The sequence below is a fragment of the Eretmochelys imbricata genome, chromosome 10, assembly GCF_965152235.1.
Source record: "Eretmochelys imbricata isolate rEreImb1 chromosome 10, rEreImb1.hap1, whole genome shotgun sequence".
Lineage (NCBI taxonomy): Eukaryota > Metazoa > Chordata > Testudines > Cheloniidae > Eretmochelys > Eretmochelys imbricata.
This window is the reverse complement of record NC_135581.1, coordinates 39,275,147-39,418,002: the sequence shown is the minus strand read 5'-3', so window position 1 is coordinate 39,418,002 and position 142,856 is coordinate 39,275,147. Positions and strand designations below refer to the sequence as shown.

The window sequence follows — 142,856 nt, the reverse complement described above, 5'->3', positions numbered from 1 at the left end:
TCAGGGTTGGAAGGGACCTCAGGAGGTCATCTAGTCCAACCCCCTGCTCAAAGCAGGACCAATCCCCAATTACATCATCCCAGCCAGGGCTTTGTCAAGCCTGACCTTAAAAACTTCTAAGGAAGGAGATTCTACCACCTCCCTAGGTAAGGCATTCCAGTGTTTCACCACCCTCCTAGTGAAAAAGTTTTTCCTAATATCCAACCTAAACCTCCCCCACTGCAACTTGAGACCATTACTCCTTGTCCTGTCCTCTTCTACCACTGAGAATAGTCTAGAACCATCCTCTCTGGAACCACCTCTCAGGTAGTTGAAAGCAGCTATCAAATCCCCCCTCATTCTTCTCTTCTGCAGACTAAACAATCCCAGTTCCCTCAGCCTCTCCTCATAAGTCATGTGTTCCAGACCCCTAATCATTTTTGTTGCCCTTCGCTGGACTCTCTCTAATTTATCCACATCCTTCTTATAGTGTGGGGCCCAAAACTGGACACAGTACTCCAGATGAGGCCTCACCAATGTCGAATAGAGGGGAACGATCACGTCCCTCGATCTGCTCGCTATGCCCCTACTTATACATCCCAAAATGCCATTGGCCTTCTTGGCAACAAGGGCACACTGCTGACTCATATCCAGCTTCTCGTCCACTGTCACCCCTAGGTCCTTTTCCACAGAACTGCTGCCTAGCCATTTGGTCCCTAGTCTGTAGCGGTGCATTGGGTTCTTCCGTCCTAAGTGCAGGACGCTGCACTTATCCTTATTGAACCTCATCAGATTTCTTTTGGCCCAATCCTCCATCATTCACCTTGGCATCCCCAAACAGGGAATTTGGCAAGGACCCAGAACACTCTAGCTGGTTTATTATTAACCTGGTCTTAAATGGGTTCTGGAGCTTTGAATTTCAGTGAGGTCTGAGACATCTCGAGCTTGGGCTGACTGACAAGGACTGTAATGATACTGAACTAGGTTTTGGATCAGAACCAGAGCATGCTTTCTTGTGGACTTTTGAGCCTTGCCAGAATACAGCAATGCATGGAAATGAAACATATGGGGGAATAAATCAGATATTTCATAACCTTCCTAAAAGGTCAGTAACAGAGACAGGTAGCAGGTTTAGAAGCAAGGGTGGGGTGGAATTGTGACATTATTGACATAAACTGTAACCGTATAGATCATTGTTGCAACCACTGTTATATATTTGCAGCAAATATTGTACAAAGGCTGTCATGTGAGGTGTCTAAGACATGGTTATGATTTGCTGGTTATGATTATGCTATCTGTATGCATGTATCATTTTTGTATGTAAAGTTATAAATATTGGCTCTATATTGTCTGTATTTCAAACTTGTGCTATGCTTCTGGGTGACCCCCCAGACCAGTTAACATCAGCACTGCCTAGCCTGCTTGATAGCCCATTAAGGACCATCAGCTATACAACTGACACACTGAGAGAAGGCAGATACACCTTGTGACTCAGCAAGGCATGCAGGGACATGCCTATGGACAGAACTCTAAGGTTTTTCCATGCCATGTGCTGGGTAGCTTGTGGTTGGAACAAAGAAAGCACAAGCCACATGGCAAGAGACTTTGAAAGGCAGCTGCATCTCCTCCATCTTGTCTTCAGTCCTGCTTCTGATCTCTGGAGGAACTTTGCTACAAACTGAAGCTCTGAACACAGGACTGAATGACCTGTCCCAGCTGTGGTTGTACTCCAGAGACTTGATTTGAACCTGCAGTTTATTCCATCACTGCTAGAAGCCTGAACCAAGAACTTTGCCATTACTGTATGTAATTGATTCCATTTAACCAATTCTAGCTAGCATCTATATTTCTTTCCTTTTATGAATAAAACTTTAGATTTTAGATTCTAAAGGATTGGCAACAGCGTGATTTGTGGGTAAGATCTGACTTGTATATTAACCTGGGTCTGAGGCTTGGTCCTTTGGGATCGAGAGAACCTTTTTTCTTTTACTGGGGTATTGGTTTTCATAACCATTCATCCCCATAACGAGTGGCTGCTGGTGGTGATACTGGGAAACTGGAGTGTCTGCAGGAATTGCTTGTGTGACTTATGGTTAACCAGTAGGGTAAACCCAAAGTCTTCTCTGTTTGGCTGGTTTGGTTTGCCTTAATAGTAAAGGAACTCCAGCTTTGGGCTGTAACTGCCCTGCTCTAAGCAATTTGTCCTGAACTGATACTCTCAGTTGTGTCCTGCCAGAGGCAGCATCATTACAGGGGTGTCTTATTTTTTTCTGGGTGGGCTGTCTCTTCCCTGCCTCTAAAGTTTCCTTTTCTAAATAAAAGTTAGAGGGGTGATTGTGAGGTTTTTATATTTAGGGCCCAATTCTCAATTGCTTTACACCTTGTGTACATCTGTGCAGTGTGATTGGAAATGATCTCAACATTTTATACCAGCTTAGCACAGGCATGAATGATGACACAATAATGCAAGGCAGAGAAGACCCTCCCCTGTAGTATTTTGCTTATGGAACACTGTGCTAGTACAGAAATCTCTCTTTTTAAATAGTCACTGTAAGGTCAAGTTTGGCCCAGAATTAGCCTTTGTAAACTAGTTTTCATAGACCAAAACACCCATTGAAATGGGTCCAAATGCAGAGGTAACATTTAAATGTTCAACAGCCCTAAAGTTAAACTTCCCCAGCAGCACTGCCAATCCAAAAGCTGGTATACTGGACTCTTGCAGGTAGAATTGACTAGAACAGTGGTTCTCAACCCAGGGCCTGTGGGGCACTTGTGGCGCAATCAGCACACAGCTCCAGCCCATGTGACACCCTCAGGGCCATACAGGCAGCGATGAGCTGCCAAAATCTTAACGACCGGGCCCTATAAAAAGTTCTGATAGAAGGGATGTGCCACAGTATGTATTTTTTGTACCAACAGGGTCACCATACGTCCGTATTTTCCATACCATACTTCCGTATTTTTAAAATTTAAAAATTCTTCCCGGACGGCGATTTAAGAACCAAAAAGCCTGACCTGTCCGGGAAAATACGGCTGTATGTTAACTCTGCCTAAAGTTCTTTTTTTAAAAGATGGGCCTGAACTAGAAACAAGCTCCGTTTCACATGTGTGGGTCCCCGCCACTCCCTGGGGCTGTGCTAGGGTGACCAGATGTCCCGATTTTATAGGGACAGTCCCGATTTTGGGGTCTTTTTCTTATATAGGGTCCTATTACCCCCACACCCCGTCATGATTTTTCACACTTGCTGTCTGGTCACCCTAGGGTGTGCACATGTGTTGGTCCCTGCTGCTCCCTACCCCCCTCATTGAAGCAGGTGTGCAGGGTTACTGCCCTGGGAACTGCAGGGCACCAGTGGACGTGGGGCCCCTGCAGACAGGGGCATGGGGCAGGGCTAATTGAAGGCAGGGGGTGTGGGGCTGGCTGCAGGCAGGGCAGGGGGTGCGGAGCTGGCTGGAGACAGGAGGGTGCGGGGTTGGCTGGTGGCAAGGGGGTGTGGGGCTGGCTGGAGGCAGAGCAGGGGCTGACTGGAGGTAGGGGCTGGCTGCAGGCAGGGCAGGGGGGTGCAGGGCTGGCTGGAGACAGGGGGTGTGGGGCTGGCTGGCTTTGGGCAGGGCTGCAGGGGGGTGTGGCAGGGGTTGGCTGGAGACGGGGGTTGTGGGGCTGGCTAGCTTCGGGCAGGGGGGTGCGGCAGGGGTTGGCTGGAGACAGGGCAGGGGGTGCGGCAGGGACTGGCTTAGGCAGGGGCCTGCATGCGGCAGGGGTTGGCTGGAGACAGGGCAGGGGGTGCGGCATGGGCTGGCTGTGGGCAGGGGGTGTGGGGCTGGGTGCAGGCAGGGAAGGGGGTGCGGGGCTGGTGGGGGCAGGGCAGGGGGTGCGGAGCTGGCTGGAGGCAGGAGGGTGCGAGGCTGGCTGGCAGCAAGGGGGTGTGGGGCTGGCTGGAGGCAGAGCAGGGGCTGACTGGAGGTAGGGGCTGGCTGCAGGCAGGGCAGGGGGGTGCAGGGCTGGCTGGAGACAGGGGGTGTGGGGCTGGCTGGCTTTGGGCAGGGCTGCAGGGGGGTGTGGCAGGGGTTGGCTGGAGACGGGGGGTGTGGGGCTGGCTAGCTTCGGGCAGGGGGGTGCGGCAGGGGTTGGCTGGAGACAGGGCAGGGGGTGCGGCAGGGACTGGCTTAGTCAGGGGGCTGCATGCGGCAGGGGTTGGCTGGAGACAGGGCAGGGGGTGCGGCATGGGCTGGCTGCGGGCAGGAGGTGCAGGACTGGCTGGAGACAGGGCAGGGGGTGCGTGCTGCAGGGGTTGGCTGGATACAGGGCAGGGGGTGCGGCAGGGGCTGGCTGGAGGCAGGGAGTGCGGGGATAGCTGGAGGCAGGGGATGGCTGCGGGCATGGGGTGCAGGGGTGGCTGGAGACGGGGGCTGGCTGCAGGCAGGGGGTGCGGAGGTGGCTGGAGGCAGGAGCTGGCTGTGGGCAGGAAGTGCGGGGGTGGTTGGAGGCAGGAGCTGGCTGTGGGCAGGAAGTGCGGGGGTGGCTGGAGGCAGGGGCTGGCTGCAGGCAGGGTGTGTGGGGGTGGCTGGAGGCAGGAGCTGGCTGTGGGCAGGGAGTGCGGGGGTGGCTGGAGGCAGGGGCTGGCTGCAGGCAGGGGATGTGGGGGTGGCTGGAGGCAGGAGCTGGCTGTGGGCAGGAAGTGCGGGGGTGGCTGGAGGCAGGGGCTGGCTGCAGGCAGGGGGTGTGGGGGTGGCTGGAGGCAGGAGCTGGCTGTGGGCAGGGAGTGCGGGGGTGGTTGGAGGCAGGAGCTGGTTGTGGGCAGGAAGTGCGGGGGTGGCTGAAGGCAGGGGCTGGCTGCAGGCAGGGGGTGTGGGGGTGGCTGGAGGCAGGAGCTGGCTGTGGGCAGGAAGTGCGGGGGTGGCTGGAGGCAGGGGCTGGCTGCAGGCAGGGGGTGTGGGGGTGGCTGGAGGCAGGAGCTGGCTGTGGGCAGGAAGTGCGGGGGTGGCTGGAGGCAGGGGCTGGCTGCAGGCAGGGGGTGTGGGGGTGGCTGGAGGCAGGAGCTGGCTGTGGGCAGGGAGTGCGGGGGTGGCTGGAGGCAGGAGCTGGCTGCGGGCAGAGGTGCAGGGGTGGCTGGAGGCAGGGGCTGGCTGCAGGGAGGGGGTGCAGGCAGGGGGTGCGGGGGTGGCTGGAGACAGGGGCTGGCTGCAGGCAGGGAGTGCGGGGGTGGCTGGAGGCAGGGGCTGGCTGCAGGCAGGGTGGTGGGTACTCATGGGGAGAGCGGCTCGGAGCAGCCCGAGCAGCAGGACGCAGCCCAGGCCCAGCTGAGCAGCCAGGGACCCACCAGGCAGCAGCAGGAGCCCCAGGGCCAGGGGTCGGGGAGCAGCCGGAGCAGCAACAGGGCTCGTGCCCAGGGCCAGGCGGCAGCCCACATGGCTCCCGCAGGGCAGCGCCCCCGGCGGCCGGAGGAGGAATTGCATCACTTCCAGGCCGGAGCCCATCAAAGCCTCAGCGCCCCCTGCAGGGAAGCGGGTTAACAACCGTTTCTAACACTACTTCACGATTTAACAACCGGCGCGTGCGAACCGGTGCAAACCGGCTCCAGCTCACCACTGCATACAGGTAGTATACATATTGTGTGGATGAGGCCCATATAACATATAGATGCATATGTAGCCCACAGTGGTAAACAGGTTGAGAACCATTGGACTAGAAACTGACTTACTACATAAATGAAACTGACCACTTTATTTTCATTGTCCCAATCAGAGAATGCAAAGGATAAACTAATAGAATTAATGGTGAAAAGTCCATGACATTTGTAATGACTTACGGGGTAATAAAGATAAAGAAATCTAGGTGCCCAGCAGATGTAAATCTGCATAACTGCATCAATTGATTCCATCACTGACTTCAATTGAGTGGTGCCCAGGGTTGTTTTTTTAGCTTGGCAGTACCCATGTGACAAACTGCTTCGATGGAGACACAGAACAACAGGTTTGTGTTGCTCAAGGTTTTTCATCTAGGCTAACTTTTTCAGTGCTTCAGTCCACCCATAGATGTAGAACTAGAAGAGGCCTGATCTTCTGGTTCTGAAGTCAATGGAAGCCTGGGGGCTCAGCACCTCTGCTAATCAGGCAGGTGTCGAAACCTGGATTTGCATACTTGACCTTAGGCCCTTGGCTCTCCATCAGAGCGGCTCACCCCTCTCTTTCCTTTCCACACATCTGCTGTGGCAGTGAGAAAACCTGTGGGGTGCACACTTTGTGCACTGAAGCTGGAGTTCAAAGGGAGCCTTTCCTGTGCGGTTGCTAAGAGGAACCTTCTTGTTGTAGCAACAGCAGCACAGCGTGAGCTGTGAATGCACAAAGGAAGCAGGTGGTGCCTGCGTAAACCTAAACCCCTCTTGCTAGCAAAAAGTTCCTCAAAGACGCCTGGCTTCCCTCATGCTGCAGGCTACTAACTCCTCTGTAAGTTTGGTGTCCTACTGCCTTTTCCTAGGCAGCTTGCAGCCTTGGTAGGGTGTGTGTCCAAGCCCCCTGTGGTCAGGACAGCAGAGAATGGGATCGCTGATTTGCCTTTGAGCTCTGGAGTTTGCATAGTTCTGTGGGTGTTGCTGTTTGATGTGACAGACACCTGGCAACGAACTGGTTATCACGGATGGCTGGCCTGCCAGTGAAGGGTGTCACCAGTTATCTCTGGAGCCCAGAGTCTCTCAGGAGCAGCAGCAGCAGCCTATGGGAGATGGCTTGGAATGAGCTAGTAGGATAGGGGCCAGGTACAGGTGGTGGATGGCTTGGTATTACAGGCCGTTCTCCTCAACCGTGAGTATCCAGGGCTGCAAACGGGGGTAGGGGACCATGAACCATCTCTCTTTGTCTCTCACATTAAATTAAGTGCTGGCAAAGGGTGCCAGACTGACAGCTCTGGGAGTGCATTCTTCTCATTAGCAACAGCACAGACGCAGCCCAGGCGATGCACACTAACCCCTTCTGCGCCATGCAATCACATGGCAGCCCTAATCTAATGGAGAGACCATTTCAGAACAGGAGACCCCCCATCCCCATGACCCATTCAGTTCTTAGCCTCGCTGCTAGCAAAGGGGGCAGGTAGCTCTTGCCATTGTAGGGCCCCTCACAGCTGTGAGGAGACAGGGCTTAATTGTAATGAAGAGCAAGAGGATTGTTTGCCGAGCCTGCTGGACACAGGCAGACCCTGGGATCCTCTCTGCTCTCTAGCTCTCAGGCTGACTAGCGCTAGCTAGTGTCAGGGCCTCTGTAGCTCCTGGCCAGGACTCTGCAGCCATGGGTAGACTGCTGCCCATGCTGCAGTGCTGAACATGGCTTTTGTGAGCATTACATTTTGAAAGCTCATGTGTCAAGGTATCTTTCCACCAGAGGTGATACAACATGATCAGATGCAGCGTCAGATATAACCAATATGCTTTTATGGTTGTGGTCACCAGAGTGTCGTGGCGGGGAACAAATCATTGTGGAGAATGGAGGTTCCAGCGAAGCAGGTATATTTTCAGAGTTAATGACTAGCAGTTGGGAAACATGACCCTGCTTTGTGTTACAGAGAATGTGAGATAACTGAATTAGCAATATTTGGGCTTGCACTGGATTTCTATCACTTAAGTTAAGAAAATCAATGTTTTAAAGATTGCCGGGAGAGAACTTTGTTTGCACTGTGTCACCTCTGTTTGATTAGTTCAGCAATGTGTGGTGTTCACTGAAGTAGGATTTGTCCCTGATAATTAGGCACCAACGAATCGGATGTAAATCACTCATTTACATGAAGTATACAATGCAAAGTGTGCACAGTTCCATTTTGATGAAGTGAAGAGATGCAAAAGACTGTGTTGTCACCATGCCTCAGTGGGTCACAGCTGAGGATACGAGATTCAGGACAAACTGCTGAGAAATAGGGCAGACTCACCCCAAATTAGTGATTATTCTATTATTAGATATACCAAGCCTGAAACAAAAGTAAACTTCTGTCTTACCACACTAGTTAACTAGAAGTCAGAAATGCAGTCTCCTTAGGCATTCCAGCTGACATTTCACCACCCAGACACTAGACTTTATGATGAATCATAGAAGATTAGGGTTGGAAGAGACCTAAGGAGGTAATCTAGTCCAACCCCCTGTGCAAAGCAGGACCAACCCCAACTAAATCACGCCAGCCAGGGCTTTGTCAAGCCAGGCCTTAAAAACATCTAAGGATGAGTGCTTATTGAAAACCAGTTTCATGAGACAAAGAGTCCTTCTAATCCCAAGAGATCAGCCACGCAGCCAGGTCAATATATTGCCCAGATCTTACCTAACAATCATGCTGTTGCCAATCCTTTAGTATCTAATATATAAAGGTTTATTTATAAGAGAAAAGAAAGAGGAGAGAGTTAAAATGGTTAAGGAAATCAAATACATATAATCCTTGCAGAGTTCTTATATCAGGTTTGAAGCAGTGATGAATAAACTGCTGGCTTGTAAAGTCCTCAGTTCATTGATTGGAATACTCCTTTTAGTGTAAGTCTATAGTCCAGAGATCCGAGCAGGAAAGAGGCAAATGGAGATGCTTCCAGGGTCCTTTATATCTTCTCCCAGGTGGAGGGACTGCTCTCAGTCTTAGTTTGCGGAAAAGTACAGGCACAAGATGGAGTCCAGGGTCACATGCCCTTGCATTCTTTGATGACTCATAAGAGCAGCCATTACCACTGGGCCCTCTAAGCTGTGCGCGTGTGCGCGCGCACCCAGACCCTAACCCCCGGGCACTCGGCAAAACACCGCACGCACAAAAATTTGCACAGAAGAAATTTTTTGCCCACACGGCCTGTCAAAAATTAGAGGGAACATTGGCCATTACCCATATTTTGGCTAAAGCATCTACAACGCACTCGGCAGGGATAAGCTTCTTCTATGGCCCATTTTGTCCTTTAATGGGCCATCTACTTGAATGGTCCATGTGCAATGTGCTGGCTAGACTGGATGTAAACTACCTTGTGGGTGTTACCCCAGAAGCAAACACATGAAATACTGGTACATAATCAATATTTATAACTTCAGATACAAAGATGATACATGCATATAAACAGGATAATCATATTTGATTGACTGTAACTTTTCCACTGATACCTTACATGACATACTTTGTACAAGATTTGTTTCAATAATAGTGGCAATATTAATCATATAAATGGTCATATTTCAATCATACAGCATCATGTGTGTTCACCAAACATACCCACTACTTTAATAAGTGGGTGAAACAGTTCATCTCAGGTCTTAGGTGGCCCCGTCACTCTAGTAGCTGAGTCCCTCACAGTGCAGCAAGGATTTAGGAGCTGTTCTAGAGCTGGACCCACAGTGGGTAGGGTGGTCTCCTTGGGTGGGGTGAACTGGGGTGAGGAGGCGAGCAGCAGCCAGGTGGGCACACCGGATGGACGGCAAGGAGATTAGCGGGGAGGCTAGGGACGGCCCTGGCCCTTAGGCACAGAGAGCAGACATGACATACCCAAGGTCACACATAAGACCCAGCTTTCCTGAGCCCAGTCCAGTGCCAATCATCTTGGCAAATTTGCACTGAAATGTCAAGGCTGCCTGAGAATTAGTGATTAGGCTGAAACATCTGGAGGCCTGAGAGAGACTGAATGTAACTGATCCCTCTGGAATTGTGCCAGAGTTAACGACTCATACCAATGCCAAAAGTGCCTTGTGTGATCTTCAGTGACCTTATAATAAATAAAGTGGGGGGATAGCTTCCTTTGATGGACACCCAGCCAGCCACCTGACCAAAAGAGCCAATGGGAAGGTAGAACTTTTTAAAGTTGGGAAAGAAACTTTCCCTTTGTCTGTTCTCTCTGGGCTGGAGGGTCAGAGTAGCCATGCCATAAGCAGCTAAGCCAGGTATGATTATAAGTCCTCAGATCAAGCCTAGAACTACTTATCTGAACTCCAATGTGTAAGTAGATCAGAATGTTAACTAGATGCAGTTAGGGTTATTTCTTATTGGCTTGTGGACTCCTCTGTGCTAACCCCAGATGCTTTTGTTTGTGTGTAACCTTTAAGCTGAACCCCCAAGAAAGCTATTTCGGGTGCTTGATTTTTGGAATTGCTCTTTTAAAATCTAGCAAAAGCCTAGGTTCCAGATGTATTTTCTTCCTTTTTGTTTTTAATAAAATTTACCTTTTTTAAGAACAGGATTGGATTTTTGGTGTCCTAAGAGGTTTGTGCATGTTGTTTGATTAGCTGGTAGCCACAGCTAATTTCCTTTGTTTCCTTTTTCAGCTCTTCCTGGGATGGGGGTGAAAGGGCTTGAGGGCACCTCACAGGGAGGAATTCCCAAGTGCTCCTTCCTGGGTTCAAAGGGGGTTTTGTTACATTTGGGTGATGGCAGCGTTTATCAAGCCAAGGTCAGAGAAAAGCTGTAACCTTGAGAGTTTAATACAAGCCTGGAGTGGCCAGTATTCATTTTTAAAATCCTTGCGGGCCCCACTTCTGCACTCGGAGTGACAGAGTTGGGATTCAGCCTTGACACAGCGGTCCTGGGCTGTGCTGTTCATCTCCTCTGAAAGATGAAGCATCGGAAAGACCAAACAGGGCCAAGTAAACAGCCAGACCAGATGAACTCTTAGGAAACACAGAGCATCTCTTCAGACAAGTGCCCTAAGTAAAGAGAGAAGGAGAGGAAGGATATAGGAGAGCTTCTGTTATGGTATCAGCCTGGCTTCCATGTTAGGGACCAGATCTGGAAATCAGCATCAATCCACAGAAGTCAGCAGAACTTTATGTCAATTGACATCAGCTGAGGATCTGGCCTCAATTCCCTCACCCGAGGTGTTCTGCATGGCACCGGCCCCACTTTCTGTAAGCTTTGCTCCATCCATGGTGACCTTCTAAACTCCTTCTTACAGCTTAACCAAGATAATGACGTCTCCCTCCCGCCCCCTGATGCTGTAGCTGAGATTCTGCCAGATAAGCAGATGCTCCTATATGAAAAGGCAGGCGGCCCAGCAGACAGTGACGTGGATGATGCAGACATGCTCAGAAGGTATGGGGAGCAGGGTTCCAGCTTGGGCTGGAAATCTCTTTGTCTCTGGTAGATGTGTCCTTAGGCACCTCCCCTGGTCCTCCTGCACCAGCTTCTTCCTCCTGCCTCCCACTGGTAGTCCATTGCTAGTGTCATTTTAGGAACATAGGGATTGGCTGACTGAACCAACCCCAAGGTCCATCTAGCCCAGTATCCTGTCTCTGTGGTGGCTTCAGAGGCAGGTGTGAGACCTCCACCTTGGGAAGCTAGGGAATAACCTGCTCTTATCAGAAGTTCCCTCCTAACCCCCAGCACTTTCTTTTTGTGAATATTTTGCCCCTGCTAGTAAGAGAGTGATGGTCCTGACTGGAGCCAGTGACAGTGTGGGGAGTGGTGGGCAACCTTCCCTGTGATCCCTCCCTGAACCCATCCTGCAGTCCTGTGCCCCACACAGTTGGGCCAATGTCCTTCCATCCTGATATGGCTCACCGCTGAATCGTGTTGAATTGGGCCAGGCTGAGTAGTGGCTTCTTAATGCAGACACATCCCAAGGGCTCGCTGGAAGTCATTAGTAGACTCACTTCACTAGGACCACAAGTGAGATTATACTCTGGCCCCAATGGTGCAAGAGCGCAGCATTAGCATGGGGCACACACATCCCAGCTCACTGGGCTTTGATTGGTTTTCTGGGGCACTTCCTGCCTCCCAGCTGACTCACAGGCCCAGCCAGGTAAAGTCAAACCATCTCTCACAACCTTCTGCTCAGCCCTCTCCCCTTCTCCTCCTGTGCTCCTCTGCCTCATTGGGCATAGGCTGCCCACTTCTGAGCTGGGTCTTCCTGGGGCAAGCCTGGCCAGCTGCTGGCCTGGTGGGACAGCACAGTGCATTAGGAATCACTTCACACCACAGAGGTCTGTCCATAATGTATTGCAGTGGGACCCAGTATGCCATTCAACAGTGGGACCTAGTTCAGAAGGAGGTGAGCTGGTCAGGTTAGTCCATGGTAGGGGAAAGAACTAGAGGATATGGGGAGACAAAAGACAGGTGGTATTTAAGGACCCAACATCCTCTGCAAGGCAAAAGGCCCAGTTCCCCCCCCACACACACACACACACCTGCACCCTTCTCACAGCACCCTCATCGTGCCTGCCCCAATGGCCAGCTTCCAGCCTGCCTGACTTCTGGAAGCCCTCCTCCAGTATTGGGTTTCCATCTTGCCCAGTACAGTTGGCACAGGCTTCCCCAGCGCCTTGGGCAGGAGCGAACTGGTTGAGACCCCACCTTGACAGCACAGAGCTGATGCCTGGAGGCTGGGGCAAGCCACCAGAAGAAATGGCATGCCTTGACAGGGAGTACAGCTGTTTCTCCTTGTATTGCCTAGTGACTTGGGGCTGCTCCTGGATGCTCAGTTAGCTGTGGTGGCTGAGAGTTTGTTTGTTTTTCCATCTACCTTTGGCAAGAACCTAGGGACATCTCCACAGTCATCCAGGCCTTGTAAGTTCCAAACTGGGACCTGATCCAAGGTCCTCTGAAGTCAACAGAAAGACCCTCATTGACTCTGATAGGCATTGGATCAGGCCCTGGATTAGTGCTGTGGGCTACTGGCTGTCTGCCAGACTAGCAGTGGCTCAGAGCAGGGGCATGTCACCCTTTGCTCCAAGATCTGCACTGGCTCCCAGGCAGCTTGAGGTGTTATTTTGGGCACCATCAAACCAAACCGTCTTGAGACCTACCTGCTTCCTCCCTCAGGCAGGGAGTGACAAAGGGAAGGGACTTCACAAGTTATTTCTTGCTCTGATGGGCTTGCAGGTTGCCTGGCTCCCATCCATGACCCTTTGCTTTCTGTTCTGCAGAACCCAGGATGTCACCAGGTTCCATCTGGATCAGGTGAGTAAACGTGGCTGCTTGTTTTCACTCCTAGAGGAGACATGATGGTAAGGAACCAGGGAGGGCAATGGACAAAGCAGGCTAGAAATGTGGGTAACTGGGCACTCCAGGTCTGGCAAGGTACAACTAACATTGGCCAGACAGGAAAGGGGTGGGATGTGAGGCAGGGAGAGAAATGAGTGAGTCAGGACAACATGGGGCTCAGTGGACAATGTGAGTAACACTCTGTGGACACTGCTGGGCTTGGGCAGTGCCAGGTGGGTGGGAAGTAAGCAGCATGGGTGTGGTGGAGGCCTGTTGTTAGTCAATGGCTGTTGACTGTTTCATGTTGTTCTCAAGTGAGCTGCAAACCAAACCGCCAAAGATTCATCCAGCTGTAGTGCACCATTCTGTGCTCTGGCTCTGCAGCCTGTCTGTTGGAGGAAGGGCTAAATGAAGTGTGTGGCTTGTCATAACTTCCCAGGATAGCCATGGGAACAAGATCCATTTTGTTGATAATATACAGATAAATAGCTTGGCAGCTATTTTCCATTAAGGCTTGATCCGGAGCCCACTGAAGTCAGTGAGGATCTTTCCCTTGATTTTAACAGGATTTGTATCAGACCTGCAGCTAACTCTGTGTGTGACATGCACAGGGCCTCCCACCTAGATACCAGCAACCTACAGAGAGCAGGAGAAGCAAGAGCAAATGATGAGACATCCCAGCTGGCTGGCCATCTTAGTATTTGCAATTAAATGCTGCCCTCTGCGGGAAAGAATAGGAAGTGCCAGAGCATCATGCAGAATTGATCATGAAGGGATTTGATTTGAGCAGGGATTTAATTTTGTTTCAATTGTTCCACAATTTCAAAAGTAAAGAAATCATTTTGTAGTGGTACAAAAAAAAAAGAACTGAAATTTCCCACAAAAGAACTTTCTGGGAAAAAATTGGGGCAGCTGGAGTGTGAGAGTGAGATACAAACATGCAGAGGGACTAGTCAGAGAAAGGTAACTGGGATGTGTTTCTGTATTGCCTTGCAATGAGCAACACTACATCGGACAGGGGGTAATTAGATACAGGCTAGTCCCAGGTGGCACCAAACTCCAGGCTGGGATTTCCCATGGACCATCAGCAAGCAAAGTCTGTGTTACATAGAGCAACCTATCCAGAGTCAGGTCAGAGATTAGGGGTTCCTGGCTTCTAGTGTCATGCTCTCCAGTAAACCACATTGCCAGTCAGCAAAAATGAGGGGAGAAAGCAGAGCAAACCCGTTCTGTGAATGCCCGTTGATGTAAGCGCAGAGCTCTTCTGGGTGAAGATTTCACATGGGACAGCTGACCTAGCATCCCAGACAGCACAGTGCACATGGCCACATGCCAGCAGCAGACTCCAGCACTTGAGGACTCTGACGGCGCTCCTTTCATAGCAGCACAGAATGGGGCGCTCAGGTAGGACCAAGGGAAATTACAGGCCCCACCAAACTTTAACAACAGGCTGACCTGACCCAGCTTCCCAGCCAAGGAGGGGACTCATTAGAGCTGCTCTTGGGCCACCTCTCTTGGGTTCAGAATGGTATGAAGTACTCCCTGCCCCTGCCAGAAGGTCCTCTCTTGTTGATTGTGTAACTATCCTACTGGGTGCAATAGGGAAATCTGTGCTGCCTAGAGGAGATGGTTTAGAAACCCCGTAAAAAGGCTCTCACTCTCTGTTAAATTCTGTGGGGTTTGGGAATCATGTTTGTAAGGACCCCAGAGGTTTCATCCCGATGAAAGTGTCAAAGTCAGATTCAGGACTCACATAATTTGTCAGACCACTCTGTTTATTAGCACCTGCTAGTGCACCCAGATGTGAGCCCTTCTCTGAGGTTCAAGATAACCTATTTATACAGCTAAGCCAAAGCCAATTTAACATAAGAGACAAAAGAAAGCAGAAACTGACAAATATACATACATATCTTATTTGCATACTAATGTTTACCAATCTCCTAGCTCAGTAGGAGCTCTAAGTTAATTAGTTTGAGGACCCCTTGTCTCACACTCCTTAACGTTTCTCTTCCTGACAACTGTATTTCAACAAACCCTTCAAGTAGCATTTCTTTAATGAATTATTTCAGAGTAACAGCCGTGTTAGTCTGTATTCGCAAAAAGAAAAGGAGTACTTGTGGCACCTTAGAAACTAACTAATTTATTTGAGCATGAGCTTTCGTGAGCTATAGCTCACTTCATCGGATGCATACCGTGGAGACAGTCTCCACGGTATGCATCCGATGAAGTGAGCTATAGCTCACGAAAGCTCATGCTCAAATAAATTGGTTAGTCTCTAAGGTGCCACAAGTACTCCTTTTCTTTTTGCAAATACAGACTAACACGGCTGTTACTCTGAAATCTCCCTACAATGTGCATGATAATCAAGGTGGGCCATTTCCAGCACAAATCCAGGTTTTCTCACCCCCCCACCCCCATACACACACAAACTCACTCTCCTGCTGGCAATAGCTCATCCAAATTGACCACTCTCCTTACAATGTGCATGATAATCAAGGTGGGCCATTTCCAGCATAAATCCAAGTTTAACCAGAACGTGGGGGTGGGGGGGTGTAGAAAAAAACAAGGGGAAATAGGCTACCTTGCATAATGATTTAGCCACTCCCAATCTCTATTTAAGCCTAAATTAATAGTATCCAATTTGCAAATGAATTCCAATTCAGCAGTTTCTTGCTGGAGTCTGGATTTGAAGTTTTTTTGTTGTAAGATAGCGACCTTCATGTCTGTGATTGCGTGACCAGAGAGATTGAAGTGTTCTCCGACTGGTTTATGAATGTTATAATTCTTGACATCTGATTTGTGTCCATTTATTCTTTTATGTAGAGACTGTCCGGTTTGACCAATGTACATGGCAGAGGGGCATTGCTGGCACATGATGGCATATATCACATTGGTGGATGTGCAGGTGAACGAGCCTCTGATAGTGTGGCTGATGTTATTAGGCCCTTTGATGGTGTCCCCTGAATAGATATGTGGGCACAGTTGGCAACGGGCTTTGTTGCAAGGATAGGTTCCTGGGTTAGTGGTTCTGTTGTGTGGTATGTGGTTGTTGGTGAGTATTTGCTTCAGGTTGGGGGGCTGTCTGTAGGCAAGGACTGGCCTGTCTCCCAAGATTTGTGAGAGTGTTGGGTCATCCTTCAGGATAGGTTGTAGATCCTTAATAATGCGTTGGAGGGGTTTTAGTTGGGGGCTGAAGGTGACGGCTAGTGGCGTTCTGTTATTTTCTTTGTTGGGCCTGTCCTGTAGTAGGTGACTTCTGGGAACTCTTCTGGCTCTATCAATCTGTTTCTTCACTTCCGCAGGTGGGTATTGTAGTTGTAAGAATGTTTGATAGAGATCTTGTAGGTGTTTGTCTCTGTCTGAGGGGTTGGAGCAAATGCGGTTGTATCGCAGAGCTTGGCTGTAGACGATGGATTGTGTGGTGTAGTCAGGGTGAAAGCTGGAGGCATGTAGGTAGGAACAGCGGTCAGTAGGTTTCCAGTATAGGGTGGTGTTTATGTGACCATTGTTTATTAGCACTGTAGTGTCCAGGAAGTGGATCTCTTGTGCGGACTGGACCAGGCTGAGGTTGATGGTGGGATGGAAATTGTTGAAATCATGGTGGAATTTCTCAAGGGCTTCTTTTCCATGGGTCCAGGTGATGAAGATGTCATCAATATAGCGCAAGTAAATTAGGGGCGTTAGGGGACGAGAGCTGAGGAAGCGGTGTTCTAAGTCAGCCATAAAAATGTTGGCATACTGTGGGGCCATGCGGGTACCCATAGCAGTGCCGCTGATCTGAAGGTATACATTGTCCCCAAATGTAAAATAGTTATGGGTAAGGACAAAGTCACAAAGTTCAGCCACCAGGTTAGCCGTGACATTATCGGGGATAGTGTTCTTGACGGCTTGTAGTCCATCTTTGTGTGGAATGTTGGTGTAGAGGGCTTCTACATCCATAGTGGCCAAGATGGTGTTATCAGGAAGATCACCGATGGATTGTAGTTTCGTCAGGAAGTCAGTGGTGTCTTGTGCTGGAAATGGCCCACCTTGATTATCATACACATTTTAAAGAGAGTGGTCACTTTGGATGGGCTATTACCAGCAGGAGAGTGAGTTTGTGTGTGGGGGGGGGGGCGCGGAGGGTGAGAAAACCTGGATTTGTGCTGGAAATGGCCCAACTTGATGATCACTTTAGATAAGCTATTACCAGCAGGAGAGTGGGGTGGGAGGAGGTATTGTTTCATGGTCTCTGTGTATATAATGTCTTCTGCAGTTTCCACAGTATGCATCGGATGAAGTGAGCTGTAGCTCACGAAAGCTCATGCTCAAATAAATTGGTTAGTCTCTAAGGTGCCACAAGTACTCCTTTTCTTTTTATAATTTCAATATAATTCATTCTTAATTCATTCTACTTTCACAATCCCTCCTTTTGGTCAAGCTACGCAATGACCAACAATGACTGGGTTCCACATATCAATCATTCTTTATCTCTTTGTTCATCAGTAATATTTAAAATCATCAAATTAGCACTCTGGTTTGGGGCAGCTATCTGTGTAGCATGCCTGCCACAATTCTGGATACAACAGGAAAGTAACTGAAAATATACAAAAATTATTAGGATTCCAAACAGGAGAGTTAGGGCTCCCTGAAACAACCAGTTTCCTATGCCAGAGAAATTGAAAAGGTTACTTAGCCACTTCCGTAAAGAACTTGGCTCTTCGTGGGGAAGATATGCGATTTGTTCTAAGTGGCTAGCATGATCTATTACCTCATTGGTGTTGTCTGGTATATACACACAGCAGTCTTTTCCAATGAGAGCACAAGTCCCTCCTTTTGCCGCCAGCACTATGTCCAATGCCTGACAGTTTTGGAGGGCCATCTGTCAGATTGCCCCTGTTTCTTTGGCCAGGGCTCTTAAACTTTCTCCGGTTTCATTTGCCATTATTTCAACCACTGCGTGTAACCTTAGGAGCCTTTCTGCATGGTGTATTACTCCCCCTAATGGTATTAAGGAACTGCCAATGGCCTCTTCCCAGGTTAAGGGGCTTATGTTATTTACGTGCTGTTGGACATCTGTTAAGTCCCTTCTTTTTCGCCTGAAATTGTGGAGGCGTTCTCGAGGGAAGGTTCCTAGCATTCGGAATTGTGGGACGAGTCGGGCAGGATAACAGGTTCCTGACCAATTAGCTGTTAGTTCGGTATAAGCTCTGGTCCCACACACCCAGTGATGGCCTATTAAGGCCAGGAAGGGTCGGTTGCACCCATTTGACATATAGGTGTTTGCAAAGGAGGAGTAGTATCCCCCAAAGGGTACAGGGTAATTCTCCTTACGAGGAGTGGTATTATTTGCATGACATTGAAAGATTATATTGTTTTCACTAAGGTTACTGTAGGGGGAACAGGAGATTGATTTCTCTGTTTGATCCCAGGTTGAGAAAAAATTCATATCTCCATACCCGGCCCGCCACTTTTTAGTTTTGTTTGAATAATCCCATACACCATTGGCCACAATATGCTGAAGGCAATGGCTTTTCCCCTGATCCAGCCCTGTCCCATTACACACCCAACACCAATGACCTTTTCCCTCCACCACACTTATCCATTTAGTTGCATTTACTCCCACCGCTTCCCAAGTGTCATTGCTGATCCGTATTTTGTTAAACGGACGAGGCCCTCCAGTGAGGTCTGGGGACTTGAGTGGGATAGCCAGGACAGGAACACCAGTTTGAGAGTGGGCTGTGATGTGGCTGCAGACCCAGCAATTAGAAATATTAAGGGTCTGAGCTATCCACACCTGCTGCTGGATAAAATAATTGTCATTGTGGTCTCCCCAGACCATAAGATACCAGCAGCCGAGGAACAGCGTCTGCTTCTGGCAACCCTTACGAGAGCATAGATTGTAAGGTATTGCAGACTGTTCCTCTACGTCTTCTTCTGGAGTCAAAATTGACTCTGTGTTGTCCTGAGGTGATGATTGGTTCTCTGGGGATGGTGCCTTTTTACACTGTGAAGCATGTATCCACGCTGCGATGCCAGATAGTTTAACAGCCGTCTGTGTAGTAAGCAGTACCTGATGAGGACCCTTCCACTGGGGCTCCAAGGCGTGCTTTTGATGATGGCGCCGTATGTAGACCCAATCACCTGGCTCGAGGTTGTGGCAAGTGTCGGAGGTGGGTTCCGTGGGCCAGGGGGCTCGAACCTGTGAATCGAAGTGACTTTTTACAGCTTGCGTTAGTCCCTTGCAATACTGAAGGAGCGCTCTGTGAGTCAAGTTCAAATCTGGAACCGAGTAATAGTAGTCATAGCTCGCATAGGGCATCCCATAACAATTTCTCATGTCCATAAGGGCTAATGGTAAGGCTACTGGCCAGCTTAATCCTGCAGAGTCACAAATTTTAGCAAGCTTATTCTTAAGCACACCATTTCGTCTTTCAACTGCACCTGCACTCTGTGGGTGGTAGGGACAGTGCAACAGGTGTTTGATATGCAATATACGGTCCAGGTGTTGAACAAGTTGTCCAGTAAAATGTGTACCCCGATCACTGGACAGAGTAGCAGGAATTCCCTTGGCAGGCATAATATGATTTAACAAACATTTGGCAACAGACAGTGAGTCAGCATTGCGACAAGGAAAGGCTTCAATCCAACCGGAGAATAAACATACCATAACCAATATAAATTCATATTGTTGACACTTAGGCATTTGTGCAAGAACGGTGCTTGAGGCAGGCCCCGGAACCCCTGGGCCACTTTTACAGGTTTACCAATATTATGGCTTTGGCAAATGGTACAGGCTGCACAGTGGCGGGCTGCAAAAGAGCTAAAATGGGGGGGGCCCACCATCCTGTCTTAGTTACAGCAGAGACCATCCCCTCCTTTCCGACATGCGAAACACCGTGTAGCAGGGCGGCCAGAGATGGGTAGAGTGAAAAGGGGGCTACAAAGTCACCAGTAGGCGAGCGCCAAAAGAAATCGGGATGTAGAGAGCAACCTTGGGCAACCCAGGATTCTTTCTCGATTTCTGGGGCAGAGTCTTGGGTCAGGGCGAGGTCAGTGAGGGACCAGGAGGGTAAGAGGAGAGCGGAGAACAAGGGAATCAGACACTTCGAGGAGGCGCGCTGCAGCAGCCACAGCACGCAGGCAGGGGGGTAAGCCTTGGGCAACAGGGTCTAAAGTGGCAGAGAAATAAGTCACTGGGCGGTTCTTTTCTCCGTGCATCTGAGTGAGAACTCCAAGTGCACACCCAGATTGTTCGTGGCAAAAAAGGGTAAAAGGCTTAGAATAGTCAGGCAGCCCTAAGGCAGGGGCGGAAGCCAAACCCTGTTTGAGGGAAACAAAGGCAGAACTGGCCTCAGGGGGCCACGGCATGGGGTCAGGCACAGAGAATCGAGTGAGTTCCTGGAGAGGTTTTGCAAGGGAGGCATATTGGGGAATCCATTGTCTGCAAAATCCAGCCATGCCTAAAAACTTCCGGACCTGGCGTGGGGAGCGGGGTCGGGGAAAGCTAAGGATAGCTTGGACGCGGGTGAGGGAAAGTACACGGGAACCCTGGGAGAGGAGAAAGCCAAGGTATGTGGCAGAAGCTTGACAGAGTTGTAGTTTAGAGCGAGAAGCTTTGTGACCCTTATTTGCTAGGGCAGTAAGGAGCACTAAAGAGTCAGTTTCAGAGGCAGACAATGAAGGAGAACAGAGGAGTAGATCATCTGCATATTGGACTAGTGTGGACCTGGACAGGAAAACAAGGTCAGCAAGGTCTCGGGCTAATGCCTGGGAAAAATATGACGGGCTTTCAGTATACCCCTGGGGCAGTGTGGTCCATGTGTACTGTTGCCCCTTGTAAGAAAAGGCAAACAGGAACTGGGAGTCAGGGTGAACCAGAACAGAAAAGTTTCAGAGTAACAGCCGTGTTAGTCTGTATTCGCAAAAAGAAAAGGAGTACTTGTGGCACCTTAGAGACTAACCAATTTATTTGAGCATGAGCTTTCGTGAGCTACAGCTCACTTCATCGGATGCATACCGTGGAAACTGCAGCAGACTTTATATATACACAGAGAATATGAAACAATACCTCCTCCCACCCCACTGTCCTGCTGGTAATAGCTTATCTAAAGTGATCATCAGGTTAGGCCATTTCCAGCACAAATCCAGGTTTTCTCACCCTCCACCCCCCCACACAAATTCACTCTCCTGCTGGTGATAGCCCATCCAAAGTGACAACTCTTTACACAATGTGCATGATAATCAAGTTGGGCCATTTCCTGCACAAATCCAGGTTCTCTCACTCCCTCACCCCCCTCCAAAAACCCACCCCCATACACACACAAACTCACTCTCCTGCTGGTAATAGCTCATCCAAACTGACCACTCTCCAAGTTTAAATCCAAGTTAAACCAGAACATCTGGGGGGAGGGCGGGGTAGGAAAAAACAAGAGGAAATAGGCTACCTTGCATAATGACTTAGCCACTCCCAGTCTCTATTTAAGCCTAAATTAATAGTATCCAATTTGCAAATGAATTCCAATTCAGCAGTTTCTCGCTGGAGTCTGGATTTGAAGTTTTTTTGTTTTAAGATAGCGACCTTCATGTCTGTGATTGCGTGACCAGAGAGATTGAAGTGTTCTCCGACTGGTTTATGAATGTTATAATTCTTGACATCTGATTTGTGTCCATTTATTCTTTTACGTAGAGACTGTCCAGTATGACCAATGTACATGGCAGAGGGGCATTGCTGGCACATGATGGCATATATCACATTGGTGGATGTGCAGGTGAACGAGCCTCTGATAGTGTGGTTGATGTTATTAGGCCCTTTGATGGTGTCCCCTGAATAGATATGTGGGCACAATTGGCAACGGGCTTTGTTGCAAGGATAAGTTCCTGGGTTAGTGGTTCTGTTGTGTGGTATGTGGTTGTTGGTGAGTATTTGCTTCAGGTTGGGGGGCTGTCTGTAGGCAAGGACTGGCCTGTCTCCCAAGATTTGTGAGAGTGTTGGGTCATCCTTTAGGATAGGTTGTAGATCCTTAATAATGCGTTGGAGGGGTTTTAGTTGGGGGCTGAAGGTGACGGCTAGTGGCATTCTGTTATTTTCTTTATTAGGCCTGTCCTGTAGTAGGCAGAGCACAAATCAACAATAGTAAAATGAGTTGCATCTGGTGGGATAGAAGCCAGAATCTTTGAGAGAGGCAAGTTTTGATTCTGTCCGCCTATGATTTGCCTCTTCCCACCACTGCATGAAACAATCAACCTCTCCTTTTGCCAATTTAGTTGTAGGTTGGCTGAGTTTGTCTTTTAAGACGTCTACTCGGTCTTTGTCCCAAGATCCTAACAGTGGCCACTGAATTTTGGGATTCTCCAGAGTTAGCCTTTTGATATGTGGGCACAATTGGCAACGGGCTTTGTTGCAAGGATAAGTTCCTGGGTTAGTGGTTCTGTTGTGTGGTATGTGGTTGTTGGTGAGTATTTGCTTCAGGTTGGGGGGCTGTCTGTAGGCAAGGACTGGCCTGTCTCCCAAGATTTGTGAGAGTGTTGGGTCATCCTTTAGGATAGGTTGTAGATCCTTAATAATGCGTTGGAGGGGTTTTAGTTGGGGGCTGAAGGTGACGGCTAGTGGCGTTCTGTTATTTTCTTTATTAGGCCTGTCCTGTAGTAGGCAGAGCACAAATCAACAATAGTAAAATGAGTTGCATCTGGTGGGATAGAAGCCAGAATCTTTGAGAGAGGCAAGTTTTGATTCTGTCCGCCTATGATTTGCCTCTTCCCACCACTGCATGAAACAATCAACCTCTCCTTTTGCCAATTTAGTTGTAGGTTGGCTGAGTTTGTCTTTTAAGACGTCTACTCGGTCTTTGTCCCAAGATCCTAACAGTGGCCACTGAATTTTGGGATTCTCCAGAGTTAGCCTTTTGCATTCCCATACACATCTTCCCTCCCTCCCCCCAAGGTCAGCCTTTTGAAGCCATCCCCCACCCATGTCATGAGGTTTTCTGTTCATTAAAACACAACAATGCTAGAACAAGACAAACACCACAGACAAACAACACAAAACACAGATCCATGGTATTCTGAGTTATTCTTCCGCTGGCGCCAGCTTGCTTGTAGAGTCTAAAAACAAAAGAAACAATTTCCACTCCCCTGGTGGGGACAGATTATTGCTTAATAATAATACCACTTTCTTTTACAAATTTCCTTGCTAATTGCAGGAAAAACAGAGGAATTGCCCCCACATTTTCCTGTTTTTATTCTATAGGCAGGCCAGGTTTCAATGGCTTTTATCTTTTAAGGGTTATGGGGAAATTAACCCCCTGTTTAGTCATTAAATCCCTGAGTTTTCCTTCTTATACAGCAGACCAAGTTTATAATGTTTTTCCTGCTGTGTTAAGCTTTAAGTTTTATTTACAGGTAATAACTGAGAAGCATCATTACCATACGACCTTAAAGGGTTTTTCCAAAAATCATACACACTATACGTTGTTACAGGGATACTTATTATCTTTAAATTTATTAAAAATTATCTTGTTATACCATGCCTTTTATTTAGACAATTTGTTTGCTGACCAGCTGTGTCCTTTATCTGCAGCTCCTTTGTGCTGCTAGTTCTTTCCTTCCTTTATCATTTAGGTAATTTGCATTTTCACAGACACTTCCTGCTTTTGGATTTAAAGCCATCAGCAGCTCAGAGACTCTATCTTAAAAGGGACACAATCAACTTTCACCAGAGTTTTGATTACTTTTAACTTCTGCTTCCAAAACACACAGCAATCTGAAAAAGAAAACCCAACCCAGCCCTAATAGCATTTTAATTAAGTAGCATGGTATGTTTGCATTTCTTTTGCCCCTTCTACAATATACCCTGCACATGTTCTGGGGCAAATGCACATTCCTTCCATAGTTTAACTTCTATAACATTATCCATATCCATTTTTACATAAGGTGTAACTATTTCTTTTTTTTGCTTACAGAGTTTTCATGTACCTTTATCAAAGTGACAGTCTGATTACTCAGAGCCATTTTAAGACTCAGTGTTTCTAACATTGTTTTTTTGTTTGTTTGTTTGTTTGTTTTGTGCACTTCACCCCTGCTGTTGCTTCAGAAGGGCACTGTCTTTTATTAATTTATTTACTTATTTATTTATTTACTACAACTCTCATCTGCTATTTTGTTACAAAAACAAACAAACAAAAAGAATCCAGAATTTTTTTTTTATTCTCCTGATTTTGACTGCCCTGCTGCAGTCACAACTTAAAAACATTTTAAATTTTGTAAAGCATTGAGATACCTTTTAAGGGTTAAATGCCAAATCCCAAAGCCAAACAACTAATTACCTGAGTCTAGCAAAAAGGTCTGTCAGTTTTGCAACTTTGAATTAAAGAGTCAAATGGATATTTAGTGGCATTATTTAAAACAAAAACAACCATCTGGTCCTTAGAACTTTACATATTTACACACACACAGACAGATACATACACATTTTCTTTCCCTTAACATCCCTTCCACACTGCTCTGTTTTTTTGTTTTTTTTTTCATCTTACATTCCCTTAATACATTTGAGGCAGTTAAGTTCCAATAGAACACCCTTACATCCTTTAGTGATTTTGATTACATTACCCAATAGTCAAACAATTTTGATCAGATTCTCTCTCTGCCTGCTGCCTGCAGCAGTCCCTTATAGACCATTTCTGTGGGAAAAGGGCCCATTTTCCCTCAGAATAGCTGTAAAGGCTTCTGGGGACAGAAGCGTAGTGCTGGTAGTAGTCACTCTACCTGACCCCCTTAGCCTAGACCATTTTTCCAGAAATTTACAGGAGTCCGGACTCTTCCTAAAATACATAAACTGAGCCGGCGTTCCTTTAGGGAACTGTCCCGACTTAGACGTCTGGTTACCCATACAGGAGGACTTTACACACCAATCACACAAGAAGGAAAGTTGGGTTTGTCAGAGCGATGCCCGGTGCAACACACAAAAGGAGCCCACAGGCTACTCCCTCAATCGCCCTTGCTTTCACACCAAGGGTTTTACCCAAGGCACGGTGCGGCTGCAATTGCGCAGATTTCACTCACTCAGATCGTGGGGACAGGAACCCTTTGGTCAGCCGATCCCCAGAGGGAGACGGTGCCCAGACTCAAACACACCACAGGGAGGAAGGATAGACACAGAGACAAGACAAGACATGCTCAAATAAATTGGTTAGTCTCTAAGGTGCCACAAGTACTCCTTTTCTTTTTAGAGACAAGACAGTCCTCAGTCCGGACAAAACACAGAAATAATTACCTGACCAGATTCCTGATGTCAGATCCCGGGATCCCTACCAGAACAGAGTGGGAACCAACAGGTTCGATGGCGTAGACTTCACTGTGGTCATGCACCCTTCCGTTCTGGTGGAGGACCGCTCGGGTCAAATGCCCAGGTGCCAGCCTGCCACAGCCATCCTAAGAACGGTCAGGAGTCACACGGCCCCAGTGAAGATGGTTGCCATCTCGGTGGAACCTCCAAATTGTCAAAGTCAGATTCAGGACTCACATCATTTGTCAGGCCACTCTGTTTATTAGCAAAGCACCTTGCTAATGCACCCAGATGTGAGCCCTTCTCTGAGGTTCAAGATAACTTATTTATACAGCTAAGCCAAAGCCAATTTAACATAAGAGACAAAAGAAAGCAGAAACTGACAAATATACATACATATCTTATTTGCATACTAACGTTTACCAATCTCCTAGCTCAGTAGGAGCTCTAAGTTAATTAGTTTGAGGACCCCTTGTCTCACACTCCCTAATGTTTCTCTTCCTGACAACTGTATTTCAACAAACCCTTCAAGTAGCATTTCTTTAATGAATTATAATTTCAATATAATTCATTCTTAATTCATTCTACTTTCACAAAAGTCTATATGGCTTTCCCATAAGGAATGCCCTGGGAGGACAGCATGTGTGGCAGGGTGGGAGTTGCAATATTGGGGCTGCTTTGGCACATGGGTCCCAGAATGGCTAATCCATCTGGCTGGGTGCTAATCACCCGCAGTGCATGATGCACACCGGCAAGGCTGGCGCCCCACTGAAGTGGAGAAATGAGACTTGTGCAATTTCCAGCTGATAGTCTCCCCTGTTTAAAAACAAGCAGGTCTCCTCAAGGCTCCGAGCCATGCACAGCTCTCCCGAAGGCCATCAGTACTGGCGCACAGACAGCTCTGTCATGGCTGTCTCTGCCCAAGGCCCCGAGCAATACAGTTGTGGCAGTTGCTGGAGGGGCTGACCCCCTTTCAAATCAGACGTGACTGCTTTCTCCTGTAAAGGCATCTGCTTGTATGTCTGGCACAACATGTTGTCTCCTCACCTTATTCCATCAGTGCCACAAACTGTTTAACTGGAGCAAATACAATGGCCTGCCAAGGTTATAGCTTCATAGATTTTAAAGTCATAGATTTTAAAGTGCAGTTTCCACGGTATGTATCTGATGAAGTGAGCTGTAGCTCACGAAAGCTCATGCTCAAATAAATTGGTTAGTCTCTAAGGTGCCACAAGTACTCCTTTTCTTTTTGCGAATACAGACTAACACGGCTGTTACTCTGAAAAAAGTCATTATGATAATCGACTCTGACTTCCTGCATAACACAGGCCACATAACCTCACCCAGTAATTTCTGCATCAAACCCATGACTTCAATTGGAGCTATAGCATCTCTTTTAGAAAGAGATCCAGTCTAGCTTTAAGGACTGCAGGCGATGGAGAATGCCCCACATGGTTAATCACCCTCACTGTTAAAAATGTGCACCCTAGTCTGAATTTGTCTCTCTTTAGCTTCCAACCATTGGATCTCATTACGTCTTTTCCTGCCAAGTTAATCTCTTCACCATGGAGGTAGACTGTGCTCAAGTCATCTGTTAACCTTCTCTTGGATAAACTAAATAGATTGAGCTTCTTGAGGCTCTCATTCTATAGCAGGGTTTCCAGACTTTGAATCTTTCTTGTAGCTCTCTTCTGAGCCCTTTCCAATTTTTCAACATCCTTTCTGAAGTGTGGACACCAGAACTGGACACAGTCTTCAGTAATGGGCTCACTAATGCAATACACAGAGGTAGTTCCAGCTTCATACTCCTACTTGATATGTCCCTGCATATACAGCCAAGAATCATGTTTGCCCTCTTAGCCACAACATTTCACTGAGAGCTCATGTTCAGTTGGCTGTCTACCATGCCCCCAAATGCTTTTCAGAGTCACAATGTTCCAGGATACAGTCACCCATCTTCTAAATGTGACCTTCAGTCTTTGTTTCTAAAAGTATGACTTTGTATTTGGCTGTGTTAAAACATATGGTGTTCAAATGAGCAGCCCTTACCAAGTGATGCAGATTAGTCTATAGAACTGACTGATCCCTGGCTGGAAGTTGAAGCTAAGACAAATTCAGACTGGAAATCAGGTGTAAATTTTTAACACTGAGGATAATTAACCACCAGAACAACTTATTAAGATTGAATGGGTTCTTTAAAGACATGCTCTAGTTCAGAAGGGATTACTTTGGGGCAGTTCTCTGGTCTGTCTTATACAGGAGGGCAGACTAGATAATCACAGTAGTCCCTTAGGGCCTTAGAATCTATGAACACCTGTGATTATTTACCACTCCACCCGTGTTTCTGTCACTTTGCCAGGGAATAAGAGAGAGGATTGAGATTCAGGAAGCTGCTTCTCAAGTTACATGGGCTCTGTCTCTCACTCTCTGAAGATGGACACCTCTGGGGCCTGATTCTTAATTGAGTTACTCTTGGTTTACACTGGGCGAGATCTTACCTCTCCCATTAGGAGAGAAGGATTTTGCTGCATGCCCTTTAGCACTGCCAGTATGTAGCTGATATCAGCCAGAGTTGATGTTAAGAATAGAAAGCTCGTGTGCTGTGGAACAAGGAAGTGCATGACAGTGGGATATACTGGCCATAGCTCAAACTTCATTGTCCAGTCATTTTAACTTACTCCAAGGGTTTTCCCATTTCTGGTGGCTCATGGTCAAGCAGCTGCCCCTCAACCATCATGAGAGCTCCAGAGGATATGGGGAGACAAAGGGCTCGAGGGACAAATCAGCGTTTGCCAGCCGTTCCTAGCACTGCAGCATCAGAGTGGCCACAGTCTTTCCTTCTACTTAAAGTAGAAAAGAGCTGTGGGAACCCTTAGCAGTTACTGCCCTTTTACTAGCAACTGCTGGGTGCAGTGTCAGAAGCCATCCAGTGTGCAGAGTACATATCACCCCATTGTTAGCTCCTGTTCTATTGGAATTCTGTTCAGAATAGTGTTGCCTCTGAGGCAGATGTTTGAAAGGATCTGAATTTGTTTTATTTCCTTGTTATTCCTGCTGCATTTTCTCCCACAACCTGTGTGCCCTGTGGCATGTCTGATGCCTCCCTGAAGGGTGGCAGAAGAGCCAAGAGATGTGCCTGAAAAGCTGCACTGAGCTGACACTAAATGTAGGTGTCTCGGGAGCAGTGTGCTGTTGCTTGACTTGTACTGCAGCAGCAGATTTAGCCTGTAGGCTGAGGCGCCTCTTGCTTAGGTCACAAGGTCAAACCACTCATCAGCCAGAAAGGCAGTCACCCAAGGGCTCCTTGAAGTCTGGGGTCATATTTTGTGTATGGGAGTGTGTTGGCTCCCAATAGGATGGATAAGAGACCTACTACGCAGCTGGCATGTTCATCAACAGATCAGGTACATTGTCCCTGGGCATGTATGGACACAGCATGGCAGGTGTGATCTGCCTGAATGCAGCTGACATGTTCATCAGCAGAAAGGTGACCAAGACTCAGACCATGTCAACGGAGTGTGGCAGCTCAGCAGGTATGGTCTACCTGTACGTAGCAGGGAGCCTTGACAGACCAGAAGTGTGCTGTACCTAGGCCCAGCTGGATCTCCGGGAGGCCCAGCAGCTATGTTCTGTATGTTTGGTAGCACTGTTAGATCTGGAATGCCAGGCAGCAATCAACCTCTCTGCTTCACTGCAGCCTGCAGCTGTGTGTGCTGTGGCAGTGGACTCCCTGAGCCTGTGCTCTCCCCAGCTCTAACCTTGGCCAGAGCACACGCTGCTCTTGGCTAATGCAGCTGGCTGTTGTTTTTGTTTCATCCATTCCTGAGATAGGGCTCTGGAGTGTGCCCTTGCCCCGAACTCCAAACCATGGCAACGTTATCATCTTCCTGTTTGTCTTCTGAGTGCTTCCATGCACAGCAGGCTGGGGGCCTTGCAGGGGGAGAGGTAGAGCTCTTCACTCAGTGGGACTCTTCTTAGAGAAACACAACAGGCCAAAGGCTGTTCTCGCCCATATGAAACACCAGTGGCTTAGCTGGAGTTATGCCAGCGGGAGCGAGATCTCTTCAGCTCCAGTCCCTCAGGAAAGCGTGCATTGATAAATCCAGTCTGTTTCCATGCCCTCATTTTGCCGTAATGATTCCCTGCTCCCTTTCCACTGGTTTATTCCTCTCTCAGGATCTTCACTGACTGTTAGTTGGATTGGTATGTAGGGAATTCATTCCTATAACATAGGGCAGGCAGATGGGGAGAGGAGGAGCAATGTGGTCTAGTAGGTAGAGCAATGGATTAGGAGTCAGGCTTTTTAGATGCTGTCCCTAGCTCTGCCATTGATCTTGGGCAAGCCATGGTTAATCCCTTGGTGCCTCAGTCTCTCCGCCTCTAAAATGGTGATAGTAATGTTCACACACACCCCTTTAGAAGTATTATTAATAAGTTTTAAGGTCAGAAGGGACCACTATGATCATCTCCTCTGACTTCCTGAATAGCATAGGCCAGGGAACCTACTCCAGTGAGTCCTGCACCAAACCCTGTAACTAGGACTGGGTGGAAAACAAGGATGTGTGAAAAATTTCAAGGTTTGCAAATTTTTTTTCATTTTGCATTGGAACAAAATGTAGATCTATGTGAAAGTAGCAGCCCTAGGATGTGCTGGGAGCAAATCCCTGCTCTGCATGAGGTAGAATAGGGACTTGACCCACATGCTGCTGACTGCCCTAGCCACTGGGATTGGCTGGTCTGGAATGACTCCGACCCTCATTTTTACCAGAAATTCCATCCTAGACCAGAGGCACCTTCCCGATGAAAATTTAATCCAAACTTTCTGCAAAAGGTCTGGTTTTGACTAATTGGTATTCTCTGACCAAAAATGTCTAGTCTAGTCGAAAAATTCACAGGTAGCTTAGCCAATAACCTGTGTTTGAGCTGAAGCACACTTCGCCTGGATTTAGAGGCTCCAAGTGGTGGGCAGTCCACCACATCCATCAGCATATTGTTCCAGTGCTTAGTGACTTTCAGTGCATCTTATTTCTCATCTGAATTTGTCCAGCTTCAGCTTCCGGCCATTGGATCACGTTATGCTTTTGGCTGCTAAATGAAAGAACCTATCAGAAACCTTCTCCCCATAAAATACTTAAAAGAGGGCCCCTAAGAGAGCTGGAGCATCCCTTAACATGGCCTATTTTGGCATGTGATCTTTTTGTCTGTGGGGAGGCAAATCATCTATAGGGTGTGTTGAATAGGGCGGTAAATCTCCTGGCTCATCAGAGCAGCCCAAGAAGGCTTGGGTAGGAGAGAGTGATATTGACCAACCAGGTATAACTGATGTGCTGTGTTCAGAACTCTGGATGTTGGATAGGAATTATCAGCTGATTTACAAAGTGCCATTTGGTCCTGTTTGCACTGTTGCTGGAGCGATGTTTGGTCCCATTTGCTGCCCTCTCCCCAGGTCTGCACAGATGGATCTAGGAAGGACTAGTGATGTTGTGGAGATAAGTGGAACACAGGAGGGAACACATGGTGTGCTGCTGCCCAATGCAGCTGGGTGGTAATTCTTGTTCCAAGGCCTCTTCAGTAACCTTCTAGGTGAGGAATTCTACCCTGAGAACATCACTGCTGCCATGATGAGAGCTTTAAGAATGAAAGAATTGACGTGTTTCCAGGGCTGGTTCCATCACTCAGTGGTTAATGTGGGACAGATGAGCTGAGGCCTGGCGTGCCAGAAATGTCTGCCAGAGGCCATATTGGGGAAGCACAGGGGCCCTTCTGAAAGGGGTGAAGATGGGTAGTGGGTAAATCTTGGAATGCAACTCCTATGTCAACTGCTCCTTGGTTAGTCCTGGTCAGTTAACAGACAGAGCAGTGATGCTTGTTTTGGGTGCAGAACACACCATGATGGGACCACTGTGACCTGCCAATGTAGGGATGGGAAGGGAGGAGGATATGGACAGGGGCATGTGGTGGACACCCAGGATGGGAAGGGAGGATACACTTGGGGGAAGGTGGTAGTTACCTGGGATGGCAAAGGAGGAGGATGCAGATGGGGGAAGGTGGCAGCCACCTGAAATGGGAAGGGAGGAGTATGTGAATGGGGGCAGATGGGGGCCAGTGCTTGAGGGATGGTGTGAAATGAGAAGATCTTATGAAGTAGAGATGGGAAGAAAACTGCTTGACTCTGGGCTCTGCTAATGAGATACGGAGCCTGTTGCCTCGGGGTCACTCTCTCAACTACGGTTGGCTGTCTGGTGGCCCTGAGTGAAATGGGTTTGATGCCCTCAGTCCAGGGCCTAGTGCAGGGGTGGGCAAACTTTTTGACCCGAGGGCCACACTGGGGTGCGAAACTGTATGGAGGGCCAGGTAGGAAAGGCTGTGCCTCCCCAAACAGCCTGGCCCCGCCCCCTATCTGCCCCCTCCCACTTCCCACCCCCCTCAAAAACCTCCATCCATCCAACCCCCCCCCCACTCCTTGTCCCCTGACAGCCCCCTCCCAGGACCCCTGCCCTTAACCGCCCCCCCAGACTCCACCCCCTATCTAACCCCCACTGCTCCCCATCCCCTGACTGCCCCTGCCAGGACCTCTGCCCTATCTAACTGCCTCCTGTTCCCCATCCCCTGACCACCCCCTCCCGGGACTTCCCACCCCTAACCATCCCCCCCAGGACCCCACCCCCTATCCAACCGCCCCCTGCTCCCTGACTGCCCCCCAGGACCTCCTGCCGCTTATCCAACCCCCTGGCCCCAGACCCCTTAGCATGCTGCTGAGAGTGCTGCCCGCGCGGCGGCGTGGCTGCGTAGGAGGGGGTACAGCAGGAGAGGGTCCAGGGGCTAGCCTCTTGGGCCAGGAGCTCAGGGGCTGGGCAGGATGGTCCCGCGGGCCAGATGTGGCCCACGGGCCATAGTTTGCCCACCTCTGGCCTAGTAGATAGGTGCTACATCACAAGCCTGTTGTTATAGCTGATGCTAGCTGGCGTTCTGGTTGGCAGCCTCTGCAGAGAGACCAGGGACAGCCTAGGTCATGAGGCGTGATCTCCCCTCTCAGCCCTAGAGGTCGTCCCTCAAGGTCAGCATGGAGGCACACATGTGGCGCTGGGGAAGTTTGTCACTTTGTTGGGCAAAGAAATAGGATTCAGGTCCCTGGAGTTGTCAGTCTAGCCCCCCTCATCCACCTCCACCCCCACCTCCAGCACTAGATGGACACAATGCTTAAAACAAGGGAAGAAAAATTGACCCTGCTGAGCTGCTGAAACCAAACAAGAATGGACCAGAAGTTTCACCCCAAACTTTCCCATTCCACCTGTGATCAGAAACCCGACCGCTGAGATAGCACAAGACAATGTTTCCATGGTCTTTCCAGCCCCAACAGAGGCAGGAGGTGATGTAAACCTACTGTGACAGTGGCTTGAGATTTCCAAGAATCTCAGATAAGCAGGGGACAGTGTGGTCTAGTTGTTAAGGCAGATGACTAAGACTCAAGAGATTTGGGCTGTAGTCTTAACTCTGCCACTAATGTAGTGACCTTTGGTGAGTCATTTCCTCTCCCTTCTTCCCCATCTGTAACATGAGGTCAGTAATATTTACCCACGTTCCTAAAGTGCTTTGAGATCTATGGATGAAGAGTGCTATATAAGTTCAGTACATTATGGTGCATGCCTGAACACCTGAAAACTATGGCGATTGTGTCCTATAAATATTGGGTGGGAAACTTTCCGCAGCTCATCCATGTCTTTTGCAGTTCACCCATCCCCACCCAGGCTCTTGCTCAGTCTGGTCCCCCGTGGCAGGAGCCTTTGGCCAGCACCTTTGGTCATTGAGGTGGGTGGGTGGAAGGAAGAAGAAGGGACCTGGCTAAGCATATGTCTCTAAGTTGAGGTTGTGCAAGCTGTAACAGGTAACAGTGCAAGCTGTAACAAGCTGTAACTCCTGTGGCCAACAGGAGCTGGATAATTACTGTGTGGCCATGAAGAAGATGGCAGACGATATCCTGTCTCTGCGCAGGCGTGTTGCCAGCCTGGAGGCAGAGAACAGCACCCTGCACCGCAATCTGAGCATGCACGAGGAAGTGGGCCGCACATTGCTGAACGACGTGGACGTGGATGTCATGACCAAGGCGGAGATAGTCGACAGGATAGGTGAAGTACGCACTTCCCACCCCCACCTCTGCATGGCCCAGTAGAGAGCGAAGGAAGGAGGAGGCCGCCATGAGGAAGAGTGAGGAGTGTCTCTGACTGTGGTATTACAGGGAGTGGGAAAGTGAAAGGTTAATAGCCTTGGCTAGAGGCAGGCACAGTGTCAGTGACCCCCAGTCCCTGTTATTCCTGTCCCTGCCCTCTCCTCTGGGACTCTCTCTCTTGGCAGATGCTCCTCAGTCCTCACCATCCAGTTTAATTTGTATTTGAATTTGCGGATCTAACAATCTGATTGGGGGCTGTTGGCCTTGGTGAATAGACCTGCCCCATAGCTGTGTCCCCTATTCCCTGGGAGTCCTGGAAGCTGCTTGTATCCCTCAGACATGCCCCCGTGCCACTGACCAGGCTGTGTGGTCTCTTGCAGTGGCCCTCAAGCGCAAACTGGCTGCTGGGACAGTGGAGATGAGCAGGATGAAGGACCGGGTGCAACAGCTGCAGAATGAGCTGATCCGGGTAACTGTGCCGATGGCTTTGGCCTGCTTGGTCATTATTCCATAGAGGGACCCGTGAGTGTACACAGCTCCTGTCCGGAGGGCCTCATGGTCTAATTCAAACAGATATGATGCCCAGGGCACAAGCACAAGGATCTGGGCTGTCCCTAGTGCGGGGAGCTCTGAAGAAGGCTGCATGCAAGAAGGGAGTTTGACAGAGGAGACAGGGCTCAGCACGTGGGACATCAGAGGTTGCTCCCCAGCCCCAGCCTGCGGAGCAAGAGGCCAGGCTAAGGGTGAAAGTCGGCTGTGCTGCACAGCCAACACCCTCTGCCTTTCTCCTGCTATCCCATGCTGGGGGTCTTCCCCTCCAGAGGAGAAAGGAGGCCACCACTCTTTAGAGCTGCACGCTAGGAGCAGCGCGTTCCTGATTACAGGTGGAAATTAACACAGACTCAGAGAGGGCAGCCTGGTGCCCGGGAGGCCCTCACTGGGGGCAAGCAGCTTGGAGCTGTGGGAGCCATCTGGAGAAGCAAATATTCCAAGACCCCTGGACAGTCTCACTAAGCTCCTGGAGACTGGGGCTGTAGTTTGAATTCTCTGCTGATTACCCTCCTCTCCTAGCCCTGCAGCCACCCTGATTGACCAAGGGAGGAGAGTGGAGTAACATGGAGTAACAGGTGAACTCCAGTAGCTTTGGCAGCTCAATTCGAGTCACGCCCTGCCATGGTTCCACAGCCTGATCAGCGACTATTAGGAACCAGAGAGAACCACAGGTCTGCCTGTGTCCATCCACCTCCGTAAAGAATCCCCTGTGCATTCTGATTCCCTCCCCGAGGGATCTGATGGTTTCCCTCCCTTCTCGCCCACCAGAAGAACGACCGGGAGAAGGATCTGGTGAAGCTGCAACGAGCCCATCAGCAGCAGCAGATGGTGCTGAGGAAGTACCAGGAGAAAATCACCAAGATGAAAGCCCTGGAAGACACTGTGCAGCAGCAGGAGAGGGTGAGCAGAGCACAGGTGCATGGGAGGGTGAGGAGAGGGCACCCAGCTGGGTGTCCCACAGTGCTTTGCCCCTCTTCCATGCTGGGGCAACATGCCCTGTGCTCATAGTGCACTCCCTACAGGGAGACCTTGCAACAAGCCACAGCAAAGCAAACCCATCAGGTCATGTTTGTTAGCATCACCCAGGCCCACAGGATCGGGGCCCCATAGTCTCACTAGCAGGGCGGGATCTTCCTGCCTCCATCTGCTCCCTCTTTGTCACCCATTTCCTGGTGGCAGGGCATAGGTGCACATTGTGTTACACAGAAGGTATTGGATGGATCGCTACAACCAACTGCACCATAATGAGCCAACATTCTGCATTAAGTGCTTGGCTTTTCAGGCTCTTGTGTTGGAACCTGGCATGGAAATAGGCGCTGCAACTGCAGGGCATCTGCTTAGCACTGTGAACTCTCTCATGCACCAGAGAATGGGATCTTGAAGTCCTGTGGGTCACCCAGCCCAGAACTTTGGGATGCAAATGCTTTCACTGAGTCTCTGGTATGGAGCGTGGTGACAGTAATTAATGCTAGCTCTGCAGATCAGCCACTCAGCTTTTCAAAGCCTACAGTCTGGACAGCCTTGGGAATCCTGGGATCTGAGTAGCAGCGATCCCCCATATCCCCAGACTGCAGATTTGCTCTAGAAGTGCATTCCTGCCTAGACTAACAGTCCCTTTGCCCAATCCCTGTAGGTCCTCGTCTCTTAGGGTTGTCTGCACTGCACACTAAGACCAGATCTGTGGAACCAGGCTTGCAGACTTGGTGTTTCAAGCTCACGCTTGAGCATACACACTGCATTGTAAATCTGGCTTTACAACTGCTGGTCTCGCAGCCATGCTAACACATCCATACTGCACTACACAGACCCTCTGACCTGGATCTGCAGCTTGAGCTGCATTCACAGCTGCAAAATGACAGGGTTTGAGCCCGAGTCATAGCAGGACTCAGGCTCTGATCCACACCCCAGCAGGGTCCTAAGACCTGAGTCCTGTGACTCCTGAGTGCTTGGTGACCTGAGTCAGACTGAATTGTGTATGGACAGAAGTAGAGCTTTGGCTAAAAGCTGAGGCCAGGTCTACACTACAAACATACATTGGTATAACTATGTCACTCTGGGGTGTGAAAAATCCACACCCCTGAGTGATCCGGTTAGACCGACCTAACTCCTGGCATAGAGAGCACACTATGTCAACAGGAGAGTTTTTCCCACCCACATAACTACCACCTCTTGGGGAAATGGATTAACTACGCTGATAGGAGACGCTCTCCCGTCAGCATAGCAGCGTCTCCTCTGTGCCGCTGTCACATTTTAAATGTAGACCTGCCCATGTGCAGTGTGGACACACCCTTAAAGGACATGAGGTTCATTGTCTGTGACCCATACACAGTCCCCTCCAGCTGGGGAGCAGTGCAGCAAACTGAGCATGAGGGAAGGCCAGCAACAGCATTGCAGAGCTAGGCCTTGTCCAGACTAGGGTTGTGGCGTTAGCATGTGTGACTCACATGTTTTAAAAGTCTAGTGCTGCTAAGGCCACACCACCTTTAACATGCCAACCTCTGGGCTTCACCTCAGCTTGTGTAGCATGAGTTAAGGGCAATGTACCCTCTGCAGACTAGATGTTTAGACCCTGTTAGTGATCATGTGCTAACAACATGCCCCAAATCTAGTCTAGCCAAGGCCCCAGCTCTGCAGCACCCTGCTGCTGTAAGGGTTATGTGGGCCTTCAGGGGCCATGATGGGAGCTCCCCTCTCCACTGAATTTCTGCCTTCCAAAGGTGATTGAGAAGATGGAGCGCATGCTGGAGGAGAAGGTGTCAGAGGCCGCTAGGACCTGTGAGCAACCGTTGGGTAAATGCCCCCCTCTCTTTTTGTGTGAGAGCCAGGGGCTGGGCTGGGCTCTGTTTTATCTGGGAGCCGGGTAGCTCCTGAGTAATGCAGGAGGGGAGGGAGTGGCCCAAGTTACAGCACAACTGGCCACATGAGAGGCAGGTGGGAGAAGCTCATAGGGACCCAGCAGAGAGGCTCATCATTCAGGGCCATACCCTGCCCCCTCCCTTACTCATGTTGGGCAGCACCAACCAATGGGGCTACTTGTGGAGTAAGTTGCTACTCCATGTGATGTCTGGCCCTGTGGAAGGGAAAAGCAGAGCCCCCAGTCAAGGAAGCCTAAAGCCCCCAGGTTCTGATTCCAGTATGGTAGGCTGGCAGGGGCAAAGGGGAGGTGAAATGACCTGCCCTCTCCCTGGAAGGGGGTGGGTAGTGAAATTGCTGGAGGGTATGGAGCCGAGCAGAGGTCTGAGTGGCTTCTCTGCTCTTCTCCCCCAGCTGATAGCTCCTCCAAGGAGTTCTACTCCACCCTGCTAGCCGAGAACATGAGACTGCGGGAGGAGCTGGGCAGAGCCCGCTACCGCTCTTCTCCCATCATCCTGCAGCAGCAAGCCTTGCCGGTGAGATGGGTCGCCTTGGGGCCATGCCATGGGGAGGGTCCCCTGTTAGCCAGTGGGAGTGATTCACTTCATGTGCAGGATATTGTGGCTGGCCGTTCAGTTGCTTTATCAGTGTGACGGGTTCCCCCCGGCGTGCCATCTGGAACTGAGGTACCATTGAACCCCCCTGACCCACCAGCCTGGGCTCCCTCTCACACTGTACTGCTGTGAGAAGCTGCAAAGCCCTCCAACCTGCACTTTCACCAGCATTCATACACCAGTGTTCCATCTAATTTTTCCCACACACGTGCGGAATGAATTTTGTTATATGCGCCAATACGAAGGCTCTGGCTGGGGGTGCGGGCTCTGGGGTGGGTCCAGGGATGAGAAGTTTGGGGTGCGGGGAAGGTTCACCTCTCCACACCGTGGCAGCTCCAGGGCTGGTCCTGCCTCTCTCCCGGCCATGGCAGGTCTGGGCTGGGGCTGGGTTGGGGGCAGGGAAGGGGGGGCCTCTTCCCCAGCTTTGGCAGATCTGGGGCTGGGCTCTGTTGAGGTTGGGGGAGGGGCACCACAGCAGCCCTGAATGCTTGTGTGGCACTTAGTAGGCTGCTGCGCAGCCGCACAGCTCAGAGGAAACTTAGGTAGGGACACACCCAGCTGCAGTTATACGCAGGCTCTCTAACCGCCGGCTTCCCAGTACCATCCTGCCCTGGTCAAATCTGGCCAGTATATGGGTTTAATACCCAGTCCACCTCTCCCTCAATGTGAAGAGAACAATGGACACTTGTAGTAACCAAGCAAAGATTTTCCCCAAGCACTCCAGTCAAAGCTCACTGCTTTGGATTAAAACATAAAACAAGTTTATTAACTACAAAAAATAGATTTTAAGTGATTATAAGGGATAGCAAACAGATCAAAGCAGATTACCTAGCAAATAAACAAAAAATGCAAACTAAACTTAATATACTAAATAGATTGGCTATGAATAACAGATTCTGACCCTAATTGATGGTACGAGCAGGCTACAGATTCTTAAGGCACAAGCTGCATTAGCTTTACAACTTGGGTTTCTCAGGACTTCATACACTGGCTAGAAATCCCTTTCGCCTGGGTCCAGCACTTTCCTCCAGTTCAGTCTTTGTTCCTTAGCTGTTTCCAGGAGTCTTCTTGTGTGGGAAGTGATGAACCCTACCCTGATGATGTCACTCCCTGCCTTATACAGCTTTTGCTTTGTTCCAAAGCTTGGTTCCCAGACCAATCTGTGGAAAAATACTGACATCCCAAGATGGAATCCAGCATCATGTGGCCTGGTCACATGTCCTTGTAGAGTCATAGCAGCCATCACTCACAGGTTGTCTGTGGAGTTCTCAGGAAGGCTCACCAGGTGGGAGATAAGCTTCTCCTAAAGCCTATTGTTCTCCCTAATGGCTCTTTGCCCTGACTAGGCCCTTCCCAACCAGCTATCTAGACTGAACGTATCTTGTGTAGTGGGCGTTACCCAGGTGTAACTACATTTGAAATACAGATACATAGATAATATTCATAACTTTAGATACAAAAATGATACATGCATACAAATAGGATAATCATATTCAGCAAATCAAAACTTTTCCAATGACATCTCACGTGACTTATCTTGTACAAACTGCATCATAATTATGTCATAATCCTATCATAATATCACTCTGAAGAATATGGGGTGCAGTGTCATAATCAGGTTGTAAATGCTTTGGGACAGGGACTGTTTCTGCTGACAAGTTTGTACAGCACCTGGCACAATAGGGCCTTGACCTTTGATTGGAGCCTCTAGCCACTACTGCAATGCAATATTATATTGTATTTAAAGAGCTGCCTTCATCACAGCCTCCACAGATCCAAGGTCTGTTCAGCACCTCTCTCACTGTCTTTTTGCCCCCCAACCCCAACCTCCTCCCCACCCCCCTCATCAGCACTCCCATTATCTGAATTCCATGGAATGGTGGGGGGAAAGGGGTCACTGGCAGCCTGTGTCATGATGGGAAGGGGATGGAGGGCTAGAGTCTCTAAATCTCACTTGCTGGCTGTATTACCTGTTTGCAGGACATGTTCTCCACCAACTCAGAGAAACTGTCTTTGCTGGCCAAGGTGGAGAAGGCGCAAGGTCGCATTCGTGTCCTGGAAAGCCAGGTAATTGTCATGCCCTTTCTCATGGTCATCCCCCCAGTACACACATCCCATCCCCAATCTCCACCCATTGCATGGTCCTGTGGCATGAATGAGAATGAACTCTGATAACCTGACTCACCCCTTGGTGTGCCCCCTGGATCTGGTGTTTCCTTCGAGGTATCTATATACATGATCACAGGTGGATTAGGGGCTAGATGCAGACAAAGCATTGTCTCATCTCTGCTCCTTTCCCAGAGGAGGGTAGGACTTGTTATGGTTTATTGGCTGGTGAAGAGCTGACTCTTGCAATTGGCCTGGAAGGTGATCAGTTGCTGGTCAGTTGTAACTCTTGTGGACGGGAGTTCCACAGTCAAGCACTGGCTGCTGAAAAGATCAATCTCAAACTAGTCTTCCCCTTGAGTCTCATCATCGCTCGAGAGAACAACGTGGAAGGAGAGGCATCAATTTCTGACATAGCCTAGGCCCAGCCCATGGAGAGCTCAGAAAAGCAGACTCAAGGCCTTAAAGCAGATGTGTCCAAAAGCTCCTTTGCCCACCAGCCTCCCTGGCATTGAGCATTTTCACAGGCTTTCCCACAAATAAGCCCCTGAAGGAGGCTGCAGCATGAGTCTAACAGGTCCCCAAATCAGCACTAGTGAGGGGAAATGGACCTCAAAGGAACACCTTGGGTGTGGCCTCAAAGACCCAGTTGCCCAGGTGCCATGTTTCATATTCTCCAAGCTTCCCCTAATTCCAGCAGTGCTTTGCTGTGTATGGCTGGGTATAGGTTATGGGAGGCAGCCAGCTGGGGAATGTGTGGCTTGGATGGGGAAGCCACAGGTGAGCAGTCTGAGCTGCACAAGTCAATTTCCCATGTGTCCGTGAGCAGAGTGGTGGTGCCATGCACCACCACTGCCTTCAAGAGCAAACCCAGGGTGCCTTGGCAAGCAGGGCAGCACTACCATAGTGCTCTGAGTATCTGTTCTCTCCCTCGCAGCTGGAGGAGTCTGCAAGGAAATGGGGGCGGGAGAAGCAGGATCTCAGCACCCGGCTCCTGGAGCAAGAGCATGGCTTTGGGCGCTCATCCAGCACCATCCTGCATGATTTCTCACTGGTCAGTAACATGCCTGCTATGCCTGCCAAGCCACAAGCTGGGCTCACCCAGCCACAGTCTGACTCCTCTCATACTCAGCTGTTCACCCTCCTGCCATGGCCACTGTCCATGTGGCTGGTGTAAGAGCTGCGTTACTGGTCTCTAAAATTGTCCATCTAGTTTTTCTTAGCCAAAGATTGATGGCCAGGATAGGGGACTGTGTAAGGGCTCAGCACTCTTTCTAGGGCACAGAAGCTGCTCAAGGGACCTCCCCTCCCCACAAGAATATCCAGGCTGAAAGTCTCTGTGGTTTGTGCTAGTATAATGTCGACAGACCCCGGTCGTCGGCAGGCGGGATTGAACCAGGAACCTCTGGAGCCTCTTCCACATGAGCTAAAAGCCAGCTGGCTCTTAGTGAAGGCTGTAGAGCAGACTCATTTTATCTGTCTCTCTAAGTGGTCTTGGTGCCACTAGATGGAACAGAACACCACACGCAGGAGGTGTGTGGGTTACACTACCTCAGTATCACACCCCCTCCACACACTCCCAGGAGGAGAGGGGAGGAAGAGGAGAACCAGGCAGAGCAAGCAGAGGTGGAAGAAGAGCAGGAAAGAGAGTGGATCCTCATAGCCAGCCAGTCCTCTGCTGTGGGAAGGACTGTTGGGTTGACTCCACCCATCTGCACCACAGAGGCAGATCATTGGTCTAAATTTTGGTGCCTGAACAGCTGGTCACAATGAATTTCTTAGTCACCCGTGTCCCGGCAGTGTGCAGGGTTGGGACGGGGCTACCCTCTGTTCCCTGACCCACCCATGTGCTCTCTGGACTGCAGCAGTCTCTTCGCCCCCTCCCCCGCCCCTACACACACACACACACACCCTTAGGCTCCATCACAACTGGTTGGCCAGGGCCCTCTTTACCTAAGCCCTTTGACTTCTCCTCATATCACAGGGGGGGCTGTTGTCAGACTTGTGACTTCCCAATCTTGTAGGGTGGCTGCATTTGTTGATTGGGGTAAGACTGAGTAGAACCTACCCCTGCCCATTCAGCTGGGTGGACAGTCATCCACCATGGCCTGCTCTAGACCACAGGCATGGGGTTTTCAGCATGGCAGGTGGGCGAACATATTACTGAACGGCCTACAGGGTCCAGCGCAGAATCTCCTTGTTAAAGCTTTGGGAGGAGAGAGTGGTAGAGCACCAGTCACAGAAGCTGGTAGCGTCAGGGCTAGCACACAGAGCACACCCTGGGAACCACGAGATTGGGGCACTGGACACAAAGGACTCTGCCAGCACAGAGGAATGTAAGGGCTGAAAGGAAGTGGGAGACAGATGAATTAAGCTTCCAGGAATATCCCCTGATGTTCATTCTCTTCTCCCACACAGAAGACTTCACCAGACCACACAACACATATCAAGAGGCACCAAATGCTCGATCCTCTGCCCTAACACCTTCTGCAAGATGGACTTATTGGCAGTGCTGGGGAAAGACTGTGAATGTTCTGTCTGGTCTCCCCTCCTTTTCCCACCCCCCACCAAAACCAGACCTCTCCTAGGGGTCTACTGGAGATCTTTATTAAATGCTTGATGCTCAACCCCCAAGTGCTGTTACTGCAGACTGGATGGCCATGGAAAATACCTGTGCCAGGCAGCGCTCAGGGATATGCTTGGCCAAGTGATAGGATCCGGTCTGTGAAGCCCAGATCAAAGCTTGGAGAAGCGCCAGCTATGGGTGCTATCACAGGGCACTGGGGTTTGGGGACTTTGAATCTGGTCCAAAACACCAGCACATAAATCCCTGCCCCAACAGGTAAGCCCCCCCCCACCAACCCTATCTCCTCCCCATCTTAAATGACCATCTGTACGTTTCTCTCCCCAAGGCGGTTCAGCTTGGCTTTCAGCATGTTTTCAGCAGCTGATTTTTGCTGGTCCCTTGTATGATCACTTCTGTAGTGTTCTAAGCACAGTTAGATGGCAGCTGGTGTTGAGCTTATTGTATCTTCCCTTCCCCGCCTTCTCCCTCCTTGGCTGTGATGATGGAATGCTTCCCACTGTATAGCACATCAGCTATGCCTGAATGATCAATCTGGATCAGTTTCAGCCTCCAAGCGTGTGATGTTCATGGAGGTTGACATTCTCTTTACCTGTGGTCCACTTCTTTTATGCTTTGCTGGCCTGTGCAGCCTATGCCCCCTAGGGAGTCCTGAGTAGAGAAGCAAAACATCACGGGCCAAATTCATCCCTGGGGTAGCCCCATTGACTTCAGCAGAGTTTCACCAGGGATGATTCTGACCCCTGGAATGGCCCACCAGGCTAGACTTAGCCCTGCAAGGTGAGGTGCTCGGCTAGTATGAGTGATGGGAGCAGCAGCAGCACATGGCCATGAGGGCCCTTTGCCCTGGCTGCCATTCCTCATGTCTGCAAGAACTCGTTTGAAGCTACTGGGCTCCAGATCCTTGCAGCCAGGGCCACTTGTGCAGTGGCAGAAGCTGCTCGTTCTTGTCACTAGCGCCGTTCCGCTGGCAGCAGGTGTTAGCCCCCAGTCAGTGTGTGCTATGCCTCCCGATCTGCAGAGGGAATGGGGCTGGGCCAGCTCTTAGCTTGCACTGTAGAGACTCGGGCTGTTGGCTGTTAGGTCCCTGGTTCAGTCCCCAGTATTGGCCAAGAGGGCAGCCCCCATACCTAACCCCCCTTTGGGTGTGGCAGGTTTAGTAGACAGGTGACAGTCGGGGCTGCACCCATACCAGCTCTGAGCACCGCACGCAGGTTAGCAGGTGCTGCCTGAGCCGTGCTCACCACTGGGGCTGACTTGCTAAGTGTACCTGATACGGAAAAGGCCTCACAGGTGTTGCCCCCAGTACAAGGGGTGTTGATTTGCAGAGCCCATGGAATGGCAGCATTTCAAAGGGAAGTGGCCATGTCCCATGGCAGCAAAGGGGTGCCATCTGCCTTGTTGCTTTAAGGGGTGGCAACTTCAAATGAGAACACGGCCCTCTAAAGACATCTGGTCTCGTTTGCCCCTTTTTCAGTAGCCCTTCCCTTTGCCACCCCTGTGATGCGATCCCAGCCTGTTGGGGGTGGAGCATCTCAGCTGTAGCCTGGAGGCAGGAAAGGAGGTGGGGGATTTTAAAACTGAACAAATGAACAGGGCCCCCAGTGGTCTGCCAGGTGCAGGGGGCAGAGCAGGAGCATATAGCCAAGGCAGAACATGGCACAGGGGTTGGCCACATCACCAGCCAGGAAGGCAGCTTTGGAACACGTATCCTGGAACCTTCAGATCTGACTGGTCAAGGCCTGCTGCCTGGAGATGTGATGAGGAGCAGGACGTTGGCGTGGCCAGGTGCCTGTTTTGCATGTCAAATCAGGGCACTGAATTGGGCACATCTGAATTGGGCATGCCAATGGGTACTTCCTATGGGGACTGGGAGCCCTCAACATTCCAGCAACTCAACCACGGATCTCTCCAGAGTGCAATTCCAGTGCCTGTCAGTAACCGCACCTTCCCCATCCTCCTCCTGTAATACACTGGACGGGAACAGAAATGGACTTTCTGGTTCCCACCTTTTCTTAAAACATTTATTGTTTGCCCTTGAGTAGTTCTTGGAACATCATCACCCAGCTGAACGTCACCAGATATTGTTGTGTTCACATGCTAATTTCTTAAATATCTTCCTTGAGTCCACTACAGAGTTGCACTGGAAAAAAAATCACCAGCAATGACAATGTGATCCCAATAAATGGAAAGCAGAAAGCAGTGGTTGACAATTTTTAACACAATGGTACCAATCTAGTGGTAGTTTCAGGAACAGGTCCAGTGGTTCTTTCACACCTTGGTACAAACCTGTACTACAATGCATTGTCACTAACGGGTCTTTGCAGCGGGCATTATAGTGATCATGGCTTCCATAAAGCTAACCACAATGATAGCTCAGTGGTGAGCCTTGGTGGGAGCACCTGCCCTTGAAGACATATACAACCTCTCAACCCCCTAGGAATGCAAATACAAGGTGAGAGTCACTTGCAATGCTGGTGCAAGCAGGTACAATTCCATTGAAGTTAGGGGGAACTCCAGAAGTGTAACTGAGATCAAAATATGGCTCCTATTCCCATCTCCAAAATGCAGTGACCTCTGAAGTAGATGTCAGCTGCTCCTTAACAACACACAGCAATACTACACACAGTAGCTTCAGGCTTAAGTTTAGGCCTGGCAGTGAGGCACACCACCTTCCAATTAAAACTGCAAGAGGAAATGTAAGGTAGCAGACTCTAATGGCCATGACATTCTCTTACTGCTGGCCTCATGTTACAGTTGGCTGGATTGCTGTGAGAGTGATGGGAAAATCAGCAATTTTGTGGTAAGGTATCATTTTTGTGGGTGTCATTTCTCACAGAGTTGGCATGTCTTGCTGTGACGCAGCAGGGAGCGGGGAGTGTTGACCTGGGAATGTGGCAGGGGAGTTTCACTGGGGATGGGAGAGCTGAGAGCCTGTAACCTGAGCCAGGAGGGGGAGGGGGAGGTAACACCTCCTCCTCCTGGGAAACTGGACAAAGGCTGCAGGAGAGAGCCTGCTGGGGGGGTTTTGGTTTCAGTTTGGTGCTGGGTGATGGAACGCAGGGAACCCCAGGGCTGGGGTCTAAGCTCCCTGCCCCCCAGAAGGACTTGACTGAGAGGTCCTGGTTGTACCCACAAGCTCTGTTTTAGACTGTGTTCCTATTGTCCAATAAACCTTCCATTTTACTGGCTGGCTGAGAGTCACAGTGAATCCCAGGAAGAGGGGTGCAGGCCCCAGAATCCTGCACACTCCGTGACAACTGGTGGTAGTGGCGGGATGTACTGCACCCCATGAACAGCACTTCCTGCAGTAAGTGACTGGGGAACAATAAAACGAAGGGGGATTGACGGGGACCAGGCGTGTTGAAGATTCAGAGAGAGACGGTTTCAGGGGGCGGTTAACCCCTGGGAGTATGTGACCAAAGAGAAGGACTTTTGCAGTAACAGGGTCCCCTGGGGGATTGCAGCGAGCGGTCCCAGGGGCGGAGGAGTCTACAGCTCGACCCTGGCAAAGAGGTGGTGACCTCAAGAAGGACTGGCACACTAGGGGTTCTTCCTAGAAACCATGGAAAGCTGCACAGGCCTGCGAGTGGCCAGCAGGGAGATATATGCTAAACGTCTTAAGAGTGCTGTGCAGGCAGAGGGGGCTGCACATTGGGAGGTCCACCAAGGAACAACTGATCGCCCAGTTAGAGGAGAAGGATCGCTTGGATGACCCGATCCCTGTCCCTGAGGGAAGTTGCCCGGTGGACGCAGCATGGGCCCTGGGGCCTGACCAGGCTGGGAGGGATCAGACTGCTGACGAGGACATCCTGACACCCTTCCTACCTATGCCTAGGGGAGGGGTTGGGGGAAGCCCAGTGAGTACCGAGGGCACCCTGACCCCGGCAGCCAGCAGGGGATCCTCCCGGCGGAGCGCCCCATCCCTGGAGCGGAGGTGGCTGGAATGGGAGAGGGAGATGAAAACGAGGGAGCTGGAGGATCATGAAAAGCAGCGTCAGCATGAGCAGGAGGAGAAGGAGAGGCAATGTCAGCATCAGCAGGAGGAGAGCTGCGGTGAGTGAGGGGGGACCCAAGACTGCAAGGAGCTTTGATAAGTGCTTCCTGGCCCAGCGTAAGGCCGGGGAGGACATAGATAGCTTCCTGACGGCTTTTGAGAATGCCTGCTAGATGCACAGGATTGACCCTGCAGACAGGCTCCAGTTTCTCACCCCTTACTGGACCCCAAAGTTGTGGAGGTGTTCAGCCGAATGACAGGGGCGGAGGCAGGGGACTACGAACTGTTCAAAAAGGCCCTGCTCCGTGAGTTTGGGCTGACCCCCGAGATGTATCGGAAAAGGTTCCGGAGTCAGCGTAAAACGCCTAAGGTCACATACCTACAACTGGTCAACCGAATGCAGGGATATGCCCGCAAGTGGACAGCTGGGGCCCAAGCTAAAGAGGACCTGCTTGACCTAATTGTACTGGAGCAACTGTATGAACAGTGCCCTTCCGACCTGAGGCTATGGTTGGTGGACAAAAAGCGAGAGAACCCACAGCATACAGGGCAGCTGGCTGACGAGTTTGTGAACAGTCGGTCGGGGGTAGCAGGGAGGAGTCCCAAAAGAACAGGCCGCCCACGATGCAGAGAGAGAGTCAGCATGGGACCTCCCAGAGGGGAAGTATGGAGAACCCCCTCCCAAGGGGAACGCCTGGCTTCAGGACCATCCGACCCGCTCGAGGGGACCAACGTGACAGGAGCTGCTATCACTGTGGCCAGAGAGGCCATGTACGGACCCAGTGCCCCAGGCTCAGGGACAGACTGAGCAGACCCAACTTACCCAGGGTTAACTGGGTAGGGACCCAGCTGGACGAGGGGCAGACGGCCCAGGCAAGGGGGGCTGCCAGCTTACACCTGCTCAGGAGGGAAGAGTACCCCAGGCCAGCTCCTCCAGAGAGCTGGATGCTCTGGACTCAGGGTTCTCGGTTTACAGGGTGGGCGTGGGGCTGTCCCTCCAGAGAGAGTGCCTTGTTCCCCTGGAGGTGGATGGGAGGAAGGTCAATGGATACTGGGATATGGCCGTGGAGGTGATGCTGGCCTGGCCCGAGGTGGCGGCCCCAGATCGGGTGGTGCCCAACACCTACCTGACCCTGATGAGGGTGGGCGGGACCCCATTCAAGGTGCCTGTGGCAAGGGTACACCTGAAATGGGGGGGCCAAGGAGGGCCCCAAGGATGTGGGGGGTGCACCACCATTTGCCTACTGAGGTTTTGATGGGGGGGACCTAGAGGACTGGCCAAGCAACCCCCAGACTGCCCTGGTTGTGACCCGTAGCCAGAGCCAGCAAGGGGCATTGCACCCCGACCTTGGGGAGGGTACCACACCGGAGGCACAGGACCTTACCCTGGTGGGGAGGGAGCGCCGAGGGGTACGGCTCAGAGAGGCTGTGGCCTCAGACCCGGCTAATGAGAGGGAACCGGTCCCCATCCCTTCCCCAGCCACTGAGTTCCAAGCCGAGTTGCAGAAAGGTCCCTCCTTGTGGAAGCTCAGGGACCTGTCTGACCCCAGTGTGGTACGGACCATGAGGAGAGATTGCCAGGAGAGGTTCCTTTGGGAGAAGGGGTTCCTGTACTGAGAATGGGCTCCCCCAGGGGAAGTGGAGTCCTGTGGGATCAGGAGGCAGCTGGTGGTCCCCCAGAAGTATCACCACAAGCTACTGTACCTGGCCCATGACATCCCCCTCTCAGGGCACCAGGGAATCTGGCGCACCCAGCAGAGGTTGCTACAGAACTTTTACTGGCCTGGGGTCTTTACCACTGTCCGGCAGTATTGCCGATCCTGTGACCTCTGTCAAAGGGTGGGGAAGGCCCAGGACAAGGGGAAAGCAGCTTTGAAACCTTTGCCCATCATAGAGAAACCTTTCCAGAAGGTGGCCATGGACATAGTGGGACCTCTCAGCAAGACAACCCGGTCGGGGAAAAAATACATCCTGGTGGTAGTTGATTTTGCCACCCGCTATCCCAAGGCAGTGCCCTTAGCTTCCATTGAAGCGGACAGCGTGGCAGATGCGCTCCTGACCATTTTCAGCCGAGTGGGGTTCCCCAAGGAAGCCTTGACAGACCAAGGATCCAACTTCATGTCAGCCCTGCTCCGGTGCTTGTGGGAGAAATGTGAGGTCCGGCACAACTGGGCCTCAGCTTATCACCCCCCAGTCCAGTGGGCTGGTGAAGAGGTTCAGTGGGATGCTAAAGATGATGCTGAAAACCTTTATGAACCAGCACCCACAGGATTGGGACAGGTACTTACCTCACCTGCTGTTCACGTACAGGGAGGTACCCCAGGAGTCTACCGGATTTTCGCCTTTTGAACTGTTATATGGAAGGAGGGTAAGGGGTCCCTTGGACCTGATGAGAGATGAGTGGAAGGGGAAGGCCACTCCCAATGGAGAGTCAGTGGTGGAGTATGTCCTGATCTTCCAAGAGAGACTTGCTGAACTCATGGGCCTGGCCAGGGAGAATCTGGCCAGAGCCCAGAAGAAGCAGAAGGTCTGGTATGACTGCACGGCACGGGCCCATGCCTACGCCAGCGGGGATCAGGTGATGGTTCTCATCCCTGTGAGAAAGAACAAACTACAGGCCGCCTGGGAGGGCCCTTTCAAGGTTGTCAAGCAGCTAAATGGGGTAAACTATGTGGTGGAGCTGTCTAACCGGGCGCACCACCACTGGGTGTACCATGTGGATATGATGAAGCCATATTATGCCAGGGGGAATGTGGTGTTGGCCGTGTGTGGACATTGGGAGGAGCAGGGAGATGACCCTTTAGGAGATCTATTCCCTGGGACCAGAGCTGGTTCACCCCTGGAAACAATTCCCCTCTCGGATCAGCTAACCACTGCCCAGCAAGCTGAGGTCAGAGGAGTGCTGCATCTGTACCGACAGCTGTTTTCCAACCAGCCTTGACTCACCAATCTGACTGTCCACCAGGTGCAGACAGGATCGCACCCGCCGATAAGATGCTCCCCCTTCCGAGTCACAGGGAAAACTGCTCAGGACCTGGAAAGAGAGGTCAGGGACATGCTAGCTTTGGGGGTGATCCAGCCATCTGTCAGCCCTTAGGCCACGTCGGTGGTGCTGGTCCCCAAAAAGGATGGGTCTATCCAGTTCTGTGTGGACTATCGGAAGCTCAGTGCCATCACTGTATCTGATGCCTACCCCATGCCCAGGCCTGATGAGCTCCTAGACAAACTGGGAGGAGCTCGATACCTTACCACCATGGACCTTACAAAGGGCAACTGGCAAGTGCCGCTGGATGCAGATGCCCGGCTGAAATCAGCCTTTATCAACCCTCTGGGGCTCTATGAGTTCCTGACCCTGCCTTTTGGCCTCAAGGGAGTGCCGGCCACCTTATTGAAGGGGATGGAGAGTTTTGCCATGGCGTATATTGATGACATCTGTGTCTTTAGCCAGACCTGGGAGGACCATGTGTCCCAGGTTAGACAAGTGCTGGACCGACTTCAGGAGGCTGGGCTGACCATAAAAGCTGAGAAGTGCAAGGTGGGGATGGCTGAAGTATCTTATCTGGGCCATCGGGTGGGGAGCGGCCACCTAAAGCCAGAACCAGCTAAGGTGGAGGTGATCAGAGACTGGCCCGCTCCCCACACCAAAAAGCAGGTCCAAGCCTTTATTGGGTTGGCAGGATACTATCGAAGGTTTGTGCCCCGCTTTAGCGCCATAGCCACCCCCACCACCGAGCTATGCAAGAAGGGGAAGCCAGACAAGCTGGTCTGGACTGAGCAGTGCCAGGAGGCTTTCCGGGCGCTGAAGGAGGCTCTGGTCAGTGGCCCAGTTCTGGCAACCCCAGACTTTGACAAGCCCTTTATGGTGTTCACCGACGCCTCAGACACGGGACTGGGGGCGGTGTTAATGCAGGAGGATGAAAAGGGGGAGAGACACCCCATCGGGTACCTGAGCAAGAAGTTGCTACCCCGGGAGCAACACTATGCAGCCATCGAGAAGGAATGCCTGGCCATGGTGTGGGCCCTCAAGAAACTAGAGCCATATCTCTTTGGGCGACACTTCACCGTGTACACCGACCACTCTCCTCTGACCTGGCTGCTCCAGATGAAAGGAGCCAACGCCAAATTCCTGAGGTGGAGCCTGCTCCTGCAGGATTATGACATGGACGTGGTCCATGTGAAGGGAAGTGCCAACATGATAGCATATGCGTTGTCCCGGAGAGGGGGCCCTGAACTTCCCCAGGTCACTGGTCAGAGTGATCGCGCTCAGTTCAGTCTCGAAGGGGGGAGAGATGTGATGCAGCAGGGAGCAGGGAGTGTTGACCTGGGAATGTGGCAGGGGAGTTTCACTGGGGATGGGAGAGCTGAGAGCCTGTAACCTGAGCCGGGGGGGAGGGGGAGGTAACACCTCTGCCCGGGAAACAGGACAAAGGCTGCAGGAGAGAGCCTGCTGGGGGGGGTTTGGTTTCAGTTTGGTGCTGGAACGCAGGGAACCCCAGGGCTGGGGTCTAAGCTCCCTGCCCCCCAGAAGGACTTGACTGAGAGGTCCTGGTTGTACCCACAAGCTCTGTTTTAGACTGTGTTCCTATTGTCCAATAAACCTTCCATTTTACTGGCTGGCTGAGAGTCACAGTGAATCCCAGGAAGAGGGGTGCAGGCCTCGGAATCCCGCACACTCCGTGACACTTGCATTTCGGATTCAGAAATCCCAAAGAAAGACAAAGCAAAGCTCATCCAAAATCACCACATTGCTCATCCAGAATTACCACATTTTGCCTGGTCTCTGCTTGACTCAGGCTCTGGGCACTGGGCCCTCTAAGCTGTGCACGTGTGCGCGCACAGATCCTAAACCCCGCGCACACGACGAAACACCGCACGCACAAAAATTTGCACAGAAGAAATGTTTTGTGCACACAGCCTATCAAAAATTAGCGGGAACATTGGGTCTGGACGGTGTCCATCAGAAACCAGAAAACAGCCTGCATTTGCATGTCACTAACCCAGAAGTGGGCAAAGTATGGCCCGCGGGCCTCATCTGCTACTCCCTGGCCCCTCCCCTGCTGTCCCTCCTCCCCCGCAGCCACGCCACTGCGCGGGCAGCACTCTGGGTGGCGGGGATGCGCACTCATGCAGGGCAGCGCGGCAGCATGTCAGGCTCTGGCGCGGCTCCGAGACATGCTGCTCTGAGCTGCATGAGAAGGGGGCCGAGGCCAGGGGGTTGGATAAGGGGCAGGAGGTCCTGGGGGGCAGTCAGGGAGCAGGGGGCAGTTGGATGGGGGTGAGGTTCTGGGAGGGGGTGGTCAGGGGATGGGGAACAGGGGCGGTTGGATAGGGCAGAGGTTCTGGGGGGGGCAGTCAGGGGACGGGGAGCGGGGGGGGGTTAGATAGGGGGTGAAGTCCTGCGGGGCGGTTAGGGGCAGGGGTCCTGGGAGGGGGCGGTCAGGGGACAAGAAACGGGAGGGTTGAATGGGGAGGGTTCTGAGGGGGGCGGGAAGTGGGAGGGGCCAGATAGGGAGAAGGGGCTAGGCTGTTTGGGGAGGCACAGCCTTTCTGACCTAGCCCTCCATACAGTTTCGCACCCCGATGTGGCTCTCGAGCCAAAAAGTTTGCCCACCCCTGCACTAACCTGAGACTGTGCAAATCCCGGTGAGCATGCTCTCAGTTCTAATCCCACCTCGGTGTGTGACTGTGGGAAAGTGATGCCTCTCTGTGCCTCGGTTCCCAATCTGTAGAATGGGGCTAACGTGTTGGGGATGTGAGGCTAAATTCATGCATGGTTGTAAAGTGCTTTGAACTTCCCAAGGTACATCAACACTGGATCTGGAGGTGTAATTTTCACATTGTAAAGTCATATCATGCTTATTCTGATCAAGCTGGCATGCAGAAAATAGCAGCACAATAGCTGCCCCAAGTACAAGCCCATCTGAAATCCTAGGTATGTATACCGGGGACTAGCTGAAGCCATTGTCCAGGAAGCCATGGTTACACTGCTGTTGTTAGCATGCTAACTGGATAAGAACTAGCCTGGTGTGACGAAGTTTGGGATTTTTGTAGTGTTTTACATGAATTATGTGTGCGTGCCTCAGTTTCCCTTTTTTTGCTGCATGTGAGAGACAGGCATGCTGAAGCCTCAGAGAGGTTTATCCCCCGAGAGAGAGTGGACCCCCGAGAAGGGCTGTTGCAATGAAGGGGGTTCCTCCCAGGGACCATACGGAGCCCGGAGAGAGCATAAATCCTGTGAGTCCATGACAAGTTGGGAGCAGAGGATGGTTGGTGGCTGCACCCTGTAGATGGTTTCCTGCCAGCAATAAAACAAGGGAATTGAAGGAGCCATCAAGGAAAGGGCCTAGAACCAGCTTCCTAAAAGGGACCTTGCACGTCTGTGCAGGGAGAGAGGGCTGAGTGTTGGGAGGCTCACCGAGGAACTATAGGTTGCCTGGCTGGTAGAGAATGACCAGTCTGAGGAGCAAGTTCCAGATCCTAGCAGGGCTTCCGGGATGCCCGGAGAGCCTGGGAGTAGCAGCAGGACAGTGGGGTAGTGGCAGGGGGGCCACTGTACCCCCTTCCCCAGCCAGGACAAGGGCTTCCCAACCTGGGTTCCCCACAGTGGATATGAAGAGATGAAAACTGTGAAGCTGAGAGCGAAGGAGCTGGAACCGGAGGAACGGAGACTAACTGACTGCTTGGAGCAGTGAAAACATGAACTGGAGTTGGAGGAGAGGCAGGCCCAGAGCGCCTCCTGTGGGGTAAGTGGGGAAAGACCCCAAGATGCCAATTTGGCAGGAAGCCTAGAGTCCAAAGTGTGACCCAGTACAATGCGGGAGGTATATTGATGCCGACCTCACTGCCTGTGAGAAGACTTGTGATTTGAACCAGGTTGACCCTGCGAACAGACTGTCTCACCTCCATGCTTGGTCCCAAGGCCATACCAGTGTCCAGCCAAATGGATGGTGCAGAGGCTGGGGACTATGAAGGTTCCAACAGGCTTTGCCGCTTATGTTTGAATGATTCCGAGGCAGACAGGAAAATATTCTGGGGTGCACAAGAAACCCTGGGCATTACATATGAGGAGGTCACCACCCTGCTGGGGGAATATCTCTCTGAAAGGGGGAAAAGAGTGCTGGTCCACTCTCGCAGAGGATGTGTCTAATCTGGTTGGATAGGGGCAGCTCTCAGAAGCCCAAAGCCCTGCAAGGTGCAGGTACGCTGGCAGACTTGAGGTTATGGAGAGCCGATGGGGTGGGGAGAGAGACCCCGTGTTGGGGACTCAGAAGGGGAGTCACCCAGAGACCTCTCAGAGGTGAGACTCCAGGAAGCCCAAGGTGGGAGTTCCCACGAATGCCAGAACAGGCAGATCCCCTCCTTGGGACCTGTGGGACCTCAGATGTCATTACTTCAAGCAAAAGGATTCAAGGTGGTGTCATGCCCAAAGACACAGGTAATTTTCACCCAAGAGAACCCTCGAAGGGTTAATGAGCAAAAGGAAGACAGCCTGTAATGCAGGCTGAGAGAGTGAGCTGGGAAGCAGTCATCCAGCCAGCTCTTGGGGCAGAGCTGGCCAGGCCAAGGGAGTGGGGAAGGCACAGGGGCTTCCACTCCAAGTCCCGCAGATATGTCTGCTTGTGATTCCTGGGCTCAGGCCCCTCTGATCCCCAGGGGGAATGACAGGTAGGCGTCAGTGGGAAGACATTCACGGGGTGAAGAGGTTCTGGGACCAAGACTCTTCTGGGTGTGGTGCAACCTCACAAGCTGCTGAGGGGCCGTGTAAGTTGGGGGAAGGCTCCCAGATGGCAGCCATTCACCTTCTTGGGTCCTTCGGCAGATCAGTGGGAAGTGACTGTGTCTCTTTAAGACAGGATCCAAACCCTGCACCAGTAAAGGTGAACCTAAGAGCTGAACCCAGAGATTGGAAGGTGGAGAGGGCAGACGTCAGTGAGCATGTGAATGGCCCAAAAATGGCCCAGCCAGCACAGAGGGGGGTATTTTCCCCCCTGGCTAGTAGCATGTGGGAAGAACTGCAAAGCTCTGGTTATCTGCCTGTCCGTAGCCAGCCCCTGGAGCTGACTGGGCCAACAGCCCTGCACAGGGGAGAGGAGACTCACACTGGCTTTGATGCAGCAACCAAAGCAGCAGGCTCGTTCTGTACCCTCACTGGGACACGGGTGCTGGGGGTGGTCGGACCCTCAGTGAAAGTCCTGTAGCGAGGATAAATCTGAATGGGGGCCCAAAAGAGGTTGGGGTGCATGATCAGCTACCTGCAGAGATACTGATGGGGGATGGACTGAAAAACTGGCCAGACAGCACCCTGGTCCTTGCCTGTGGCTGAGGTCAGGGAGGGCCACTTGGCCTGGCACCAGAAATCCGCCCAGCAGGGGTGTGTGGAACCGCCAGTGGTGGGGAGTGAGTTGCCAGGGACAAGGCTTAACAGGATTGAGACCAAGGCCTTGTACCAAGGTGGTAATACTAAGGCACAGCAATGAGGGCTGGTCCCTGAACCCAGCAGCTGAATTCTAGAACTAACCGCAGCAGAATCCCTCCTTGAAAAAGTTCGGGCCTTGTGGGCCATGGTGTTGCAAGATCCTAGGGAAGGCTCCAGGTGAGAAAAGTGACCCAGTACTAAAAAAGGGCTCCCTGAGGGAAAAGTAAATGTGGGTGATCAGAGCGTGTCTGGTGGTCTCCCAGAAATACCACCGGTGGGATGTCCCTTCTTCTAAACATCAGGGGATGCAGCGCACCCGGCGAGAGCTGGTACAGAACATTTACTGCCCCGGAAATTCACAGGGGTCCACCCTTTTGAGTTGGTGTATGGAAGGAGAAGGAGGGGACCCCTGGACTTGATGAGAAATAAACAGGGAAACAGTGGTGGATTCTGAACTATCGTTCTGGGGAAAGCTCACTGAGCTCATGGGTTTGGTCAGGAAGAACCTAGCTGGGGCCCAGGAACTGCAAAAGGGCTGGTACAACAATGTGCCTGATCGGGGACCGGAAGTGGGGGGGGTCTCAGCTCAGTGCACATGGTGCCTGGGAAGAGCCCTGTGAAACCAGCAACCAGCTGAGTCATGTACTGGAGCGGCCCAACTGGGCAATTGTACCATGTAGACATGAAGAAGCTGTACTTTGACAGGGAGACTGTTGGTGCAGCCGTGTAGGTGGGAGGGTGGGGAAAGTGAATCTCTCTCTCCCAAGCCAGGAGCCGACCTCCTACTGGAATAACTTCCCCTCTCTGAACAGCTAACCCCTGCCCACCTGCAGAGATCAGGGGAGCTCACTAATTTAGCTGTCCAGGGGGGGATGGGAGGTGTTCCCCATTCACAATCTCTGGGAAAACAGTGACATGCTGGCATTAGCGGTGATCCAGTCATCCTCCAGCCCCTGGGACTCATCCGTGGTGCTGGTCCCCAAGTAAGATGGGTCGATCAGAGCCAGTGTGCACTATTGGAAGCTCAGTGCTGTCACCATGTTCAATGCCTGCCCCATGCCTAGAATTAAAAAAATCTTAGACAAGGTATGTGTGGCATGGGCTTTTCCTCACTACTGCAAATCTCACCAGTGGCGACTGGCAGGTGCCTTTGGACCCAGTTGCCAGGTTGAAATCTGCTCCCATCAGCCTTATAGGGCTCTGAGTTCCTTGTCCTACCTTTCAGCCTCAAGGGGGTGCCTGCCACTTCCCAGTGCCTGGGGGATCAGTTACACAGCGGGGAGGAAGACTGTGCCTGGTGTACTTTCATGATATCTATGTCTTCAGCCCAGCCTGGGAGAAACAAGTGTCCCAGTGAAGAGGGGCCTGGGATGCCTCCTGGATGTAGGCTGGATGGTAGAGGCCGGAAAGGGTAAGATGAGGGTGGCAGATGTGTTGTACCTGGGCCACAAGGTGGGAAGCAGCTGCCCAAAGCCAGAGACAGCCAAGGTGAAGATAACCAGAGATTGGCCTATTCCTCAATTCAAAAAACAGGCCCGGGTCGCTAATGGGATGGCAGGGTACTGCTGAAGGTTTGTACCCCACTTTAGCTCCCATTACGAAGCTTGGTAATTTGGGCAAGCCAGACAAGGGTGGTCTGGACCTAACAGTGCTGGGGCACTGTGTGCGCTGAAGGAGGCTCGGATCCAGGGGCTGGTGCTGATAAACCCAGATCTGGACAAATCCTTCAGGGTGTTCTCTGACAGGCCTCAGACAGTAGGCTGGGTGCAGTGCTGATACAGGCCACTACGAAGGGGGAGAAAGACCCCATTGTGGACCTGAGCAAGAAGCTGCTCCTCCTCCCTAGAGAAGAAATGCCTGGCCCTGGGATGGGCTCTTAAAAAGCTGCAGCTCTATCTATTTGGGTGGTGCTTTATGGTGTACACTGACCACCCACCCTGCCATGGTCAACGGATAAAGGGCTAATGCCAAACTCCTAAGGTGGACTCTGATCCACCAGGATGATCATATGGGGTGGAGCATGAATGTTATAGCTGATGCTTTGTCCTGGAGAGGGGGGCCTGAACTTCCACAGCTCACTGGCTGGAGTGACCCAACTCACTTCAGACTCGAAGTGCAGGAGAGATGTGACAAAGTTGGGGATTTTGGTAGTGTTTTACATGAATAGTGTGTGTGTGTGTGTGTCTCAGTTTCCCTGTGTGCTGTGTGTTTAGCACATTGTTGAGAGAGGGTTTGTTGTTGTAGAGGACCAGGTGTGACCTCGCCTAGCATCTGGGAACGCTGGACAATGGCCTGGAGATGGGGTTCCCTAACAAGTGGTGACCTGGTGACTAAGAGTCCCACCCCAGCTTGGCAGTCAGCCAGTTCTGGCCTGTGGGAGGACAAAGGGCTGAAAGGAGAGGATCCCGGTGTCCTGACCAACCAGTTCCAGCCAGAAAAGAACAAAGAACGGAAGAGAGAGGGCCCCAGTGACCTGTTTACCTGGAATGGAAGAAAAAGTAGACGGGAGGAGATGTTGGGGGATATGATATTGGACGATCGGCTGGAATGAGGAGCTGCTGGATTGGACAGAGAGAGAGCAGCCAGAGCCCACTTGGATGTGGGACAGACTTAGATATACTGCGCTGCGGGATGCTAGGCTTGAGGGGCAGGAGAATTTCCTGTGCTGGGTTCATCTGCTCAATAAACTTCTGTTTTATGCTGTCTGAGAATCACTCCAGTCCAGAGATCAGGACTGCATTATTCTCTCTGGGAGTGGAGGCCCCGGGGGGGTCCAGAACAAGGGACTCCCTGAGGGGGCCCACGTTGAGAGACAGGCATACTGAGGGTCAGAGAGGTGGAGGCGGAGGGGCCTATAGCTTAACCCGAGAGAGTGGACCCCACCCCCGGGAAGGGCTGTCATACTGAAGTGGGTTCCTCCCAGGTACTGTACAGAGCCAGGAGAGAGCACGAGACCTGTGAATCCGTGACACTTGGGTAACTCTACCCAAGTCGGCAACTACACCATCAGTGTCAACATACCTTCAGCTGATAGGTGCTATTCAAAGACAAACCATTATATTTCTCCCAGCTAGACAGTGTACTGGCAAACAATGGTGAGAAAAGGGTAAAGCAGTGGTGCCTATGGAAAATTTCTCAAAGGCTATGACATGGGTGGTTGAAAGCTGATGGGCATCTTCCCATTCCAGTGCACTTGAGAGGGCAGCATTGGCTATGCTGACAGTCAAGGTGACCTTGACTAACTCTGCTAACACGCTTGAAACGTCTGGATCCTTTTGCCACTTCCCTGCCTGAGGTTTGGGGCTATGTTGCAGGGGTCTACAGGCCAGGGGACTTGCATGAACATTCATCTTGCCCTGTGGACAGTCTCTACTTTGCCTTGAATACTGGAGGAATTTGATCACAAAGGCACATTTTTTTTCCAGGCTGGAGACTTCAGTTAGCACCCTTCAGCTGCCTAGCCAGATTGTCTCTTCCAGTGACTATTGCATTGGTCAGCAGCAAAGGCAGTGACAGACAAACCCTGGGTTAGGGTCCTGGAGCTCCCACCCCACTGTGACACACTATAACCTCAAAATAGCACCCTGAAACCCCCATATTCATCACTGTCATGTAATTGTGATATTTCATACAAAGTATGCCATGTAAGGTATATGAAAAGTCATGCTCTGCTAAAACCCGTTCTGTCCAAATATGTATAGCATTAGTATGTATACAGTTATGAGATTTTTGCTGTATGGTTGTTACTGAAATATGCTGTAAATTTGCAGGTGATATACAAAGGACACACGCCCAGGATGGTGCTCCATGACCATTAATCAGCAGGGATGTTGTACTCAAGGGATTTACAGTCAAATGACAGTCACCCAAGTGCACACAATGGGGGTTTACTCTATCACTGTGATTTAGCAAAGCTCACCGGGACATATCTGGGCAAGTATCACATGGACTGAGGGTATAAAATAAGGAAGAGTTGCAGCGTATCTTGGCCTTTCTCCTTCCACATGTACGCTGGAAGCAGCAGGCACACCAAGAAGATGATGGTCATCTGGGGACACTGGTCCAGACTTAATGAGAGGCCTGTATATTAAGAACGGTAACATCCAGTGGGGTGGGAAAATCACTGATCTGATACTGCCTGGTGTAATAAGGGCTAAGCTTTACATTGTGCATTTAATCTTTTATTTTCTTTGACAATGTTCTCTGATCTTTATGCCTACCACTTAAAATCTATCTTTCTGTAGCTAATAAATCTGTGTGACACTTTACTTAAAACAGTGTAGTTTGCTTGAAGTGCTTGGGCAATCTCACCTCAGTTACAAAGGCTTGTGTTATGGCCTCTCCACATTGAGGGAGCGGTGGATCAGGTAATAAATTTACACTGGTCAGACTGGCTGGAGCCTCTCTATTAGTTCATGCCAGGTGTCAGAGTAGCAGCCGTGTTACTCTGTATTCGCAAAAAGAAAAGGAGGACTTGTGGCACCCTTGGAGACTAACCAATTTATTTAAGCATGAGCTTTTGTGTTGCATCCGATGAAGTGAGCTGTAGCTCACGAAAGCTTATGCTCAAATAAATTTATTAGTCCATGAGTGGCTGAGAGAAGCATTCATGTAACTCAGCTGGGTGTGTCCCTGCTTGTGGATGTCTGTGTAAGTGCAGTACCTACCAGAGGTTTGCATCTTGTCATGACATCACAATGTGCGAGGGAGCCCAGGCTGATAGGCCAGAGGGCTCAGTGGTACCCAAGTTTCAGGTTGCACCCTGGGGAATCCCATCACACCCAACCCCTAGCTCCCATTCTTTTCTTCTTACTAGGGTCTAATTTTTATGTCTAGAGACAAAGTTCCACAAGGACATAAATCATATGTACCCAGATTGTCCCAAACAGAGGTGACAGCTCTTCAGCTGGCTCAAGATGGGTTGACATTGGTTCCATCACCCAGCCTTGTCACAGAATCAGTGGGGAGTGGTAGCTTCTGTTCCATTCATGGCTAGGAGTCCAGGGCCCGTAACGTAAGGTATATTGGTTTGTCTGGGATCAGGATGAGGTCAAACTGGGTACCAACGTCCACTCCTCTCTTGGTTTCTATCTTGAAGTTCTCCAGCATCTGGGAAATAGAATAAAGGAGACAATGATAATCTGTCAGAGATGCAAAATCATCTTGATTCCAGCCAATGTGGGAAATGAAAGAGAAGGTCTCATTGCACTGTGGCTGCAATCTGATGCAACATCAGTCTCCAGTCACTAAGAGCCAGTTTTTCAACCTGTGGCACAATAATTTCTTGCCACATGCCACTATCGCCCTCTGGAAGATCCAGGGTTGACTACCCCAGTTCAGGAAATTTGCAGGACTGATGTTCAGTGGGGCCTTAGGTGACTGACCCTGATAACCAGAGGATGAGAAAGGAGTGTTGGCAGCTCCACTGTGGAGCAAGGTTGAAATGACTTTATCCCTAGTCTTTGGCTGAGGGAAGTGCTGTTGACTTCGGGGCTAGACATCCATTAAATGTTCTTGTATTCATTGCACTAAATGGTGTTTGCTCTCCATCCGTGCATGCAGGAGATGATGTACACACCCAAAAATGTTGCTTATTTGGGGAGGATTTTGTACCTCTCTAGTTTTGGTTTTTTCATGAAATTCAAGAAAACTGGCAAAAGTTCTCTGTGATCTGCCATAGAACAAACCATATGACTTGGGAAGCCTGCATTGTGAAGCCACCTTTCACTGGAGAAATGGGCTTAACAGCCAGAAGAAAATTCATGATCTTAGGTAGTTTTTTGGTGGATCGTTTTTAAATGTATCATGAAAAATTATTACAATTACCTTTTTACCATTTTTAATTTACAGTTGTCTTCACAGATGCATTATGTCAATAGGAGAGTGCTCGCCCATTGACATAATTCCTCCACCTCAATAAGAGGTGGAAGCTATGTCTGCAGGAGATGCTCTGTGTAGACAGTGTAGGCAGTGTAGACACCACTGTAAGTTATGTCATTGACTTAAGCAGGAGTATAGCCAAGCTCTAAGCTCCTTATGTAGCCCCCATCACCGATGTATGTGGGCATCTCAAATTCTTTAATGAGTTTATTCTCACACACCCCTGGGAGTCAGGGCACTGTTATTATCCCCACTGTACAGCTGCAGAACCTGAGGCACAGCATGGCTAAGTGACTTACCCAAGATCATACAGGCTTCCTGTGCCAGGGCAGAGAATTGAGCCTGGATCTGTGGAGCCCCAGGGTAGCACCCAACCCACCAGCTCAGCCTCCCTTGCAACATGTTCATTAGCTGCAGACATGAAAGCACTTTATAAAGGAAGGCAACTATTATTAGCCCCATTTTACAGTTCGGGAAACTTAAGACATAGAGGCCCAGAACCTCAAAGGTATTCAGGCACCTTTGTGGTTCTGGGCCAGAGAGATGAGGTGAATATCCATAAGCACTGACAAAGTTGGGCCTAGACACCAGGACTCTGAAACCAGTGCGCTATCTGCTGGACCATGCTGCTTCCAGTGCAAAGAAAGACACCTTGCCCCCCCCCCCCCCGAATTGGAGTGGTTTTGCATATTTGTTGCTAATTTTTTGCACACTTCTAGCAGGACTCTCAGGGTATGGCTACACTGCATTATAAACTAGGGTCTGTGGGATTTGAGTTTGTGAGCTCGGTGCTGCCAAGCCCATGCTTGAGCAGCCACACTGCATTGTAAACCTGGGTTTACAATTGCTGGAACCGGGTCTCACAGCCATGCTAACATGTCTATACTTTGCTACACAGACTGTCTGACTCGGGTCGGCTTGAGCTCTGTCTACACTGCAACAGGACCGGGTTTGAGCAGGATTCGTGTTCAGCCCCACCCACATAGCAGTGTCCTAAGATTTGGGTCCCGATTGCTTATTGAGTCAGACTGATTTGTGTGTGGATGGAAGAGGGGGTTGGGGGGCTTGGGCTCAACCCTAAGTCAGATCCTAGCTTAGTGTTCAGTGTAGACATACCTTCAGATCCCAGTATGGGGGAAGAAAGGGGATTGCAGGGAGCTTGCAGGCACATGCACCTGAACTGTAATTTTCAGCCTTAGCTGCGTGACCTATCTACCATGCAATGCTCATTCCACTTGTGCAAGCCATGCAGACAGCTGAGTGCCTAGACCTCTGTTTCTCTCTTTCCCAACAGAGCCTTAGGTTGCCCTGGTTCTCTGTATAGTTGCCCACGGCCCTTCTCCTACATCGCCGCGAAGGTGCCTCAGCGATAAAGGGGCTTTGCAAATTCTGTGGCTTTGCCAAAGGAGGAAGGTGTCAGACTCACATGGATCAGGAAGAGCTGCATCTCCAGCTCGGCAATCCTGCGACCGAGGCACTGGCGTGGCCCAAAACCAAAGCCCAGCGCCCGGAAGTATGTAGAGTCCATTTTCAGCCATCTCGCTGGGTCGAACAGCTCTGGCTTGGTGAAGAACTTGGGATCACGGCCCATAGCATAAATTCCAACCTGCACTAGTGTCTGCAAGGGAGAGAGGAGGGAGGGTGAGTGGACTGCTAGCAGCTCTCCCAGCTGGCATCCATCACGGGGGCTGTGCCAGACTTCGCTCACGACAGGGGAGTGACATTGCAGTCACAATGTGAGGGAACAGCATCTGCCCTTACACCAAGGGTGATTCTGGGCAACTGTGCCACCACAAGCAGACATCCACACACAGGGCCTTGTGGGCAGCCCTTCCTCGGGGTGTGTGATGCTGACTTTAATGGTGTGCTCCATAGGGAGAGCGGTGCTGTATGTGCTACACAAAGAGGCTGTGAGTGTTCACTCTGTAACTGGCAATGGTTTCCGAGCCTGTGTCTGCTCCAGTGAGCCACACTCTTAGTTCCCCCATTTTCTTTGGGCCAATTTAAAGTGCTCTTACAACCGAGTGTAAGCTCCATATCTGTGCACAGCTTAACCTCACTAGGGGAGTTCCCTCCCCCACCCCTTTTCGCTGGGTAAAAGGGAAGAGGGAATAGCAGAAGGGGGGTCTCATATCCAGCTGTGGAAGGATTCCCTCAGTGCAGGCAGGTGTGGTGGAAGGCTGCCTTCTGAAGGAAATGTGTGGGGCTCAGGTACAGCAGAGATTCCGGGCAGCTCAGTGTTCTGTGGGCCGGGGGACACGCCAGCCCCCACAGCAACCCAGGATCAGGCAGGCGCAAAGGTAGTTTAAAGTTCCATCCCGTTTCCCGTGAGTTCTGTGCTGTGTCTAAAGTTCAGCCTAGATTCCCATCCCTCTAACATGCCTCGGCCACCCAATTTGGATGGGCCCGGCCCTTGTGCTTTGGGCTCGGTGCAGATTCATGGTCGATCTTTTCTTTAAACACCATACTAGTGTGCTCCAGCCCTGACCTCACTGAGTAGTCCAAGCCTGGTACAATCCTTTTGGCCATAAGAAAGTTTTTAAACAATGCTTATCCACAATCTTCCCTTGACTGTGAATGCAGTCTTTGCTACAAGTCAAGGGTATTCTGCACTAGAACTGGCTGACACAACATTTAAAATGGCCGGGGCAGCCTATAGCTGTTCTCCCATGCTGGCCACCACCATTGGAGAGGCACCAAAAACAGCAACAGTGGGAAATGTTAAGGCAAAATCTAGTGAAGACAAAACCAAAATTCCACAGCTGCCTATTTCCCTCCTTTCATCTGGCCCTGCCACGGCAGGAAACTCACCTTGGCGGGGATGAAATAGTCTTGGAGGATAATCTCCTGTGTTGTGTATCTCTGTATGGTCACTGCCACCGGATGGAGCCTGCAGGAGGAGGGCGCATCAGGGTAGGATTTACTCATCAGTCATTTACAGCCAATATTGTCCCAGTGGGCAGACTATACAATCAGGGCTGTGCATGAGACCAGTCATCTGCCTTAGAAATAAGAGCTCAGCCCAAAGACTCCCCATGCCATTCTGCTCCAGCTTTGCTAGAGGACCTACCTCTGTTAAACCAGAACATCAAGCTGTTGCTTGTGACAGAGTACACAAATCCTCCACTGTCCAGGAAAGGGTTAACAAGCTGCAGTGGGCTTAATCAGCCCTGACCTGCTACACCTGCAATAGGTGTCAGATAGGGCTGTCAAGTGATTAAAAAAATTAATTGTCATTAATCGCGCAATTAAAAAATTAATCACGGTTAATCGCACGATTTATCGCGCTGTTAAACAATAATAGAATACCATTTAATTTTTTAATGTTTCCTATATTTTCAAATATATGGATTTCAGTTACAAGGCAGAATAGTAAGTGTACTGTGTTCACTTTATATTTATTTTTATTAGAAATATTTGCATTGTAAAAACCAAAAGAAACAGTATTTTTCAATTCCCCCATCACAAGTACTCTAGTGCAATCTCTTTATCATGAAAGTTGAACTTGCAAATGTAGAACAATGCACAAAAAAGTGCATTCAAAAATAAAACAATGTAAAACTTTAGTGCTTACAAGTCCACTCAGTCCTACTTCTTGTTCAGCCAATAATTCAGACCAGTGGATCTCAAGCAGGGGTACATGTACCCCGGAAGGTATTCAGAGGTCTTTCGGGGGTACATCAACTCATCTAGGTATTTGCCTAATTTTACAACAGGCTAAATAAAAAACACTGGTGAAGTCAGTACAAACTAAAATTTCATATAGACGATGACTTGTAGTGCTGTATATACTATACACTGAAATGAAAGTAGAATGTTTATATTCCAATTGATTTATAATTATATGGTAAAAATTAGAAAGTAAGCAATTTTCAGTAATAGTGTGCTCTGACACTTTTGTATGTTTGTGTCTGATTTTGTAAGCACGTAGTTCTAAAGTGAGGTGAAAGACAACTCAGACTGCTGAAAGGGATACAGTAGTCTGGAAAGGTTGAGAACCACTGGCTCAGATAAACGTTTGTTATATTTGTGGGAGACAATACCGCTCACTTCTTGTTTACAATGTCACCTGAAAGTGAGAACAGGTGTTCATGTGTCACTGTTGTAGCCAGATGCCAGATGCACTAAAGATTCATAAGTCCCTTCATCATTCCAGAGGCCATGCATCCATGCTGATGGTGGGTTCTGCTCAATAACGATCCGAAACAGTGCGGACGACACATGTTCATTTTCATCATCTGAGTCAGATGCCACCAGCAGAAGGTTGATTTTCTTTTTTGGTGGTTTGGGTTCTGTAGTTTCCGTCTCGGAGTGTTGCCCTTTAAAGACTTCTGAAAGCATTCGCCACACCTTGTCCCTCTCAGATTTTGGGAGACGCTGGTTTTAGAAATCTCACATTGTTACATTCGTTTTGTTTTGTCAGATCTGCAGTTAAAGTGTTCTTAAAAAGAACAACGTGTGCTGGGATCTCATCCGAGACTGCTATAACATGAAATATATGGCAGAATGTGGGTAAAACAGAGCAGGAGACATACAATTCTCCCCTAAAGAGTTCAGTCACAAATTTAATGAATGTATTATTTTTTTTAACGAGCATCATCAGCATGGAAGCATGTCCTCTGGAATGGTGGCTGAAGCATACAAATGTTTAGCATATCAGGCATGTAAATACCTTGCAATGCTGGCTACTTTCAGGTGACATAGTCAGTAAGAAGGGGGCAGCATTATCTCCCTTAAATGTAAACAAACTTGTTTGTCTTAGTGATTGGCTGAAAAAGAAGTAGGACTGAGTGGACTTTTAGGATGTAAAGTTTTACATTGTTTTGTTTTTGAGTGCAGTTGTGTAACAAAAAAAAAATCTATCTTTCTAAGTTTCACTTTCCTGATAAAGAGATTGCACTACACTACAACTGAAAAATATAATTTCTTTTGTTTATCATTTTTACACTGCAAATATTTATAATAAAAATAATAAATAAAGTGAGCACTGTACACTTTGTATTCTGTGTTGTAACTGAAATCAATATATTTGAAAATGTAGAAAAATGTCCACAAATATTTAATACATTTTAATTGGTATTCTATTGTTTAAAGAATGATTAAAACGACAATTAATCACAATTAATTTTTTTTTAGTTAAACATATGAGTTAAGTGCAATTAGTCAACAGCCCTAGTGTCAGGAGAAGATAAAAGAGGAGAGCTCAGCTGGGACGGAGAGCAGCTTCACAGCCCTTGCTCTACGAGGAAAGTCTGACCTGGGGCCAGAAGCTCCAGAGGCGGGGAAGGTCAGCTTGACAGGGGATGTACTCCATGTGACTTGCCTGTTGCTGCTGTGGTTGGGACCCTACCTGAAAGGACTGACAGACAAAAACCCCTTTTGCTTTGTGCACCTGCCTGGGAACACAATAGCGGTTTGGTGGGAGCCCAGCTATGGCCCTGTCACATTTCTTAAGACAGTTTCCATTCTGCACAACTTACTGTCTGTGTAGCTGATCAAACCAGCATATTGCTTCAATGGGCTTGGAGCGCTAGCAAATCATCTAGCCTATTTCCTTGAATTGTAGAAGGATTGACTCTGGTTTCCAGCAGGGTCCACCAATCCAAACACTGGTGGCTGAACTGTTACTGCTGGAACTGGGGAAAATTCCCAGTGTAAATAAGCCACATGATGCCTAAAGCCAATCCTGCCAGATGGGGGTAAGGTCTAGTCTTGAATCACTCCATGGTAAGTTGTTCCAGTCACAATTTGTGCTATCACCAAACTGGTCTGATAACACTACCCCTAATATTTAGCCTAAACTGTCCCAGCTGTGTTGCCCTGTCCTTGTAATTGCATGATCACTGTTTCGATGCTACCCCATGCATACAGCCACCATGCATCGCTGTGATATAGTTCTCCAATCCTCTCAAGCTTTCTCCCTGGGTCTTACATGCCAGTTCTCCCATCATTTGACCTATTCTCCTCTAACCTCATGTTTGTCAATATCAACAAATTAATGAATTAATGGCACAGCAACTATCAGCAGTTGCCACAGGGTGGAGGACAGCAGTAGAGGTAAACTTGCAGTTAACTCATTGGGCAGGGGACCTGGTGACATGGGTAGAGGATGGCTTCAGAAGACTAACATGGGGAGAAGTGTGCGTAGGTATTCAAAATGCTCAGTTATAATGTTAATGGATATTATGAGAGATGCTTGGTCAGAACAATGGCCTTCAGTATTAAATCGGGAGGCTAGCCCATATTTATCCACAATTGCAAAAACATACCCATCTACCTGGAAAATAACATCCCCGACCTGTGGGGACAGTTCTTGTGTAATTGTTACTATGATACCATGGGAAGGAAATGCAAATAAGATGGTTCCCTTGAACCCAATGGGAGTAAGTAGGGAAAGGGGAGCGCATTGGGAGCCACTAGGTAATAGGTGTGTGGGGGGATGGAATGGGGGTAAATTGGACTGTCATCACATTAAGCAGTTGTATATCCAGAGGAGGAATATAGATGCGCCCCTCTCCTATGACTATGGAGGAGCAGGATCAATGGCCTATTGCAAAGGGGGGGCATTTAGGGGTAATGTATATGGGGTACGGTGTATTCTGTTGGGAATGTATGCAATCCTGCAATATAACACTAGAAGGCAAAATCCTTCCAGTGTATGACAAAATTATGAACTTCTACACACTGCCACCTGGACTATGGTGCACCAATGGATCAGTGGACCTAATCGTTGTAAACAATCGAACCAGCACCTACTACCCCATACCGTACCAAGTAGTTGAATTGGTTTGGACAATACCAAATTTCACTGTGGATATTCAATAGACACACAATATGGACAAAAGTACACAAAGATTACAAGAGCAACTTGCTGCAAGCCCCAACAGTTGGACACACTTACAATACACACTACAGGATGGTGCTGACAAAATTTTAACCTTATCAAAGGAGGAGAAGCAGTGTTTTTGGTGGTGGCCAGGATGTTGGACCACACTGCAGTGGTCAGAACTCTCAGTGTTGCTGTGGATTATCATAGCAGCTGGTGTATTGTTAACTATGTGTGTGTTACATTGCATATGGAAATGATCAAGGGGGCACAACCCCCTAGAGAACAGCCACTAATTATAACCTATAAGTAATGTAGTAAACACCCCCCCCCTCCCCAAAGTGTACTAGACAACCCGGACCCAACCTTCTCGGGCCCACTATACTGGGAAGTCTAGAACACTAATTGGAATAGGTGTAGTATGCCCGTACTAGAGAAGGTGCAGGGCATGGTACTACACAAGGGGCAGTGGGACAGATGGAGCATCGACACCTTCCACCTTGATGCCTGGCCCTATCAGGAAATATGTCACCATATGTCCTATGCTTTTCCAGGGTTTCCTGGGCAGGAGGATCCCAAAAGAAAAAGAAAAAAAAAGGGGTGGAGTGTTAGGATATAGATATTCAGGCCTGTCTGCAAAGGCCTGTACTTTAAGAATTTAGGTGTATTCTTATCACTTCTCCCATCATTTGACCTATTCTCCTCTAACCTTATGTTTGTCAATATCTCCATTTGACTGTATCCACAATGCCAGTTTAAGAGTCTAAATACATTTTCTGATATCCTCAATGGGACCAATTTTGGTCCTGAGATTAAATCAGGAGTCACTTGATAGTCTGTCTATGCAAATCAACTGGTGTAAATGATCAAAATCAGGCCCAAAGCATTTAACATGGGCATGGTCTACTCACTGTAAAGGTGCTGTACAGAGAATTTAAAAAAACCGTCTCTGCCTCAAGATCATCTCTGCTAATCTAGGAGTCATTATGGGCACAGCAATATCTCATGTAGCCTTGGGAATGAGAAGCTGTTTCACTGAGAGAGTGGAGATGATTGCCATGAAACCAGAGCTCTTCCCTATTGTCTTTCTGGTTTTGCTATAAGCTGTTTAATGTCCTCCTGGCCACCAGGAGAGAGGAGCAAAATCTTGGGGCCTGATCTTCACCTGGGGTAAATCTAAATAACTCCCATTAAGTAACGGACTGATGTTGATTTGCCACAGCTGAAGATCTGGCTGTTTAATTAATGCCCATCTAGCAGCCCAGCACCCTTCCTGGCACAAGCAATTTCGTGTCTGAAATGGGAGGGAGTCAAAGTCCCAGAATAGTTTAGATGTGTTGGCCCAGATGAGCATTCTTTTTGGACAGGTTTCCCTTCTCTCATTGTGCTGCCTGCAGAGCTGGACTCCCAGACTTTTAAATTGACTCTTTTGAAGCAAGCACTGCAATTTTTGGCTAGCTTTGATGCTGCACGTGCAGGGCTTTATTAGTTTAGTCTGCCATTTCCCAGGGTTAGATCTGGTGTCCGTGGCAGATGGGAACTCACTGTTATTATGGCAGCAATCGGCAGTCCTGAAGGTTTTCTTCCAAAGCTCTCCAAGGTTTACTTGGCTTTGTGTTTGCACATAACGTGCCCAGAACTCGAGCGCGTCTCTGCAGATTTATGATATTTATTATGAATCCCCATCTTTGTGCTACCTATCTCTCTATCATGGGAGATAAATGAGGCCAATATTAGACAGACAAAATAATTCACCTGATTTCCTGGGGTTGTCAATGTTGGACTCAATAATCAATGGTGCTATTTTTTCAAGTTTCTTGAGTGCCTGGTCTTAAAGATTCTGAAATATGAGGAAGTAGTAGGAAAGCTTGCAAAAAGAGATGAACAGACTGCCCCCTCCCTTCGATCCACAGGCATAGATTGGCAAAGCAGCAGATGTGCCATGCGTCTCCTATGCAAGGGCAGAGTCGGTCATGGAGGAGTCAAGAAAGCTGCTCACACACAGAGAGAGCCAGTTTAGTGATATCCTTACTCATGGTATCTTATGGGAAGAGTGCAGGGGACTGGACCATATAAACTCTCAAGGTCGCTTCCAGTCCTACGACTGAGTGTATAGTTCTATGCTAAAACTGTATTATAATTTTCAACTGCTAAGTGGCACAGTGCATAACATCCCTTATCAGAGATAGTAACAGCATACCTAGCCGTGTTCTAAGGTATCTTAAAAAGAACACATATCTTGGATCTCTGTAGCCAGCCAAATTCTGGTACAGAAGTCTGACCTGCCAGTAGCATCCCTGCAATCTCTCTTGTACAAGGAGCACATGACACTTTGCAGCAGGGGCTTTTTGTCAGTTTGCAAAGGCACTGTTCAGTGTAGCAGTGGCCAAGAGTTAGCAATGACTTCATATTTGTTCTCGTCTCCTGTTTCCTTGAAGCTCTGAGAAATTGTCATGGAAAAGCAAAATAAAAACGTTATGGTGAACCCACTGGAGGTGGGATGGAGGAATCTTCCAATGCTGTGAACTTATTGTTTTGGAAGGACAACAGTACTGTGCTCTGTGGTGCTGTTAATTGTCCTTTAAGGAAGTAAATTTATTACCCTTTGCATCAGTTTCCCTCAAAAATGTTTCCATTCTTGCTAAGCCATAAATGCTGCACTGATGAAAAAGTGTATTAGATGAACTGCAGCAAACCCACTATGCTGGGAGAGAATCAGAGACTCCAGCATCAAAATCACAGGACCCGCCACTAGAACTAAAGTGATAGTTCTATAGGTGAGTAGGTAGTGAGCAGTTATCGTGTAATACAGGGGTTCCCAAACTGTGGGCCTGGAACCCCAAGTGGATTGTGACCCCCATTTTAATGGCGTCACCAAGGCTGGTGTTAGAATTACTGGGTCCCAGGGCCCAAGCCCATGCCCCACCACCAGGGCTGAAACTGAAGCCCGAGTCCCACTGCCCAGGGCTAAAGTTACATGCCCCCCCACCCAAGACAGAATCCCTTGGGCTTCAGCTTTGGCCCCACCTGACCCAGCCCAGTCTTCAGTCACCAATTGTGGGGTCGTGTAGTAATTTTTGTTTTCAGAAGGGGGTCACGGTGCAATGAAATTTGAGAACAGCTGTTCTAAGAGGATCAGCCATTCAAGGGAGACACTCATTTTTCTTCAATGGTAAAAAACTCCACCTCCAGAGCTCAGATTCTGTAGTGCTGGGGGCTGTATCAGTACCTAGATACCAGGCTGAATTCCCATAGAGAGAAGGCAGTCATCTGTGCACCCATATCTGGGTCGAAAGTGGTGGGGGTTAGGAACTGATTACACGGTCTTTGAAAGAAAAACTCCTTACCTGAGTGTTTCCTTGATGGCAGCTTTGAGCAGCCGCACGGCTTTCAACATCTTCAGCATATCGCCCTGTGCTGCCTGTCTGGCTGCAAAGATCTCCGCCCGCAGCTGCTCCTGCACTACTGGAGTGCGAGCCAGTTCGAACATGGCCCACTGGAGGGTGATGGAGGTCTAGAGGAGGGCACAGAGGATGGTCATGGGGGTCTGAAGCAGGGCACAGGGGAACATCCTAGAACTCAACACCAGATATGTTCTGACCCTAGGTATGTTGCTCTACGGGTGAGCCATGCATACCACATCACCTCTCTGTGCCTCAGTTTCTCTTCTTGACAAGGTTGTGTGGCTTTAATGAAGCACCTTGTACTGCTCAGAGAAGGGCCCCCCCCCCACTATATTTCTGAAATGTTATGGGCCGGGACTTTTAGAAGAGCCTATGGGATTGAGGCACCCAGGTGCCAGAACTCCAATTCTAAACTCTCAACGTTAGACATTCTTTGCCTTGTGTACCTCACCGGGAGCATCCTCCTTTGAGGAGCAGTATGGGAAAGCCAGTGTGGGAAATGTCATCAGAGGGGAGCCAGGATATGGAAACAGGGAACTATGTTGAGGTTCCATCATTGGTCAGTAGTGAAACGCCAGGTCCAAGCTGATAATGAATGCTCTCTCCTAATCCTTCTAGTACACAGCAATTACCAGAGATATTGTAATATCGCTGGCACGTTCTACAGAGAGAGAGAGCACCCTTTAACCCTTCAAATTTCTCATCTGTATATAATTATGATATTATATATAAAGTTTGCCTTGTAACACAAGAGGGAAAGTCATTTCTCTAACCATATATGTTTATCATTAATGCATGTGAGGTTATAAGAATTGTGTTGTATGGTTATTACTAAAATATGCTGTAAATTGGGGAATCAACCAGATATTAGGCCCGCAGAGGCAACAGCAAGGAAAAAAAACAACGCCATTCTCCAGCAAGAGAGCTACAATGCAATGATTCACCTGCATAAAGCCACATCAGGGGAATTGCTCTACTTGCCTGGAAACTCAGCAATGCCCCCCCCCCAGACATGCCTAGACTTGTGTTTTCCAGGCACATGGACTGAGGGTAAAAAAAAAAAAAAAAAAAAAAAAAAAAAGAGAGAGAGAGTGGACACATACTGTGCCCTTCTCCTGCCCTAATCTACCCTGGAAAAACCCAAGACATGGTGAAGACAAGACTCCAAGACAGGAGATTGGCCCAGGTTTAAGGAGCAGACCTGTATATTAAGGACTGCACTATCCAGTGGGTTGAGAAAAGCTGCTTAATCTAGATGTTGCCCAGTCTAATTGGGTTGAGAGTTTAAACTGCATGCTTATATTTTATTTCTTTTCGTAACTAACTCTAACTTTTTGCCTGTCACTTAATATCACTTAAAATCCATCTTTTATCATGAAGAAATTTATTTTACTGCTTATCTTTACAAGTGAATTTGTGTGAAGTGTGGGTACAAAGGCTAGTGTACATCCACTTTCCATTGTCGAGCAGTGCAAGATTGTATATTCCTGAGGTACAGTGCTGAGCTCTGGTGCCTTTCTCTGTGTGATTAATGAATGGCTCTGAAAGCATTAATGCAATCTAGCTTGCTGTGGGGCCTGCACATGTGGTTGTGCTGAGTTATAACAGCACCTGGAGGGGTTGCTGCTGGTCACAAGCAAGACATTGTGAGTGAGAGCCCAGGCTGCAGAGTGGTTCCACAGTCTGAGGCTGCACCCCAAGGGGTATGGTCACAATCGACACTACAACAATGGCACTCTCCCCAATCCCCGAGGCTCATCCTTACTGTGTCTACCCCTCCTGCCATCATCTCTGTCACGTTCGATTTGATGTCATCGATGGGTAGCTTGTCCTGTACTAAGAGGCTGGACAGGATGCCAGTATATTCCTTGGTATTTTCTCGGTCCAGCCGAAGCTGTCGGTAGATGTTCTGTATGCACTTGTCAGCTGGGAAAAGGGGGAGGGAAATAGGGAGAAAAAAGGAAAGCAGTAAATGCAGCACCTAGTAATATAGCTATGAGGGCCCATCCCTCCTCCCACTCCCCATGCCACCATACTCACCTCTGAGCCCCTGAGTATCCTGAATATGCTAAACTGCTGTCACGGAACGCCGTTTTAATAGCATCTCTGAAGCCAAAGGATCTCACCAGTCCCCAGCAAAAAGCGGTGAAGCTTTCCCATGGGATATAATTTAGCTTTCCAAGACTGGCCAGCTCTGGCTAGAATCTGGTCCGCAAGGACACTATGGGGAATCCCGCACTTTCCTGACACTTTGTGTCTTTCCTATAATTTCCCAGCTGAGGTCATTTGAGTTAGCCGTTCTGCACCATAGAAAACTCCACCAGCTCTGCAGCAGAGCTAGCCCTGCTGCCTTCCATCTAAGAGACCCTAGCAATACATCAGAACCCTCAGAATAGCAAGAAACAAGTATCTTGCCAGACTCACCTGTTCCTATGAGCAAAAATTATTTTCTATGTAAATCCATTCTTTTCCCTCCATGATGTTCCCACAACTTCTCATCTGTTGCAGTATCATATTGAGTCTAGGCCATTCCACATAACAGCCTTACCGCATAACGCCCCTGCTCTAGCCAGCAGCCTTAGTCTAAGCTGGGTGGGATCTATGCAGCAGTGCACATGAGCTCTCACCATGCCTGAAAATCACATCCCAGGCCTGCACATGGTCCCGCCAGGTCTTAGAGTTGATCCTGCAGAGCATGCTGGGCGGGATGTAAAGCATGGGTGACGTGGTGTGGAACATCATGGTCACAGCATCGATGAACTTCTGCGCCTCGGGGTCAATGAAATCCTGCAGGAGCCCGAGGCGTGCTCCATACAGGACGTTGCACACGGCTGCAGGGGCAAGGGTTAGGGTTAGTACCCAAACATTCCGCAAAATGTGACTCTGGGGTGATTTGAGGCCATTGGCCACAAGCACCTTCATTATGCAGTATGTTTATATGCAGGGCTGGGGTAATGCTCTCTATTAAGGGTACACAGGCAACCGTAAATCTAGCGTTTTCTAGCTTCCAAGAGCTTGGCTTTACAATCTTAATGTATTTTTATGTAGTTCTATCGCATGTAATATATAGTGTCTCTTATCCAATATCTTCCCGATAAGAACATCTTATCCAAGTTCTTCCTGCCAGAGACGGGCCATTTCTACTCATCTCTAGTCCAGCACGAACATATGCACAGGGCTGAAATGCAGCCACCTTTGGGGTGCAATGGTAGTATTTCTGGGCCAGCAGTCACCGCACAACAGTACAGAACACAAAGAAAGAGCACCTTTTTGTAGCTCAGGCTGCAGGAAGAGTCTGGTGAGGCAGGATGACTCCAGCTGAAATTTGGTCAGAACTCTGGAGCCATCAACTCTATGCTTGGGGAAAGTGCCATGAGTAGCTAGAGAAACAGTTCAGCTGCCATCTGGTGTAAATTGATGTATTTCCATTGATCTCCGTGGCGCTGTGGTGATTTAAACCAGCTGCGGATGTGGTCATATATATTTCATCCACAAGATATTCAGACATGATAGCGAGAGAGCATCTGGATGATCCTTATGGAACCTCGCATTGCATTAAGAGGCATAAGGCTAGAGGCATAAGGCTAGACGCTTACTGATTTTAACCCATGGGGTTTGTTTCATGCTAAGAGCTTCCACTGAAGGTCACTTGGGTGCTCATCCAAACAGATTTTCCTAAGCAGAAAGGATGGATTTTCCACCTCCTAAGGGCGTTCAGACCTTATAGGTGTGGTTCAACCACTTCTAATGATAGGCCATTTGCAAAGTCATAGGAATCAGTGGCATGTCTGGGGTGGCTGGATTTAGGCACTAGTGCAAACTGAACTCAGCAGTAGCTTTTCTCTGCTTCCCCCAGATGCCCCCACTGAGCCAATGAAACCCCACAGGCAACGGCAGCATGTCAGCCCAGCCCACTCACACTCCAGGGCGAAGCGGAACAGCTCATTGGTAAGGTCGGCCGTCCACCTTCCCCGGCCACTCTTCTCGATCTGGACTCGCACCCTCTTGACAAAGTCCTCACCCACCTCATTCAACAGGGGCACAAAGCAGTCGATCACCTTCAGAGACAGGACCTCTTTATTCAGAACGAGGCGGTCGGAGCGCCAGGCCTCCCCCTTCCTGGGAAAAATAAAAGGAAGATCAGTCACATCACTGTGTTCCCTGAGATATCCAGCCTTTCAGGGCAGGGCACAGTATACGCCCATTCCTCGGCCCTACACCTAGCCCCTACCCATCACTCCAACCCTCCTCATCTCGCCCACAAAGCAACACAGAGTGATTTTCCCTGCGTGGCACCCACTGCTTCCTGTCCAGCTGCCATGCCCTTGCTGGTCTGTTCCCATGTGAATTCCCTCGCAGACCTTGAGTAACATGTTCCAGGCCAGAGTCCTGGCCTGACAATCACACGGGTCCTAGCAGCAGGGATGCAAGTTGCATGGGGAGTGTAAGCTAGGATAAAGCAGGCTTTCCATGACAGGCAGGTTGGCATGTACTCAAGTTAATAGACCAGACCTGTCTCTCTGCTACTGGTAAACCTACCTAACCCACCTGAGCCTCAGACAGTTTCCTAAGAATTAGGTGCCCAACCCACTTTGCTCCCCAGCTGATGCTCCAAATTCAGGGCATCACTATGACAATGCTCCTCTTTTCACATCATGCTACATCTCCTCCCTTCCTAGATCACAACATAAAAGTGAGCCCAGTTACCTTTGTCATTAGAAAAGGGATCTCCACTCTCACCCAACTTCTACATTGACTCTACCTTTGTAAGATTCATTCCCCCCCGCCCCCCCCCCCCCCGAGTTTCTCTTTATATAGCCGGAAGTGACAGTCAGAAGAGGTTATAGCCCTTACTTACTTGAGAAGCACTCCATATGGCTTGTTGCGAAAGTCACGGTAGGCCACCCAAGGTGGCACCATGAACCTCTCCGGATAGTTGCCTTCCAATTTAAAGAGAGTAGCAGCATCTTCTGGGTTAATGATATTCACACTCTGGTAGAGGCCGAGTTTCTCTCTGTGACATTTGACAGGGGATCAGGACACTCCCACAAGCAAAAACTGCTGAAGACAACATAACTTCCTGACCCTGATAAATGGTGAGTAGGGCAGGGCTTGTAACTGGTACCCCATGAGTAGCAATGGGGGAAATTCAGAGCGGCCGGAGTCTCTCTGTTCAGCATCTAAAAGTCTGGCTGCTGAGCAAAACTATGAGCCCGATCCAAAGTTTGAAGTCTTTCCACTGACCCTAATGAACTCTGGATCAAATCTGAATTATGTATTTAATTAACTTGAAATATCTAAAACATGCCCATTGCACATGCCCCTGAGCATATATATTGAATGTGAAAAATGGGCCAATATCAAGACACTTATATCATAAATAACATGCTCTCAAAGGATGGTCTTTTCAGCAGCACCCAAGTGACAGCAGGGTAAAATCCCATTGACTCCCAATAAGACATATACTCCAAAATCACTTGGCCAGTCTGGCTGCAAAGGGTTTTTGACGAGCCCTTAACAAGTGCTTCACAATCTAAATGGGATTACGACTGCCGACTGCACTCAGTGACCCAAGAGGTCTCTTCCCTTCTGTTTTTAATACTTCTGCATTTGTTTAATGATTAATGTATGGGATTGGCATCCAGGAGAACTGATTTCTGTTATCATATGTCCTTCTGTCCTAGGAGTGTCTTGAGGCTTGTTTAGTTGAATTGTTGATTTTGCTTGCAGTCCTTGGACAAAAGTGACCATCACAGGAGTTAGCCATGGAAATGAATTAGACTGAATGAGATGTGATTTCCTGGCCAATACAGGGGTAGCCCCAAGCTGTTCCCATTGGGAGAGTTTTCGTTAGACTTACAGTCAGGAATTTTGGTAAGTTGATTTTATTTCCTTTCTTAATATCATACCCTGTCATGATAATCCTCCTCACTGTTTGCCAAGCTAAACTGCACATAGCTAGCCAATTTAATCTTCCTCACTCAAACCTTTTGCTGCTCATCTCTGAACTGCCTTTCTTTTACCAATAGCTTGCTGATAATAATTCTGTCCAAAACTCAGCCGGACCTCATTACCATGGAATCTGAGCCCTCCATGTTCTTTGAGGTATTTGTCCTAACAACTTTGTGACAAGGGACATGTTATTCCCATTTCACAAGTGGTGTACTAAGGTATAGAGAGAGACTAATGGCCAGATTTTGAAAGATACTTAGGCATCGGTGTGCTCAGCTTTGTGAGACCTAACTGGCTGAGGAGCCTAAGTCATTCTCAAAAATAATTTAGGCACCTAGGAGTCTAAATCCTATTGGCTTTCAATGGCAATTTGGCTCCTAAAGGCATAAATCCCCTTTTCAAATTAGATTTAGGCGCCTCAATAAATTTCCTTGCTGTAACGCTGAGTGCAGCAATAGCTAAGTACCTTTACAAATCTGGACCTAAGTGATCAAATGTGAAGTCTGTATTTGAGCAGGAACACAGGTCTCCAGCATCCCAGACTAGAACCCTAACCACTGATCTACCCTTCCTCTTCTGCCTGAATACAATAAGTTGCTCAGAACCATATCTGAGTGGCACTTGCACCAATCCAAAGTATGAATTACCTGGCTGCCTTGCATGAAGCCTTTACCTCAAGTTTTAACACCTTCGGGAAAAGTACGCACTTATCAAAATGCTGGGCTTAACCCTCCCTATGCCTCAGTTTTCCCACCTGTAAAGGAGGGGTAATAAGTTACCTACCACCTAGGGAGACAGTGAGGCTTAATCTGTGAATGTGCTTTGACATCCTGGGCTACCTGTTGGGTTTAGTGGTGCAGCTGCTCTGGCTCTGTAACACTTAGTGTGATCAAGGGGTGATCAGCATGGGAAAGGATCATTCTTCCTGTCTGCCCAGTGCACACACTGAAGAATTTGAGGACACTGCATTGTGGCTTTGGAGCCACAGACTGAGTCTCTGTTGGACAAAAGGGGTGTGCAGCCTTCAGAACTCAGCCAGAATTCCCCCGTAGCACTGAGGTGGAAACTATGTCACCTGTTTCAAGAAGGATCTATTTCCCCTCTAGCCCTTCATGCTGGCTCAGCTCCTCTAACTGGCAGAGAGCCATGGTGGCATCTTCCATTTCCCCCAAAACAACCTCTTTGGGAAGGCTGGCATGGTACCTGCCACTAGCCCTTCACACGGATAATGCAAGAATTATCTGTCGCTTTCCCCAGGGCCTAAGTGCAAGGGGCAGCTCCCCTTGAACACTCTGCCACATTCTGTCTTCGGGACTACATCACAGCCACATCCCACAGCCTTGTTCCATAGGGCCATCTCCTAAATGTCCTTCCTAAGGGTCTGATCCTGGGAGCTGCTGACACCTGCAACTCCAAAACCGTGGGAATTGCCGGAGATCAACACCAGCCAAGATCAGACTCTAGTTACCAAGGGAAAACACCTATTACCTCCAAAGGGAGCTGAGCAAAATTAAAGAATGCGGCTTCAGGATCAGGCCCGTGCACACTAAACTAGCCCCAACTGTGTAACAGATATACAAGATAGTGGATGAAATCCATAAGCCTAAGTCTAGGGGGGAATTTGGGCCCATGAGGTTGTCTCATAACTAAAATAACCCTTGAGCTAGAGAGATACCGGTGATATAAGGCCACCACCTCAGCTGGTGTAAATGGAAACAGCCCCGTTGCAAACTGTAGAACTTCCCTGACTTTTGTTAGCTGAGGATCTGGCCCATAGCCTTGTACTAAGTACAGTTTGGAGAGAAGTTTGTAAACAGTCCTAAAGATTCTGCCAGCTAAGAGAGTGTGATCAGAGTAACAATGAAAATGTATCAAACAATGTAAATGGCCACTTCCAACCCAGGCGGCTTTCTCGCTGCAGTTACAATCCACAAATGTTTTGATTGGCAGATTTGCCTCTTGCCCTGTTATATTAACTGGTGGCTGAGTTGGGCATGTGCTGCAATGAACAGAGTGAAATTTCACTGTGTGATGTTACATGTTCACACACGGGAGTTTTGTATTTCTGCCCATCCCCACATCATCTGAGCTCCTAGATGTACAAACCCACATGGAGAGAAAGGGTGGACTTCTATTTAAGCCACCAGCTGACACTGGTGCAGATCAGATACTTGCATGGTCTTTCAGACCTGAACCTGCTAGACTATTAGTATTCCAGTCGCTGTAATCAGGGTCCCTCTGTGCTGAGGGGGAGTGGGGGGGGGGGCTGGTGGAAAGACCTTACCATATCAATAGACAAAGGGTAGGTGGACAAACTGAGGCACAAAGAGGCCAGTGACTTGCCCACTATCATGCAGCAACTCAGTACCAGACCAGGTCGCCTCACGCCCAGTCCTAATCCACTAGCTTAACACAATGTTCCTCAGTTTACACTACTAGAGTTGGATACCTGGGGGACAGATGTAAAAGCAGATCTAAATGGAGGGGCAGATAGATAAGATTGTCCCACAAGTGACTGAGAACCCAAGTTTCCAGTCTCCTGCTCTATTCCCTACCCACTAGACCATGGTACCTCAAAACCATACCTATATACACCGTGATCCCCACATATTCTTTTATGCCACTGAGCTACCTTTAGCAGGAATTTGCAGAGCCTCACAGCTTCTTACCTGTAAATGGGTCCAAACTTCTGGAACTTGTGGATCATGATGTTGTGGACATTGTGGAAACCACCCTCCTGCCAGAAGTGAAAGAGGTTAAGCCAGCCTGTTCTCCAGTTGCCTGGAAGCTCTCTGAAGGGTCGGACCACCTTCCGTTGGAGGGAAGGAGGGTAAACCTCGCCAACAGCTGTGTAAGCCCGGCGGTAGGCAGGAGCCTGGCCTTCCTCAGTAGGGGAGAGGATCCACAGGCTGCTGGGACTGGCTAAAGCTGGCAAACGCAACCCACCCCTGGCTAACATGGCTCTCAGGGAAGGGAGAACAAAACAGACAAATCACCTCGTTAGTGAAATTCCTTTAGACAGGCACATGCTCAACTAGGCTTGCTCTTATATTAACACAGTCTCTGTCAAGGACTAGCCAGTTGAATCATTGCTGCTGTCCTTGCCTCCATATCACTCTAATTATAGTAATGGCAATGGAAGGTTAGTGAAAGCCACGCCCATAGGAATGCAGGAGTAACGGAGGAGCAAGGTAGGAGGGTGGAAGTGGCTGGCTACTCCCACTTCTATTCCTAATGAGAAGGCTCAGAAATGTATTTCTTTGCATGTGATAGAAATCTCCTTCAGATCAGCTAGCTAACCCTAAACTTTGATGATCCAACAGTGCTGGTGAGGTTGCTTTGGTAGGATTTCCTGGAAGAGGGTTGGCTCATATGTTTGGAGGAAAGAGGAGGGGGCCACAGCACAAGGACCAAAACCCAGATCCTCAAAGACACGTTCCTAACTGCTATTGAATTTAAAGCGCTACATAATTACAGTACAAATAACACCACCACCTACCTCTTTTAATAATTAGATCTCAAAGCACTTGTCAAGGTTCCTCCCCCACTCTGAATTCTAGGGTACAGATGTGGGGACCTGCATGAAAAAACCTCCTAAGCTTACCTTTACCAGCTTAGGTCAAAACTTCCCCAAGGTACAAAATATTCCCCCCCGTTGTCCTTGGACTGGCCGCTACCACCACCAAACTAATACTGGTTACTGGGGAAGAGCTGTTTGGACGCGTCTTTCCCCCCAAAATACTTCCCAAAACCCTGCACCCCACTTCCTGGACAAGGTTTGGTAAAAAGCCTCACCAATTTGCCTAGGTGACTACAGACCCAGACCCTTGGATCTGAGAACAATGAAAAAGCATTCAGTTTTTTACAAGAAGACTTTTAATAAAAAATAGAAGTAAATAGAAATAAAGAAATCCCCCCTGTAAAATCAGGATGGTAGATATCTTACAGGGTAATTAGATTAAAAAAACATAGAGAACCCCTCTAGGCAAAACCTTAAGTTACAAAAAAGATACACAGACAGAAATAGTTATTCTATTCAGCACAATTCTTTTCTCAGCCATTTAAAGAAATCATAATCTAACACATACCTAGCTAGATTACTTACTAAAAGTTCTAAGACTCCATTCCTGTTCTGTCCCTGGCAAGAGCAGCATACAGACAGACACAGACCCTTTGTTTCTCTCCCTCCTCCCAGCTTTTGAAAGTATCTTGTCTCCTCATTGGTCATTTTGGTCAGGTGCCAGCGAGGTTACCTTTAGCTTCTTAACCCTTTACAGGTGAGAGGAGCTTTCCCCTGGCCAGGAGGGATTTCAAAGGGGTTTACCCTTCCCTTTATATTTATGACAGCACTTTACAAAGGAGATCAGAAAACTGAGGCACAGCGAGGTAATGTGAAGCAGCAGGCCAGTCGCAGAGCTATGAATAGATCCTAGTTTCCTGACTTTTAGTCCAGTGCTCTACCCACTGTGAAGTAGTACTTTTTAAGGGATACTCTGCAATTAAAAATTGAGCTCAACCAAAATCTGCTCTGCATCTAGGGGAGAACTGGCTGTTTCAAAGCAGCCAACTCTGGTGATTTCACTGCAAGTCCTGTGACATTTGGTGTTTTTCTTAAAGTCACATCTCCAGGAGAAACTCAGCTTTTGGGTTGTTTTTTAAATAGCTGAGAAAAGCTTGAAATTGAGGAAAAAAAGGTGCACTATGAAATCTCAGGCACGAGAGGGAAGGAAAATGAAAATATATAAATCTCATTATGTTTAAGCCAATCTCATGCCTTCTGGGGGCCTGGCTCCTGATCTGGTTCCTGTTTGGAGATTGGAAATATGGCAATGAGTTCTGTTTGGCTTTGGTAAAAAACAATTTGCATTCAAGAATATTTTTCTGTTTTTGCATAGTACAAAGGTCTGAGATGTGTGGGTTTGCCAGGAAGGTTCCCCTTGAAAAACAACAACTGACTTTGACGTTTTCATGGGCTCACAGTACTCGTGCTCTCTCCTGGCTCTGTACATTCTCCCGGAGGAACCCCCTTCACTGCGACATCTGTTCTAGCGTGGTCTACTCTTTCACGGGGGGTTAAGCCATAGACAGCTCCATCTCCTGGAACTCCACCTTTCTGGAACTCAGCACGCCTGTCCCTCAGGTAGTCCACTCGGTCTGGACCCCACCCCCGGGAGTACACCCCTCCAGAGGGAATAATGCAGTCCAGATCGCTATACTGCAGTGACTCTCGGGCAGCATAAAACAGAAAGGTTTATTGAGCATATGAACCCAGCATGGGACTCTCCGTGTCCTCAGGCCCAGTATCCTGTGCTGAGGCACAGTACATCTAGGTCTGTCCTGCATCCAAGTGGGCTCTGCCTACTGTCTCTCCAGTAGAGAAACCCCCTCTTTCCAACGGAGGCATTCTATAACACCTATCAACAACCCCAGTAGCTCCTCCCTTGTGCTTTGTCTTACATCCCAGGTAAAAAGGTAAGAGGTGCCCTCTCTCATCCATCCATTGTTTCCCTCTGGCTGGAACTGGTTGGTCAGGTGGCCGGGATCCTCTCCTTTCAGCCCTTTGTCCTCCCACAGGCCAGAACTGGCTGACTGCCAAGCTGGGGTGGGACTCTTAGTCACCAGGTCACCACTTGTTAGGGAACCCCATCTCCAGGCCATTGTCCAGAGTTCCCAGATGCTAGGCGAGGTCACACCTGGTCCTCTACAACAACAAACCCTCTCTCAACAATGTGCTAAACACACAGCACACAGGGAAACTGAGACACACACACACACACACTATTCATGTAAAACACTACCAAAATCCCCAACTTTGTCACATCTCTCCTGCACTTCGAGTCTGAAGTGAGTTGGGTCACTCCAGCCAGTGAGCTGTGGAAGTTCAGGCCCCCCTCTCCAGGACAAAGCATCAGCTATAACATTCATGCTCCACCCCATATGATCATCCTGGTGGATCAGAGTCCACCTTAGGAGTTTGGCATTAGCCCTTTATCCGTTGACCATGGCAGGGTGGGTGGTCAGTGTACACCATAAAGCACCACCCAAATAGATAGAGCTGCAGCTTTTTAAGAGCCCATCCCAGGGCCAGGCATTTCTTCTCTAGGGAGGAGGAGCAGCTTCTTGCTCAGGTCCACAATGGGGTCTTTCTCCCCCTTCGTAGTGGCCTGTATCAGCACTGCACCCAGCCTACTGTCTGAGGCCTGTCAGAGAACACCCTGAAGGATTTGTCCAGATCTGGGTTTATCAGCACCAGCCCCTGGATCCGAGCCTCCTTCAGCGCACACAGTGCCCCAGCACTGTTAGGTCCAGACCACCCTTGTCTGGCTTGCCCAAATTACCAAGCTTCGTAATGGGAACTAAAGTGGGGTACAAACCTTCAGCAGTACCCTGCCATCCCATTAGCGACCCGGGCCTGTTTTTTGAATTGAGGAATAGGCCAATCTCTGGTTATCTTCACCTTGGCTGCCTCTGGCTTTGGGCAGCTGCTTCCCACCTTGTGGCCCAGGTACAACACATCTGCCACCCTCATCTTACCCTTTCCGGCCTCTACCATCCAGCCTACATCCAGGAGGCATCCCAGGCCCCTCTTCACTGGGACACTTGTTTCTCCCAGGCTGGGCTGAAGACACAGATATCATGAAAGTACACCAGGCACAGTCTTCCTCCCCGCTGTGTAACTGATCCCCCAGGCACTGGGAAGTGGCAGGCACCCCCTTGAGGCTGAAAGGTAGGACAAGGAACTCAGAGCCCTATAAGGCTGATGGGAGCAGATTTCAACCTGGCAACTGGGTCCAAAGGCACCTGCCAGTCGCCACTGGTGAGATTTGCAGTAGTGAGGAAAAGCCCATGCCACACATACCTTGTCTAAGATTTTTTTAATTCTAGGCATGGGGCAGGCATTGAACATGGTGACAGCACTGAGCTTCCAATAGTGCACACTGGCTCTGATCGACCCATCTTACTTGGGGACCAGCACCACGGATGAGTCCCAGGGGCTGGAGGATGACTGGATCACCGCTAATGCCAGCATGTCACTGTTTTCCCAGAGATTGTGAATGGGGAACACCTCCCATCCCCCCCTGGACAGCTAAATTAGTGAGCTCCCCTGATCTCTGCAGGTGGGCAGGGGTTAGCTGTTCAGAGAGGGGAAGTTATTCCAGCAGGAGGTCGGCTCCTGGCTTGGGAGAGAGAGATTCACTTTCCCCACCCTCCCACCTACACGGCTGCACCAACAGTCTCCCTGTCAAAGTACAGCTTCTTCATGTCTACATGGTACAATTGCCCAGTTGGGCCGCTCCAGTACATGACTCAGCTGGTTGCTGGTTTCACAGGGCTCTTCCCAGGCACCATGTGCACTGAGCTGAGACCCCCCCCACTTCCGGTCCCCGATCAGGCACATTGTTGTACCAGCCCTTTTGCAGTTCCTGGGCCCCAGCTAGGTTCTTCCTGACCAAACCCATGAGCTCAGTGAGCTTTCCCCAGAACGATAGTTCAGAATCCACCACTGTTTCCCCGTTTATTTCTCATCAAGTCCAGGGGTCCCCTCCTTCTCCTTCCATACACCAACTCAAAAGGGTGGACCCCTGTGAATTTCCGGGGCAGTAAATGTTCTGTACCAGCTCTCGCCGGGTGCGCTGCATCCCCTGATGTTTAGAAGAAGGGACATCCCACCGGTGGTATTTCTGGGAGACCACCAGACACGCTCTGATCACCCACATTTACTTTTCCCTCAGGGAGCCCTTTTTTAGTACTGGGTCACTTTTCTCACCTGGAGCCTTCCCTAGGATCTTGCAACACCATGGCCCACAAGGCCCGCACTTTTTCAAGGAGGGATTCTGCTGCGGTTAGTTCTAGAATTCAGCTGCTGGGTTCAGGGACCAGCCCTCATTGCTGTGCCTTAGTTTTACCACCTTGGTACAAGGCCTTGGTCTCAATCCTGTTAAGCCTTGTCCCTGGCAACTCACTCCCCACCACTGGTGGTTCCACACACCCCTGCTGGGCGGATTTCTGGTGCCAGGCCAAGTGGCCCTCCCTGACCTCAGCCACAGGCAAGGACCAGGGTGCTGTCTGGCCAGTTTTTCAGTCCATCCCCCATCAGTATCTCTGCAGGTAGCTGATCATGCACCCCAACCTCTTTTGGGCCCCCATTCAGATTTATCCTCGCTACAGGACTTTCACTGAGGGTCCGACCACCCCCAGCACCCGTGTCCCAGTGAGGGTACAGAACGAGCCTGCTGCTTTGGTTGCTGCATCAAAGCCAGTGTGAGTCTCCTCTCCCCTGTGCAGGGCTGTTGGCCCAGTCAGCTCCAGGGGCTGGCTACGGACAGGCAGATAACCAGAGCTTTGCAGTTCTTCCCACATGCTACTAGCCAGGGGGGAAAATACCCCCCTCTGTGCTGGCTGGGCCATTTTTGGGCCATTCACATGCTCACTGACGTCTGCCCTCTCCACCTTCCAATCTCTGGGTTCAGCTCTTAGGTTCACCTTTACTGGTGCAGGGTTTGGATCCTGTCTTAAAGAGACACAGTCACTTCCCACTGATCTGCCGAAGGACCCAAGAAGGTGAATGGCTGCCATCTGGGAGCCTTCCCCCAACTTACACGGCCCCTCAGCAGCTTGTGAGGTTGCACCACACCCAGAAGAGTCTTGGTCCCAGAACCTCTTCACCCCGTGAATGTCTTCCCACTGACGCCTACCTGTCATTCCCCCTGGGGATCAGAGGGGCCTGAGCCCAGGAATCACAAGCAGACATATCTGCGGGACTTGGAGTGGAAGCCCCTGTGCCTTCCCCACTCCCTTGGCCTGGCCAGCTCTGCCCCAAGAGCTGGCTGGATGACTGCTTCCCAGCTCACTCTCTCAGCCTGCATTACAGGCTGTCTTCCTTTTGCTCATTAACCCTTCGAGGGTTCTCTTGGGTGAAAATTACCTGTGTCTTTGGGCATGACACCACCTTGAATCCTTTTGCTTGAAGTAATGACATCTGAGGTCCCACAGGTCCCAAGGAGGGGATCTGCCTGTTCTGGCATTCGTGGGAACTCCCACCTTGGGCTTCCTGGAGTCTCACCTCTGAGAGGTCTCTGGGTGACTCCCCTTCTGAGTCCCCAACAGGGGGTCTCTCTCCCCACCCCATCGGCTCTCCATAACCTCAAGTCTGCCAGCGTACCTGCACCTTGCAGGGCTTTGGGCTTCTGAGAGCTGCCCCTATCCAACCAGATTAGACACATCCTCTGCGAGAGTGGACCAGCACTCTTTTCCCCCTTTCAGAGAGATATTCCCCCAGCAGGGTGGTGACCTCCTCATATGTAACGCCCAGGGTTTCTTGCGCACCCCGGAATATTTTCCTGTCTGCCTCGGAATCATTCAAACATAAGCGGCAAAGCCTGTTGGAACCTTCATAGTCCCCAGCCTCTGCACCATCCATTTGGCTGGACACTGGTATGGCCTTGGAACCAAGCATGGAGGTGAGACAGTCTGTTCGCAGGGTCAACCTGGTTCAAATCACAAGTCTTCTCACAGGTAGTGAGGTCGGCATCAATATACCTCCCGCATTGTACTGGGTCACACTTTGGACTCTAGGCTTCCTGCCAAATTGGCATCTTGGGGTCTTTCCCCACTTACCCCACAGGAGGCGCTCTGGGCCTGCCTCTCCTCCAACTCCAGTTCATGTTTTCACTGCTCCAAGCAGTCAGTTAGTCTCCGTTCCTCCGGTTCCAGCTCCTTCGCTCTCAGCTTCACAGTTTTCATCTCTTCATATCCACTGTGGGGAACCCAGGTTGGGAAGCCCTTGTCCTGGCTGGGGAAGGGGGTACAGTGGCCCCCCCGCCACTACCCCACTGCCCTGCTGCTACTCCCAGGCTCTCCGGGCATCCCGGAAGCCCTGCTAGGATCTGGAACTTGCTCCTCAGACTGGTCATTCTCTACCAGCCAGGCAACCTATAGTTCCTCGGTGAGCCTCCCAACACTCAGCCCTCTCTCCCTGCACAGACGTGCAAGGTCCCTTTTAGGAAGCTGGTTCTAGGCCCTTTCCTTGATGGCTCCTTCAATTCCCTTGTTTTATCACTGGCAGGAAACCATCTACAGGGTGCAGCCACCAACCATCCTCTGCTCCCAACTTGTTATGGACTCACAGGATTTATGCTCTCTCCGGGCTCTGTATGGTCCCTGGGAGGAACCCCCTTCATTGCAACAGCCCTTCTCGGGGGTCCACTCTCTCTCGGGGGATAAACCTCTCTGAGGCTTCAGCATGCCTGTCTCTCACATGCAGCAAAAAAAGGGAAACTGAGGCACGCACACATAATTCATGTAAAACACTACAAAAATCCCAAACTTCGTCACACCAGGCTAGTTCTTATCCAGTTAGCATGCTAACAACAGCAGTGTAACCATGGCTTCCTGGACAATGGCTTCAGCTAGTCCCCGGTATACATACCTAGGATTTCAGATGGGCTTGTACTTGGGGCAGCTATTGTGCTGCTATTTTCTGCATGCCAACTTGATCAGAATAAGCATGATATGACTTTACAATGTGAAAATTACACCTCCAGATCCAGTGTTGATGTACCTTGGGAAGTTCAAAGCACTTTACAACCATGCATGAATTTAGCCTCACATCCCCTCCACGTTAGCCCCATTCTACAGATTGGGAACCGAGGCACAGAGAGGCATCACTTTCCCACAGTCACACACCGAGGTGGGATTAGAACTGAGAGCATGCTCACCGGGATTTGCAGTCTCAGGTTAGTGCAGGGGTGGGCAAACTTTTTGGCTCGAGAGCCACATTGGGGTGCGAAACTGTATGGAGGGCTAGGTCAGAAAGGCTGTGCCTCCCCAAACAGCCTAGCCCCTTCTCCCTATCCGGCCCCTCCCACTTCCCGCCCCCCTCAGAACCCTCCCCATTCAACCCTCCCGTTTCTTGTCCCCTGACCGCCCCCTCCCAGGACCCCTGCCCCTAACCGCCCCGCAGGACTTCACCCCCTATCTAACCCCCCCCCGCTCCCCGTCCCCTGACTGCCCCCCCCAGAACCTCTGCCCTATCCAACCGCCCCCTGTTCCCCATCCCCTGACCGCCCCCTCCCAGGACCCCTGCCCCTAACCGCCCCGCAGGACTTCACCCCCTATCTAACCCCCCCGCTCCCCGTCCCCTGACTGCCCCCCCCAGAACCTCTGCCCTATCCAACCGCCCCTGTTCCCCATCCCCTGACCACCCCCTCCCAGGACCTCACCCCCATCCAACTGCCCCCTGCTCCCTGACTGCCCCCCAGGACCTCCTGCCCCTTATCCAACCCCCTGGCCTCGGCCCCCTTCTCATGCAGCTCAGAGCAGCATGTCTCGGAGCCGCGCCAGAGCCTGACATGCTGCCGCGCTGCCCTGCATGAGTGCGCATCCCCGCCACCCAGAGTGCTGCCCGCGCAGTGGCGTGGCTGCGGGGGAGGAGGGACAGCAGGGGAGGGGCCAGGGAGTAGCAGATGAGGCCCGCGGGCCATACTTTGCCCACTTCTGGGTTAGTGACATGCAAATGCAGGCTGTTTTCTGGTTTCTGATGGACACCATCCAGACCCAATGTTCCCGCTAATTTTTGATAGGCTGTGTGCACAAAACATTTCTTCTGTGCAAATTTTTGTGCGTGCGGTGTTTCGTCGTGTGCGCGGGGTTTAGGATCTGTGCGCGCACACGTGCACAGCTTAGAGGGCCCAGTGCCCAGAGCCTGAGTCAAGCAGAGACCAGGCAAAATGTGGTAATTCTGGATGAGCAATGTGGTGATTTTGGATGAGCTTTGCTTTGTCTTTCTTTGGGATTTCTGAATCCGAAATGCAAGTGTCACGGAGTGTGCGGGATTCCGAGGCCTGCACCCCTCTTCCTGGGATTCACTGTGACTCTCAGCCAGCCAGTAAAATGGAAGGTTTATTGGACAATAGGAACACAGTCTAAAACAGAGCTTGTGGGTACAACCAGGACCTCTCAGTCAAGTCCTTCTGGGGGGCAGGGAGCTTAGACCCCAGCCCTGGGGTTCCCTGCGTTCCAGCACCAAACTGAAACCAAACCCCCCCCAGCAGGCTCTCTCCTGCAGCCTTTGTCCTGTTTCCCGGGCAGAGGTGTTACCTCCCCCTCCCCCCCGGCTCAGGTTACAGGCTCTCAGCTCTCCCATCCCCAGTGAAACTCCCCTGCCACATTCCCAGGTCAACACTCCCTGCTCCCTGCTGCATCACATCTCTCCCCCCTTCGAGACTGAACTGAGCGCGATCACTCTGACCAGTGACCTGGGGAAGTTCAGGGCCCCCTCTCCGGGACAACGCATCTGCTATCATGTTGGCACTTCCCTTCACATGGACCACGTCCATGTCATAATCCTGCAGGAGCAGGCTCCACCTCAGGAATTTGGCGTTGGCTCCTTTCATCTGGAGCAGCCAGGTCAGAGGAGAGTGGTCGGTGTACACGGTGAAGTGTCGCCCAAAGAGATATGGCTCTAGTTTCTTGAGGGCCCACACCATGGCCAGGCATTCCTTCTCGATGGCTGCATAGTGTTGCTCCCGGGGTAGCAACTTCTTGCTCAGGTACCCGATGGGGTGTCTCTCCCCCTTTTCATCCTCCTGCGTTAACACCGCCCCCAGTCCCGTGTCTGAGGCGTCGGTGAACACCATAAAGGGCTTGTCAAAGTCTGGGGTTGCCAGAACTGGGCCACTGACCAGAGCCTCCTTCAGCGCCCGGAAAGCCTCCTGGCACTGCTCAGTCCAGACCAGCTTGTCTGGCTTCCCCTTCTTGCATAGCTCGGTGGTGGGGGTGGCTATGGCGCTAAAGCGGGGCACAAACCTTCGATAGTATCCTGCCAACCCAATAAAGGCTTGGACCTGCTTTTTGGTGTGGGGAGCGGGCCAGTCTCTGATCACCTCCACCTTAGCTGGTTCTGGCTTTAGGTGGCCGCTCCCCACCCGATGGCCCAGATAAGATACTTCAGCCATCCCCACCTTGCACTTCTCAGCTTTTATGGTCAGCCCAGCCTCCTGAAGTCGGTCCAGCACTTGTCTAACCTGGGACACATGGTCCTCCCAGGTCTGGCTAAAGACACAGATGTCATCAATATACGCCACGGCAAAACTCTCCATCCCCTTCAATAAGGTGGCCGGCACTCCCTTGAGGCCAAAAGGCAGGGTCAGGAACTCATAGAGCCCCAGAGGGTTGATAAAGGCTGATTTCAGCCGGGCATCTGCATCCAGCGGCACTTGCCAGTTGCCCTTTGTAAGGTCCATGGTGGTAAGGTATCGAGCTCCTCCCAATTTGTCTAGGAGCTCATCAGGCCTGGGCATGGGGTAGGCATCAGATACAGTGATGGCACTGAGGTTCCGATAGTCCACACAGAACCGGATAGACCCATCCTTTTTGGGGACCAGCACCACCGACGAGGCCTAAGGGCTGACAGATGGCTGGATCACCCCCAAAGCTAGCATGTCCCTGACCTCTCTTTCCAGGTCCTGAGCAGTTTTCCCTGTGACTCGGAAGGCGGAGCATCTTATCGGCGGGTGCGATCCTGTCTGCACCTGGTGGACAGTCAGATTGGTGAGTCAAGGCTGGTTGGAAAACAGCTGTCGGTACAGATGCAGCACTCCTCTGACCTCAGCTTGCTGGGCAGTGGTTAGCTGATCCGAGAGGGGAATTGTTTCCAGGGGTGAACCAGCTCTGGTCCCAGGGAATAGATCTCCTAAAGGGTCATCTCCCTGCTCCTCCCAATGTCCACACACGGCCAACACCACATTCCCCCTGGCATAATATGGCTTCATCATATCCACATGGTACACCCAGCGGTGGTGCGCCCGGTTAGACAGCTCCACCACATAGTTTACCCCATTTAGCTGCTTGACAACCTTGAAAGGGCCCTCCCAGGCGGCCTGTAGTTTGTTCTTTCTCACAGGGATGAGAACCATCACCTGATCCCCGCTGGCGTAGGCATGGGCCCGTGCCGTGCAGTCATACCAGACCTTCTGCTTCTTCTGGGCTCTGGCCAGATTCTCCCTGGCCAGGTCCATGAGTTCAGCAAGTCTCTCTTGGAAGATCAGGACATACTCCACCACTGACTCTCCATTGGGAGTGGCCTTCCCCTTCCACTCATCTCCCATCAGGTCCAAGGGGCCCCTTACCCTCCTTCCATATAACAGTTCAAAAGGCGAAAATCCGGTAGACTCTTGGGGTACCTCCCTGTACGTGAACAGCAGGTGAGGTAAGTACCTGTCCCAATCCTGTGGGTGCTGGTTCATAAAGGTTTTCAGCATCATCTTTAGCATCCCACTGAACCTCTTCACCAGCCCACTGGACTGGGGGTGATAAGCTGAGGCCCAGTTGTGCCGGACCTCACATTTCTCCCACAAGCACCGGAGCAGGGCTGACATGAAGTTGGATCCTTGGTCTGTCAAGGCTTCCTTGGGGAACCCCACTCGGCTGAAAATGGTCAGGAGCGCATCTGCCAAGCTGTCTGCTTCAATGGAAGCTAAGGGCACTGCCTTGGGATAGCGGGTGGCAAAATCAACTACCACCAGGATGTATTTTTTCCCCGACCGGGTTGTCTTGCTGAGAGGTCCCACTATGTCCATGGCCACCTTCTGGAAAGGTTTCTCTATGATGGGCAAAGGCAAAGGCAAAGGCAAAGGCAAAGGCAAAGGTACAGTAGCTTGTGGTGATACTTCTGGGGGACCACCAGCTGCCTCCTGATCCCACAGGACTCCACTTCCCCTGGGGGAGCCCATTCTCAGTACAGGAACCCCTTCTCCCACAGGAACCTCTCCTGGCAATCTCTCCTCATGGTCCGTACCACACTGGGGTCAGACAGGTCCCTGAGCTTCCACAAGGAGGGACCTTTCTGCAACTCGGCTTGGAACTCAGTGGCTGGGGAAGGGATGGGGACCGGTTCCCTCTCATTAGCCGGGTCTGAGGCCACAGCCTCTCTGAGCCGTACCCCTCGGCGCTCCCTCCCCACCAGGGTAAGGTCCTGTGCCTCCGGTGTGGTACCCTCCCCAAGGTCGGGGTGCAATGCCCCTTGCTGGCTCTGGCTATGGGTCACAACCAGGGCAGTCTGGGGGTTGCTTGGCCAGTCCTCTAGGTCCCCCCCATCAAAACCTCAGTAGGCAAATGGTGGTGCACCCCCCACATCCTTGGGGCCCTCCTTGGCCCCCCCATTTCAGGTGTACCCTTGCCACAGGCACCTTGAATGGGGTCCCGCCCACCCTCATCAGGGTCAGGTAGGTGTTGGGCACCACCCGATCTGGGGCCGCCACCTCGGGCCAGGCCAGCATCACCTCCACGGCCATATCCCAGTATCCATTGACCTTCCTCCCATCCACCTCCAGGGGAACAAGGCACTCTCTCTGGAGGGACAGCCCCGCGCCCACCCTGTAAACCGAGAACCCTGAGTCCAGAGCATCCAGCTCTCTGGAGGAGCTGGCCTGGGGTACTCTTCCCTCCTGAGCAGGTGGTAAGCTGGCAGCCCCCCTTGCCTGGGCCGTCTGCCCCTCGTCCAGCTGGGTCCCTACCCAGTTAACCCTGGGTAAGTTGGGTCTGCTCAGTCTGTCCCTGAGCCTGGGGCACTGGGTCCGTACATGGCCTCTCTGGCCACAGTGATAGCAGCTCCTGTCACGTTGGTCCCCTCGAGCGGGTCGGATGGTCCTGAAGCCAGGCGTTCCCCTTGGGAGGGGGTTCTCCATACTTCCCCTCTGGGAGGTCCCATGCTGACTCTCTCTCTGCATCGTGGGCGGCCTGTTCTTTTGGGACTCCTCCCTGCTACCCCCGACCGACTGTTCACAAACTCGTCAGCCAGCTGCCCTGTATGCTGTGGGTTCTCTCGCTTTTTGTCCACCAACCATAGCCTCAGGTCGGAAGGGCACTGTTCATACAGTTGCTCCAGTACAATTAGGTCAAGCAGGTCCTCTTTAGCTTGGGCCCCAGCTGTCCACTTGCGGGCATATCCCTGCATTCGGTTGACCAGTTGTAGGTATGTGACCTTAGGCGTTTTACGCTGACTCCGGAACCTTTTCCGATACATCTCGGGGGTCAGCCCAAACTCACGGAGCAGGGCCTTTTTGAACAGTTCGTAGTCCCCTGCCTCCGCCCCTGTCATTCGGCTGAACACCTCCACAACTTTGGGGTCCAGTAAGGGGTGAGAAACTGGAGCCTGTCTGCAGGGTCAATCCTGTGCATCTAGCAGGCATTCTCAAAAGCCGTCAGGAAGCTATCTATGTCCTCCCCGGCCTTACGCTGGGCCAGGAAGCACTTATCAAAGCTCCTTGCAGTCTTGGGTCCCCCCTCACTCACCGCAGCTCTCCTCCTGCTGATGCTGACATTGCCTCTCCTTCTCCTCCTGCTCATGCTGACGCTGCTTTTCATGATCCTCCAGCTCCCTCGTTTTCATCTCCCTCTCCCATTCCAGCCACCTCCGCTCCAGGGATGGGGCGCTCCGCCGGGAGGATCCCCTGCTGGCTGCCGGGGTCAGGGTGCCCTCGGTACTCACTGGGCTTCCCCCAACCCCTCCCCTAGGCATAGGTAGGAAGGGTGTCAGGATGTCCTCGTCAGCAGTCTGATCCCTCCCAGCCTGGTCAGGCCCCAGGGCCCATGCTGCGTCCACCGGGCAACTTCCCTCAGGGACAGGGATCGGGTCATCCAAGCGATCCTTCTCCTCTAACTGGGCGATCAGTTGTTCCTTGGTGGACCTCCCAATGTGCAGCCCCCTCTGCCTGCACAGCACTCTTAAGGCGTTTAGCATATATCTCCCTGCTGGCCACTCGCAGGCCTGTGCAGCTTTCCATGGTTTCTAGGAAGAACCCCTAGTGTGCCAGTCCTTCTTGAGGTCACCACCTCTTTGCCAGGGTCGAGCTGTAGACTCCTCCGCCCCTGGGACCGCTCGCTGCAATCCCCCAGGGGACCCTGTTACTGCAAAAGTCCTTCTCTTTGGTCACATACTCCCAGGGGTTAACCGCCCCCTGAAACCGTCTCTCTCTGAATCTTCAACACGCCTGGTCCCCGTCAATCCCCCTTCGTTTTATTGTTCCCCAGTCACTTACTGCAGGAAGTGCTGTTCATGGGGTGCAGTACATCCCGCCACTACCACCAGTTGTCACGGAGTGTGCAGGATTCTGGGGCCTGCACCCCTCTTCCTGGGATTCACTGTGACTCTCAGCCAGCCAGTAAAATGGAAGGTTTATTGGACAATAGGAACACAGTCTAAAACAGAGCTTGTGGGTACAACCAGGACCTCTCAGTCAAGTCCTTCTGTGGGGCAGGGAGCTTAGACCCCAGCCCTGGAGTTCCCTGCGTTCCATCACCCAGCACCAAACTGAAACCAAAACCCCCCCAGCAGGCTCTCTCCTGCAGCCTTTGTCCAGTTTCCCAGGAGGAGGAGGTGTTACCTCCCCCTCCCCCTCCTGGCTCAGGTTACAGGCTCTCAGCTCTCCCATCCCCAGTGAAACTCCCCTGCCACATTCCCAGGTCAACACTCCCCGCTCCCTGCTGCGTCACAGCAAGACATGCCAACTCTGTGAGAAATGACACCCACAAAAATGATACCTTACCACAAAATTGCTGATTTTCCCATCACTCTCACAGCAATCCAGCCAACTGTAACATGAGGCCAGCAGTAAGAGAATGTCATGGCCATTAGAGTCTGCTACCTTACATTTCCTCTTGCAGTTTTAATTGGAAGGTGGTGTGCCTCACTGCCAGGCCTAAACTTAAGCCTGAAGCTACTGTGTGTAGTATTGCTGTGTGTTGTTAAGGAGCAGCTGACATCTACTTCAGAGGTCACTGCATTTTGGAGATGGGAATAGGAGCCATATTTTGATCTCAGTTACACTTCTGGAGTTCCCCCTAACTTCAATGGAATTGTACCTGCTTGCACCAGCATTGCAAGTGACTCTCACCTTGTATTTGCATTCCTAGGGGGTTGAGAGGTTGTATATGTCTTCAAGGGCAGGTGCTCCCACCAAGGCTCACCACTGAGCTATCATTGTGGTTAGCTTTATGGAAGCCATGATCACTATAATGCCCGCTGCAAAGACCCGTTAGTGACAATGCATTGTAGTACAGGTTTGTACCAAGGTGTGAAAGAACCACTGGACCTGTTCCTGAAACTACCACTAGATTGGTACCATTGTGTTAAAAATTGTCAACCACTGCTTTCTGCTTTCCATTTATTGGGATCACATTGTCATTGCTGGTGATTTTTTTTCCAGTGCAACTCTGTAGTGGACTCAAGGAAGATATTTAAGAAATTAGCATGTGAACACAACAATATCTGGTGACGTTCAGCTGGGTGATGATGTTCCAAGAACTACTCAAGGGCAAACAATAAATGTTTTAAGAAAAGGTGGGAACCAGAAAGTCCATTTCTGTTCCCATCCAGTGTATTACAGGAGGAGGATGGGGAAGGTGCGGTTACTGACAGGCACTGGAATTGCACTCTGGAGAGATCCGCGGGATATCTGTGCAGTTGGAGAATAGTTAGAGAAGGACCAGGGATGTGTGGTTGAGTTGCTGGAATGTTGAGGGCTCCCAGTCCCCATAGGAAGTACCCATTGGCATGCCCAATTCAGATGTGCCCAATTCAGTGCCCTGATTTGACATGCAAAACAGGCACCTGGCCACGCCAACGTCCTGCTCCTCATCACATCTCCAGGCAGCAGGCCTTGACCAGTCAGATCTGAAGGTTCCAGGATACGTGTTCCAAAGCTGCCTTCCTGGCTGGTGATGTGGCCAACCCCCGTGCCATGTTCTGCCTTGGCTATATGCTCCTGCTCTGCCCCCTGCACCTGGCAGACCACTGGGGGCCCTGTTCATTTGTTCAGTTTTAAAATCCCCCACCTCCTTTCCTGCCTCCAGGCTACAGCTGAGATGCTCCACCCCCAACAGGCTGGGATCGCATCACAGGGGTGGCAAAGGGAAGGGCTACTGAAAAAGGGGCAAACGAGACCAGATGTCTTCGGAGGGCCGTGTTCTCATTTGAAGTTGCCACCCCTTAAAGCAACAAGGCAGATGGCACCCCTTTGCTGCCATGGGACATGGCCACTTCCCTTTGAAATGCTGCCATTCCATGGGCTCTGCAAATCAACACCCCTTGTACTGGGGGCAACACCTGTGAGGCCTTTTCCGTATCAGGTACACTTAGCAAGTCAGCCCCAGTGGTGAGCACGGCTCAGGCAGCACCTGCTAACCTGCGTGCGGTGCTCAGAGCTGGTATGGGTGCAGCCCCGACTGTCACCTGTCTACTAAACCTGCCACACCCAAAGGGGGGTTAGGTATGGGGGCTGCCCTCTTGGCCAATACTGGGGACTGAACCAGGGACCTAACAGCCAACAGCCCGAGTCTCTACAGTGCAAGCTAAGAGCTGGCCCAGCCCCATTCCCTCTGCAGATCGGGAGGCATAGCACACACTGACTGGGGGCTAACACCTGCTGCCAGCGGAACGGCGCTAGTGACAAGAACGAGCAGCTTCTGCCACTGCACAAGTGGCCCTGGCTGCAAGATCTGGAGCCCAGTAGCTTCAAACGAGTTCTTGCAGACATGAGGAATGGCAGCCAGGGCAAAGGGCCCTCATGGCCATGTGCTGCTGCTGCTCCCATCACTCATACTAGCCGAGCACCTCACCTTGCAGGGCTAAGTCTAGCCTGGTGGGCCATTCCAGGGGTCAGAATCATCCCTGGTGAAACTCTGCTGAAGTCAATGGGGCTACCCCAGGGATGAATTTGGCCCGTGATGTTTTGCTTCTCTACTCAGGACTCCCTAGGGGGCATAGGCTGCATAGGCCAGCAAAGCATAAAAGAAGTGGACCACAGGTAAAGAGAATGTCAACCTCCATGAATATCACACGCTTGGAGGCTGAAACTGATCCAGATTGATCATTCAGGCATAGCTGATGTACTATACAGTGGGCAGCATTCCATCATCACAGCCAAGGAGGGAGAAGGCGGGGAAGGGAAGATACAATAAGCTCAACACCAGCTGCCATCTAACTGTGCTTAGAACACTACAGAAGTGATCATACAAGGGACCAGCAAAAATCAGCTGCTGAAAACATGCTGAAAGCCAAGCTGAACCGCCTTGGGGAGAGAAACATACAGATGGTCATTTAAGATGGGGAGGAGATAGGGTTGGTGGGGGGGGCTTACCTGTTGGGGCAGGGATTTATGTGCTGGTGTTCTGGACCAGATTCAAAGTCCCCAAACCCCAGTGCCCTGTGATAGCACCCATAGCTGGCGCTTCTCCAAGCTTTGATCTGGGCTTCACAGACCGGATCCTATCACTTGGCCAAGCATATCCCTGAGCGCTGCCTGGCACAGGTATTTTCCATGGCCATCCAGTCTGCAGTAACAGCACTTGGGGGTTGAGCATCAAGCATTTAATAAAGATCTCCAGTAGACCCCTAGGAGAGGTCTGGTTTTGGTGGGGGGTGGGAAAAGGAGGGGAGACCAGACAGAACATTCACAGTCTTTCCCCAGCACTGCCAATAAGTCCATCTTGCAGAAGGTGTTAGGGCAGAGGATCGAGCATTTGGTGCCTCTTGATATGTGTTGTGTGGTCTGGTGAAGTCTTCTGTGTGGGAGAAGAGAATGAACATCAGGGGATATTCCTGGAAGCTTAATTCATCTGTCTCCCACTTCCTTTCAGCCCTTACATTCCTCTGTGCTGGCAGAGTCCTTTGTGTCCAGTGCCCCAATCTCGTGGTTCCCAGGGTGTGCTCTGTGTGCTAGCCCTGACGCTACCAGCTTCTGTGACTGGTGCTCTACCACTCTCTCCTCCCAAAGCTTTAACAAGGAGATTCTGCGCTGGACCCTGTAGGCCGTTCAGTAATATGTTCGCCTACCTGCCATGCTGAAAACCCCATGCCTGTGGTCTAGAGCAGGCCATGGTGGATGACTGTCCACCCAGCTGAATGGGCAGGGGTAGGTTCTACTCAGTCTTACCCCAATCAACAAATGCAGCCACCCTACAAGATTGGGAAGTCACAAGTCTGACAACAGCCCCCCCGTGATATGAGGAGAAGTCAAAGGGCTTAGGTAAAGAGGGCCCTGGCCAACCAGTTGTGATGGAGCCTAAGGGTGTGTGTGTGTGTGTGTGTGCAGGGGCGGGGGAGGGGGCAAAGAGACTGCTGCAGTCCAGAGAGCACATGGGTGGGTCAGGGAACAGAGGGTAGCCCCGTCCCAACCCTGCACACTGCCGGGACACGGGTGACTAAGAAATTCATTGTGACCAGCTGTTCAGGCACCAAAATTTAGACCAATGATCTGCCTCTGTGGTGCAGATGGGTGGAGTCAACCCAACAGTCCTTCCCACAGCAGAGGACTGGCTGGCTATGAGGATCCACTCTCTTTCCTGCTCTTCTTCCACCTCTGCTTGCTCTGCCTGGTTCTCCTCTTCCTCCCCTCTCCTCCTGGGAGTGTGTGGAGGGGGTGTGATACTGAGGTAGTGTAACCCACACACCTCCTGCGTGTGGTGTTCTGTTCCATCTAGTGGCACCAAGACCACTTAGAGAGACAGATAAAATGAGTCTGCTCTACAGCCTTCACTAAGAGCCAGCTGGCTTTTAGCTCATGTGGAAGAGGCTCCAGAGGTTCCTGGTTCAATCCCGCCTGCCGACGACCGGGGTCTGTCGACATTATACTAGCACAAACCACAGAGACTTTCAGCCTGGATATTCTTGTGGGGAGGGGAGGTCCCTTGAGCAGCTTCTATGCCCTAGAAAGAGTGCTGAGCCCTTACACAGTCCCCTATCCTGGCCATCAATCTTTGGCTAAGAAAAACTAGATGGACAATTTTAGAGACCAGTAACGCAGCTCTTACACCAGCCACATGGACAGTGGCCATGGCAGGAGGGTGAACAGCTGAGTATGAGAGGAGTCAGACTGTGGCTGGGTGAGCCCAGCTTGTGGCTTGGCAGGCATAGCAGGCATGTTACTGACCAGTGAGAAATCATGCAGGATGGTGCTGGATGAGTGCCCAAAGCCATGCTCTTGCTCCAGGAGCCGGGTGCTGAGATCCTGCTTCTCCCGCCCCCATTTCCTTGCAGACTCCTCCAGCTGCGAGGGAGAGAACAGATACTCAGAGCACTATGGTAGTGCTGCCCTGCTTGCCCTCTCACCCTGGGTTTGCTCTTGAAGGCAGTGGTGGTGCATGGCACCACCACTCTGCTCACGGACACATGGGAAATTGACTTGTGCAGCTCAGACTGCTCACCTGTGGCTTCCCCATCCAAGCCACACATTCCCCAGCTGGCTGCCTCCCATAACCTATACCCAGCCATACACAGCAAAGCGCTGCTGGAATTAGGGGAAGCTTGGAGAATATGAAACATGGCACCTGGGCAACTGGGTCTTTGAGGCCACACCCAAGGTGTTCCTTTGAGGTCCATTTCCCCTCACTAGTGCTGATTTGGGGACCTGTTAGACTCATGCTGCAGCCTCCTTCAGGGGCTTATTTGTGGGAAAGCCTGTGAAAATGCTCAATGCCAGGGAGGCTGGTGGGCAAAGGAGCTTTTGGACACATCTGCTTTAAGGCCTTGAGTCTGCTTTTCTGAGCTCTCCATGGGCTGGGCCTAGGCTATGTCAGAAATTGATGCCTCTCCTTCCACGTTGTTCTCTCGAGCGATGATGAGACTCAAGGGGAAGACTAGTTTGAGATTGATCTTTTCAGCAGCCAGTGCTTGACTGTGGAACTCCCGTCCACAAGAGTTACAACTGACCAGCAACTGATCACCTTCCAGGCCAATTGCAAGAGTCAGCTCTTCACCAGCCAATAAACCATAACAAGTCCTACCCTCCTCTGGGAAAGGAGCAGAGATGAGACAATGCTTTGTCTGCATCTAGCCCCTAATCCACCTGTGATCATGTATATAGATACCTCGAAGGAAACACCAGATCCAGGGGGCACACCAAGGGGTGAGTCAGGTTGTCAGAGTTCATTCTCATTCATGCCACAGGACCATGCAATGGGTGGAGATTGAGGATGGGATGTGTGTACTGGGGGGATGACCATGAGAAAGGGCATGACAATTACCTGGCTTTCCAGGACACGAATGCGACCTTGTGCCTTCTCCACCTTGGCCAGCAAAGACAGTTTCTCTGAGTTGGTGGAGAACATGTCCTGCAAACAGGTGATACAGCCAGCAAGTGAGATTTAGAGACTCTAGCCCTCTATCCCCTTCCCATCATGACACAGGCTGCCAGTGACCCCTTTCCCCCCACCATTCCATGGAATTCAGATAATGGGAGTGCTGATGCGGGGGGTGGGGAGGAGGTTGGGGTTGGGGGGCAAAAAGCAGTGAGAGAGGTGCTGAACAGACCTTGGATCTGTGGAGGCTGTGATGAAGGCAGCTCTTTAAATACAATATAATGTTGCATTGCAGTAGTGGCTAGAGCCTCCAATCAAAGGTCAAGGCCCCATTGTGCCAGGTGCTGTACAAACTTGTCAGCAGAAACAGTCCCTGTCCCAAAGCGTTTACAACCTGATTATGACACTGCACCCCATATTCTTCAGAGTGATATTATGATAGGATTATGACATAATTATGATGCAGTTTGTACAAGATAAGTCACGTGAGATGTCATTGGAAAAGTTTTGATTTGCTGAATATGATTATCCTATTTGTATGCATGTATCATTTTTGTATCTAAAGTTATGAATATTATCTATGTATCTGTATTTCAAATGTAGTTACACCTGGGTAACGCCCACTACACAAGATACGTTCAGTCTAGATAGCTGGTTGGGTAAGGGCCTAGTCAGGGCAAAGAGCCATTAGGGAGAACAATAGGCTTTAGGAGAAGCTTATCTCCCACCTGGTGAGCCTTCCTGAGAACTCCACAGACAACCTGTGAGTGATGGCTGCTATGACTCTACAAGGACATGTGACCAGGCCACATGATGCTGGATTCCATCTTGGGATGTCAGTATTTTTCCACAGATTGGTCTGGGAACCAAGCTTTGGAACAAAGCAAAAGCTGTATAAGGCAGGGAGTGACATCATCAGGGTAGGGTTCATCACTTCCCACACAAGAAGACTCCTGGAAACAGCTAAGGAACAAAGACTGAACTGGAGGAAAGTGCTGGACCCAGGCGAAAGGGATTTCTAGCCAGTGTATGAAGTCCTGAGAAACCCAAGTTGTAAAGCTAATGCAGCTTGTGCCTTAAGAATCTGTAGCCTGCTCGTACCATCAATTAGGGTCAGAATCTGTTATTCATAGCCAATCTATTTAGTATATTAAGTTTAGTTTGCATTTTTTGTTTATTTGCTAGGTAATCTGCTTTGATCTGTTTGCTATCCCTTATAATCACTTAAAATCTATTTTTTGTAGTTAATAAACTTGTTTTATGTTTTAATCCAAAGCAGTGAGCTTTGACTGGAGTGCTTGGGGAAAATCTTTGCTTGGTTACTACAAGTGTCCATTGTTCTCTTCACATTGAGGGAGAGGTGGACTGGGTATTAAACCCATATACTGGCCAGATTTGACCAGGGCAGGATGGTACTGGGAAGCCGGAGGTTAGAGAGCCTGCGTATAACTGCAGCTGGGTGTGTCCCTACCTAAGTTTCCTCTGAGCTGTGCGGCTGCGCAGCAGCCTACTAAGTGCCACACAAGCGTTCAGGGCTGCTGTGGTGCCCCTCCCCCAACCTCAACAGAGCCCAGCCCCAGATCTGCCAAAGCTGGGGAAGAGGCCCCCCCTTCCCTGCCCCCAACCCAGCCCCAGCCCAGACCTGCCATGGCCGGGAGAGAGGCAGGACCAGCCCTGGAGCTGCCACGGTGTGGAGAGGTGAACCTTCCCCGCACCCCAAACTTCTCATCCCTGGACCCACCCCAGAGCCCGCACCCCCAGCCAGAGCCTTCGTATTGGCGCATATAACAAAATTCATTCCGCACGTGTGTGGGAAAAATTAGATGGAACACTGGTGTATGAATGCTGGTGAAAGTGCAGGTTGGAGGGCTTTGCAGCTTCTCACAGCAGTACAGTGTGAGAGGGAGCCCAGGCTGGTGGGTCAGGGGGGTTCAATGGTACCTCAGTTCCAGATGGCACGCCGGGGGGAACCAGTCACACTGATAAAGCAACTGAACGGCCAGCCACAATATCCTGCACATGAAGTGAATCACTCCCACTGGCTAACAGGGGACCCTCCCCATGGCATGGCCCCAAGGCGACCCATCTCACCGGCAAGGCTTGCTGCTGCAGGATGATGGGAGAAGAGCGGTAGCGGGCTCTGCCCAGCTCCTCCCGCAGTCTCATGTTCTCGGCTAGCAGGGTGGAGTAGAACTCCTTGGAGAAGCTATCAGCTGGGGGAGAAGAGCAGAGAAGCCACTCAGACCTCTGCTCAGCTCCATACCCTCCAGCAATTTCACTACCCACCCCCTTCCAGGGAGAGGGCAGGTCATTTCACCTCCCCTTTGCCCCTGCCAGCCTACCATACTGGAATCAGAACCTGGGGGCTTTAGGCTTCCTTGACTGGGGGCTCTGCTTTTCCCTTCCACAGGGCCAGACATCACATGGAGTAGCAACTTACTCCACAAGTAGCCCCATTGGTTGGTGCTGCCCAACATGAGTAAGGGAGGGGGCAGGGTATGGCCCTGAATGATGAGCCTCTCTGCTGGGTCCCTATGAGCTTCTCCCACCTGCCTCTCATGTGGCCAGTTGTGCTGTAACTTGGGCCACTCCCTCCCCTCCTGCATTACTCAGGAGCTACCCGGCTCCCAGATAAAACAGAGCCCAGCCCAGCCCCTGGCTCTCACACAAAAAGAGAGGGGGGCATTTACCCAACGGTTGCTCACAGGTCCTAGCGGCCTCTGACACCTTCTCCTCCAGCATGCGCTCCATCTTCTCAATCACCTTTGGAAGGCAGAAATTCAGTGGAGAGGGGAGCTCCCATCATGGCCCCTGAAGGCCCACATAACCCTTACAGCAGCAGGGTGCTGCAGAGCTGGGGCCTTGGCTAGACTAGATTTGGGGCATGTTGTTAGCACATGATCACTAACAGGGTCTAAACATCTAGTCTGCAGAGGGTACATTGCCCTTAACTCATGCTACACAAGCTGAGGTGAAGCCCAGAGGTTGGCATGTTAAAGGTGGTGTGGCCTTAGCAGCACTAGACTTTTAAAACATGTGAGTCACACATGCTAACGCCACAACCCTAGTCTGGACAAGGCCTAGCTCTGCAATGCTGTTGCTGGCCTTCCCTCATGCTCAGTTTGCTGCACTGCTCCCCAGCTGGAGGGGACTGTGTATGGGTCACAGACAATGAACCTCATGTCCTTTAAGGGTGTGTCCACACTGCACATGGGCAGGTCTACATTTAAAATGTGACAGCGGCACAGAGGAGACGCTGCTATGCTGACGGGAGAGCGTCTCCTATCAGCGTAGTTAATCCATTTCCCCAAGAGGCGGTAGTTATGTGGGTGGGAAAAACTCTCCTGTTGACATAGTGTGCTCTCTATGCCAGGAGTTAGGTCGGTCTAACCGGATCACTCAGGGGTGTGGATTTTTCACACCCCAGAGTGACATAGTTATACCAATGTATGTTTGTAGTGTAGACCTGGCCTCAGCTTTTAGCCAAAGCTCTACTTCTGTCCATACACAATTCAGTCTGACTCAGGTCACCAAGCACTCAGGAGTCACAGGACTCAGGTCTTAGGACCCTGCTGGGGTGTGGATCAGAGCCTGAGTCCTGCTATGACTCGGGCTCAAACCCTGTCATTTTGCAGCTGTGAATGCAGCTCAAGCTGCAGATCCAGGTCAGAGGGTCTGTGTAGTGCAGTATGGATGTGTTAGCATGGCTGCGAGACCAGCAGTTGTAAAGCCAGATTTACAATGCAGTGTGTATGCTCAAGCGTGAGCTTGAAACACCAAGTCTGCAAGCCTGGTTCCACAGATCTGGTCTTAGTGTGCAGTGCAGACAACCCTAAGAGACGAGGACCTACAGGGATTGGGCAAAGGGACTGTTAGTCTAGGCAGGAATGCACTTCTAGAGCAAATCTGCAGTCTGGGGATATGGGGGATCGCTGCTACTCAGATCCCAGGATTCCCAAGGCTGTCCAGACTGTAGGCTTTGAAAAGCTGAGTGGCTGATCTGCAGAGCTAGCATTAATTACTGTCACCACGCTCCATACCAGAGACTCAGTGAAAGCATTTGCATCCCAAAGTTCTGGGCTGGGTGACCCACAGGACTTCAAGATCCCATTCTCTGGTGCATGAGAGAGTTCACAGTGCTAAGCAGATGCCCTGCAGTTGTAGCTCCTATTTCCATGCCAGGTTCCAACACAAGAGCCTGAAAAGCCAAGCACTTAATGCAGAATGTTGGCTCATTATGGTGCAGTTGGTTGTAGCGATCCATCCAATACCTTCTGTGTAACACAATGTGCACCTATGCCCTGCCACCAGGAAATGGGTGACAAAGAGGGAGCAGATGGAGGCAGGAAGATCCCGCCCTGCTAGTGAGACTATGGGGCCCCGATCCTGTGGGCCTGGGTGATGCTAACAAACATGACCTGATGGGTTTGCTTTGCTGTGGCTTGTTGCAAGGTCTCCCTGTAGGGAGTGCACTATGAGCACAGGGCATGTTGCCCCAGCATGGAAGAGGGGCAAAGCACTGTGGGACACCCAGCTGGGTGCCCTCCCCTCACCCTCCCATGCACCTGTGCTCTGCTCACCCTCTCCTGCTGCTGCACAGTGTCTTCCAGGGCTTTCATCTTGGTGATTTTCTCCTGGTACTTCCTCAGCACCATCTGCTGCTGCTGATGGGCTCGTTGCAGCTTCACCAGATCCTTCTCCCGGTCGTTCTTCTGGTGGGCGAGAAGGGAGGGAAACCATCAGATCCCTCGGGGAGGGAATCAGAATGCACAGGGGATTCTTTACGGAGGTGGATGGACACAGGCAGACCTGTGGTTCTCTCTGGTTCCTAATAGTCGCTGATCAGGCTGTGGAACCATGGCAGGGCGTGACTCGAATTGAGCTGCCAAAGCTACTGGAGTTCACCTGTTACTCCATGTTACTCCACTCTCCTCCCTTGGTCAATCAGGGTGGCTGCAGGGCTAGGAGAGGAGGGTAATCAGCAGAGAATTCAAACTACAGCCCCAGTCTCCAGGAGCTTAGTGAGACTGTCCAGGGGTCTTGGAATATTTGCTTCTCCAGATGGCTCCCACAGCTCCAAGCTGCTTGCCCCCAGTGAGGGCCTCCCGGGCACCAGGCTGCCCTCTCTGAGTCTGTGTTAATTTCCACCTGTAATCAGGAACGCGCTGCTCCTAGCGTGCAGCTCTAAAGAGTGGTGGCCTCCTTTCTCCTCTGGAGGGGAAGACCCCCAGCATGGGATAGCAGGAGAAAGGCAGAGGGTGTTGGCTGTGCAGCACAGCCGACTTTCACCCTTAGCCTGGCCTCTTGCTCCGCAGGCTGGGGCTGGGGAGCAACCTCTGATGTCCCACGTGCTGAGCCCTGTCTCCTCTGTCAAACTCCCTTCTTGCATGCAGCCTTCTTCAGAGCTCCCCGCACTAGGGACAGCCCAGATCCTTGTGCTTGTGCCCTGGGCATCATATCTGTTTGAATTAGACCATGAGGCCCTCCGGACAGGAGCTGTGTACACTCACGGGTCCCTCTATGGAATAATGACCAAGCAGGCCAAAGCCATCGGCACAGTTACCCGGATCAGCTCATTCTGCAGCTGTTGCACCCGGTCCTTCATCCTGCTCATCTCCACTGTCCCAGCAGCCAGTTTGCGCTTGAGGGCCACTGCAAGAGACCACACAGCCTGGTCAGTGGCACGGGGGCATGTCTGAGGGATACAAGCAGCTTCCAGGACTCCCAGGGAATAGGGGACACAGCTATGGGGCAGGTCTATTCACCAAGGCCAACAGCCCCCAATCAGATTGTTAGATCCGCAAATTCAAATACAAATTAAACTGGATGGTGAGGACTGAGGAGCATCTGCCAAGAGAGAGAGTCCCAGAGGAGAGGGCAGGGACAGGAATAACAGGGACTGGGGGTCACTGACACTGTGCCTGCCTCTAGCCAAGGCTATTAACCTTTCACTTTCCCACTCCCTGTAATACCACAGTCAGAGACACTCCTCACTCTTCCTCATGGCGGCCTCCTCCTTCCTTCGCTCTCTACTGGGCCATGCAGAGGTGGGGGTGGGAAGTGCGTACTTCACCTATCCTGTCGACTATCTCCGCCTTGGTCATGACATCCACGTCCACGTCGTTCAGCAATGTGCGGCCCACTTCCTCGTGCATGCTCAGATTGCGGTGCAGGGTGCTGTTCTCTGCCTCCAGGCTGGCAACACGCCTGCGCAGAGACAGGATATCGTCTGCCATCTTCTTCATGGCCACACAGTAATTATCCAGCTCCTGTTGGCCACAGGAGTTACAGCTTGTTACAGCTTGCACTGTTACCTGTTACAGCTTGCACAACCTCAACTTAGAGACATATGCTTAGCCAGGTCCCTTCTTCTTCCTTCCACCCACCCACCTCAATGACCAAAGGTGCTGGCCAAAGGCTCCTGCCACGGGGGACCAGACTGAGCAAGAGCCTGGGTGGGGATGGGTGAACTGCAAAAGACATGGATGAGCTGCGGAAAGTTTCCCACCCAATATTTATAGGACACAATCGCCATAGTTTTCAGGTGTTCAGGCATGCACCATAATGTACTGAACTTATATAGCACTCTTCATCCATAGATCTCAAAGCACTTTAGGAACGTGGGTAAATATTACTGACCTCATGTTACAGATGGGGAAGAAGGGAGAGGAAATGACTCACCAAAGGTCACTACATTAGTGGCAGAGTTAAGACTACAGCCCAAATCTCTTGAGTCTTAGTCATCTGCCTTAACAACTAGACCACACTGTCCCCTGCTTATCTGAGATTCTTGGAAATCTCAAGCCACTGTCACAGTAGGTTTACATCACCTCCTGCCTCTGTTGGGGCTGGAAAGACCATGGAAACATTGTCTTGTGCTATCTCAGCGGTCGGGTTTCTGATCACAGGTGGAATGGGAAAGTTTGGGGTGAAACTTCTGGTCCATTCTTGTTTGGTTTCAGCAGCTCAGCAGGGTCAATTTTTCTTCCCTTGTTTTAAGCATTGTGTCCATCTAGTGCTGGAGGTGGGGGTGGAGGTGGATGAGGGGGGCTAGACTGACAACTCCAGGGACCTGAATCCTATTTCTTTGCCCAACAAAGTGACAAACTTCCCCAGCGCCACATGTGTGCCTCCATGCTGACCTTGAGGGACGACCTCTAGGGCTGAGAGGGGAGATCACGCCTCATGACCTAGGCTGTCCCTGGTCTCTCTGCAGAGGCTGCCAACCAGAACGCCAGCTAGCATCAGCTATAACAACAGGCTTGTGATGTAGCACCTATCTACTAGGCCAGAGGTGGGCAAACTATGGCCCGTGGGCCACATCTGGCCCGCGGGACCATCCTGCCCAGCCCCTGAGCTCCTGGCCCAAGAGGCTAGCCCCTGGACCCTCTCCTGCTGTACCCCCTCCTACGCAGCCACGCCGCCGCGCGGGCAGCACTCTCAGCAGCATGCTAAGGGGTCTGGGGCCAGGGGGTTGGATAAGCGGCAGGAGGTCCTGGGGGGCAGTCAGGGAGCAGGGGGCGGTTGGATAGGGGGTGGGGTCCTGGGGGGGATGGTTAGGGGTGGGAAGTCCCGGGAGGGGGTGGTCAGGGGATGGGGAACAGGAGGCAGTTAGATAGGGCAGAGGTCCTGGCAGGGGCAGTCAGGGGATGGGGAGCAGTGGGGGTTAGATAGGGGGTGGAGTCTGGGGGGGCGGTTAAGGGCAGGGGTCCTGGGAGGGGGCTGTCAGGGGACAAGGAGTGGGGGGGGGGTTGGATGGATGGAGGTTTTTGAGGGGGGTGGGAAGTGGGAGGGGGCAGATAGGGGGCGGGGCCAGGCTGTTTGGGGAGGCACAGCCTTTCCTACCTGGCCCTCCATACAGTTTCGCACCCCAGTGTGGCCCTCGGGTCAAAAAGTTTGCCCACCCCTGCACTAGGCCCTGGACTGAGGGCATCAAACCCATTTCACTCAGGGCCACCAGACAGCCAACCGTAGTTGAGAGAGTGACCCCGAGGCAACAGGCTCCGTATCTCATTAGCAGAGCCCAGAGTCAAGCAGTTTTCTTCCCATCTCTACTTCATAAGATCTTCTCATTTCACACCATCCCTCAAGCACTGGCCCCCATCTGCCCCCATTCACATACTCCTCCCTTCCCATTTCAGGTGGCTGCCACCTTCCCCCATCTGCATCCTCCTCCTTTGCCATCCCAGGTAACTACCACCTTCCCCCAAGTGTATCCTCCCTTCCCATCCTGGGTGTCCACCACATGCCCCTGTCCATATCCTCCTCCCTTCCCATCCCTACATTGGCAGGTCACAGTGGTCCCATCATGGTGTGTTCTGCACCCAAAACAAGCATCACTGCTCTGTCTGTTAACTGACCAGGACTAACCAAGGAGCAGTTGACATAGGAGTTGCATTCCAAGATTTACCCACTACCCATCTTCACCCCTTTCAGAAGGGCCCCTGTGCTTCCCCAATATGGCCTCTGGCAGACATTTCTGGCACGCCAGGCCTCAGCTCATCTGTCCCACATTAACCACTGAGTGATGGAACCAGCCCTGGAAACACGTCAATTCTTTCATTCTTAAAGCTCTCATCATGGCAGCAGTGATGTTCTCAGGGTAGAATTCCTCACCTAGAAGGTTACTGAAGAGGCCTTGGAACAAGAATTACCACCCAGCTGCATTGGGCAGCAGCACACCATATGCTCCCTCCTGTGTTCCACTTATCTCCACAACATCACTAGTCCTTCCTAGATCCATCTGTGCAGACCTGGGGAGAGGGCAGCAAATGGGACCAAACATCGCTCCAGCAACAGTGCAAACAGGACCAAATGGCACTTTGTAAATCAGCTGATAATTCCTATCCAACATCCAGAGTTCTGAACACAGCACATCAGTTATACCTGGTTGGTCAATATCACTCTCTCCTACCCAAGCCTTCTTGGGCTGCTCTGATGAGCCAGGAGATTTACCGCCCTATTCAACACACCCTATAGATGATTTGCCTCCCCACAGGCAAAAAGATCACATGCCAAAATAGGCCATGTTAAGGGATGCTCCAGCTCTCTTAGGGGCCCTCTTTTAAGTATTTTATGGGGAGAAGGTTTCTGATAGGTTCTTTCATTTAGCAGCCAAAAGCATAACGTGATCCAGTGGCCGGAAGCTGAAGCTGGACAAATTCAGATGAGAAATAAGATGCACTGAAAGTCACTAAGCACTGGAACAATATGCTGATGGATGTGGTGGACTGCCCACCACTTGGAGCCTCTAAATCCAGGCGAAGTGTGCTTCAGCTCAAACACAGGTTATTGGCTAAGCTACCTGTGAATTTTTCGACTAGACTAGACATTTTTGGTCAGAGAATACCAATTAGTCAAAACCAGACCTTTTGCAGAAAGTTTGGATTAAATTTTCATCGGGAAGGTGCCTCTGGTCTAGGATGGAATAGATGAGGGTCGGGGTCATTCCAGACCAGCCAATCCCAGTGGCTAGGGCAGTCAGCAGCATGTGGGTCAAGTCCCTATTCTACCTCATGAAGAGCAGGGATTTGCTCCCAGCACATCCTAGGGCTGCTACTTTCACATAGATCTACATTTTGTTCCAATGCAAAATGAAAAAAAATTTGCAAACCTTGAAATTTTTCACACATCCTTGTTTTCCATCCAGTCCTAGTTACAGGGTTTGGTGCAGGACTCACTGGAGTAGGTTCCCTGGCCTATGCTATTCAGGAAGTCAGAGGAGATGATCATAATGGTCCCTTCTGACCTTAAAACTTATTAATAATACTTCTAAAGGGGTGTGTGTGAACATTACTATCACCATTTTAGAGGCGGAGAGACTGAGGCACCAAGGGATTAACCATGGCTTGCCCAAGATCAATGGCAGAGCTAGGGACAGCATCTAAAAAGCCTGACTCCTAATCCATTGCTCTACCTACTAGACCACATTGCTCCTCCTCCCCCCATCTGCCTGCCCTATGTTATAGGAATGAATTCCCTACATACCAATCCAACTAACAGTCAGTGAAGATCCTGAGAGAGGAATAAACCAGTGGAAAGGGAGCAGGGAATCATTACGGCAAAATGAGGGCATGGAAACAGACTGGATTTATCAATGCACGCTTTCCTGAGGGACTGGAGCTGAAGAGATCTCGCTCCCGCTGGCATAACTCCAGCTAAGCCACTGGTGTTTCATATGGGCGAGAACAGCCTTTGGCCTGTTGTGTTTCTCTAAGAAGAGTCCCACTGAGTGAAGAGCTCTACCTCTCCCCCTGCAAGGCCCCCAGCCTGCTGTGCATGGAAGCACTCAGAAGACAAACAGGAAGATGATAACGTTGCCATGGTTTGGAGTTCGGGCCCAGGGGCAAGGGCACACTCCAGAGCCCTATCTCAGGAATGGATGAAACAAAAACAACAGCCAGCTGCATTAGCCAAGAGCAGCGTGTGCTCTGGCCAAGGTTAGAGCTGGGGAGAGCACAGGCTCAGGGAGTCCACTGCCACAGCACACACAGCTGCAGGCTGCAGTGAGGCAGAGAGGTTGATTGCTGCCTGGCATTCCAGATCTAACAGTGCTACCAAACATACAGAACATAGCTGCTGGGCCTCCCGGAGATCCAGCTGGGCCTAGGTACAGCACACTTCTGGTCTGTCAAGGCTCCCTGCTACGTACAGGTAGACCATACCTGCTGAGCTGCCACACTCCGTTGACATGGTCTGAGTCTTGGTCACCTTTCTGCTGATGAACATGTCAGCTGCATTCAGGCAGATCACACCTGCCATGCTGTGTCCATACATGCCCAGGGACAATGTACCTGATCTGTTGATGAACATGCCAGCTGCGTAGTAGGTCTCTTATCCATCCTATTGGGAGCCAACACACTCCCATACACAAAATATGACCCCAGACTTCAAGGAGCCCTTGGGTGACTGCCTTTCTGGCTGATGAGTGGTTTGACCTTGTGACCTAAGCAAGAGGCGCCTCAGCCTACAGGCTAAATCTGCTGCTGCAGTACAAGTCAAGCAACAGCACACTGCTCCCGAGACACCTACATTTAGTGTCAGCTCAGTGCAGCTTTTCAGGCACATCTCTTGGCTCTTCTGCCACCCTTCAGGGAGGCATCAGACATGCCACAGGGCACACAGGTTGTGGGAGAAAATGCAGCAGGAATAACAAGGAAATAAAACAAATTCAGATCCTTTCAAACATCTGCCTCAGAGGCAACACTATTCTGAACAGAATTCCAATAGAACAGGAGCTAACAATGGGGTGATATGTACTCTGCACACTGGATGGCTTCTGACACTGCACCCAGCAGTTGCTAGTAAAAGGGCAGTAACTGCTAAGGGTTCCCACAGCTCTTTTCTACTTTAAGTAGAAGGAAAGACTGTGGCCACTCTGATGCTGCAGTGCTAGGAACGGCTGGCAAACGCTGATTTGTCCCTCGAGCCCTTTGTCTCCCCATATCCTCTGGAGCTCTCATGATGGTTGAGGGGCAGCTGCTTGACCATGAGCCACCAGAAATGGGAAAACCCTTGGAGTAAGTTAAAATGACTGGACAATGAAGTTTGAGCTATGGCCAGTATATCCCACTGTCATGCACTTCCTTGTTCCACAGCACACGAGCTTTCTATTCTTAACATCAACTCTGGCTGATATCAGCTACATACTGGCAGTGCTAAAGGGCATGCAGCAAAATCCTTCTCTCCTAATGGGAGAGGTAAGATCTCGCCCAGTGTAAACCAAGAGTAACTCAATTAAGAATCAGGCCCCAGAGGTGTCCATCTTCAGAGAGTGAGAGACAGAGCCCATGTAACTTGAGAAGCAGCTTCCTGAATCTCAATCCTCTCTCTTATTCCCTGGCAAAGTGACAGAAACACGGGTGGAGTGGTAAATAATCACAGGTGTTCATAGATTCTAAGGCCCTAAGGGACTACTGTGATTATCTAGTCTGCCCTCCTGTATAAGACAGACCAGAGAACTGCCCCAAAGTAATCCCTTCTGAACTAGAGCATGTCTTTAAAGAACCCATTCAATCTTAATAAGTTGTTCTGGTGGTTAATTATCCTCAGTGTTAAAAATTTACACCTGATTTCCAGTCTGAATTTGTCTTAGCTTCAACTTCCAGCCAGGGATCAGTCAGTTCTATAGACTAATCTGCATCACTTGGTAAGGGCTGCTCATTTGAACACCATATGTTTTAACACAGCCAAATACAAAGTCATACTTTTAGAAACAAAGACTGAAGGTCACATTTAGAAGATGGGTGACTGTATCCTGGAACATTGTGACTCTGAAAAGCATTTGGGGGCATGGTAGACAGCCAACTGAACATGAGCTCTCAGTGAAATGTTGTGGCTAAGAGGGCAAACATGATTCTTGGCTGTATATGCAGGGACATATCAAGTAGGAGTATGAAGCTGGAACTACCTCTGTGTATTGCATTAGTGAGCCCATTACTGAAGACTGTGTCCAGTTCTGGTGTCCACACTTCAGAAAGGATGTTGAAAAATTGGAAAGGGCTCAGAAGAGAGCTACAAGAAAGATTCAAAGTCTGGAAACCCTGCTATAGAATGAGAGCCTCAAGAAGCTCAATCTATTTAGTTTATCCAAGAGAAGGTTAACAGATGACTTGAGCACAGTCTACCTCCATGGTGAAGAGATTAACTTGGCAGGAAAAGACGTAATGAGATCCAATGGTTGGAAGCTAAAGAGAGACAAATTCAGACTAGGGTGCACATTTTTAACAGTGAGGGTGATTAACCATGTGGGGCATTCTCCATCGCCTGCAGTCCTTAAAGCTAGACTGGATCTCTTTCTAAAAGAGATGCTATAGCTCCAATTGAAGTCATGGGTTTGATGCAGAAATTACTGGGTGAGGTTATGTGGCCTGTGTTATGCAGGAAGTCAGAGTCGATTATCATAATGACTTTTTTCAGAGTAACAGCCGTGTTAGTCTGTATTCGCAAAAAGAAAAGGAGTACTTGTGGCACCTTAGAGACTAACCAATTTATTTGAGCATGAGCTTTCGTGAGCTACAGCTCACTTCATCAGATACATACCGTGGAAACTGCACTTTAAAATCTATGACTTTAAAATCTATGAAGCTATAACCTTGGCAGGCCATTGTATTTGCTCCAGTTAAACAGTTTGTGGCACTGATGGAATAAGGTGAGGAGACAACATGTTGTGCCAGACATACAAGCAGATGCCTTTACAGGAGAAAGCAGTCACGTCTGATTTGAAAGGGGGTCAGCCCCTCCAGCAACTGCCACAACTGTATTGCTCGGGGCCTTGGGCAGAGACAGCCATGACAGAGCTGTCTGTGCGCCAGTACTGATGGCCTTCGGGAGAGCTGTGCATGGCTCGGAGCCTTGAGGAGACCTGCTTGTTTTTAAACAGGGGAGACTATCAGCTGGAAATTGCACAAGTCTCATTTCTCCACTTCAGTGGGGCGCCAGCCTTGCCGGTGTGCATCATGCACTGCGGGTGATTAGCACCCAGCCAGATGGATTAGCCATTCTGGGACCCATGTGCCAAAGCAGCCCCAATATTGCAACTCCCACCCTGCCACACATGCTGTCCTCCCAGGGCATTCCTTATGGGAAAGCCATATAGACTTTTGTGAAAGTAGAATGAATTAAGAATGAATTATATTGAAATTATAATTCATTAAAGAAATGCTACTTGAAGGGTTTGTTGAAATACAGTTGTCAGGAAGAGAAACATTAGGGAGTGTGAGACAAGGGGTCCTCAAACTAATTAACTTAGAGCTCCTACTGAGCTAGGAGATTGGTAAACGTTAGTATGCAAATAAGATATGTATGTATATTTGTCAGTTTCTGCTTTCTTTTGTCTCTTATGTTAAATTGGCTTTGGCTTAGCTGTATAAATAAGTTATCTTGAACCTCAGAGAAGGGCTCACATCTGGGTGCATTAGCAAGGTGCTTTGCTAATAAACAGAGTGGCCACAGTGGGGTGGGAGGAGGTATTGTTTCATATTCTCTGTGTATATATAAAGTCTGCTGCAGTTTCCACGGTATGCATCTGATGAAGTGAGCTGTAGCTCACGAAAGCTCATGCTCAAATAAATTGGTTAGTCTCTAAGGTGCCACAAGTCCTCCTTTTCTTTTTGCGAATACAGACTAACACGGCTGTTACTCTGAAACCTGACAAATGATGTGAGTCCTGAATCTGACTTTGACAATTTGGAGGTTCCACCGAGATGGCAACCATCTTCACTGGGGCCGTGTGACTCCTGACCGTTCTTAGGATGGCCGTGGCAGGCTGGCACCTGGGCATTTGACCCGAGCGGTCCTCCACCAGAACGGAAGGGTGCATGACCACAGTGAAGTCTACGCCATCGAACCTCTTGGTTCCCACTCTGTTCTGGTAGGGATCCCGGGATCTGACATCAGGAATCTGGTCAGGTAATTATTTCTGTGTTTTGTCCGGACTGAGGACTGTCTTGTCTCTGTGTCTATCCTTCCTCCCTGTGGTGTGTTTGAGTCTGGGCACCGTCTCCGTCTGGGGATCGGCTGACCAAAGGGTTCCTGTCCCCACGATCTGAGTGAGTGAAATCTGCGCAATTGCAGCCGCACTGTGCCTTGGGTAAAACCCTTGGTGTGAAAGCAAGGGCGATTGAGGGAGTAGACTGTGGGCTCCTTTTGTGTGTTGCACTGGGCATCGCTCTGACAAACCCAACTTTCCTTCTTGTGTGATTGGTGTGTAAAGTCCTCCTGTATGGGTAACCAGACGTCTAAGTCGGGACAGTTCCCTAAAGGAACGCCGGCTCAGTTTATGTATTTTAGGAAGAGTCCGGACTCCTGTAAATTTCTGGAAAAATGGTCTAGGCTAAGGGGGTCAGGTAGAGTGACTACTACCAGCACTACGCTTCTGTCCCCAGAAGCCTTTACAGCTATTCTGAGGGAAAATGGGCCCTTTTCCCACAGAAATGGTCTATAAGGGACTGCTGCAGGCAGCAGGCAGAGAGAGAATCTGATCAAAATTGTTTGACTATTGGGTAATGTAATCAAAATCACTAAAGGATGTAAGGGTGTTCTATTGGAACTTAACTGCCTCAAATGTATTAAGGGAATGTAAGATGAAAAAAAAAAACAAAAAAAAAACAGAGCAGTGTGGAAGGGATGTTAAGGGAAAGAAAATGTGTATGTATCTGTCTGTGTGTGTGTAAATATGTAAAGTTCTAAGGACCAGATGGTTGTTTTTGTTTTAAATAATGCCACTAAATATCCATTTGACTCTTTAATTCAAAGTTGCAAAACTGACAGACCTTTTTGCTAGACACAGGTAATTAGTTGTTTGGCTTTGGGATTTGGCATTTAACCCTTAAAAGGTAACTCAATGCTTTACAAAATTTAAAATGTTTTTAAGTTGCGACTGCAGCAGGGCAGTCAAAATCAGGAGAATAAAAAAAAAATTCTGGATTCTTTTTGTTTGTTTGTTTTTGTAACAAAATAGCAGATGAGAGTTGTAGTAAATAAATAAATAAATAAATAAATAAAAGACAGTGGCCTTCTGAAGCAACAGCAGGGGTGAAGTGCACAAAACAAACAAACAAACAAACAAAAAAAAATGTTAGAAACACTGAGTCTTAAAATGGCTCTGAGTAATCAGACTGTCACTTTGATAAAGGTACATGAAAACTCTGTAAGCAAAAAAAAGAAATAGTTACACCTTATGTAAAAATGGATATGGATAATGTTATAGAAGTTAAACTATGGAAGGAATGTGCATTTGCCCCAGAACATGTGCAGGGTATATTGTAGAAGGGGCAAAAGAAATGCAAACATACCATGCTACTTAATTAAAATGCTATTAGGGCTCCAAAGGGAGCCACAATAGGTTGGGTTTTCTTTTTCAGATTGCTGTGTGTTTTGGAAGCAGAAGTTAAAAGTAATCAAAACTCTGGTGAAAGTTGATTGTGTCCCTTTTAAGATAAAAAGAAAAGGAGTACTTGTGGCACCTTAGAGACTAACCAATTTATTTTAGCATGAGCTTTCGTGAGCTACAGCTCACTTCATCAGATACATACCGTGGAAACTGCAGTTTCCACGGTATGTATCTGATGAAGTGAGCTGTAGCTCACGAAAGCTCATGCTAAAATAAATTGGTTAGTCTCTAAGGTGCCACAAGTACTCCTTTTCTTTTTGCGAATACAGACTAACACGGCTGTTACTCTGAAACCTTTTAAGATAGAGTCTCTGAGCTGCTGATGGCTTTAAATCCAAAAGCAGGAAGTGTCTGTGAAAATGCAAATTACCTAAATGATAAAGGAAGGAAAGAACTAGCAGCACAAAGGAGCTGCAGATAAAGGACACACCTGGTCAGCAAACAAATTGTCTAAATAAAAGGCATGGTATAACAAGATAATTTTTAATAAATTTAAAGATAATAAGTATCCCTGTAACAACGTATAGTGTGTATGATTTTTGGAAAAACCCTTTAAGGTCGTATGGTAATGATGCTTCTCAGTTATTACCTGTAAATAAAACTTAAAGCTTAACACAGCAGGAAAAACATTATAAACTTGGTCTGCTGTATAAGAAGGAAAACTCAGGGATTTAATGACTAAACAGTGGGTTAATTTCCCCATAACCCTTAAAAGATAAAAGCCATTGAAACCTGGCCTGCCTATAGAATAAAAACAGGAAAATGTGGGGGCAATTCCTCTGTTTTTCCTGCAATTAGCAAGGAAATTTGTAAAAGAAAGTGGTATTATTATTAAGCAATAATCTGTCCCCACCAGGGGGGTGGAAATTGTTTCTTTTGTTTTTAGACTCTACAAGCAAGCTGGCGCCAGCGGAAGAATAACTCAGAATACCATGGATCTGTGTTTTGTGTTGTTTGTCTGTGGTGTTTGTCTTGGTGCTAGCATTGTTGTGTTTTAATGAACAGAAAACCTCATGACATGGGTGGGGGATGGCTTCAAAAGGCTGACCTTGGGGGGAGGGAGGGAAGATGTGTATGGGAATGCAAAAGGCTAACTCTGGAGAATCCCAAAATTCAGTGGCCACTGTTAGGATCTTGGGACAAAGACCGAGTAGACGTCTTAAAAGACAAACTCAGCCAACCTACAACTAAATTGGCAAAAGGAGAGGTTGATTGTTTCATGCAGTGGGGGGAAGAGGCAAATCATAGGTGGACAGAATCAAAACTTGCCTCTCTCAAAGATTCTGGCTTCTATCCCACCAGATGCAACTCATTTTACTATTCTTGATTTGTGCTCTGCTTTCTTTTCTGTTCTGGTTCACCCTGACTCCCAGTTCCTGTTTGCCTTTTCTTACAAGGGGCAACAGTACACATGGACCACACTGCCCCAGGGGTATACTGAAAGCCCGTCATATTTTTCCCAGGCATTAGCCCGAGACCTTGCTGACCTTGTTTTCCTGTCCAGGTCCACACTAGTCCAATATGCAGATGATCTACTCCTCTGTTCTCCTTCATTTTCTGCCTCTGAAACTGACTCTCTAGTGCTCCTTACTGCCCTAGCAAATAAGGGTCACAAAGCTTCTCGCTCTAAACTACAACTCTGTCAAGCTTCTGTCACATACCTTGGCTTTCTCCTCTCCCAGGGTTCCCGTGTACTTTCCCTCACCCGCGTCCAAGCTATCCTTAGCTTTCCCCGACCCCGCTCCCCACGCCAGGTCCGGAAGTTTTTAGGCATGGCTGGATTTTGCAGACAATGGATTCCCCAATATGCCTCCCTTGCAAAACCTCTCCAGGAACTCACTCGATTCTCTGTGCCTGACCCCATGCCGTGGCCCCCTGAGGCCAGTTCTGCCTTTGTTTCCCTCAAACAGGGTTTGGCTTCCACCCCTGCCTTAGGGCTGCCTGACTATTCTAAGCCTTTTACCCTTTTTTGCCACGAACAATCTGGGTGTGCACTTGGAGTTCTCACTCAGATGCACGGAGAAAAGAACCGCCCAGTGACTTATTTCTCTGCCACTTTAGACCCTGTTGCCCAAGGCTTACCCCCCTGCCTGCGTGCTGTGGCTGCTGCAGCGTGCCTAGTCGAAATGTCTGATTCCCTTGTTCTCCGCTCTCCTCTTACCCTCCTGGTCCCTCACTGACCTCGCCCTGACCCAAGACTCTGCCCCAGAAATCGAGAAAGAATCCTGGGTTGCCCAAGGTTGCTCTCTACATCCCGATTTCTTTTGGCGCTCGCCTACTGGTGACTTTGTAGCCCCCTTTTCACTCTACCCATCTCTGGCCGCCCTGCTACACGGTGTTTCGCATGTCGGAAAGGAGGGGATGGTCTCTGCTGTAACTAAGACAGGATGGTGGGCCCCCCCCATTTTAGCTCTTTTGCAGCCCGCCACTGTGCAGCCTGTACCATTTGCCAAAGCCATAATATTGGTAAACCTGTAAAAGTGGCCCAGGGGTTCCGGGGCCTGCCTCAAGCACCGTTCTTGCACAAATGCCTAAGTGTCAACAATATGAATTTATATTGGTTATGGTATGTTTATTCTCCGGTTGGATTGAAGCCTTTCCTTGTCGCAACGCTGACTCACTGTCTGTTGCCAAATGTTTGTTAAATCATATTATGCCTGCCAAGGGAATTCCTGCTACTCTGTCCAGTGATCGGGGTACACATTTTACTGGACAACTTGTTCAACACCTGGACCGTATATTGCATATCAAACACCTGTTGCACTGTCCCTACCACCCACAGAGTGCAGGTGCAGTTGAAAGACGAAATGGTGTACTTAAGAATAAGCTTGCTAAAATTTGTGACTCTGCAGGATTAAGCTGGCCAGTAGCCTTACCATTAGCCCTTATGGACATGAGAAATTGTTATGGGATGCCCTATGCGAGCTATGACTACTATTACTCCGGTTCCAGATTTGAACTTGACTCACAGAGCGCTCCTTCAGTATTGCAAGGGACTAACGCAAGCTGTAAAAAGTCACTTCGATTCACAGGTTCGAGCCCCCTGGCCCACGGAACCCACCTCCGACACTTGCCACAACCTCGAGCCAGGTGATTGGGTCTACATACGGCGCCATCATCAAAAGCACGCCTTGGAGCCCCAGTGGAAGGGTCCTCATCAGGTACTGCTTACTACACAGACGGCTGTTAAACTATCTGGCATCGCAGCGTGGATACATGCTTCACAGTGTAAAAAGGCACCATCCCCAGAGAACCAATCATCACCTCAGGACAACACAGAGTCAATTTTGACTCCAGAAGAAGACGTAGAGGAACAGTCTGCAATACCTTACAATCTATGCTCTCGTAAGGGTTGCCAGAAGCAGACGCTGTTCCTCGGCTGCTGGTATCTTATGGTCTGGGGAGACCACAATGACAATTATTTTATCCAGCAGCAGGTGTGGATAGCTCAGACCCTTAATATTTCTAATTGCTGGGTCTGCAGCCACATCCCAGCCCACTCTCAAACTGGTGTTCCTGTCCTGGCTATCCCACTCAAGTCCCCAGACCTCACTGGAGGGCCTCGTCTGTTTAACAAAATACGGATCAGCAATGACACTTGGGAAGCGGTGGGAGTAAATGCAACTAAATGGATAAGTGTGGTGGAGGGAAAAGGTCATTGGTGTTGGGTGTGTAATGGGACAGGGCTGGATCAGGGGAAAAGCCGTTGCCTTCAGCATATTGTGGCCAATGGTGTATGGGATTATTCAAACAAAACTAAAAAGTGGCGGGCCGGGTATGGAGATATGAATTTTTTCTCAACCTGGGATCAAACAGAGAAATCAATCTCCTGTTCCCCCTACAGTAACCTTAGTGAAAACAATATAATCTTTCAATGTCATGCAAATAATACCACTCCTCGTAAGGAGAATTACCCTGTACCCTTTGGGGGATACTACTCCTCCTTTGCAAACACCTATATGACAAATGGGTGCAACCGACCCTTCCTGGCCTTAATAGGCCATCACTGGGTGTGTGGGACCAGAGCTCATACCGAACTAACAGCTAATTGGTCAGGAACCTGTTATCCTGCCCGACTCGTCCCACAATTCCGAATGCTAGGAACCTTCCCTCGAGAACGCCTCCACAATTTCAGGCGAGAAAGAAGGGACTTAACAGATGCCCAACAGCACGTAAATAACATAAGCCCCTTAACCTGGGAAGAGGCCATTGGCAGTTCCTTAATACCATTAGGGGGAGTAATACACCATGCAGAAAGGCTCCTAAGGTTACACGCAGTGGTTGAAATAATGGCAAATGAAACCGGAGAAAGTTTAAGAGCCCTGGCCAAAGAAACAGGGGCAATCTGACAGATGGCCCTCCAAAACCGTCAGGCATTGGACATAGTGCTGGCGGCAAAAGGAGGGACTTGTGCTCTCATTGGAAAAGACTGCTGTGTGTATATACCAGACAACACCAATGAGGTAATAGATCATGCTAGCCACTTAGAACAAATCGCATATCTTCCCCACGAAGAGCCAAGTTCTTTATGGAAGTGGCTAAGTAACCTTTTCAATTTCTCTGGCATAGGAAACTGGTTGTTTCAGGGAGCCCTAACTCTCCTGTTTGGAATCCTAATAATTTTTGTATATTTTCAGTTACTTTCCTGTTGTATCCAAAATTGTGGCAGGCATGCTACACAGATAGCTGCCCCAAACCAGAGTGCTAATTTGATGATTTTAAATATTACTGATGAACAAAGAGATAAAGAACGATTGATATGTGGAACCCAGTCATTGTTGGTCATTGCGTAGCTTGACCAAAAGGAGGGATTGTGAAAGTAGAATGAATTAAGAATGAATTATATTGAAATTATAAAAAGAAAAGGAGTACTTGTGGCACCTTAGAGACTAACCAATTTATTTGAGCATGAGCTTTCGTGAGCTACAGCTCACTTCATCCGATGCATACTGTGGAAACTGCAGAAGACATTATATACACAGAGACCATGAAACAATACCTCCTCCCACCCCACTCTCCTGCTGGTAATAGCTTATCTAAAGTGATCATCAAGTTGGGCCATTTCCAGCACAAATCCAGGTTTTCTCACCCTCCGCCCCCCCCCCCCCCCACACACAAACTCACTCTCCTGCTGATAATAGCCCATCCAAAGTGACCACTCTCTTTAAAATGTGTATGATAATCAAGGTGGGCCATTTCCAGCACGAGACACCACTGACTTCCTGACGAAACTACAATCCATCGGTGATCTTCCTGATAACACCATCTTGGCCACTATGGATGTAGAAGCCCTCTACACCAACATTCCACACAAAGATGGACTACAAGCCGTCAAGAACACTATCCCCGATAATGTCACGGCTAACCTGGTGGCTGAACTTTGTGACTTTGTCCTTACCCATAACTATTTTACATTTGGGGACAATGTATACCTTCAGATCAGCGGCACTGCTATGGGTACCCGCATGGCCCCACAGTATGCCAACATTTTTATGGCTGACTTAGAACACCGCTTCCTCAGCTCTCGTCCCCTAACGCCCCTAATTTACTTGCGCTATATTGATGACATCTTCATCACCTGGACCCATGGAAAAGAAGCCCTTGAGGAATTCCACCATGATTTCAACAATTTCCATCCCACCATCAACCTCAGCCTGGTCCAGTCCGCACAAGAGATCCACTTCCTGGACACTACAGTGCTAATAAACAATGGTCACATAAACACCACCCTATACCGGAAACCTACTGACCGCTATTCCTACCTACATGCCTCCAGCTTTCACCCTGACTACACCACACGATCCATCGTCTACAGCCAAGCTCTGCGATACAACCGCATTTGCTCCAACCCCTCAGACAGAGACAAACACCTACAAGATCTCCATCAAACATTCTTACAACTACAATACCCACCTGCGGAAGTGAAGAAACAGATTGATAGAGCCAGAAGAGTTCCCAGAAGTCACCTACTACAGGACAGGCCCAACAAAGAAAATAACAGAACGCCACTAGCCGTCACCTTCAGCCCCCAACTAAAACCCCTCCAACGCATTATTAAGGATCTACAACCTATCCTGAAGGATGACCCAACACTCTCACAAATCTTGGGAGACAGGCCAGTCCTTGCCTACAGACAGCCCCCCAACCTGAAGCAAATACTCACCAACAACCACATACCGCACAACAGAACTACTAACCCAGGAACCTATCCTTGCAACAAAGCCCGTTGCCAACTGTGCCCACATATCTATTCAGGGAACACCATCAAAGGGCCTAATAACATCAGCCACACTATCAGAGGCTCGTTCACCTGCACATCCACCAATGTGATATATGCCATCATGTGCCAGCAATGCCCCTCTGCCATGTACATTGGTCAAACTGGACAGTCTCTACGTAAAAGAATAAATGGACACAAATCAGATGTCAAGAATTATAACATTCATAAACCAGTCGGAGAACACTTCAATCTCTCTGGTCACGCAATCACAGACATGAAGGTCGCTATCTTACAACAAAAAAACTTCAAATCCAGACTCCAGCGAGAAACTGCTGAATTGGAATTCATTTGCAAATTGGATACTATTAATTTAGGCTTAAATAGAGATTGGGAGTGGCTAAATCATTATGCAAGGTAGCCTATTTCCCCTTGTTTTTTTCTACACCCTCCCCTCCCCCCCACGTTCTGGTTAAACTTGGATTTATGCTGGAAATGGCCCACCTTGATTATCATGCACATTGTAAGGAGAGTGGTCAGTTTGGATGAGCTATTGCCAGCAGGAGAGTGAGTTTGTGTGTGTATGGGGGTGGGAGGGGGTGAGAAAACCTGGATTTGTGCTGGAAATGGCCCACCTTGATTATCATGCACATTGTAAGGAGAATGGTCAGTTTGGATGAGCTATTGCCAGCAGGAGAGTGAGTTTGTGTGTGTATGGGGGTGGGGGGGTGAGAAAACCTGGATTTGTGCTGGAAATGGCCCACCTTGATTATCATGCACATTGTAAGGAGAGTGGTCAGTTTGGATGAGCTATTGCCAGCAGGAGAGTGAGTTTGTGGGTGTATGGGGGTGGGGGGGTGAGAAAACCTGGATTTGTGCTGGAAATGGCCCACCTTGATTATCATGCACATTGTAGGAAGATTTCAGAGTAACAGCCGTGTTAGTCTGTATTCGCAAAAAGAAAAGGAGTACTTGTGGCACCTTAGAGACTAACCAATTTATTTGAGCATGAGCTTTCGTGAGCTATAGCTCACTTCATCGGATGCATACCGTGGAGACTGTCTCCACGGTATGCATCCGATGAAGTGAGCTGTAGCTCACGAAAGCTCATGCTCAAATAAATTGGTTAGTCTCTAAGGTGCCACAAGTACTCCTTTTCTTATTGTAGGGAGAGTGGTCACTTTGGATGAGCTATTACCAGCAGGAGAGTGAGTTTGTGTATGTATGGGGGTGGGAGGGTGAGAAAACCTGGATTTGTGCTGGAAATGGCCCACCTTGATTATCATGCACATTGTAGGGAGAGTGGTTGCTTTGGATAAGCTATTACCAGCAGGAGAATGAGTTTTTGTGTGTGTGGGTTTTTTTGGAAAAAAAAAAGGGGGAGGGGTGGGGGGGTGAGAAAACCTGTATTTGTGCTGGAAATGGCCCACCTTGATTATCATACACATTTTAAAGAGAGTGGTCACTTTGGATGGGCTATTACCAGCAGGAGAGTGAGTTTGTGTGTGGGGGGGGGCAGAGGGTGAGAAAACCTGGATTTGTGCTAGAAATGGCCCAACTTGATGATCACTTTAGATAAGCTATTACCAGCAGGAGAGTGGGGTGGGAGGAGGTATTGTTTCATGGTCTCTGTGTATATAATGTCTTCTGCAGTTTCCACAGTATGCATCGGATGAAGTGAGCTGTAGCTCACGAAAGCTCATGCTCAAATAAATTGGTTAGTCTCTAAGGTGCCACAAGTACTCCTTTTCTTTTTGCGAATACAGACTAACACGGCTGTTACTCTGAAATAATTCATTAAAGAAATGCTACTTGAAGGGTTTGTTGAAATACAGCTGTCAGGAAGAGAAACGTTAAGGAGTGTGAGACAAGGGGTCCTCGAACTAATTAACTTAGAGCTTCTACTGAGCTAGGAGATTGGTAAACAATAGCATGCAAATAAGATATGTATGTATATTTGTCAGTTTCTTTCTTTTGTCTCTTATGTTAAATTGGCTTTGGCTTAGCTGTATAAATAGGTTATCTTGAACTCAGAGAAGGGCTCACATCTGGGCGCACTAGCAGGTGCTAATAAACAGAGTGGTCTGACAAATTATGTGAGTCCTGAATCTGACTTTGACACTTTCATAGGGATGAAACCTCTGGGGTCCTTACAAACATGATTCCCAAACCCCACAGAATTTAACAGAGAGTGAGAGCCTTTTTACGGGGTTTCTAAACCATCTCCTCTAGGCAGCACAGATTTCCCTATTGCACCCAGTAGGATAGTTACACAATCAACAAGAGAGGACCTTCTGGCAGGGGCAGGGAGTACTTCATACCATTCTGAACCCAAGAGAGGTGGCCCAAGAGCAGCTCTGATGAGTCCCCTCCTTGGCTGGGAAGCTGGGTCAGGTCAGCCTGTTGTTAAAGTCAACAATTTTGGTGGGGCCTGTAATTTCCCTTGGTCCTACCTGAGCGCCCCATGCTGTGCTGCTATGAAAGGAGCGCCGTCAGAGTCCTCAAGTGCTGGAGTCTGCTGCTGGCATGTGGCCATGTGCACTGTGCTGTCTGGGATGCTAGGTCAGCTGTCCCATGTGAAATCTTCACCCAGAAGAGCTCTGCGCTTACATCAACGGGCATTCACAGAACGGGTTTGCTCTGCTTTCTCCCCTCATTTTTGCTGACTGGCAATGTGGTTCACTGGAGAGCATGACACTAGAAGCCAGGAACCCCTAATCTCTGACCTGACTCTGGATAGGTTGCTCTATGTAACACAGACTTTGCTTGCTGATGGTCCATGGGAAATCCCAGCCTGGAGTTTGGTGCCACCTGGGACTAGCCTGTATCTAATTGCCCCCTGTCCGATGTAGTGTTGCTCATTGCAAGGCAATACAGAAACACATCCCAGTTACCTTTCTCTGACTAGTCCCTCTGCATGTTTGTATCTCACTCTCACACTCCAGCTGCCCCAATTTTTTCCCAGAAAGTTCTTTTGTGGGAAATTTCAGTTCTTTTTTTTTTTGTACCACTACAAAATGATTTTTTTTCTTTTGAAATTGTGGAACAATTGAAACAAAATTAAATCCCTGCTGAAATCAAATCCCTTCATGATCAATTCTGCATGATGCTCTGGCACTTCCTATTCTTTCCCGCAGAGGGCAGCATTTAATTGCAAATACTAAGATGGCCAGCCAGCTGGGATGTCTCATCATTTGCTCTTGCTTCTCCTGCTCTCTGTAGGTTGCTGGTATCTAGGTGGGAGGCCATGTGCATGTCACACACAGAGTTAGCTGCAGGTCTGATACAAATCCTGTTAAAATCAAGGGAAAGATCCTCACTGACTTCAGTGGGCTCCGGATCAAGCCTTAATGGAAAATAGCTGCCAAGCTATTTATCTGTATATTATCAACAAAATGGATCTTGTTCCCATGGCTATCCTGGGAAGTTATGACAAGCCACACACTTCATTTAGCCCTTCCTCCAACAGACAGGCTGCAGAGCCAGAGCACAGAATGGTGCACTACAGCTGGATGAATCTTTGGCGGTTTGGTTTGCAGCTCACTTGAGAACAACATGAAACAGTCAACAGCCATTGACTAACAACAGGCCTCCACCACACCCATGCTGCTTACTTCCCACCCACCTGGCACTGCCCAAGCCCAGCAGTGTCCACAGAGTGTTACTCACATTGTCCACTGAGCCCCATGTTGTCCTGACTCACTCATTTCTCTCCCTGCCTCACATCCCACCCCTTTCCTGTCTGGCCAATGTTAGCTGTACCTTGCCAGACCTGGAGTGCCCAGTTACCCACATTTCTAGCCTGCTTTGTCCATTGCCCTCCCTGGTTCCTTACCATCATGTCTCCTCTAGGAGTGAAAACAAGCAGCCACGTTTACTCACCTGATCCAGATGGAACCTGGTGACATCCTGGGTTCTGCAGAACAGAAAGCAAAGGGTCATGGATGGGAGCCAGGCAACCTGCAAGCCCATCAGAGCAAGAAATAACTTGTGAAGTCCCTTCCCTTTGTCACTCCCTGCCTGAGGGAGGAAGCAGGTAGGTCTCAAGACGGTTTGGTTTGATGGTGCCCAAAATAACACCTCAAGCTGCCTGGGAGCCAGTGCAGATCTTGGAGCAAAGGGTGACATGCCCCTGCTCTGAGCCACTGCTAGTCTGGCAGACAGCCAGTAGCCCACAGCACTAATCCAGGGCCTGATCCAATGCCTATCAGAGTCAATGAGGGTCTTTCTGTTGACTTCAGAGGACCTTGGATCAGGTCCCAGTTTGGAACTTACAAGGCCTGGATGACTGTGGAGATGTCCCTAGGTTCTTGCCAAAGGTAGATGGAAAAACAAACAAACTCTCAGCCACCACAGCTAACTGAGCATCCAGGAGCAGCCCCAAGTCACTAGGCAATACAAGGAGAAACAGCTGTACTCCCTGTCAAGGCATGCCATTTCTTCTGGTGGCTTGCCCCAGCCTCCAGGCATCAGCTCTGTGCTGTCAAGGTGGGGTCTCAACCAGTTCGCTCCTGCCCAAGGCGCTGGGGAAGCCTGTGCCAACTGTACTGAGCGAGATGGAAACCCAATACTGGAGGAGGGCTTCCAGAAGTCAGGCAGGCTGGAAGCTGGCCATTGGGGCAGGCACGATGAGGGTGCTGTGAGAAGGGTGCAGGTGTGTGTGTGGGGGGGGGGGGAACTGGGCCTTTTGCCTTGCAGAGGATGTTGGGTCCTTAAATACCACCTGTCTTTTGTCTCCCCATATCCTCTAGTTCTTTCCCCTACCATGGACTAACCTGACCAGCTCACCTCCTTCTGAACTAGGTCCCGCTGCTGAATGGCATGCTGGGTCCCACTGCAATACATTATGGACAGACCTCTGTGGTGTGAAGTGATTCCTAATGCACTGTGCTGTCCCACCAGGCCAGCAGCTGGCCAGGCTTGCCCCAGGAAGACCCAGCTCAGAAGTGGGCAGCCTATGCCCAATGAGGCAGAGGAGCACAGGAGGAGAAGGGGAGAGGGCTGAGCAGAAGGTGGTGAGAGATGGTTTGACTTTACCTGGCTGGGCCTGTGAGTCAACTGGGAGGCAGGAAGTGCCCCAGAAAACCAATCAAAGCCCAGTGAGCTGGGATGTGTGTGCCCCATGCTAATGCTGCGCTCTTGCACCATTGGGGCCAGAGTACAATCTCACTTGTGTTCCTAGTGAAGTGAGTCTACTAATGACTTCCAGCGAGCCCTTGGGATGTGTCTGCATTAAGAAGCCACTACTCAGCCTGGCCCAATTCAACACGATTCAGCGGTGAGCCATATCAGGATGGAAGGACATTGGCCCAACTGTGTGGGGCACAGGACTGCAGGATGGGTTCAGGGAGGGATCACAGGGAAGGTTGCCCACCACTCCCCACACTGTCACTGGCTCCAGTCAGGACCATCATTCTCTTACTAGCAGGGGCAAAATATTCACAAAAAGAAAGTGCTGGGGGTTAGGAGGGAACTTCTGATAAGAGCAGGTTATTCCCTAGCTTCCCAAGGTGGAGGTCTCACACCTGCCTCTGAAGCCACCACAGAGACAGGATACTGGGCTAGATGGACCTTGGGGTTGGTTCAGTCAGCCAATCCCTATGTTCCTAAAATGACACTAGCAATGGACTACCAGTGGGAGGCAGGAGGAAGAAGCTGGTGCAGGAGGACCAGGGGAGGTGCCTAAGGACACATCTACCAGAGACAAAGAGATTTCCAGCCCAAGCTGGAACACTGCTCCCCATACCTTCTGAGCATGTCTGCATCATCCACATCACTGTCTGCTGGGCCGCCTGCCTTTTCATATAGGAGCATCTGCTTATCTGGCAGAATCTCAGCTACAGCATCAGGGGGCGGGAGGGAGACGTCATTATCTTGGTTAAGCTGTAAGAAGGAGTTTAGAAGGTCACCATGGATGGAGCAAAGCTTACAGAAAGTGGGGCCGGTGCCATGCAGAACACCTCGGGTGAGGGAATTGAGGCCAGATCCTCAGCTGATGTCAATTGACATAAAGTTCTGCTGACTTCTGTGGATTGATGCTGATTTCCAGATCTGGTCCCTAACATGGAAGCCAGGCTGATACCATAACAGAAGCTCTCCTATATCCTTCCTCTCCTTCTCTCTTTACTTAGGGCACTTGTCTGAAGAGATGCTCTGTGTTTCCTAAGAGTTCATCTGGTCTGGCTGTTTACTTGGCCCTGTTTGGTCTTTCCGATGCTTCATCTTTCAGAGGAGATGAACAGCACAGCCCAGGACCGCTGTGTCAAGGCTGAATCCCAACTCTGTCACTCCGAGTGCAGAAGTGGGGCCCGCAAGGATTTTAAAAACGAATACTGGCCACTCCAGGCTTGTATTAAACTCTCAAGGTTACAGCTTTTCTCTGACCTTGGCTTGATAAACGCTGCCATCACCCAAATGTAACAAAACCCCCTTTGAACCCAGGAAGGAGCACTTGGGAATTCCTCCCTGTGAGGTGCCCTCAAGCCCTTTCACCCCCATCCCAGGAAGAGCTGAAAAAGGAAACAAAGGAAATTAGCTGTGGCTACCAGCTAATCAAACAACATGCACAAACCTCTTAGGACACCAAAAATCCAATCCTGTTCTTAAAAAAGGTAAATTTTATTAAAAACAAAAAGGAAGAAAATACATCTGGAACCTAGGCTTTTGCTAGATTTTAAAAGAGCAATTCCAAAAATCAAGCACCCGAAATAGCTTTCTTGGGGGGTTCAGCTTAAAGGTTACACACAAACAAAAGCATCTGGGGTTAGCACAGAGGAGTCCACAAGCCAATAAGAAATAACCCTAACTGCATCTAGTTAACATTCTGATCTACTTACACATTGGAGTTCAGATAAGTAGTTCTAGGCTTGATCTGAGGACTTATAATCATACCTGGCTTAGCGGCTTATGGCATGGCTACTCTGACCCTCCAGCCCAGAGAGAACAGACAAAGGGAAAGTTTCTTTCCCAACTTTAAAAAGTTCTACCTTCCCATTGGCTCTTTTGGTCAGGTGGCTGGCTGGGTGTCCATCAAAGGAAGCTATCCCCCCACTTTATTTATTATAAGGTCACTGAAGATCACACAAGGCACTTTTGGCATTGGTATGAGTCGTTAACTCTGGCACAATTCCAGAGGGATCAGTTACATTCAGTCTCTCTCAGGCCTCCAGATGTTTCAGCCTAATCACTAATTCTCAGGCAGCCTTGACATTTCAGTGCAAATTTGCCAAGATGATTGGCACTGGACTGGGCTCAGGAAAGCTGGGTCTTATGTGTGACCTTGGGTATGTCATGTCTGCTCTCTGTGCCTAAGGGCCAGGGCCGTCCCTAGCCTCCCCGCTAATCTCCTTGCCGTCCATCCGGTGTGCCCACCTGGCTGCTGCTCGCCTCCTCACCCCAGTTCACCCCACCCAAGGAGACCACCCTACCCACTGTGGGTCCAGCTCTAGAACAGCTCCTAAATCCTTGCTGCACTGTGAGGGACTCAGCTACTAGAGTGACGGGGCCACCTAAGACCTGAGATGAACTGTTTCACCCACTTATTAAAGTAGTGGGTATGTTTGGTGAACACACATGATGCTGTATGATTGAAATATGACCATTTATATGATTAATATTGCCACTATTATTGAAACAAATCTTGTACAAAGTATGTCATGTAAGGTATCAGTGGAAAAGTTACAGTCAATCAAATATGATTATCCTGTTTATATGCATGTATCATCTTTGTATCTGAAGTTATAAATATTGATTATGTACCAGTATTTCATGTGTTTGCTTCTGGGGTAACACCCACAAGGTAGTTTACATCCAGTCTAGCCAGCACATTGCACATGCACCATTCAAGTAGATGGCCCATTAAAGGACAAAATGGGCCATAGAAGAAGCTTATCCCTGCCGAGTGCGTTGTAGATGCTTTAGCCAAAATATGGGTAATGGCCAATGTTCCCTCTAATTTTTGACAGGCCGTGTGGGCAAAAAATTTCTTCTGTGCAAATTTTTGTGCGTGCGGTGTTTCGCCGAGTGCCCGGGGGTTAGGGTCTGGGTGCGCGCGCACACGCGCACAGCTTAGAGGGCCCAGTGGTAATGGCTGCTCTTATGAGTCATCAAAGAATGCAAGGGCATGTGACCCTGGACTCCATCTTGTGCCTGTACTTTTCCACAAACTAAGACTGAGAGCAGTCCCTCCACCTGGGAGAAGATATAAAGGACCCTGGAAGCATCTCCATTTGCCTCTTTCCTGCTCGGATCTCTGGACTATAGACTTACACTATAAGGAGTATTCCAATCAATGAACTGAGGACTTTACAAGCCAGCAGTTTATTCATCACTGCTTCAAACCTGATATAAGAACTCTGCAAGGATTATATGTATTTGATTTCCTTAACCATTTTAACTCTCTCCTCTTTCTTTTCTCTTATAAATAAACCTTTATATATTAGATACTAAAGGATTGGCAACAGCATGATTGTTAGGTAAGATCTGAGCAATATATTGACCTGGCTGCGTGGCTGATCTCTTGGGATTAGAAGGACTCTTTGTCTCATGAAATTGGTTTTCAATAAGCACTCATCCTTAGATGTTTTTAAGGCCTGGCTTGACAAAGCCCTGGCTGGCGTGATTTAGTTGGGGTTGGTCCTGCTTTGCACAGGGGGTTGGACTAGATTACCTCCTTAGGTCTCTTCCAACCCTAATCTTCTATGATTCATCATAAAGTCTAGTGTCTGGGTGGTGAAATGTGAGCTGGAATGCCTAAGGAGACTGCATTTCTGACTTCTAGTTAACTAGTGTGGTAAGACAGAAGTTTACTTTTGTTTCAGGCTTGGTATATCTAATAATAGAATAATCACTAATTTGGGGTGAGTCTGCCCTATTTCTCAGCAGTTTGTCCTGAATCTCGTATCCTCAGCTGTGACCCACTGAGGCATGGTGACAACACAGTCTTTTGCATCTCTTCACTTCATCAAAATGGAACTGTGCACACTTTGCATTGTATACTTCATGTAAATGAGTGATTTACATCCGATTCGTTGGTGCCTAATTATCAGGGACAAATCCTACTTCAGTGAACACCACACATTGCTGAACTAATCAAACAGAGGTGACACAGTGCAAACAAAGTTCTCTCCCGGCAATCTTTAAAACATTGATTTTCTTAACTTAAGTGATAGAAATCCAGTGCAAGCCCAAATATTGCTAATTCAGTTATCTCACATTCTCTGTAACACAAAGCAGGGTCATGTTTCCCAACTGCTAGTCATTAACTCTGAAAATATACCTGCTTCGCTGGAACCTCCATTCTCCACAATGATTTGTTCCCCGCCACGACACTCTGGTGACCACAACCATAAAAGCATATTGGTTATATCTGACGCTGCATCTGATCATGTTGTATCACCTCTGGTGGAAAGATACCTTGACACATGAGCTTTCAAAATGTAATGCTCACAAAAGCCATGTTCAGCACTGCAGCATGGGCAGCAGTCTACCCATGGCTGCAGAGTCCTGGCCAGGAGCTACAGAGGCCCTGACACTAGCTAGCGCTAGTCAGCCTGAGAGCTAGAGAGCAGAGAGGATCCCAGGGTCTGTCTGTGTCCAGCAGGCTCGGCAAACAATCCTCTTGCTCTTCATTACAATTAAGCCCTGTCTCCTCACAGCTGTGAGGGGCCCTACAATGGCAAGAGCTACCTGCCCCCTTTGCTAGCAGCGAGGCTAAGAACTGAATGGGTCATGGGGATGGGGGGTCTCCTGTTCTGAAATGGTCTCTCCATTAGATTAGGGCTGCCATGTGATTGCATGGCGCAGAAGGGGTTAGTGTGCATCGCCTGGGCTGCGTCTGTGCTGTTGCTAATGAGAAGAATGCACTCCCAGAGCTGTCAGTCTGGCACCCTTTGCCAGCACTTAATTTAATGTGAGAGACAAAGAGAGATGGTTCATGGTCCCCTACCCCCGTTTGCAGCCCTGGATACTCACGGTTGAGGAGAACGGCCTGTAATACCAAGCCATCCACCACCTGTACCTGGCCCCTATCCTACTAGCTCATTCCAAGCCGTCTCCCATAGGCTGCTGCTGCTGCTCCTGAGAGACTCTGGGCTCCAGAGATAACTGGTGACACCCTTCACTGGCAGGCCAGCCATCCGTGATAACCAGTTCGTTGCCAGGTGTCTGTCACGTCAAACAGCAACACCCACAGAACTATGCAAACTCCAGAGCTCAAAGGCAAATCAGCGATCCCATTCTCTGCTGTCCTGACCACAGGGGGCTTGGACACACACCCTACCAAGGCTGCAAGCTGCCTAGGAAAAGGCAGTAGGACACCAAACTTACAGAGGAGTTAGTAGCCTGCAGCATGAGGGAAGCCAGGCGTCTTTGAGGAACTTTTTGCTAGCAAGAGGGGTTTAGGTTTACGCAGGCACCACCTGCTTCCTTTGTGCATTCACAGCTCACACTGTGCTGCTGTTGCTACAACAAGAAGGTTCCTCTTAGCAACCGCACAGGAAAGGCTCCCTTTGAACTCCAGCTTCAGTGCACAAAGTGTGCACCCCACAGGTTTTCTCACTGCCACAGCAGATGTGTGGAAAGGAAAGAGAGGGGTGAGCCGCTCTGATGGAGAGCCAAGGGCCTAAGGTCAAGTATGCAAATCCAGGTTTCGACACCTGCCTGATTAGCAGAGGTGCTGAGCCCCCAGGCTTCCATTGACTTCAGAACCAGAAGATCAGGCCTCTTCTAGTTCTACATCTATGGGTGGACTGAAGCACTGAAAAAGTTAGCCTAGATGAAAAACCTTGAGCAACACAAACCTGTTGCAGAGTAACAGCCGTGTTAGTCTGTATTCGCAAAAAGAAATGGAGTACTTGTGGCACCTTAGAGACTAACCAATTTATTTGAGCATGAGCTTTCGTGAGCTACAGCTCACTTCATCAGAGATGAAGTCTCTAAGTCTCTAAGGTGCCACAAGTACTCCATTTCTTTTTACAAACCTGTTGTTCTGTGTCTCCATCGAAGCAGTTTATTACATGGGTACTGCCAAGCTAAAAAAACAACCCTGGGCACCACTCAATTGAAGTCAGTGATGGAATCAATTGATGCAGTTATGCAGATTTACATCTGCTGGGCACCTAGATTTCTTTATCTTTATTACCCCGTAAGTCATTACAAATGTCATGGACTTTTCACCATTAATTCTATTAGTTTATCCTTTGCATTCTCTGATTGGGACAATGAAAATAAAGTGGTCAGTTTCATTTATGTAGTAAGTCAGTTTCTAGTCCAATGGTTCTCAACCTGTTTACCACTGTGGGCTACATATGCATCTATATGTTATATGGGCCTCATCCACACAATATGTATACTACCTGTATGCAGTGGTGAGCTGGAGCCGGTTTGCACCGGTTCGCACGCGCCGGTTGTTAAATTGTGAAGTAGTGTTAGAACCGGTTGTTAACCCGCTTCCCTGCAGGGGGCGCTGAGGCTTTGATGGGCTCCGGCCCGGAAGTGATGCAATTCCTCCTCCGGCCGCCGGGGGCGCTGCCCTGCGGGAGCCATGTGGGCTGCCGCCTGGCCCTGGGCACAAGCCCTGTTGCTGCTCCGGCTGCTCCCCGACCCCTGGCCCTGGGGCTCCTGCTGCTGCCTGGTGGGTCCCTGGCTGCTCAGCTGGGCCTGGGCTGCGTCCTGCTGCTCGGGCTGCTCCGAGCCGCTCTCCCCATGAGTACCCACCACCCTGCCTGCAGCCAGCCCCTGCCTCCAGCCACCCCCGCACTCCCTGCCTGCAGCCAGCCCCTGTCTCCAGCCACCCCTGCACCCCCTGCCTGCACCCCCTCCCTGCAGCCAGCCCCTGCCTCCAGCCACCCCGCACTCCCTGCCTGCAGCCAGCCCCTGTCTCCAGCCACCCCCGCACCCCCTGCCTGCAGCCAGTCCCGCACCCCCTGCCTGCACCCCCTCCCTGCAGCCAGCTCCTGCCTCCAGCCACCCCCACACCCCCTGCCTGCAGCCAGCCCCTGCCTCCAGCCACCCCCGCACTTCCTGCCCACAGCCAGCTCCTGCCTCCAGCCACCTCCGCACCCCCTGCCTGCAGCCAGCCCCCGTCTCCAGCCACCCCTGCACCCCATGCCCGCAGCCAGCCCCTGCCTCCAGCTACCCCCGCACTCCCTGCCTCCAGCCAGCCCCTGCCGCACCCCCTGCCCTGTATCCAGCCAACCCCTGCAGCGCGCACCCCCTGCCCTATCTCCAGCCAGTCCTGCACCTCCTGCCCGCAGCCAGCCCCTGCTGCACCCCCTGCCCTGCCCACACCAGCCCCGCACCCCCTGCCCACAGCCAGCCCCTGCCGCACCCCCTGCCCTGTCTCCAGCCAACCCCTGCAGCACGTACCCCCTGCCCTATCTCCAGCCAGTCCTGCACCCGCTGCCCACAGCCAGCCCCTGCCGCACCCCCTGCCCTGCCTGCAGCCAGCCCCACACCCCCTGCCTCGCAGCCAGCCCATGCCGCACCCCCTGCCCTGTCTCCAGCCAACCCCTGCCGCATGCAGCCCCCTGCCTAAGCCAGTCCCTGTCGCACCCCCTGCCCTGTCTCCAGCCAACCCCTGCCGCACCCCCCTGCCCGAAGCTAGCCAGCCCCACAACCCCCGTCTCCAGCCAACCCCTGCCGCACCCCCCTGCAGCCCTGCCCAAAGCCAGCCAGCCCCACACTCCCTGTCTCCAGCCAGCCCTGCACCCCCCTGCCCTGCCTGCAGCCAGCCCCTACCTCCAGTCAGCCCCTGCTCTGCCTCCAGCCAGCCCCACACCCCCTTGCTGCCAGCCAGCCCCGCACCCTCCTGTCTCCAGCCAGCTCCGCACCCCCTGCCCTGTCCCCACCAGCCCCGCACCCCCTTCCCTGCCTGCACCCAGCCCCACACCCCCTGCCCGCAGCCAGCCCATGCCGCACCCCCTGCCCTGTCTCCAGCCAACCCCTGCCGCATGCAGCCCCCTGCCTAAGCCAGTCCCTGCCGCACCCCCTGCCCTGTCTCCAGCCAACCCCTGCCGCACCCCCCTGCCCGAAGCTAGCCAGCCCCACACCCCCGGTCTCCAGCCAACCCCTGCCGCACCCCCCTGCAGCCCTGCCCAAAGCCAGCCAGCCCCACACCCCCTGTCTCCAGCCAGCCCTGCACCCCCCTGCCCTGCCTGCAGCCAGCCCCTACCTCCAGTCAGCCCCTGCTCTGCCTCCAGCCAGCCCCACACCCCCTTGCTGCCAGCCAGCCCCGCACCCTCCTGTCTCCAGCCAGCTCCGCACCCCCTTGCCACCAGCCAACCCCGCACCCTCTTGTCTCCAGCCAGCTCCGCACCCCCTGCCCTGCCTGCAGCCAGCCCCACACCCCCTGCCTTCAACTAGCCCTGCCCCATGCCCCTGTCTGCAGCTGGCCCCACGTCCACTGGTGCCCTGCAGTTCCCAGGGCAGTAACCCTGCACACCTGCTTCAATGAGGGGGGTAGGGAGCAGCAGGGACCAACACATGTGCACACCCTAGGGTGACCAGACAGCAAGTGTGAAAAATCAGGACGGGGTGGGGGGGTAATAGGACCCTATATAAGAAAAAGACCCCAAAATCGGGACTGTCCCTATAAAATCGGGACATCTGGTCACCCTAGCACAGCCCCAGGGAGTGGCGGGGACCCACACATGTGAAACGGAGCTTGTTTCTAGTTCAGGCCCATCTTTTAAAAAAAGAACTTTAGGCAGGGTTAACATACAGCCGTATTTTCCCGGACAGGTCAGGCTTTTTGGTTCTTAAATCGCCGTCCGGGAAGAATTTTTAAATTTTAAAAATACGGAAGTATGGTATGGAAAATACGGACGTATGGTGACCCTGTTGGTACAAAAAATACATACTGTGGCACATCCCTTCTATCAGAACTTTTTATAGGGCCCGGTCGTTAAGATTTTGGCAGCTCATCGCTGCCTGTATGGCCCTGAGGGTGTCACATGGGCTGGAGCTGTGTGCTGATTGCGCCACAAGTGCCCCACAGGCCCTGGGTTGAGAACCACTGTTCTAGTCAATTCTACCTGCAAGAGTCCAGTATACCAGCTTTTGGATTGGCAGTGCTGCTGGGGAAGTTTAACTTTAGGGCTGTTGAACATTTAAATGTTACCTCTGCATTTGGACCCATTTCAATGGGTGTTTTGGTCTATGAAAACTAGTTTACAAAGGCTAATTCTGGGCCAAACTTGACCTTACAGTGACTATTTAAAAAGAGAGATTTCTGTACTAGCACAGTGTTCCATAAGCAAAATACTACAGGGGAGGGTCTTCTCTGCCTTGCATTATTGTGTCATCATTCATGCCTGTGCTAAGCTGGTATAAAATGTTGAGATCATTTCCAATCACACTGCACAGATGTACACAAGGTGTAAAGCAATGGAGAATTGGGCCCTAAATATAAAAACCTCACAATCACCCCTCTAACTTTTGTTTAGAAAAGGAAACTTTAGAGGCAGGGAAGAGACAGCCCACCCAGAAAAAAATAAGACACCCCTGTAATGATGCTGCCTCTGGCAGGACACAACTGAGAGTATCAGTTCAGGACAAATTGCTTAGAGCAGGGCAGTTACAGCCCAAAGCTGGAGTTCCTTTACTATTAAGGCAAACCAAACCAGCCAAACAGAGAAGACTTTGGTTTTACCCCACTGGTTAACCATAAGTCACACAAGCAATTCCTGCAGACACTCCAGTTTCCCAGTATCACCACCAGCAGCCACTCGTTATGGGGATGAATGGTTATGAAAACCAATACCCCAGTAAAAGAAAAAAGGTTTGCCCAATTCCAAAGGACTAAGCCTCAGACCCAGGTTAATATACAAGTCAGATCTTACCCACAAATCACGCTGTTGCCAATCCTTTAGAATCTAAAATCTAAAGTTTTATTCATAAAAGGAAAGAAATATAGATGCTAGCTAGAATTGGTTAAATGGAATCAATTACATACAGTAATGGCAAAGTTCTTGGTTCAGGCTTCTAGCAGTGATGGAATAAACTGCAGGTTCAAATCAAGTCTCTGGAGTACAACCACAGCTGGGACAGGTCATTCAGTCCTGTGTTCAGAGCTTCAGTTTGTAGCAAAGTTCCTCCAGAGATCAGAAGCAGGACTGAAGACAAGATGGAGGAGATGCAGCTGCCTTTCAAAGTCTCTTGCCATGTGGCTTGTGCTTTCTTTGTTCCAACCACAAGCTACCCAGCACATGGCATGGAAAAACCTTAGAGTTCTGTCCATAGGCATGTCCCTGCATGCCTTGCTGAGTCACAAGGTGTATCTGCCTTCTCTCAGTGTGTCAGTTGTATAGCTGATGGTCCTTAATGGGCCATCAAGCAGGCTAGGCAGTGCTGATGTTAACTGGTCTGGGGGGTCACCCAGAAGCATAGCACAAGTTTGAAATACAGACAATATAGAGCCAATATTTATAACTTTACATACAAAAATGATACATACATACAGATAGCATAATCATAACCAGCAAATCATAACCATGTCTTAGACACCGCACATGACAGCCTTTGTACAATATTTGCTGCAAATATATAACAGTGGTTGCAACAATGATCTATACGGTTACAGTTTATGTCAATAATGTCACAATTCCACCCCACCCTTGCTTCTAAACCTGCTACCTGTCTCTGTTACTGACCTTTTAGGAAGGTTATGAAATATCTGATTTATTCCCCCATATGTTTCATTTCCATGCATTGCTGTATTCTGGCAAGGCTCAAAAGTCCACAAGAAAGCATGCTCTGGTTCTGATCCAAAACCTAGTTCAGTATCATTACAGTCCTTGTCAGTCAGCCCAAGCTCGAGATGTCTCAGACCTCACTGAAATTCAAAGCTCCAGAACCCATTTAAGACCAGGTTAATAATAAACCAGCTAGAGTGTTCTGGGTCCTTGCCAAATTCCCTGTTTGGGGATGCCAAGGTGAATGATGGAGGATTGGGCCAAAAGAAATCTGATGAGGTTCAATAAGGATAAGTGCAGCGTCCTGCACTTAGGATGGAAGAACCCAATGCACCGCTACAGACTAGGGACCAAATGGCTAGGCAGCAGTTCTGCGGAAAAGGACCTAGGGGTGACAGTGGACGAGAAGCTGGATATGAGTCAGCAGTGTGCCCTTGTTGCCAAGAAGGCCAATGGCATTTTGGGATGTATAAGTAGGGGCATTGCCAGCAGATCGAGGGACGTGATCGTTCCCCTCTATTCGACATTGGTGAGGCCTCATCTGGAGTACTGTGTCCAGTTTTGGGCCCCACACTACAAGAAGGATGTGGATAAATTGGAGAGAGTCTAGCGCAGGGCAACAAAAATGGTTAGGGGTCTGGAACACATGACTTATGAGGAGAGGCTGAGGGAACTGGGATTGTTTAGTCTGCAGAAGAGAAGAATGAGGGGGGATTTGATAGCTGCTTTCAACTACCTGAGAGGTGGTTCCAGAGAGGATGGTTCTAGACTATTCTCAGTGGTAGAAGAGGACAGGACAAGGAGTAATGGTCTCAAGTTGCAGTGGGGGAGGTTTAGGTTGGATATTAGGAAAAACTTTTTCACTAGGAGGGTGGTGAAACACTGGAATGCCTTACCTAGGGAGGTGGTAGAATCTCCTTCCTTAGAAGTTTTTAAGGTCAGGCTTGACAAAGCCCTGGCTGGGATGATGTAATTGGGGACTGGTCCTGCTTTGAGCAGGGGGTTGGACTAGATGACCTCCTGAGGTCCCTTCCAACCCTGATAGTCTATGATTCTATGAATGATACAATGATGTTTTCTATGCACACAGGCATCATTTTGCAGGATCACAAGGACCTTCTGTCTTAGTGCAGCCAGACACACCAAAGCCAGAACGTGTAGCCAGAACGTAAGTGCTAGGTACTTGTGGGAATGAGAACACTGGCTAGAGTCCTTGATGGTGTGATGCAATTCCCAGACACGGGGGCATGCACAGGAAGTGATTCCAGAAGTGACAGACAGGCACATGGAATCACAAGCATCTCTCCAAATCAGTCATACAAGGCCCCACTCCAGGGAGACGGTGTCTACAACAGCACTACTGTCCATCTCTCTATCCAGCCATGTCATCCATCTCAGCCCAGTGCCTGGGGAAGACCTCCTTATCACCGATACAGTTTATCCATCTGTCCACACATCCACATACAAACATAAGAACAGCCATACTGGGTCAGACTAATGTGCCATCTAACCCAGTATCCTGTCTTCCAAGAGCAGCCAATGCCAGGTCCTTCAGAAGTAGGGTTACCATATTTCAGGTTCCCAAAATGAGGACACTGCGGGGGGAGCGGGAAAGTTGTGGGGGGTACCTGCACTAGGGGTACTCACTGGAGGTGGGGGGAATGTTGCTCCCTGTCCCAGTGGCAGGGCTGCTGGCACAAGCCCAGGATGCAACAACAGCCATCAGTCAGTGTCTCCCTGAGGGACCCCCCTTCCCAGGGCTGAGTGCTGGGGCCTGGTTGGGTAGGATCTGGCAGCTGGGGCTGCAAAGGAATGGATGGACCAATCAGTTGTGTATGCAGAAGAATGGACCAATAAGCTGCAGACCAGTTTTGGTTAGAATGGGAAAGAGGCAGGTCCCTAATGTGTCTCTCCACTGCCTGTCTTCCATGGCTGAATCACCCCAAGGTTATCACCCCAAGGGTTCCTTGGCAAATTATTGCCACTGATTACAAAGCAGACATTGCATTAGGAATCAGACCACCCCACCCCTCAAGACCTCAAACACCTCTGTATCCTTGTCTGGGGTCCCTATTCTGAGAGCTGGTAAATAAATAAACTTGGGCTACGTGCTCAATCCAGGAGATCTGTGTATGATACTACAAGGATACCCATTAGTGTGCAGTTCAGAGACGTCCATAGTAGACTCTGCTCCTTGCTTCTGCATGGGTCATGGCTTTTGCTCCCTGTGTTCTGGGTTGTAATTGCTGTCATTGAGATTGCTGCAGTTGTAGATCAATGAAATTGTTTTTGATTGGTCACTTTATTAATCTAACTTCATAAGCAAAGTTTTATGAATGAAACAACATTCATTCATAAAACTGGTTACCCCAATAACTGGCTAATTGAGTTTCACTTTCAATCCAATTGCTGCTTAAATCGCTGAAACTTGCACTGTTACAACATTGTAACTTCTGCTCACTGTCTGTCATACATTATACTTGTCTATATTGTAACTTCTGTTCACTGTTTGCCATTCCTTACACTTGTTCATACTGTAACTCAAACTCCATTTTAACTTGTCCCAAACTCCATTTTAAAATGCTCACTCCATTTTGTAAAAGCTTGCTGCAACCTTCATTTTTGCAAAACCCTGCTGTAATCTTATTAGTTTAGTTCAGATGTGTGAATGAGGTATGTATGGATGATGGAATCAACCTCCAGCCCCAGCCTGTCCTGATGAAATAAAGTGGTGTAAACACCCAACAGCTGAAGATGCAGACAACAGCTCTGACAAAGGAAGAGGAGTCCACCCTCAAAAGAAAAGAACAAAAGTGCAATTGAAGAAACATTAAAGCCAGGTCCTAGGCTGAAAGTCATGTCTGTAATTGACGGGTGATCAATCACACCGAACCCAGAGGCAGCGTGACACAGCAAGACCTATAGACTCTGGATTCAAACTGAAGCCTACAAAAAGGATGGGTGAGATGGAAGGCTTTGGAGAGTAACATTCTGCTGCCAACATGGAAGGGCATCGGTGCATGCCCAACAGAGACCCGACTCTTCCTTGTGCCTGGCTTTTCTGGCCAGCTAGCCACCACAAAATATGAACCCAAGCCACAAACTCAAGCTATATTCAGGACTGGTAACTATACAGCAGCTGCAGAACCTGTGTGTGTGTATGAACGAACGTGTGACTGAATGTGAAACGGAATGAAATGTTATAGCTATAACTGACTGCCTACTACGATTCTTTTTGTATTCACAATAAATGTGACATTTTGTCTTATCCCCTTTAATAAGATCCTGCTGGTTTTTATTTTATTGGTATAACACAGTGTGGCTTTACAAAGAGGAGAGTCTTGCAACACACGAGGAATAATGACAGTCTTCCTCTGTGTGCTTATTCAGCAGTTGAACAACTCAGTGGAGAAAGCCTCACCAAGGACTCCACATTGGGCACTGTCAACTGCATTGTTCCAAGGGAGAACAGCTGTCTCGGTGAGATCAGGATGGAGAGGAGGTCTCTGATGCAGGTCCATGGCCTTGAATTGGCACTGAAAGCAGATGTTGATCCACTGGAGAGCAAGGAACCCTGGTGTGAAGAGTCCTGTGCTTCCCTTCCTTAGCTAAGGAGATGGGCTCTGCCTTCTGCACAAACTGGAAATTCAGCGTGGTTTCCATATGTAGGCCCAGCTACAGCACAGTGAGTTATCATAGTCCAGCCTGGAGGAGACCAAGGCACAGTCCCCATGGCTGGATCCTCGTTGCAGAGCAAGGGGCATCATTTCCTGCCAAGCGGAAGCAGCTACGATGTTGGACAGGATTAGTGATGATGGGCCCGAGACCCACACTTAGGGAAGGAGGGTGAAGCACTTTGATGGCAGAAGAGGTCAACATTTTGGCAGCTCTTTGGAGCATTTCCTCATTCCCCCTGCACCACTCCAACCTTCCCTGCAGTCCATTTGAGCTCGTTGCTCTCTGTGCAGGTGCTAATCTCTTATAGACAATTTGCACACCTCACACAGGTGACATCTCTGTTAATCTCTCATACACCATGGCGATGAGGGCCACACAACCCCATGGAGGTGCCAAGAAGGAGCTATAGAGCTACAGAACTGTGTGTCACCATGATATTGCTCACAGCAAAGCCCACAGGATCTCACCTCCTCTCCAAGAGGCCTCAGAAAGGAAGGGAAGAGAGACTAGACAACACTGAATGGAAACTAATGCATGGTTGAATACTGAATGCGACTGCAGCATACCCCGTTGGACTCCTCCAGCAGGTCAGTGCCTAGTGGAACATTTCCTACAGATGCCCCAGGCCATCCACCCAAAACTTTGCATAGAGGACAGGACAAGCTGGGTCTGCAGCAGCACTGGCACAGCTGTGTGAGGGAATTATAGACATTTAGGCTAACCCCGTACCAAGATGCAGGATTTATTGTGTCTGAACCATCCAAGACAGATGGCTATCCAGTCTTTTGAAAACTTTCAGCGAATAAGCTTCTATGACCTCCCTAGGCATCTGTTCCATGGTCCCACTGTGCTTACAGCTAGGAAGTTTTTCCTCAGATTTAATCTATATCTGCTAGGCTGTAGTTCGAACCCATTGTCTCTTGTCCTGCCCTCTGTGGTAAAAGAGACCAACTTTTCTCCACCTTTTTAATGGCAGCCTTTCTAGTATTTGAAGGCCGCTATTATATTCCCCCTCAATCTCCTCTTTTCCAAACTGAACATACCCAGTTTCTTCAGCCTTTGCTCATATGGCTTGTGTTCCATCCCTCTGATCATCTTTGTCACTCTCCTTTGGATCCTTTCCAGTTTCTCTACATCCTTTCTATATATTGGTGACCAAAGTTGGACACAGTACTCCAGCTGAGGCCTAACCAGCATTGAGTAGAGTGGCACTATCACTCCTGTAACTTGCATGATATGCCTCTGTTAATACAACTGAAAATTGCATTTGCTGTTTTTGCAACCGCATCACAACTCCCAGATCCTTCTCAACAGTGCTGCTGCCAAGCCCCATTCTGTATTTGTGCATTTGGTTTTTTCCCCTAAATGTAGCACCTTACATGTGTCTTTGCTGAATTTCATTTTGTTGTCTATAGTCCAGTTCTCCAATTTGTCAAGATTTGCTGAATTTTAGCCCTATCCTACAAAGTATTAGCAAGTATTGGTATCCTCCAGCTTCGCGTCATGTGCAAATTTGATCAGTATGCACTCTATACCTACATCCAGGTCATTAATAAAAATGTTGAAGAACTCTGGACCCAGAGTTGGGACCTCTTGGACCCCCACTTGGGACATCCCTCCAATCCGACATCATTCCATTAATAGTTACTCTTTGTTTGCCTTTTTTAACCAAGTATGTATCCACTTAACAGGGCTGCCACATCAGGCCCTGCAGCAGCATTAGCGAAGCTGTGGGGATGTGTTTAAGGCTGTGATTCCCAAGGCAGAGGCAGCACGGGGACAGCTGTGTGCAC

At 50.0% G+C, this 142,856-nt stretch overlaps 2 protein-coding genes across 10 annotated transcripts; one reads left to right on the top strand and one right to left on the bottom strand.

The window, feature by feature from the left end:
• Positions 1 to 6,672: 6,672 nt before the first annotated feature.
• Positions 6,673 to 42,076, top strand: CCDC33 (coiled-coil domain containing 33). 8 transcript variants are annotated; one of them, XM_077827712.1, is made up of 12 exons: positions 6,705 to 6,780; positions 7,422 to 7,475; positions 10,869 to 11,005; positions 12,838 to 12,871; positions 33,088 to 33,283; positions 33,705 to 33,793; positions 34,645 to 34,776; positions 36,594 to 36,666; positions 37,144 to 37,265; positions 39,324 to 39,410; positions 40,387 to 40,503; positions 41,868 to 42,076. In XM_077827712.1, exons 1-12 carry the CDS (start codon positions 6,748 to 6,750, stop codon positions 41,928 to 41,930), a joined length of 1,137 nt encoding a protein of 378 aa, XP_077683838.1. In that variant the 5' UTR covers positions 6,705 to 6,747; the 3' UTR covers positions 41,931 to 42,076. The 8 variants fall into 8 exon arrangements, with proteins under 8 accessions (XP_077683844.1, XP_077683839.1, XP_077683838.1 ...); XM_077827718.1 differs by lacking the exon at positions 7,422 to 7,475 and having other exon boundaries at positions 6,673 to 6,780; positions 33,150 to 33,283; XM_077827713.1 differs by lacking the exon at positions 7,422 to 7,475 and having other exon boundaries at positions 6,673 to 6,780.
• A 16,406-nt stretch (positions 42,077 to 58,482) lies between these two features.
• On the bottom strand, positions 58,483 to 131,818 carry CYP11A1 (cytochrome P450 family 11 subfamily A member 1). Of its 2 annotated transcripts, XM_077827710.1 has the most exons (13): positions 131,666 to 131,818; positions 130,971 to 131,024; positions 127,440 to 127,576; positions 125,576 to 125,609; positions 79,178 to 79,245; positions 75,415 to 75,570; positions 74,476 to 74,675; positions 73,184 to 73,387; positions 72,322 to 72,482; positions 70,500 to 70,666; positions 63,138 to 63,216; positions 61,753 to 61,944; positions 58,483 to 59,555 (listed from the first exon to the last, which is right to left on the bottom strand). In XM_077827710.1, exons 1-13 carry the CDS (start codon positions 131,696 to 131,698, stop codon positions 59,439 to 59,441), a joined length of 1,602 nt encoding a protein of 533 aa, XP_077683836.1. In that variant the 5' UTR covers positions 131,699 to 131,818; the 3' UTR covers positions 58,483 to 59,438. The 2 variants fall into 2 exon arrangements, with proteins under 2 accessions (XP_077683836.1, XP_077683837.1); XM_077827711.1 differs by lacking the exons at positions 58,483 to 59,555; positions 61,753 to 61,944; positions 63,138 to 63,216; ... (4 more) ...; positions 75,415 to 75,570; positions 79,178 to 79,245 and adding exons at positions 96,862 to 97,070; positions 98,438 to 98,554; positions 99,531 to 99,617; ... (3 more) ...; positions 105,148 to 105,236; positions 105,658 to 105,853 and having other exon boundaries at positions 131,666 to 131,778.
• Positions 131,819 to 142,856: the final 11,038 nt, after the last annotated feature.

Coding starts and splice junctions, on each gene's coding strand:
- CCDC33 (XM_077827712.1), top strand. CDS start 6,748: ATGGCTTGGTATTACAGGCCGTTCTCCTCAACC. Junction 6,781..7,421: donor ACAGGCCGTTCTCCTCAACC/GTGAGTATCCAG, acceptor TGTGGTCACCAG/AGTGTCGTGGCGGGGAACAA. Junction 39,411..40,386: donor TTCGTGTCCTGGAAAGCCAG/GTAATTGTCATG, acceptor TCTCCCTCGCAG/CTGGAGGAGTCTGCAAGGAA.
- CYP11A1 (XM_077827710.1), bottom strand. CDS start 131,698: ATGGCTTGGTATTACAGGCCGTTCTCCTCAACC. Junction 131,025..131,665: donor ACAGGCCGTTCTCCTCAACC/GTGAGTATCCAG, acceptor TGTGGTCACCAG/AGTGTCGTGGCGGGGAACAA. Junction 61,945..63,137: donor ACTATTTCATCCCCGCCAAG/GTGAGTTTCCTG, acceptor TCTCCCTTGCAG/ACACTAGTGCAGGTTGGAAT.